This window comes from Oncorhynchus gorbuscha, linkage group LG01 (genome assembly GCF_021184085.1).
Source record: "Oncorhynchus gorbuscha isolate QuinsamMale2020 ecotype Even-year linkage group LG01, OgorEven_v1.0, whole genome shotgun sequence".
In the NCBI taxonomy this organism is placed as follows: domain Eukaryota; kingdom Metazoa; phylum Chordata; class Actinopteri; order Salmoniformes; family Salmonidae; genus Oncorhynchus; species Oncorhynchus gorbuscha.
Window position 1 is genome coordinate 14,076,233 of NC_060173.1, and position 144,179 is coordinate 14,220,411.

Below are 144,179 nucleotides of genomic sequence, written 5' to 3' on the forward strand. Positions count from 1 at the left end.
TGAGGAGAGGAGTTGGGTTCCGTCTCGGGACGTGCTGGACCGTTCACTCATTGATGATTTCCTCCGTTGCCGCCAGGATTCCTCCTCGAGTGCGCCAGGAGGCGCTCGGTGAGTGGGGGGTACTGTCATGTTTGTCATTTATTATCATGTCTTGTCCCTGTGCTCCCCATTCTATTCGTTTCCCTCTGCTGGTCTTATTAGGTTCTTTCCCTCTTTCTATCCCTCTCTCTCCCCCTCCCTCTCTCACTCTCTCGCTCTCTCTTCTCTCTATCGTTCCGTTCCTGCTCCCAGCTGTTCCTATTCCCCTAATCAATCATTTAGTCTTCCCACACCTGTTCCCGATCCTTTCCCCTGATTAGAGTCCCTATTTCTTCCTTTGTGTTCCGTTCCTGTCCTGTCGGTTCCTTGTCTAGAATTCACCGTGCTGTGTTTGTGTATCGCCCTGTCGTGTCGTGTTTTCCTCAGATGCTGCGTGGTGAGCAGGTGTCTGAGTCTGTCTGGTTCAAGTGCCTTCCCGAGGCAACCTGCTGTTCACCTGCTGTTCAAGATCGAGTCTCCAGTTTGTCCTCGTCATTTCGAGTGAAAGTTGTGTTTTTTGTTTGTATTTACTTTACTGGATTAAAGACTCTGTTTTCGCCAAGTCGCTTTTGGGTCCTCTTTCACCTGCATGACAAGGAGAGTGCGTAGATGCGAGAAGGAATGAACAAAGTGATCATACTGTTTGTATGTGGCTGCTATGAAAGTGAACTGTGTTTGCGTGTGATCATGTATTCATTCTGCTGATTCTGTTGAAAAATGTTTCTTAAATGGAAGCACACGGAACGAAACTGGGATAAACATAACTGAATTTGTTCAATAGAAACTCTCGTTTGCAACTGTTTCACTAGTGATTACACTATAGATCAGCCAGATGCAGGAGTGTGCAAGGCGGTATTGAATGTGTCACTGTCTGTCACCTTGATTACTAAAAATGATCTCGACCTGTGCACCTACATTGTAAACTTTAATTTATTGACTAGGTTGTAGCAACCTCATGATTGGTTTAGGTCAAATTGGAGTATCATGTAATGGCCTAAACCTATCAATGTTACATTGAGCTGGGTGAATGGAATATAAATGACACTCATCCAATATGCTGTAATAGAAATAAGGCCATGCTCACAAAAGCCCCCCCTGAAATCTACTGTATGGCACCAATGCATTGCCATGCAAACATCTGGTAACACTTTCTTTGAACTGTAAGATAGGCCCTACATCATAACAGTGTACATACAGTAGTTCTGACCACCAACACATTGTATTTCCTCAATGAAACCATTCCAAGAGGCCCATTCCAACCTCACTCTCATTAGTAGGGAATTTCCGATTACATATAATCCCATAGTAATCAGAAGCAGCTTTGAAATAGTAAGGTCATACTGGCACCATAATCATCACTTTGAAAGACCATCCAAATCTCCCCTTGCAGGAATGTCTCACTTACAACCCACAGTTGTTACTCTAACTTTATCGATGGATAATAACAAAAATCTCATATCTGATCTTCAGCCTTGAAGATTTACAGTAGGTGAATCCTAGCAATTTGGGTGGGTCTCATTTTGAGGCTTAGAGGGAGGTGAACCAGAAGTGTATTCTGTTGGGTGTGAATCAAATGTGACTGCCGGTTAGCCAAAGAATGCAACTTAAAGTGATTATGCTTCAAATTTATGTCAGTGCCTTTCGTCAGGGATTATCTTGGTTAATAATTTCCCCCTCACGTGAGTATACACGCTTAGGAAAAAATGTGCTATTTAGAAACCAAAAGGTTCTTCGGCTGTCCCCATAGGACAACCTATGGAAGAACCCTTTTTGGTTCCAGGTAGAACTCTTTTGGGTTCCATGTAGAACCCTTTCCATAGAAGATTCTACACAGAACCCAAAAGGGTTCTACCTGGAACCAAAAATGGTTATTCAAAGGGTTCTGCTATGGGGACAACCGAAGAACGCTTTACAATCACTTTTTTCTAAGAGTGTAATATCTATGAACAACCATTACCTGCAAGTAACTTTCAGAATCCTCTCATTGTGTCCTATTTTTGTAGTGCCTTGACTGGAGTTCTAACTGGCAACACTCTATACAGAGTGGCTGTATAGGTCTACCTCTCTAACCTCTAAGCCACCTATCTATTATACACCATAGTGGTGTGGGGGCTGTGCTTTGGCAAAGTGGGTGGGGTTATATCCTTCCTGTTTGGCCCTGTCCGGGGGTATCATCGGAGGGGGCCACAGTGTCTCCTGACCCCTCCTGTCTCAGCCTCCAGTATTCATGCTGCAGTAGTTTATGTGTCAGGGGGCTAGGGTCAGTTTGTTATATCTGGAGTACTTCTGTCTTATCCGGTGTCCTGTGTGAATTTAAGTATGCTCTCTCTAGTTCTCTCTCTCTCTCTCTCTCTCTCTCTCTCTCTCTCTCTCTCTCTCTCTCTCTCTCTCTCTCTCTCTCTCTCTCTCTCTCTCTCTCTCTCTCTCTCTCTCTCTCTCTCTCTCTCTCTCTCTCTCTCTCTCTGAGGACCTGAGCCGTAGGACCATGCCTCAGGACTACCTGGCATGATGACTCCTTGCTGTCCCCAGTCCACCTGGCCGTGCTGCTGCTCCAGTTTCAACTGTTCTGCCTGCGGCTATGGAATCCTGACCTGTTCACCGGACGTGCTACCTGTTCCAGACCTATTATTTGACCATGCTGGTCATTTATGAACATTTGAACACCGTGGCCATGTTCTGTTATAATCTCCACCCGGCACAGCCAGAAGAGGATTGGCCACCCCTCATAGCCTTGTTCCTCTCTAGGTTTCTTCCTAGGTTTTGGCCTTTTTAGGGAGTTTTTCCTAGCCAACATGCTTCAAAACCTGCATTGCTTGCTGTTTGGGGTTTTAGGCTGGGTTTCTGTACAGCACTTTGAGATATCAGCTGATGTACGAAGGGCTATATAAATAAATTTGATTTGATTTTGAATTGATTTATTATACAACAAATACAATAGATCCCTAGATATTACGAGACAACATTGAACACAATAAATGTTTTATTTGTTTCACACAATGTCTAATCTAATTTACAGTATGAGGAGTACCAGAGATACATGGGAACTTCGTTGTCACATTTTAATTTCTTTCAGCAGCCCCCTCTCCTCCCAGCCCTAGACAGAAGCGATAGGCTTGAAGCACCCGGCCAGGACCCAGAGGCCCAGATAATAGCTACAGTCCAGTAACAGAAAACCCTTGACAGAGTAAACACACGGTGGCTATCCAAACTATCCACACCAGCACTCCATTTGGGCCGGAGCCGCCATTGACTGCTGTAATCTGTTATGTAAATCTGCAGCTTGGGCCTGTCTGGTTGCTGTCTGGGTTCTGTGCTCCCAGACAAAAGCGTCAGGACACCTTGCCTACTGACAAAGGGCCACACGCCGCTGGGGCCTAATCAGAGTGGACAAGGCTTGCTGATGGGGCCTTTTTGAGCAATTGAACTTTGTCAATGCTTCTTAGGGGGACCTGATGGAACAGAGGGGCAGGCAGTTTGACTTCAACAACAAGGGCTCCGCTGAAAACTCTCCCTGTGAAATGCTGGGACTGAAGTGATACCGTGAACCGTAATGACCTTTGTAATGCTCGTATACACACACACATACAAATACGTTTGGCAGTGTCACTGTTTGTTGACCTTTCAGACTGCATATACATACACTGAGTATATAAAACAATAAGAACAACTGCTCTTTCCATGACCTAGACTGACCAAGTGAATCCAGGTGAAAGCTATGATCCCTTATTGATGTCACTTGTTAAATCCACTTCGATCAGTGTAGATGAAGGTGAAGAGACAGGTTAAAGAAGGATTTCTAAGCCTTGAGGCAATTGAGAATACCTTGTAGAGTCCATGCCCTGGTGAATTGAGACTATTCTGAGGGCAAAAATGGGGGGTGCAACTCAATATTAGGAAGGTGTTCTTAAAGTTTTGTAGACTCAGAGTATAGACCACATTGTGTTTTTGGAGAGAATCTATGGAATTTGATGTTGGTTTTTCGAGGTAACATGATAAGGTGCATCTGGCGCCATTTAGCCATTGATGTTGCCCTTGAATTCTGGCAAGTCATGAGAGAAGACTCAATGACTTCTGAGTCCAAACACAAAAATGTGAGGACACAATGTTCTCCAGTGAAACACTGAACAAGGTGGCGGAAGTTGTAAAGTTCTGAAGTTCTGAGAGCCCCTGGGAATGGGTGTGGGAAAACCTGCGAGGGCTGCTCTGGAATCTCCTCAGAGAGACGGACTACAAGCGCTGCACTTTCCATGTGGGAAAGGTTCCGTTCCTTTGTCATCAGAAATGTCATTGTTGTACAGTAGGTTGCAGTCTGTGTTGTTGGCCACAACAGTACCTTCAACTTTGGAGAGCGAGAGAGAGAGAGAGAGAGAGAGAGTGGGAAAAGACAGCACTTGAGGCTTATGCAAGGCTATTAAATTCCAAAGAATGACATTTACTGTGATCTTGCATGATTGCAATGTACTTTCCCCACACGATTTACTGTAGTAGTAGGCTAAAGTTCTTTGAAACATAAAGGGAATGTTTGGACATTATGCCGTGCACATAGAAGAGAGAGTCACAGAAAATAGTTGTTTGTCATGTAAATTACTGAGGCCCCCCTCCAGCATAAAGCAATTATGTGTGCACTCTTTTCATTTGAGTCCAGTTACAAGTCTATGATTTGACGTAGCCTAACAATAAAACAAAGATACTGGTAACTAATGTTTCCCATTTTATCTGTACATGAAATGTAGAGAAATGGTATGTTGCCAAATGGCAAGTCAACACCCTACAGGGTTACGTTTGTCCTGAGTGGTGTTCCGTAGTGTTCTCCTCAGTTTCCATAGCGACCACAGTTCCATTTAGACGCGGATGGAATTATTTTACGTTCATGGATAGAAAACCGGTTAGCAAGTATACAAAACAGACAAACACAGGTAAATGACCTCTTATTTAAAACAGAAACATTTCGTGGGAATAAAATGTAAAAGTTTCAAGTTTAAGTTTCATGCAGTGTTTCCTGCTCTTTTTCTGTTTCCTGAAGCTGCTAGCTAGACCATGGATGTCAGTCAAGAAGACCTGAGCAAACTGAGCATCAACAACTCCTCTGAGGATATTGAATTAGATCATTCTTTTCAGGAAGATTTTTACTCATCTGCTGATGAAGATCATGCCGATGAAGATGATGTGAGTTGATTTATTATTAGTCAACTGGAGAGTTTGTGTAGGCCTAATAATCTCCATTGTCTAACGTTAGCCTACTGTTTGCACAATGTTTTATACGACTTGTCAATGAATGTCTACTGGTTGAAAATGCATGTAAACCTAACTTTTCACCTTTCAACACCCCCAGGTTTCAGATAAAATCCCAGAATCAATGCTCAAATATTTTGAAGCCTCCGAGAACAGAGCAAGTCAGTTTGAAAAGCTCATCCTTGAGGACAATGAAGATGATGGTAGGAATGAGGACCTCTGGATAATGCATAGGCAACAGAAATATAGAAAATGCATGGATCATTTATTCATCAGTCAAGCTAGCTGCTGGCTTCATGATGTCATACTATTGTTGTGTATATGTGACACAATGTCTTTGTACATTGTCTGTTTTCAGATTCCAGAGCGGCTGAGGTGTATTCCATAATTTCAAGTCGTTCTGAAGACCTTTTAATGGAACTGGCATCTGACTTAGGCCTACACGAGGACCCAGTGAAGTTAAAAGAACAAGTGAGTCTAGTTTAATAAGGCTTGTGTGCCCTAAAGTACTAGTGTTATGTAATTTGTGCTGGGACGTAGGCTAAATATGTTTGATTGATTTAGGTCATGTTAGAGATGGAGGATGAGAAGTTGAACGCTATCCCCAACAAGGCCTGCCCTCACACTGTATCTGACAGTGACATTACAGACAGAGTGCCACACAACAGTGAGGGTATGTGTAGATTTCTGTGTGCGTGTGTGATATATATGCCCACTAGATGTCACCCTTGCCTCATTTAGTCCAGCCCTATAAAGGAAATAAAAAAGGTGATATTCTTCAAACTAATGGAGCTATGACCTGTGTCTTTCTGTTTGACACAGATGATATTGAATGTGATGCATATTTAAGGTCTGAAAAGCAACTCAGTTTGGAACTGAAAACTTTGGAGTGTAAGTTGAAAGAGGAGGATGAGAGGAGAATTGTGGAATACGAGGTGGAGCGAAAGAAGGAGCAGAATGAGCAGAGAGAAAAGGAGGAGGGGAGGAAACGCAGACAGAGAGACTTTGAGGAGGAGCTGAGGCAGATAGAAGAGGACAATAGGGTGAGATAGTTCATATCATCCCTTTCTCCCATTTCCCGTTTCTATGTTTTCCATAACTAAGAGTGACCAACTGAAGAAGTCATTGTCTGTCTGTAGCATCGCCCTACAGGCATGGAGGAGATGAAAGAAAGAGAGGCAGAAGAGAAGCTTCAACAAGAGCTTTTCAAACAGCAGGTGGGCCAGATTCAATCACATTTTTTTAGATGTGCAAACACTGAAACACTGGCAATGGAGAGGGGCTTGGTTGGAAGTGTTTTCAGAAGGGGCTCATCTTTCTTTTCAGTTTTTATTGGTTTAACTTCTCTCCTCCACTCTCCCACACTAACCAGGAGCTGATCAGCAGCCTCCAGAGACAGATGGAGGAAGAGAGGAGGGCCTTTGAGAAGGTGCAGGAGGAAAAGAGGAGGAAGACCCACCAGTCTCGATGCAGGGCAGCCATCACTATCCAGGCTGCCCTCAGAGGCGTCCTGGCACGCCGGTGGACCAGGGCTGAGCTCCACCGCAGAAGAGAGGAACAAAGAAGGTCTGAGGAGGAGAGGAACAGGAGGGAGGAGAGGTGGAGGAGGGAACAGGAGGAGCAGCGGCTGAAGCAGGAAAAGGAAAACAGAAGGAGAGAGTTGGAGGAGCAAGCGCTGAAGAGGAGGAGCTTAGAGTATGAGAGAGCCAAAGAAGAGGATCGAGTCCGTATGGAGAGAGAGAGACAGGATGAGGAGGACAGAAGAAAGAGGGAGGATCAGGAGAACAGAAAGGAGGGAGAGAGAAGAAAAGGGGAGGAGAAGAGAAAGAAGCATGAAGAAGAGAAGAGAAAGAAAGAAGAGGAGAAGAGAAAGAAAGAAGAGGAGAAGAGAAGGAAAGAAGAGGAGAAGAGAAAGAAGGAGGAGAGGAGAGAGAAGGAGGAGCAGATTAGGGAGGAGAAAGACAAGCAAGAAAGGGAGGAGGAGCAGAGAAAAAGACAGGAGAATGAGGAGGAAAAGGAGAATGAAAGGAAAAGCAAGGAGGAGGAAGAGATTAGGATGGAATCAGATGAGAGGAAACCAAAGAGCCTGCAAAAGCTGGAGACAGGAATAGTGAAGGAGGAAAGTCAAAACCCGAGTGAGGAAAAAGCCAGAGAGGAGAAATCAGCCGCCACTGAATGTTCCCCCACTGCCAGCTCTCCCCCCATTGACCCCAGCACCTCAGCCCCTCAGTCTGCCTTTGAGCGTATGAGTGTATTTCTACCAGAGCAGACGGAGCAGAGGAGACTGGCCTGGATGAGGGACTGCACTTCCTGGTCCAAACTCTCCCTGCAGAACAAGAGGAAGCAGCAGCAGGGGGTCAGGACCCAGAGGAGGAGGGGGGCGAGGAGGGCCGCTGAGGGGAGTGGTTTACCCCTCCTCTGCCCAGAAACACTCCTTCAGTCTGGGGCCTGGAACTCCCCTCAGGAGGTAACCTGCATGATACGATCTACAATGTGATACTCTTTATTTCAGGGGTCAGTAACAGGCAGCCTGCAGGGCAAAACAGTCCCGCAAGTGATTTTTTGTTGTTGTTGACTAAAATCACCAGAAATTAAGAAAAACATTTGTATAAATTAGGAAATCTGTTCCAAACTATGCCCGGGAATAGAAAATATATATACGTGGCCCGTTTCAGGAAACTAGGCGTATGGCGTGGGTCACTACTTCACAGGAGAGCCATTTGAACATAAACTTTTTTTTAAATCAAAATGTTTTTTTGGGGGGGCAGATATGCCTTCTCGACCATGTGAACTTTCATGTGCCTTAATAACAAACTTGCATGACTTTTGTAAATATGAATGAAATTGTTAAATTACGAGCCTAGTTAGCCATGATTGGCTGAGATAATGAGTGGGCTGGACATGCCGAGAGATGAGTTTGGATTGGTCTGCCATATAGCACGCTTCTGTCTATTTGAGCTGGTCAGTATGTGTAGGGTAATCCTGTCTAACACGGCTTTTCATTTTTTTTTTGCGTGTATTAAAACTTAACAAAAGACTCCATTATGCAAGTATCCATTTCAATAGAACGTCACTGAAACAACTGTTTCATCGTACTCTGGCACACTCGTCTGAGGGTGCCAGAGCAGAATAACTGACAAATTTACGAACGCTCAACGCCCGTTGAATATGGCCGGTCTCAGTAAACGTTGGTAAAAAAAAAGCATAATTAATTTGTTGCCAGCAGTACAGTTGCAGTCACCAACGCTCTGGATAGCATAAAAAAGCCTAACCAGCTCTGCTAGGGCTAGTAAAATGGTCAGAATGAGCTATTCCCTCATTTGTGTCTGGAAGTAGCTAGCAAGCTAGCCAACGTTAGCTTGGGTGCTTGACTGCTGTTGTTAGGTCAGAACGCTCGGATCAACCCTAATCCTGGACCAGAGCGTCCAAGGTGCACTCTGAACGGTCCGAGAGCGAAAAACACTTTGAATTTACAAATGGACAGTCTGACAATGCTCTGAGTTTACGAACGCCCAGAGCACACTATATTAAATTTATGAACACACCTGTAGTATAAACTAGCCTTTAGTCATGAATTCTTTGGTTGTTTAATACATGGCCTCACATGTTTTTATTTTTTTATTTTACCTTTATTTAACTAGGCAAGTCAGTTAAGAACAAATTCTTATTTTTCAATGACGGCCTAGGAACAGTGGGTTAAACTGCCTGTTCAGGGGCAGAACGACAGATTTGTACCTTGTCAGCTCAGGGATATGAACTTGCAACCTTTCAGTTACTAGTCCAACGCTCTAACCACTAGGCTACCCTGCTAAAGATTAACAGGGTTTGGAATGATGCTGAATGTAGACAAAGAAGAGCTCTCGCTTAAGTGTACCAAAACATTCAAGGGACATTTTCTCAAAAGTGAGGTTACAAGTTTATCAACTTTAAAAGCAGAATGACTTTCCCTTTGTTGCTCAACTGTAGTGTACGATATACCATTTTCTAGCTCTGAGTCTCCACCTTTATCCAATGTAAAAAACACAATCAAAAATGTTGCTACATATGACAGAATCAAGCCGGTCGGTCACATATGCGATCATGTCTTAATGTAATCAAGGTATGAATTTCGTTGAATGTAGTTGCCTACCCCTGCTTTATTTCATAAAGAAAAATAAGTGATGTATAAGTTGCGCTTGATTTAGCTTTTAACACTAAAGGTATTACAAGTAGGATATTTGAAAGTATTGGACCTAGATGCATTTGACCCATGTCTGCAAAACAGTCAATCAGACACATTCAAATAACCAACAAACCAACCATAACAAAACCAAAAGCAATATTTCACTGACTGTGCTCTACCTTCCAATGCAGGTGACCACAGTTGTTCTGGAGGATCTCCCTGGCTGTAGCCTCTCTACTTTGTCCCAATGCCCCAGACTGCAGATGCTCACCATGAGACGCTGTGGCCTTAAATCCCTGGAGGGCCTCAGTCAATGCACAGAGCTTCGCTACATCGATGTACAGGTAAATACACCACCATTTACATGTGGGGTAAGCTGTACAGAAATGGTTTATCTAGCCAAATCTGGTGCAATGGAATGTTGTACATGGTCCCTGACAAATAAACAAATGAACAAATAGTACTATTGTAATGACACTGAAAGCCAGACATTTGGAAAGCATGGAAAATTCCCGAAAAGGATGTCACGGCTTTAGAAGCTTCTGATAGGCTAATTGACATCATTTGAGTCAATTGGAGGTGTACCTGTGGATGTATTTCAAGACCTACCTACAAACTCAGTGCCTCTTTGCTTGACATCATGGGAAAATCAAAATAAATCAGCCAAGACCTCAGAAAATAAATTGTAGACCTCCACAAGTCTGGTTCATCGTTGGGAGCAATTTCCAAACGCCTGAAGGTGCAACGTTCATCTGTTCAAACAATAGTACGCAAGTATAAACACCATGAGACCACTCAGCCGTCATACCACTCATGAAGGAGACACGTTCTGTCTCCTAGAGATGAACGTACCTCGGTACGAAAAGTGCAAATCAATCCCAGAACAACAGCAAAGGACCTTCTGAAGATGCTGGAGGAAATGGGTACAAAAGTATTTATATCCACAGTAAAACGAGTCTTATATCGACATAACCTGAAAGGCCTCTCAGCAAGGAAGAAGCCACTGCTCCAAACCCCCATAAAAAAAGCCAGACTACGGTTTGCAACTGCACATTATTATTATAATATATTTATTTCAACAAGGAACACAGACTGAGACCACGGTCTCTTTTACAGCTGGGCCCTGTGTATACATGTTTACACATACAGTTTAGGTACAATGATTAAGGGGGACAAAGATCGTACTTTTTGGAGAAATGTCCTCTGGTCTGATGAAACAAAAATAGAACTGCTTGGCCATAATGTTTGGAGGAAAAAGGGGGAGGCTTGCAAGCCAAAAAACACCATCCCAACTGTGAAACACGGGGGGTGGCAGCATCATGTTGTGGGGGTGCTTTGCTGCAGGATGGACTGGTGCACTTCACAAAATAGATGGCATGATGAGGAAGAACAATTATGTGGATATATTGAAGCAACATCTCAAGACATCAGTCAGGAAACTTGGTCGCAAATGGGTCTTCCAAATGGACAATGACCCCAAGCATACTTCCAAAGTTGTGGCAAATTGGCTTAAGGACAACAAAGTGAAGATATTGGAGTGGCCATCACAAAGCCCTGACCTCAATCCTATAGAAAATTTGTTGGCAGAACTGAAAAAGAGTGTGCGAGCATGGAGGCCTACGAACCTGATTCAGGTACACCAGCTCTGTCAGGAGGAATGGGCCAAGATTCACCCAACTTATTGTGGGAAGCTTGTGGAACCTGAAACGTTTGACCCAAGTTAAACAATTTAAAGGCAATGCTAACAAATACTAATTGAGTATATGTAAAGTTCTGACCCACTGGGAATGTGATGAAAGCAATATAAAAGCTGAAATAAATTATTCTGACATTTCACATTCTTAAAATAAAGTGGTGATCGTAATGACCTAAAACAGAGAATTTTTACTTGGATTAAATATCAGGAATTGTGAAAACTGAGTTTAAATGTATTTGGCTAAGGTGTATGTAAACTTCCGACTTTAACTGTATATCTATCTACAGTATATGTCTGACAAGTTGGCTGGATGTCCTTTGGGTGGCAGACCATTCTTGATACACATGGGAAACTGTTGAGCGTGAAAGTCCCAGCAGCATTGCAGTTCTTTACACAAACCGGTGCACCTGGCACCGGTTCAAAGTCACTTAAATATTTTGTCTTGTCCATTCACCCTCTGAATGGCACACATACACAATTTATGTCTCATTTGACTCAAGGCTTCAAAATAATTATTTAACCTGTCTCCTCCCCTGCATATACACTGATGTGTAGTGGATTTAACAAGTGACATCAATAAGGGATCATTGCTTTTACCTGGATTCACCTGGTCATTGAAAGAGCAGGTATTCATAATGTTTTCTACACTCAGCGTATGTGTTACATAGTATATTTTAGCTACATAGTATTATATTATATACACACAACACTGCATACTGTCTCTCACAGTGATCAAATCAGCATGTAAAAGTATAAAATCCTTGGTATTTGAAAACTCAGACATATTTGATTGTTATGTCTGTATAGGACAACTCAATCACGTTTGTGGACTGTGAGAATCTGGCTAACCTCCAAGTTCTTCGACTTGGCCGGAACCGTCTGACATCCATCCATGGTCTGGCTGGTGCTGTGGATCTGGACGTTCTGGAGCTCTCGCACAACTCCATCACCCGTATCGGTAAGCTGAGGTCAGATCCCCATCGCATCAGTAAGTAGAGCTCAGGTCCCCATCGCATCAGTAAGCTGAGCTCAGGTCCCCATCGCATCAGTAAGCAGAGCTCAGGTCCCCATCGCATCAGTAAGCAGAGCTCAGGTCCCCATCGCATCCGTAAGCTGAGCTCAGGTCCCCATCGCATCCGTAAGCTGAGCTCAGGTCCCCATCGCATCCGTAAGCTGAGCTCAGGTCCCCATCGCATCCGTAAGCTGAGCTCAGGTCCCCATCGCATCAGTAAGTAGAGCTCAGGTCCCCATCGCATCAGTAAGCAGAGCTCAGGTCCCCATCGCATCAGTAAGCAGAGCTCAGGTCCCCATCGCATCAGTAAGCTGAGCTCAGGTCCCCATCGCATCAGTAAGCAGAGCTCAGGTCCCCATCAGTAAGCTGAGCTCAGGTCCCCATCGGTTAGCTGAGCTCAGGTCCCCATCGGTTAGCTGAGCTCAGGTCCCCATCGGTTAGCTGAGCTCAGGTCCCCATCGGTTAGCTGAGCTCAGGTCCCCATCGGTTAGCTGAGCTCAGGTCCCCATCGGTTAGCTGAGCTCAGGTCCCCATCGCATCGGTAAGCAGAGCTCAGGTCCCCATCGCATCGGTAAGCAGAGCTCAGGTCCCCATCGCATCGGTAAGCAGAGCTCAGGTCCCCATCGGTAAGCAGAGCTCAGGTCCCCATCGGTTAGCTGAGCTCAGGTCCCCATCGCATCAGTAAGCAGAGCTCAGGTCCCCATCGCATCGCTAAGCAGAGCTCAGGTCCCCATCGCATCAGTAAGCTGAGCTCAGGTCCCCATCGCATCGGTAAGCAGAGCTCAGGTCCCCATCGCATCAGTAAGCTGAGCTCAGGTCCCCATCGCATCAGTAAGCAGAGCTCAGGTCCCCATCAGTAAGCAGAGCTCAGGTCCCCATCGCATCAGTAAGCAGAGCTCAGGTCCCCATCGGTAAGCTGAGCTCAGGTCCCCATCAGTAAGCAGAGCTCAGGTCCCCATCGCATCAGTAAGCAGAGCTCAGGTCCCCATCGCATCAGTAAGCAGAGCTCAGGTCCCCATCGCATCAGTAAGCTGAGCTCAGGTCCCCATCGCATCGGTAAGCAGAGCTCAGGTCCCCATCGCATCGGTAAGCAGAGCTCAGGTCCCCATCGCATCGGTAAGCAGAGCTCAGGTCCCCATCGGTAAGCTGAGCTCAGGTCCCCATCGCATCGGTAAGCAGAGCTCAGGTCCCCATCGCATCGGTAAGCAGAGCTCAGGTCCCCATCGCATCAGTAAGCAGAGCTCAGGTCCCCATCGCATCAGTAAGTAGAGCTCAGGTCCCCATCGCATCAGTAAGTAGAGCTCAGGTCCCCATCGCATCAGTAAGCAGAGCTCAGGTCCCCATCGCATCAGTAAGTAGAGCTCAGGTCCCCATCGCATCAGTAAGCAGAGCTCAGGTCCCCATCGCATCAGTAAGCAGAGCTCAGGTCCCCATCGGTCCCCATCGCATCAGTAAGCAGAGCTCAGGTCCCCATCGCATCAGTAAGCAGAGCTCAGGTCCCCATCGGTTAGCTGAGCTCAGGTCCCCATCGGTTAGCTGAGCTCAGGTCCCCATCGGTTAGCTGAGCTCAGGTCCCCATCGGTTAGCTGAGCTCAGGTCCCCATCGGTTAGCTGAGCTCAGGTCCCCATCGGTTAGCTGAGCTCAGGTCCCCATCGGTTAGCTGAGCTCAGGTCCCCATCGGTTAGCTGAGCTCAGGTCCCCATCGGTTAGCTGAGCTCAGGTCCCCATCGGTTAGCTGAGCTCAGGTCCCCAGCTCAGGTCCCCATCGCATCGGTCAAGCAGAGCTCAGGTCCCCAGAGCTCTCAGGTCCCCATCGGTAAGCTGAGCTCAGGTCCCCATCATCGTAAGCATCGCCCCATCGGTAAGCAGAGCTCAGGTCCCCATCGCATCGGTAAGCAGAGCTCAGGTCCCCATCGCATCGGTAAGCAGAGCTCAGGTCCCCATCGGTAAGCAGAGCTCAGGTCCCCATCGGTTAGCTGAGCTCAGGTCCCCATCGCATCGGTAAGCAGAGCTCAGGTCCCCATCGTATCGGTAAGCAGAGCTCAGGTCCCCATCGGTTAGCTGAGCTCAGGTCCCCATCGCATCGGTAAGCAGAGCTCAGCCCCATGAGCTCAGGTCCCCATCGCATCGGTAAGCAGAGCTCAGGTCCCCATCGCATCGGTAAGCAGAGCTCAGGTCCCCATCGCATCGCTAAGCAGAGCTCAGGTCCCCATCGCATCAGTAAGCTGAGCTCAGGTCCCCATCGCATCAGTAAGCTGAGCTCAGGTCCCCATCGCATCAGTAAGCAGAGCTCAGGTCCCCATCAGTAAGCAGAGCTCAGGTCCCCATCGCATCAGTAAGCAGAGCTCAGGTCCCCATCGGTAAGCTGAGCTCAGGTCCCCATCAGTAAGCAGAGCTCAGGTCCCCATCGCATCAGTAAGCAGAGCTCAGGTCCCCATCGCATCAGTAAGCAGAGCTCAGGTCCCCATCGCATCAGTAAGCTCAGGTCCCCATCGCTCTCAGGTCCCCATCGCATCAGTATCGCATCGGTAGCAGAGCTCAGGTCCCCATCGCATCGGTAAGCAGAGCTCAGGTCCCCATCGCATCGGTAAGCAGAGCTCAGGTCCCCATCGCATCGGTAAGCAGAGCTCAGGTCCCCATCGGGTAAGCAGAGCTCAGGTCCCCATCGCCCCATCGGTAAGCAGAGCTCAGGTCCCCATCGCATCGGTAAGCAGAGCTCAGGTCCCCATCATCGCATCGGTCCCCAAGCAGAGCTCAGGTCCCCATCGCATCAGGTCCCCATCGCATCAGTAAGCAGAGCTCAGGTCCCCATCGCATCAGTAAGTAGAGCTCAGGTCCCCATCGCATCAGTAAGTAGAGCTCAGGTCCCCATCGCATCAGTAAGCAGAGCTCAGGTCCCCATCGCATCAGTAAGCAGAGCTCAGGTCCCCATCGGTTAGCTGAGCTCAGGTCCCCATCGGTTAGCTGAGCTCAGGTCCCCATCGGTTAGCTGAGCTCAGGTCCCCATCAGTAAGCAGAGCTCAGGTCCCCATCGGTTAGCTGAGCTCAGGTCCCCATCGCATCAGGTAGCTGAGCTCAGGTCCCCATCGCATCGGTAAGCAGAGCTCAGGTCCCCATCGCATCGGTAAGCAGAGCTCAGGTCCCCATCGCATCGGTAAGCAGAGCTCAGGTCCCCATCGCATCGGTAAGAGCTCAGGTCCCCATCGCATCGGTAAGCAGAGCTCAGGTCCCCATCGGTAAGCAGAGCTCAGGTCCCCATCGCATCGGTAAGCAGAGCTCAGGTCCCCATCGGTAAGCTGAGCTCAGGTCCCCATCGCATCGGTAAGCAGAGCTCAGGTCCCCATCGGTAAGTAGAGCTCAGGTCCCCATCGCATCGGTAAGCAGAGCTCAGGTCCCCATCGCATCGGTAAGCAGAGCTCAGGTCCCCATCGCATCGGTAAGCAGAGCTCAGGTCCCCATCGCATCGGTAAGCAGAGCTCAGGTCCCCATCGCATCGGTAAGCAGAGCTCAGGTCCCCATCGGTAAGCTGAGCTCAGGTCCCCATCGCATCGGTAAGCAGAGCTCAGGTCCCCATCAGTAAGCAGAGCTCAGGTCCCCATCGGTAAGCTGAGCTCAGGTCCCCATCGCATCGGTAAGCAGAGCTCAGGTCCCCATCGCATCGGTAAGCTGAGCTCAGGTCCCCATCGCATCAGTAAGCAGAGCTCAGGTCCCCATCGCATCAGTAAGCTGAGCTCAGATCCCCATCGCATCAGTAAACTGAGCTCATAGATGGCCTATACAGAGTGTGGAATTATCAGCACCCCATACAGGTCTAAATTAGACAATGATTAAAAGGCAAAGATGGAAATCAACAGACTGTGCAGCCTTCCAGATGTGTGGTTTGACTCACACCCCTGCCTGCTCTACAGTTATAGTGTACTTCATGGCTAGTTGTAACCACTGCTATCCACTAGGGAGCAGTGTACCTCTTCTTTTGATCCCCTGCTCAGTATATATTGAAATGTGACTTAGTTACTGTGAATAACAGACCAGGAGCCAGGCCTCAAGTCATGAATAGATATTAACTGCCTGAGAAGACCGTGAATGCTTTTTTATTGGGAGTTTAGCTTTGAACGTTACTAAAACGGTAACCTTGGCCACACACTGAAATTAGATCTTCTTTGGTTCATTTGAATCCTACTTCAACCCCTCACAGTTCCACAATCTGATTTTGTTCTACCCCATAACTCTTTAGGTATGCAAATGAAGCATGCCATTATCTACTACTTTACATACTAAAACATACTAATGTAAGGAAAATTATTTGTCTTTATTTTTCTTCTTCTCCTATAAAGGTGGTCTGGAGCCATTGAAGAGGCTGCAGAAGTTATTGTTGGACCACAACCAGCTGATCAGTACTAGAGGACTGAGAGAGGTGTACACGCTGCTACACCTGGACTTGTCTCACAACCATCTGTCCAGTGTAGAGGGCCTGGACAACTGTGCTCTGCTCAACACCCTGGACCTGACAGGAAACAATCTGACTGAGGTAAAATACATAGTCAGTATACCATGTAGGCCTAACTACCAGGAAAGTAATATATTAAACTAATTAAAGTGCTACTGACATTAATCCTGCATGATGGATTATAAGGAAAAATATCAGCAGTACCTGTTAGCAGCACCAAATCAAATCAAATCAAATCAAATCAAATTTATTTATATAGCCCTTCGTACATCAGCTGATATCTCAAAGTGCTGTACAGAAACCCAGCCTAAAACCCCAAACAGCAAACAATGCAGGTGTAAAAGCACGGTGGCTAGGAAAAACTCCCTAGAAAGGCCAAAACCTAGGAAGAAACCTAGAGAGGAACCGGGCTATGTGGGGTGGCCAGTCCTCTTCTGGCTGTGCCGGGTAGAGATTATAACAGAACATGACCAAGATGTTCAAATGTTCATAAATGACCAGCATGGTCAAATAATAATAAGGCAGAACAGTTGAAACTGGAGCAGCAGCACAGTCAGGTGGACTGGGGACAGCAAGGAGCCATCATGTCAGGTAGTCCTGGGGCACGGTCCTAGGGCTCAGGTCCTCCGAGAGAGAGAAAGAAAGAAAGAGAGAATTAGAGAGAGCAAATGTGGGGTGGCCAGTCCTCTTCTGGCTGTGCCGGGTGGAGATTATAACAGAACGTGGCCAAGATGTTCAAATGTTCATAAATGACCAGCATGGTTGAATAATAGTAAGGCAGAACAGTTGAAACTGGAGCAGGAGCATGGCCAGGTGGACTGGGGACAGCAAGGAGTCCTCATGTCAGGTAGTCCTGAGACATGGTCCTAGGGCCCAGGCCAGTTGAAACTGGAGCAGCAGCATGGCCAGGTGGACTGGGGACAGCAAGGAGTCATCATGTCAGGTAGTCCTGGGGCATGGTCCTAGGGCTCAGGTCCTCCGAGAGAGAGAAAGAAAGAGAGAAGGAGAGAATTAGAGAACGCACACTTAGATTCACACAGGACACCTGAATAGGACAGGAGAAGTACTCCAGATAAACAAACTGACCCCAGCCCCCCGACACATAAACTACTGCAGCATAAATACTGGAGGCTGAGACAGGAGGGGTCAGGAGACACTGTGGCCCCATCCGAGGACACCCCCGGACAGGGCCAAACAGGAAGGATATAACCCCACCCACTTTGCCAAAGCACAGCCCCCACACCACTAGAGGGAAATCTTACCAATAGTATCTGTTAGCAGCACCAGTAGTATCCAACACCAGCACCAATAGTATCTATCAGCAGCACCAGTAGTACCTGAGGCAGCACCAGTAGTATCCAAAAGCAGCACCAATAGTATCTATCAGCAGCACCAATAGTATCTATCAGCAGCAACAGTAGTATCCAACAGCAGCACCAATAGTATCTATCAGCAGCACCTATAGTATCCAACACCAGCACCAGTAGTATCTATCAGCAGCACCAGTAGTATCCAACAGCAGCACCAGTAGTATCCAACAGCAGCACCAGTAGTATCTATCAGCAGCACCAATAGTATATATCAGCAGCACCAGTAGTATCCAACAGCAGCACCAGTAGTATCTATCAGCAGCACCAATAGTATCTATCAGCAGCACCAGTAGTATCCAACAGCAGCACCAGTAGTATCCAACAGCAGCACCAGTAGTATCTATCAGCAGCACCAATAGTATCTATCAGCAGCACCAGTAGTATCCAACAGCAGCACCAGTAGTATCCAACAGCAGCACCAGTAGTATCTATCAGCAGCACCAGTAGTATCCAACAGCAGCACCAGTAGTATCTATCAGCAGCACCAATAGTATATATCAGCAGCACAAGTAGTGCCTGTCAGCAGCACCAGTAGTATCCAACAGCAGCACCAGTAGTATCTATCACCAGCACCAGTAGTATCTATCAGCAGCACCAGTAGTATCCAACAGCAGCACCAGTAGTATCTATCAGCAGCACCAATAGTATATATCAGCAGCACAAGTAGTGCCTGTCAGCAGCACCAATGGTATATGTTAGCAGCACCAATAGTACCTGTCAGCAGCACCAGTATTACCTGTCAGCAGCAACAATAGTATCTGTCAGCAGCACCAGTATTACCTGTCAGCAGCAACAATAGTATCTATCAGTAGCACCAGTAGTGCCTGTCAGCAGCACCAGTAGTATCTATCAGTAGCACCAGTAGTTCCTGTCAGCAGCACCAATAGTATCTATCAGCAGCACCAGTAGTACCTGTCAGCAGCACCAATAGTATCTAATAGCAGCACCAGTAGTTCCTGTCAGCAGCACCAATAGTATCTATCAGCAGCACCAGTAGTATCTATCAGCAGCACCAATAGTATCTAATAGCAGCACCAGTAGTTCCTGTCAGCAGCACCAATAGTATCTATCAGCAGCACCAGTAGTTCCTGTCAGCAGCACCAATAGTATCTAATAGCAGCACCAGTAGTTCCTGTCAGCAGCACCAATAGTATCTATCAGCAGCACCAGTAGTACCTGTCAGCAGCACCAATAGTATCTAATAGCAGCGCCAGTAGTGCCTGACAGAAGCACCAATAGTATCTAATAGCAGCACCAGTAGAGCCTGACAGCAGCACCAGTAGTGCATGTCAGCAGCACCAGTAGTACCTGTCAGCAGCACCAATGTTATCTATCAGCAGCACCAATAGTACCTGTCAGCAGCACCAATAGTGTCTGTCATCAGCACCAGTAGTGCGTGTCAGCTGCACCAATAGTATCTATCAGCAGCAACATTAGAGCCTGACAGCAGCACCAATAGTACCTGTCAACAGCACCAGCAGTAGCAGCACCTGTCAGTAGCACCAGCAGTGCCTGTCAGCAGCGCCAGTTGTGCCTGTCAGCAGCACCAGTTGTGCCTGTCAGCAGCACCAGTTGTGCCTGTCAGCAGCACCAGTTGTGCCTGTCAGCAGCACCAGTAGTGCCTGTCAGCAGCACCGGTAGTGCCTGTCAGCATCACCGGTAGTGCCTGTCAGCAGCACCAGTAGTACCTCTTGGCAGCACCAGTATTACCTCTTAGCAGTACCAATAGTACCTATCAGTAGCACCAGTAGTGCCTGTCAGCAACACCAGTAGTGCCTGTCAGCAGCACCAGTAGTGCCTGTCAGCAGCACCAATAGGACCTATCTGCAGCATCAGTAGTACCTGTCAGCAGCATAAAATCTGATTTGATCTTCATCTAAGTCACAACAATAGACAAACACGGTCTGCTTAAACTAATAACACACAAACAAGTATACGTTTTCATGTCTTTATTGAACACACCATGTAAACATTCACAGTTTTGGTGGAAAAAGTATGTGAACCCTTGGATTTAATAACTGGTTGACCCTCCTTTGGCAGCAATAACCTCAACCAAATGTTTTCTGTAGTTGCGGATCATACCTGCACAACGGTTAGGAGGAATTTTGGACCATTCATATGTACAAAACTGTTTCAGTTCAGCAATATTCTTACGATGTCTGGTGTGAACCCGCTCTCGAGGTCATGCCACAGCATTTTAAATGGGGTTGAGGTCAGGACTCTGACTGGGCCACTCCAGAAGGTCAGGACTCTGACTGGGCCACTCCAGAAGGTCAGGACTCTGACTGGGCCACTCCAGAAGGTCAGGATTCTGACTGGGCCACTCCAGAAGGTCAGGACTCTGACTGGGCCACTCCAGAAGGTCAGGACTCTGACTGGGCCACTCCAGAAGGTCAGGACTCTGACTGGGCCACTCCAGAAGGTCAGGACTCTGACTGGGCCACTCCAGAAGGTCAGGACTCTGACTGGGCCACTCCAGAAGGTGTATTTTCTTCTGTTGAGGCCATTCTGTTGTTGATTTATCTCTGTGTTTTGGGTCGTTGTCCTGTTGCATCACCCAACTTCTGTTGAGCTTCAATTGGCGGACAGATGGCCTTACATTCTCCTGCAAATTGTCTTGATAAACTTGGGAATTATTTTTCCGTTGATGATAGCAAGCTGTCCAGGCCCTTAGGCAGCAAAGCAACCCCAAACCACGATGCTCCCTCCACCATACTTTACAGTTGTGATGATGTTTTGATGTTGGTGTGCTGTGCCATTTTTTTCTCTACAAATAGTGTTGTGTGTTGCTTCCAAACAACTCAACTTTAGTTTAATCTGTCCACAGAATATTTTGCCAGATGAGCTGTAGAACATCCAGGTGCTCTTTTGTGAACCTCAGACGTGCGCCAATGTTTTTTTTGGACAGCAGTGGCTTCTTCCGTGGTGTCCTCCCATGAACACCATTCTTGTTTAGTGTTTTACGTACTGTAGACTCGTCAACAGAGATGTTACCATGTTCCAGAGATTTCTGTGAATCTTCAGCTGACACGCTAGTATTCTTCTTAACCTCATTGAGCATTATGCACTGTGCTCTTTCAGTCATCTTTGCAGGACAGCAATTCCTAGGGAAAGTAGCAACAGTGCTGAACTTTCTCCATTTATAGACAATTTGTCTTATCGTGGACAGATGAACATCAAGGCTTTTAGAGATACTTTTGTAACCCTTTCCAGCTTTATGCAAATCAAAAATTCTTAATCTTAGGTCTTCTGAGATCTCTTTTGTTTGAGGCATGGTTCACATCAGGCAATGCTTCTTGTGAATAGCAAACTCAAATTTTGTGAGTGTTTATTATAGGACAGGGCAGCTCTAACCAACATCTCCAATCTCGTCTCATTGATTGGACTCCAGGTTAGCTGACTCCTGACTCCAATGATCTTTTGGAAAAGTCATTAGCCTCGGGGTTCACATACGTTTTCCAACATACACTGTGAACGTTTAAATGATGTATTCAATATGGACATGAAAAATACAATAATTTGTGTGTTATTAGTTCAAGCAGACTGTGTTTGTCTATTGTTGTGACTAAGATGAAGATCAGATCAAATTGTATGACTAATTTATGCAGAAATCCAAGTAGTTCCAAAGGGTTCACATACTTTTTCTTGCCACTGTAGGTAAACTCACTCTATCACTCTCTCTTTCTCTTTTTCTGTCTCTCTTTCTTTCTTTATCTTTCTCTGTCTCTCTGTGTCTCTCTCTCCTTATCTCTCTCACTGTCGGTCTCTCTACCTCCCTCCTGCCCCTTTCTCTTTCCCCCAGCTACCCAGTCTGAGGAACCAGGTCCTCCTGGTGGAGCTCCATCTGGAGGACAACAGCATCTCCTCACTGGAGGGCCTGACAGCCTGCTGGCTCCCCCTGATGCAGCTCCTCTCTGGGGCCCAAAACAGGTAACATCACATGGCATTCCATCTGATGCCATTGTTATGTTTTATGTTGTGTTGTGTAACTATATGTATGCTGCTCTCTTGGCCTGGGCTCACTTTAAAAATAAAAAAAGGGTTATGTAAATCTCAATGTGACTTCTATGGTTAAATAAAGGATTTTTTTAAAAAATCCAGTGTATCCAATGCCAATGATTAGGCCAGTTTAAAATGTACTAGCTACATGTAAGTAATTCAGTGTTTGTGATAACATTTGTAAGATTTAAGAAAACCAATGTAATGTTGCTGAATGATTGGTAAATACACTGTAAAGGGGTTGCCATGAATTTAACAGTATCTTGCAGGCAGCTCGGTGGCGAGTAAATTTCGGTATTTCATATTACAGTGCACCCACTATAATATAAATACAGTATCAAAGCAAGTACTCTGTAATGATACACAGTACAATACTGTCAAATTGACTGTAATATACTGTAAAAAAAAGTAAATGCTATCGTAATCGGAATTAATAAATTGATGAATGATTGAAATTCATTGAGATGAGGGGTTTGTATTTCACAGTATTTTACTGTTATTGGGCTTGGTGAAGTGTTTACACATCTCAGTACATTAATTCATATTTTGTGTTTTATATCATTTGCACATCTAGAGGCCTTAACAAAAGCTTCCATCCAAACTGGCAGCGACTACAGAGCAACACAGACCTGAAGGACATGGCAAAATGCTCAACCATTTAAGTTTTAGGTCTTGATGCCACTCGAATCTGTCCCCTATACATTTTAAATGTCATGGGGCACTATAACCACATAGGAGTTAAATTGGTACAGCATTCTCACTCATGGGTGCAACAAATATAGGCTCTTACAAGACAAGCCTCAAAATATGTTAATGAGACAGAAACAGCAATACCATTCACCCACTAATGGTCAAAAGGTTTTTGGCGCTCCAAAGATACTGTTTTCTGTGGGATGGAATTACAGTACCATTCGAAATACAGCACTTTTCCCAAAAAGCACTATAATATACAGTGTGCTGAAGTAACAAGTTATTTTTTTTACTGTTGATAATACCTAAAAGTACTGTATAAATTACAGTATTCCATTACAGTGTATTACATGTATTTTCTAATTTGTGTTTTGCAGTATAACCCAACTGCCATCACTGTGTCATTTTGTGTCACTGGAGAAGCTGGACATCAGAGACAACTGCCTCTTAGGTAATGGTTTATTATTTTAGAAAATGTAAATTTTGATGTCCCAAAAACTTTTGATCCAAATATTTCAGTTGTCATGTTGTTATGTCATTTACATACTGTAGTTTCATGCTATTCCATTCATATTATTCTGCTATGTGCCTCTCTATGTGAGTGAGAGGGAGCATTTTAAGTGTGGATCTATGGTAATACCTATGTCTACGATATGCATAATGTCACACATCTGGGGAATGCGATTTACCTCCATCCAGTAAATGTCAGGGGATCCAGCAGTAGATAAAGATACAGTCTCCATAAAAAGATCAGGTACCAGTGATAGTGATATATAGACAGGGAAAACTATAAGCTCAAGCCTCTCCTGCTCTGCCTCTGTGCGATGTAAAACTATAAGCTCAAGCCTCTGCTGCTCTGCCTCTGTGCGATGTAAAACCATAAGCTCAGGCCTCTGCTGCTCTGCCTCTGTGCGATGTAAAACCATAAGCTCAGGCCTCTGCTGCTCTGCCTCTGTGCGATGTAAAACCATAAGCTCAGGCCTCTGCTGCTCTGCCTCTGTGCGATGTAAAACCATAAGCTCAGGCCTCTGCTGCTCTGCCTCTGTGCGATGTAAAACCATAAGCTCAGGCCTTTGCTGCTCTGCCTCTGTGCGATGTAAAACCATAAGCTCAGGCCTTTGCTGCTCTGCCTCTGTGCGACGTAAAACCATAAGCTCAGGCCTCTGCTGCTCTGCCTCTGTGCGATGTAAAACCATAAGCTCAGGCCTTTGCTGCTCTGCCTGACTGTTGTAGAGCTGCAGAACCTGTGTGAGAGTCTGCAGGGATGTCCACTCCTCCGAGAGGTCCATCTCACTGGGAATCCCCTTCAGCAAGAGTCCATGTGGAGGTAGGGCAAGCCCAATGAGAAACACAAAATATGTGAATATGTATGAGCGACAAGCCCTGGGTTGCATGCACCCGTGGGAGAAAGCAATGTTGTCATACACACATCACCTTATATGGTAACACTGTACTTGGACGCTGCATCATAACAGGTACATAACAGTGGAGGCTGTTGAGGGGAGAACTGCTCATAACAACGGCCGTAACGGAGCAAATGGAATGGCATCAAACATCTGGAAACCATGTGTTTGATGTATTTGATACCATTCCACTAATTCCGCTCCAGTCATTACCACGAGCCGTTCTCCCCAATTAACGCTCCACCAACCTCCTGTGGTACATACAATACATTCCCAGTCATCAGCATTGCAACGATTAGTTGTAAAATGTAATTAAAATGGTTTTAAAATGTCTGTGTAGAGAGACAGACAGACACAATTAACTTCTCTAGCTTTGTTCTGGAATATCCCTGCTGGGGCGGATGTGAGAAGTTAGGTTACATACCAACGGGAATACCAAGTCACTGCCATTTCATATAATCCCTCCTGTCGCAGAACGTGAGCCCAGTCTGGAGGAGGATGTTGGCTGTGGTGACTAAGGTAGAATAAACATTCCACAAGTGCTTCCTGTCCACATCCCAGGATTAGCCTAGCAATCTGGGAATGCTATAGGATTAGCCAACGTGCCAGCGATATCCGCACCGCGCACCGCGCAACCTCTGTAGCACTGAGTGTCAGTAGTTCCCAAAATATTTATTCAACAGAAAAATTATTAAGTTTTCTATTAAGTTTTCAATATCAATTTGCTCATTCACTTACAGCGCCAAAACATTTTCCTCGCGTACATTTAAGTGGGGGGTCCAAATGAGTTGATATGAAAAATGTGTGCTAGCTAGAGCACTTAACTTCAATTACCGGTAGTCTAGCTAGATTTCATCGTTTCGGCATTACACGTGGTCATTAGTGGTCTTAACAGTTTATGACCGACAAACCATGCATAACTTTTATGAAGTGTGAAATTACAAATATATATGTTTAACATTTTAAGGTCCGTCTAGTCATAGCATTAGCCTAAAAGATGATGCCTGGATCTTTCAAGAACTGTTACGACAGGATTTAATAATACCAGTAGCCTACTACCCTTTCCTCGACCAAGTCATGTAAAAAACGTGCCACTGAGCACTTAAAAGAACCATGATTAACACACTTATTTTTCACTACCTTTACTGTATATCTGAATAGTTATTCTAATCAACCAGTAGTAGCACTGTACACCACATTATGCATTCTATCTACATACATTTTTGCAGTCAGCACCCACCCAGACATATGGGTTTCTATTACCTGGGGTGCCCCACCGTTAGCCGCAATGGAGAATACATATTCCCAATGAACTTTACCTAACCTCCAATGCCAACAGTGGAATTAGCCCCCTGTATTTCCCCACTCTCCCCCTGGCCCTTTCATCCCAGTCCAGCGATAACACCGACTCAACTAAAGCACCAAATGGAGATTGCTAAGAAATACACTTCCAGCAGCCCTGAGCCAGGAGAAGATAGCACTGCCTGATTAATCAGACCTCTTTTAAAAGCCTGTGTTTTCAAGGAAGTCTTCACTAAATGAAATATATAGAGCCAGGTTGGTTTGGGTTCGAAACGGAGAGAGACAAAGACTGATAGGATGGAGGGAAGGACGCAGCTGGAGAGCCTAGCTAGGACCAGGATGGAACATTGTATTGTTAGAGAGAGAAGGAGCTGCATGTCCACGGCTCTGGGCTCCGCTTAATAAATACATTTATTCAAATGAGCCAAGAAGGTCAAATTGTTCAGCATTCTGACATATTTTAAGTTCTTTCATTTGAACCTTGTACGTTAAACACAAATAACCAATGGCACGTAATTGCAAAGCATGTTTTTTTTTCCACCCAAAAACATTTAACCATGAAAGGCATTGTGTGTGCCCACCTCACGTCAATGAGCTCATGTGAGGATCAAGGCTTTATTATGGTTTATGCTTCGTTACAAGAGGGTCCGGTCGGCCAGACGACAAGCCTGTAGGGCTGGAATCTAATCCTTGTTTGTGTGTGTGTGTGTGTGTGTGTGTGTGTGTGTGTGTGTGTGTGTGTGTGTGTGTGTGTGTGTGTGTGTGTGTGTGTGTGTGTGTGTGTGTGTGTGTGTGTGTGTGTGTGTGTGTGTGTGTGTGTGTGTGAGATGAGAGAGATGAGCGTGTGAGAGAGAGAGTGAGAGAAAGAGAAAGAGAGGCGTGAGGTGGGGCTCATCAAAACCCCATTACTCTGACAGTGGACTGCACAACCTGTGACCTAGAGTCATGTTTGTGGCACAGTACAGGGAGTTCAGCTGGTTCTTGCCCCACCATCATTCTTAAGGATATTTTAAGCCAGATTTACGCCTGATGTTGATAAACTAAACTAAAGGCTCTCATCCTTTTGTCAAATTTTGTATTGGATTTAGGCTCATATTGACAGCAACAGCGCCTGTGGTAAAATGACCAGAAGCAAATACTAACCAAACATTTATTGTGAACATAAATTGCTTTACGTTAGTAGTAGTTGTTGTTTATAAGTACACTTTCATATTTAAACATTTCATAAAGATTAATAATTACAGATTAGTTACAGACAAAGATTTGTCATATCACAGAAAACATTCATACTGTATAAATTTACTCTATTTGTAAATTGTCACGGCTCAGTAATACTGTACGCGTTTCCTAATGTGTTTCTTTCTACATTTTCACATTGGCATCGATCGGCCACATTTGGCCATGCAGTTTGCGTTGGAGACCATTTTCTCTGCTGGCAAAGTTTTTGGGATTCCTCAGCTTGCACATCCTTAGCCTCAGGCCGGTGTTACCTCTCTCTCCCATAGACACACAGCTCAGCAGCCATCCCCCTCACAGCACAGCCAGGCCACCATCAGCTGCTTCAGCTTAAGGGTTACGTCCCAAATGGCACCCTATTCCCTATGTAGTGCACTACTTTTGACCAGTGCACTACATAGGGAATAGGGTGCCATTTGGGATACATTGCATACAACTTAAGTCACTCACTCTTTTAGTGGTTGAGAAAAAAAGGAAAATAACAACAAAAACAACGAAAACCAGAGCCTGAAGCCCAGTCTTTAGTCTCAAAGTCTTTCATCTGCAGCTCAACATGTCATCACATTCTTCTGCTTTGAGAAAATCAAGACTCTAACCAAACTTCTTGTTTCGCATGGAGGAAAATGGCTTTGATTCTGCTGGGCCTGAAATGTCAAACTCGTTTTAGGATTTTATCCCTGTTCGCTCTCTCAAGGTGGTGTATCTACTCTGCCTAAGGACTTATCTGACAAACTATTGGATACAACAAGCTGAGGCTCTCCACTGGCACATCATAGTACACTGTAGACATCTGAGTTGGGGGCAAATCAATTTGAACTGAAAATGGGTTGACCCTTTACATTTTTTATAATCAGTTTGAGATCAAATCCAGGATCATTCACAATTCCTACTTTAACAATGTTGAATATGTAATTTTGTTATGTGGTCATGTATCAATTTAGTGTTTTAGAATATGGAGAGCACTTTACATGACAGGGCCTAAAACGTATGTGTTTATTACATTGGAGTTACATGCTGGTATAGTTACTGTGTTGAGATTTTTAAAATACATTTACTGACTGCAATTGTCACCCTAAATAGTTGTAGACTTTTTTGAGTATTGGCCCTGACTTTCTGAAATGCTACCAGGTAGCATGAACCCTAGTATGGTATTCTATGGCCTCCAGCGATGATCTTTATTATTTAACACACCATGTTATCTTCCACAGGTCCAGTCTGCAGAGGGCCGTGCCGGGTCTACAGGCCATAGACGGGCAGCCTGTCGGCTCCTCTCCAGCGCTCCCTAGTCCTGGTCTAGTGACGGCCCTGCTGCCTCAGAACAGCTTTCTAGCCTTCTGTCAGGCACAGCTCCAGCAGTTCCACACACTGCAGCACAGCCACACGGCACAACTCAGGTTCATGCAGCTTACTACAGACTCTCGCCAGCTTTTCTGCTGGACAGCTCAGCTTACACATATGCTGTAGGATAGCAACGTCATACAGACAAACTCTAACCTGCATATTAGTATTATTAGCATAACTGATACACAGGGTGTCCAAAGCTGAAAGGCAATGAATGTTTAGCTGTTTTTGTAAGTAGTTTGAGGACACTAGTCTTAACTAACACCCCTAAACAGACCAGACCACCAACATATAGACCAGTGGTCAACCCTCAGCTCATCTTTCTGACCTCACCATAATTATGTTTCACAAAAGATGAAACGCAGTGGTGTCTAGTAGTATGGGTGAGACCAAGGAGTCCCATGGCTCGGGGGGGGACCACAGTGCGCTCCTCTCCACCCCTGTCCATGCACCCCCTCTGGGCGTTGGACAATGGGCCTTTCTGGGGGCAGGGCAGGGACCACCGCAGCCAGTTAACCCCTGGCTCAAATCTCGACCCAGGGCCAGACAAGGTCTAGAGAGGTGAAGAGTCTGGCTGTGGCTCAGGCCTGTCTAGTAAAGCTGGTAAAATGATGTAGACATCCTGGGGTTTACCCTGCTGTGTAAAGTTTTACAACACTGCCGAGAGAAATTAAAGGTATTTCATCTGAAATGTCCTTACTTTCTCTATAAGTTTCTATGTGTATGGACAGTGTATCTGTAGAGTTACATTGCCGTCCTCATTTCACATAGTGTAAATGGGGTCGAAGTACCTTTCTGAATGAATCCCAGTTAGTTTCCATTCAAATGTATCATTCCAGTTCCATCATGTGCTTGAACTGCTGTAGCTAGTAGCCCCAGGACAGCGGGTATTTGATTTCCCCTCATATAACTGCCCTCCACAGGTCCCATTTCACTCTGCCAAAACAATATGAACTTCATTGTTTAATAGCATAAATGATTATTTATCCAACCTTAAATGGGGCTTTTAAGATACAAAACAGTGTATATTTTCTCCCTTACCGACTATTCACCGTTTTCCTTTACTGTTATACACCTTCCCCTCGACCCTGTGGTGAACTGGCAGGTACGAGGAGGAGAAATCGAGGTCACTGTCTATATGGTCACGCTTTTTACCCCCCTTCTAGCTGAATAGCAGGGGCATTGTGAAGGCAAGGCTTGTTCAGGATAGTGGGCAGGCCGTGTAGGTTCGTATACTGTGTACCCAGTAGCCATGAGTAGCCCTGAGGGTCTTAGATAGATTGGGGGAAGCGGATCCAAGCGTTGCTAATAGACTCATTAAGTTTCCATTGAGGTGGCTTTGTACCAACTTAATCCCCTCTATGAAAGAGACATTATATGGGATTACAGAACTGACACCCATAGACCCTCTGTGAAGGCAAGCCTGTTGCAGCCCAAAAGTAAGCCATTTTTTCAATGCAGATACTAGGTGATCAAATATGAAAAAGGTGTTGTTGTTTTTGTAGGTGTTCATCAGACATTTGTATCTACGTTAGCCATTGCTTATCTGGTAGGCCTCGTATGAGAGAGGACGGAATGGATGTTACACAACCTAGAACAACATCCAATGTTATGTGATCTTCATATGAACGTGTGCATGTGTTTGTGTGTGCGCAGCGGTGCTCTCCCTCCCCTGGATGCTCTGAGGCTCTCCCTCCAGCTCCATGATGAAGCTGTGCAGCTGGCTGAGGAGCACAGATACGCTCACGAATATGGAGACACCAGCATCACCAACAAACAAGATGACAGTCACAGGAGTGACACCGCCAGGGTTAGCAGGATCCCTGCCGAAAAGTCCGATGTAGAGGGTATGGACAGACATGGTGGTGTCATGAACAGTGAGCAACCTGAAAATAAGTCCTGTGGAAACACAAACACCTGGCCACATGTGGTTCCCCTCATCAGCCCAGCCAATGACAACAGTGAAAAGCAGCCTCAGCCCCCAGCATACAGATCATTCAGCAGTCTAGGGACTGTGTCCACTAGGCCTGAGTTGAAGCCAGCAACGCCAGCTAGCTACACAAGTTCCAGCTCTACCTTCTCAGAGGAAAAAACGTCCCATGCCACTGCCAAACCCAGCAGTTCACCCTTCCCCAAAGCTCACATCAAGCTGGACCTCAAAAAGTAAAGTGTTCCCTCACTCATGAATTCTTTCATAGTTTCTCTACTTTTATTAGTTTCTGCCAATGAGCATTTGTCATCATTAGAGTGTCCTCCAGTTGATCGATGTTGAACATCATATTCACTCTGACACACAGTCATCATTAAGAGGGCTGTATCTTTTGATATAAGCTTGTTTGAGACAGGCTGGATTCCTCTTCTGGAGTCTCTGCAAGCCAGATGTTTGGACAGAAATAAATGTGTGTTCTGCATCCTAAATGGCAACCTATGTACCATAGGGAATAGGGTGCTATTTCAGACGCACCCATGGTCAAAGAGATCCTCAATGATGTGATATCGTTATGTATCTCTTTTTGTGTCTTTTTTCGGAGCAGCATGGCAGCTGTGGTGATCCAGCGCCACTGGAGAGGACACAGAGGACGTCAGAGGATCCAGCTGCGTCCACCTCCAGGAGAGGAGCAAGGAGGAAGAAGAGGAAGAGAGAGGGGAAGAGTAGACACAGGACCCAGCCATACTGGGTCAGAGCAGAGCCGTCTGGAACCAGATTACGCTGCAACTGCCATCCAGGTAAGTCAGGGTCACAGGAAACTTTTAGTGACTTCCTGGAACTCTTTATCATAACTATTAGACTGGCCATGCTGACAGGTGTTTCAAACGGTTCTATGGAAATACATGACTGTCTACTCAGAAATCGTTGTCTTGCTTCGATCAATACCACAAATAGATAGTTTGAGTTGATCAGTTTTTATAGAAATGTAATTTCTCATTGGTCATAGAGGTCCAGTAACATGTTTCTGAGAATATATATTTTTTATTAATAATAAAGACATCATATGTCCAGATCTTATATGATATTGAGGCTTAATTTGGTTATCGTATGATTCAATGGATCAAACATTCTACCTGACACTTCTCTTGAAATGTCCCCTCCCTCCTCCTCTCCTCTCCCTCTCTCTCTCTCTCCTCTCTCCCCTTTTCTCCTCCTCTCCGCTCCCATCCCTCTCTCTCTCTCCCCTTTTCTCCTCCTCTCCCCTCTCTCTCTCTCTCTCTCTCTCTCCTTTTCTCCTCCTCTCCGCTCCCATCCCTCTCTCTCTCTCCCCTTTTTTTCCTCCTCTCCGCTCCCATCCCTCTCTCTCTCTCTCTCTCCCCTTTTCTCCTCCTCTCCCATCCCTCTCTCCCCCTCTCCCCTTTTCCCCCTCCCCTCTTTTTCCTCCTCTCCGCTCCCATCCCTCTATCTCTCTCTCCCCTTTTCTCCTCCCCTCTCTCTCTCTCTCCCCTTTTCTCCTCCTCTCCCATCCCTCTCTCCCCTCTCTCTCTCTCCGCTTTTCTCCTCCTCTCCCCTCTCTCTCTCCCCTTTTCTCCCTCTCTCCAATCCCTCTCTCTCTCTCTCTCCCCCCTTTTCTCCTCCTCTCCCATCCCTCTCTCCCCTTTCTCCCCTTTCTCCCCTTTTCTCCTCCTCTCCCATCCCTCTCTCCCCTCTCTCCCCTTTTCTCCTCCTCTCCCATCCCTCCTCCTCTCTCTCTCTCTCTCTCTCTCTCTCTCTCTCTCTCTCTCTCTCTCTCTCCCTCTGTACTTGATGGGCCCTTGAGGAGTCTTTGGCAGTGGGGGGATAAAATGATTAATCAGATTCCAGAGTTTTGCAGTAGTGGGAGCGGTGAGGATTCCAGATTCCAGCACCGCTCACTTTGTGAAGTCATCCCTTTGGGAATTCTGAGGATTTAGAACCCTCGCTGGCGCTCCATTTGTCTCCTAGCGCCCAAGTCACATAGAGTTCAAACAGCAGATCACTCAGCAATTAAACAGAGGTTAACATGTTTTATCTTCCTAATGGGATAACACACAATATTTAACTTTGTCTGTGATTCATGGCTCTTCCTCTGGTACCTTCGTTCCTCCAGGCGGTTTGGAGAGGCTTCACCCTGAGGAGGAGGCTGGCTGCTGCTCTGGCCCAGGCTCGGGGCTTCAACCCCGGGGATCACGAGGCCTTCGAGGAGGTGAACGTGGATGAATTTGTCTTTGATGAGGTAGGCAGTAGGTACAAACTTTACAGACTGACTCTCTGGGTTGACTGGTCTGAAACTCAACCCCCCTATCAAGTTGACCTTGCCCCCCAGAAAAATGGAGACCGGCACGTTTCCCCTTTCCCCTACTCCTCTCACTCATCTACTCCGCTATTCCCTGGGGATTAGGATTATTAAAGAACACTGCCCATTATACTGAGGCCAGGGGAAACTGGAAGATTCTACATGATAAATGGCATTTTAGCTATTCTTTCATCATCCACAAGTTCACTTGCCCTCTGTCCTCTTCAAATGCCATCCACTTGAGAATGTGTGTGTGTGTGTGTGTGTGTGTGTGTGTGTGTGTGTGTGTGTGTGTGTGTGTGTGTGTGTGTGTGTGTGTGTGTGTGTGTGTGTGTGTGTGTGTGTGTGTGTGTGTGTGTGTGTGTGTGTGTGTGTGTTTGTTTTCGTGTGTGCGTGAAGCACTCATCTCAAATATTTAAACATAACAAAACCTCTATCACATGATGATCTGCTGTTTACTTTAAAGTCACTTCACCACCAAACCCTTGGAGGGAATAGAAAAACCTTGATGTCCAGTGCGGTAGTCTGTTAATGTTGTTGTGTCACGCTAAAGGTGATTCTCATCTCCTTTGGCTTGTAAATAGATGGCACTAGAGAGAGACTGGATGATGACTTCGCTGCTGTCTGACGATTCACCTCCCAAAACCCTCCTTCATCCTCCTCCGTTCCCAGACCAGCTGCTTGGTCCAATGGTAACACACAGCACTGAACCCCCACCCCCAAAAAAGAAAAAAGTCCTCCAGGACCCACCACAGCTCTCACTGATTAATCCTCAAATGTATTACCTTGAAAAACACAATTACTTTTAGGAGGCCTGAAATACCCTATGCATCATCAGCAGATGTCATTTTTCAAACAAGCCAGGGCCCTTTTTCTTTCCTTAGATATCTCTCCCTGGCTCTTTGCTTTGGATGAGTGTTGCAGGCAGGACTCTATATCACCTTAGCTAGCCGCTCTGCTTGGCGCTCGCTGAATGGGGGCAGCTGCCTCCACGCCAGGCAGGCCTTAATGTTTTAACACTAGATAACGTGATCTCCAAAGGGGTGGATAAACTATTTCAACACTTTACCACTTCGACAGAGAGGAGGGAGAGGGTTTTAAAATGTTTTTAAGACTACTTCATTTGTGACTTTGACTTTAGGGTCTTCTGGGAATGGAAACGCTGGATCTTAATGTACACTCTGTAATTCCTATTCTCATTCATTCATTTAGAAAAGGGCAAACTTCTGGAAGGTTGTGTTTTCGGTGTTCGACCCTCACATTTCCTGTTAATTAGGGGAAGCACTGGGCTTGCTCCCATAGTGCCAGGGTCAACAATAGTCTGTTCTTCATGATTAGCTGACGATCACTCCTTTTACCATTACAAAACATTAAGAACACCTGAACACGTTTCTTCTTTGATATAATGCTACAGTACATGATAACAACCTTCTCTCTTCTGACTGTATTTCAGCGTACTCTGAATCTTCCAGATGCCAACCAGCAGATCAGCCCACCTGTTCTTCTGTGGAAGCCCAAGCAGGCCTGGATGGGTGGGGAGAGAGCAGAGCCTGCTGAGCATAGAGTTTCCCTTGACAGCATCAGCAGGTAGGAAACTGATTGAGCCATCATGGCTGACACATTTTAATCTAGGTAGTTCTCACAAAGCCAACATGGATGCCACAAGTGAAGGCTTGCTTCCTTACTAATCACCAATGAAAGTGCCTTCATAAACTATTGTTTCCAAATAGGATCAAGATTGAGTGTGTTTTTTCCTCCAATTTATTTCAGAACTAAATCTCCTGTCTCTGCGTCAGGGCTCAGTGGTCTTTCTGAGAGATCTCCTGCTTCTGTGTCAGGGCTCAGTGGTCTTTCTGAGAGATCAGAGAAGATTCTGGAGGAGTGGTAAGTAGAGTTGCAAAGAGGGGGAATATTTTGGCTACATTTCTGCCAAATTTAGAACAAAATCCCCAACTCTGTCCTGTATGCTGTACCCTAATGGGACGAAAGCTGTTTGTCACTGTCAGTGTGTGAGTGTTGTAGTGAGGATGTTTTAGATTCAGCGTGTGACATGTGTGTCATTGTCTCCCCAGGGGGTTCAGAGACAGCCACACTGCTCTGATGATGCTGAAGAGAGCTCAGAAGATGAAGTCTAAGAAGCAGAGGCAAAGAAAACTATTGGGTCTGCATAAATCAGTTGAAGTTTATTTAAATTTGGAACCTATTTACTATTTAAAGATGTTCAACTGGCTTGAGCAACCATTACTGAACCAAACCCCCCTAAAACCTACCTCGTCTAGGTTCTCCTTTCTCCTCGATTTAAAAGAAATATATTGCCACGTTAGCAGCATTGAGCCTTTCCTCCTTGTGTATGTTAATCAGCTGTAACAGATAGCAGAGGTAATAGAGGTCTGGCCCTGTCATCTCCTATTGGTCCCAGTCAGAGAGCCCTTACAGGAAATTAACCAAACCAACTGGTGGCTTTCCCTTCCCTTAGTTCCAACCAACCAGACGCTCTCCGAGCCATCGTCCCGGAGACGGTTTTCATTACTCTGCATGGGTTACCGCGGCTACACCGAAATGTGACCTCACCTCAAACACTGGTCGGTCGTCGGGTCGGTAGTAGTGCCACGTCCATGTAGAGTAGACAGACAGAGTGAGGCTGGTCGTTGATCAGGATTGTTAGAGCATGACTGTACAGTACGTACCAGAGCGCTAGATCCAGTTATCGTTCTCTCTGTCTGCCACACAGGCTTGTTTCAACTGTCATCTGCCCAAGTAGGGAATGCGTAGTGTTAGGCTCTCTGCATGTCATGAAGGGTCTCTGCTGTGAGTTTATCCAGAAACCAAAGTTTATTTTCTGGATGCTGTGGGTTTAATGTTAGACTCTCTCTTTCTCTCTCATTCTATCTCTCTCATTCTGTCTCTTTCTCTCATTCTCTCTCTTTCTCTCTCATTCTGTCTCTCTCTCTCATTCTATCTCTCTGTCTCTCTCTTTCTTTCTTCTAGACCCAACTGTACGCCTGGCCCTTTTCAGGAACCATAGCAACCAGCATGCCCCTATGGAAGCACCAAAGAAGCCCTCTCCAGAGAGGAGAGACTACATTAAAGGTAGGACTCAGACAACACTAGACACAACAGTAATATAGTCTTATCACATTACTGAGCTGAGGCAAACCTAGCCCAGCCAACTGTACTGTGTATTACCATGCATTTAGGCTACCTCACTAACCTTAAATGAGATGGCGACAATTTTTACGTTTTTTGTTGTTGATCAAAATGTACTTGATGCAGCATACTTCAATCCCACACAAATGTATACTGCAGCTCATAGAGCCATGCTTATGTATGTGCGTGTTTTAGTGCTTTCAATATAAGACGTTTACTATCTGGAGGAAGTAAGTACGACTGCTTCGTGTATTAAATAGAAACGCTTAGAGATTACGGACCGGTGACCAAATTGAAGGCACATGAACGGTGGTAAATAGTGGGACATGAAGTAGTTTGGGATGACGGATGATAAACAAGATGATTGTGTTTCAGCAGGGCTTTGTAGATGACTTGAAGTGTGAAATTGAGTTAAGTACTGGGGAGGTAGGGCACTGAGGGGTTCCAGACTGAACAAACTGAAGGCCTCTTGTCTTAGACATACATAGTTTTGTGAGGGGTAGTAGTAGTCTCTTGGTTTGGGTGAGTTGGTTGGTTGGTGGGTTTGTTGGGGTTGTGAGGCTAGGAGGGTGAGTTGGTTGGTTTGTTGGGGTAGTGAGGCTAGGAGGATGATTTGGTTTGTTGGGGTAGTGAGGCTAGGAGGATGATTTGGTTTGTTGGGGTAGTGAGGCTAGGAGGGTGAGTTGGTTTGTTGGTGTAGTGAGGCTAGGAGGATGATTTGGTTTGTTGGGGTAGTGAGGCTAGGAGGGTGAGTTGGTTTGTTGGAGTAGTGAGGCTAGGAGGGTGAGTTGTTTTTTTGTGGTAGTGAGGCTAGGAGGGTGAGTCGGTTTTTTGGGAAAGGGAGGCTAAGTGGGTGAGTTGGTTTGTTAAGGTAGCGAGGCTAGGTGGGTGAGTTGGTTTGTTTGGGAAGGGAGGCTAGATGGGTGAGTTGGTTTGTTGGGGAAGGGAGGCTAGATGGGTGAGTTGGTTTGTTTGGGAAAGGAGGCTATATGGGTGAGTTGGTTTGTTGGCGAAGGGAGGCTAGATGGGTGAGTTGGTTTGTCTGGGAAGGGAGGCTAGATGGGTGAGTTGGTTTGTCTGGGAAGCGAGGCTAGATGGGTGAGTTGGTTTGTTGGGGAAGGGAGGCTAGGTGGGTGAGTTGGTGTGTTGGGGAAGGAAGGCTAGATGGGTGAGTTGGTTTGTTTGGGAAGGGAAGCTAGGTGGGTGAGTTGGTTTGTTTGTTTAGACTCTGTATGTACTTCTCTCTCCCTCCATGCACCATCTGCCCACACAGACCACTGCCCGCACAGACCAGTGCCCACACAGACCAGTTTAACAATACAGATAGGTCCAAAAAGAGAGAGGGGAAATATTTTCTCCTCCTTTCATGAAACACTTTGCGGCAGCTCCCCGGCCTTGCTCCCCTCTCTCCGGGTATGTAAGCCGATACCCATTTCAAGTGGGTTACTCATGTCCAGCACATCCACACAAAGAGCCTGGATAAAATAAACACGCCGCGTCGGATATCTCGGAAAGAATCTGTCATGGGTTTGGGGCTAATCACCTCCAGAAGGGGCTTGACTCGAAGCCTGAAACGTAAGCCCCTGCCGGGGAGCTCCGGCTGGGCTGGCTGGCTGAGCCCGGGGCGCTAGCTTGGGATGGATCTGAGGGGGTGCTTTCCACAGGTCAGCACCAGGGGAGGCAGAGGAGAGGGGAGGCAACCCAGCACAGGCCAGCCGATGGAGAGAGACTCAGAAATCCCACTGACCTAGAGCCAGACCCCGGCCAGCACGCCTCTACTCCAGCCGCACAACAGCCCAGCCCAGGCCCCCGTAAAAAGGCAGCGGGAGCTGCTCCAGTCCAGAACCCCAGTGGGTTTGGGTTACGCTTTTTACAGAGTTCCCCTAAGTCAGATCAGAAACCCAATGAGGGGGTGGGGGGAGAGAGATGGGGTGAGGGGGGGCACGGGGAGGAGGTCGGAACGGGGTAGTCAACTCCCAAATCCAAGGCTGTGTTTGAAATGGCCCTTTCAGTGTGGGGGGAACAATTGTTATGTACTGTAGATGGCCTGAGAATTTCGTTCTGGTGAGGTTTTAAAAGGACATTCTACTCAAATGTATAAAAATAAAATGATGCTGACACCATTTAAAATATGTCTAAACCCTATCCTTCAGGATCCTGTCCTTCAAAGATAATTAGTAAAAATCAAAATAACTTCACAGATCTTCTTGTAAAGGGTTTAAACAGTTTCCCATGCTTGTTCAATGAACCATAAACAATTAATGAACATGCACCTGTGGAACGGTCATTAAGACACTAACAGCTTACAGACGGTAGGTAATTAAGGTCACAGTTACGAAAACGTAGGACACTAAAGAAGCCTTTCTACTTACTCTGAAAAACACCACAAGAAAGATTGACAGGGTCCCTGCTTATCTGTGTGAACGTGCCTTAGGCAGGCTGCAAGGAGGCATGAGGACTGCAGATGTGGCCAGGGCAATAAATTGCAATGTCCATACTGTGAAAAGCCTAAGACAGAGCTACAGGGAGACAGGACGGACAGCTGATCGTCCTCGCAGTGGCAGACCACGTGTAACAACACCTGCACAGGATCGGTACATCCGAACATCACACCTGCGGGACAGGTACAGGATGGTAACAACAACTGCCCGAGTTACACCTGGAACGCACAATCCCTCCATTAGTTCTCAGACTATGCACAATGGACTGAGGGCTTGTAGGCCTGTTTTGAGGCAGGTCCTCACCAGACATGACCGGCAACAACGTCTCCTATGGACACAAACCCACCGTCGCTGGACCAGACAGGACTGGCAAAAAGTGCTCTTCATGACGAGTCGCGGTTTTGTCTCACCAGGGGTGATAGTCAGATTTGCGTTTATTGTCGAAGGAATGAGCGTTAGACGAGGCCTGTACTCTGGAGCGGGATCGAGGTGGAGGTGGAGGGTCCATCATGGTCTGGGGCGGTGTGTCACAGCATCATCGGACTGAGCTTGTTGTCATTGCAGGCAATCTCAACGCTGTGCGTTACAGGGAAGACATCCTCCTCCCTCATGTGGTACCCTTGCTGCAGGCTCATCCTGACATGACCCTCCAGCCAGCCCGACAATGCCACCAGCCATACTGCTCATTCTGTGCGTGATTTCCTACAAGACAGGAATGTCAGTGTTCTGCCATGGCCAGCGAGGAGCCTGGATCTCTATCCCATTGAGCACGTTTGGGACCTGTTGGATCGGAGGGTGAGGGCTAGGGCCATTCCCCCCAGAAATGTCTGGGAACTTGCAAGTGCCTTGGTGGAAGAGTGGAGGTTAGCATCTCACCTCAAGATTTGGCAAATATAGTGCAGTCCATGAGGAGGAGATGCACTGCAGTACTTAATGCAGCTGGTGGCCACACCAGATACTGACTGTTACTTTTGATTTTGACCCCCCTTTGTTCAGGGACACATTATTCAATTTCTGTTATTCACATGTCTGTGGAACTTGTTCAGTTTATGTCTCAGTTGTTGAATCTTGTTATGTTCATACAAATATTTACACATGTTAAGTTTGCTGAAAATAAATGCAGATGACAGTGAGAGGACGTTTCTTTTTTTGCTGAGTTTACCTCCATAAATAAGCCCAATAGCATATTGGTAAAATTATTTGTTACATTTAGCACCACTCTCCCCTATGCAATCACAGTGAATAGCGGAGCAGCAACTCGTCTGAAATCGGTACTGTCAATGTGCCAAATTATGCCTGTAGCTTCCGAACTGTTTAGGCTACAAACTAATGTGACCCCACTGTGGAAAGGGGAGATTCTCACGAACATGATGGTGTTCACCATTTTGCCCCACAAGTGTCACTGGCCTCGTCTGAAGGCATCCGGCACCGGTTTAAAAAATGAATGGAAGTATGGTGGTAGTTTTGTGCCTACCCCAAAAAAGGGGTTAAATATGTGTAAAAAAAAATATATATATATATTTCCTGAGCATTCTTATACCTCCTAGATATAGGACAGATATTTTAAAACCTTATTCCTTATTATTTATTTTGCCATTTATGAATGTGTTATTCAATGCGTTTCTATGGGCTATAGTAGTAAAAGCCAAATTCAATATTGTATATATCTTTTTTATACCTAAAGGGGTCCTAAAATTTTAAATCAAATAGCTAAATGATTCATGGTATGACCATCTTAAAACAATTCCATATGTCAGCTTAGACAACTCAGTTTAGACTCTTAAGAATTAAAATGGTGCTGTTCACACATATTTAGGAGTTGAGAAAAAAGTAAATTAGGAATGGAAAGCTGGAATCCTCCTCTTTTTAACAAAGGCCATTAAAACTGTTGTTTTTCCCGCAATTACAAGAATTGTTGTGCATTGACTGCTTGTCAGAATGCATTTCCCTATGACACTCCTGACTTGAATGTTGTGCATTGACTGCTTGTCAGAATGCACTTCCCTATGACACTCCTGACATGAATGTTGTGCATTGACTGCTTGTCAGAATGCACTTCCCTATGACACTCCTAACATGAATGTTGTGCATTGACTGCTTGTCAGAATGCATGTCTCTATGACACTCCTGACATGAATGTTGTGCATTGACTGCTTGTCAGAATGCACTTCCCTATGGCACTCCTAACATGAATGTTGTGCATTGACTGCTTGTCAGAATGCATGTCTCTATGACACTCCTAACATGAATGTTGTGCATTGACTGCTTGTCAGAATGCATGTCTCTATGACACTCCTAACATGAATGTTGTGCATTGACTGCTTGTCAGAATGCATGTCTCTAACATGAATGTTGTGCATTGACTGCTTGTCAGAATAACATGAATGTTGTGCATTGACTGCTTGTCAGAATGCACTTCCCTATGACACTCCTAACATGAATGTTGTGCATTGACTGCTTGTCAGAATGCACTTCCCTATGACACTCCTAACATGAATGTTGTGCATTGACTGCTTGTCAGAATGCATGTCTCTATGAGGCGGCAGGTAGCCTAGTGGGTTAGAGCGTTGGACCTATAACCAGAAGTTTGCTACATCGAATCCCTGAGCTGACAAGGTAAAAGTCTGTTGTTCTGCACCTGAACAAGGCAGTTAACCCACTGCTCATAGGCTGTCATTGTAAATAAAAATGTGTTCTTAACTGACTTGCTTAGTTAAATAAAGGTTAAATAAATAAAAAATTACATGAATGTTGAGTGCCGTAGGGAATATTTCTCTCACATAGGCTAGAACACACAATAAGCCGACTAGATAAATAAAACTCTCCTTCCAGACCCATATCAAACATCTCCAATCCAAAGTTAAATCTCGAATTGGCTTCCTATTTCGCAACAAAGCATCCTTCACTCATGCTGCCAAACATACCCTTGTAAAACTGACCATCCTACCAATCCTCGACTTTGGCGATGTCATTTACAAAATAGCCTCCAATACCCTACTCAACAAATTGGATGCAGTCTATCACAGTGCAATCCGTTTTGTCACCAAAGCCCCATATACTATCCACCATTGCGACCTGTACGCTCTCGTTGGCTGGCCCTCGCTTCATACTCGTCGCCAAACCCACTGGCTCCATGTCATCTACAAGACCCTGCTAGGTAAAGTCCCCCCTTATCTCAGCTCGCTGGTCACCATAGCATCTCCCACCTGTAGCACACGCTCCAGCAGGTATATCTCTCTAGTCACCCCCAAAACCAATTCTTTCTTTGGCCGCCTCTCCTTCCAGTTCTCTGCTGCCAATGACTGGAGCGAACTACAAAAATCTCTGAAACTGGAAACACTTATCTCCCTCACTAGCTTTAAGCACCAACTGTCAGAGCAGCTCACCGATTACTGCACCTGTACATAGCCCACCTATAATTTAGCCCAAACAACTACCTCTTTCCCAACTGTATTTAATTAATTAATTGATTTTGCTCCTTTGCACCCCATTATTTTTATTTCTACTTTGCACATTCTTCCATTGCAAAACTACCATTTCCAGTGTTTTACTTGCTATATTGTATTTACTTTGCCACCATGGCCTTTTTTGCCTTTACCTCCCTTCTCACCTCATTTGCTCACATTGTATATAGACTTGTGTATACTGTATTATTGACTGTATGTTTGTTTTACTCCATGTGTAACTCTGTGTCGTTGTATCTGTCGAACTGCTTTGCTTTATCTTGGCCAGGTCGCAATTGTAAATGAGAACTAAAGAGAGACCTAAGACAACAACATAGCATGGCAGCAACACATGACAACACAGCATGGTAGCAACACAACATGACAACAACATGGTAGCAACACATGACAACACAGCATGGTAGCAACACAACATGACAACAACATGGTAGCAACAAAACATGGTACAAACATTATTGGGCACAGACAACAGCGCAAAGGCAAGACCTTCTGTAGCTCAGTTGGTAGAGCATGGTGCTTGTAACCCCAGGGTAGTGGGTTCGATCCCCGGGACCACCCATACGTAGAATGTATGCACACATGACTGTAAGTCGCTTTGGATAAAAGCGTCTGCTAAATGGCATATATTATTATTATTATTATTCTCAACTTGCCTACCTGGTTAAATAAAGGTGAAATAAATAAATAAATAAATAAAGTGCTCCTCGGGAGAGGAAACGTAAATGTGGACTGTTCTAGCGTCTTCAAAGTGCTCCTCGGCAGAGGAAACGTAAATGTGGACTGTTCTAGCGTCTTCAAAGTGCTCCTCATCAGAGGAAACGTAACGGTGGACTGTTCTAGCGTCTTCAAAGTGCTCCTCGTCAGAGGAAACGTAAATGTGGACTGTTCTAGCGTCTTCAAAGTGCTCCTCGTCAGAGGAAACGTAAATGTGGACTGTTCTATCGTCTTCAAAGTGCTCCTCGTCAGAGGAAACGTAAATGTGGACTGTTCTAGCGGCTTCAAAGTGCTCCTCGTCAGAGGAAACGTAAATGTGGACTGTTCTAGCGGCTTCAAAGTGCTCCTCGTCAGAGGAAACGTAAATGTGGACTGTTCTATCGTCTTCCAAGTGCTCCTCGGCAGAGAAAACGTAAATGTGGACTGTTCTATCGTCTTCAAAGTGCTCCTCGGCAGAGGCGCTCTTTCTTGTTCCATATTCTTTTGCCGTAGCGGCAATAATTTTGCCGTGGCACAGCGCAACATATAAATGACTGCAGTGGAAACATTGGTGTAGTGAATAGGGTGCCATTTTGGACACACGTCAAATCATTGACTTTATCAGCTGATGTGTTGCGCTCTGCAAGGTACAGCCTTTGATGAATGATTAGGACCAGGGAGGAGGAAAGATGCTGGGAACGATAGTGGAAATATGGTTGCAATGCAATAGGCAGTCAGGGTTTGGACGGCCTGGACGTGTGGGTTATAGCTACCTATTGGTTCGGTGCTTATCCAAAGTTCTGACACGCTTGACAGGGAATTTAGCATCTGAATTTAGCATCGGGGTGAAGGAATCTTGAAATAATTCACCTGCACTTGAAACTATACAGAAATTATGATATAACAATGTCATATTTAACGTTACTTCAACCATGTCTAATCGTTTAGTAACTTGTTTATTGGGTGTGTACCTGACTGTTACCTCAGTGATTGAAGTCCCCACATCAAGCTCTCGTAATGAACAATTAGATGGAAGTAACCTATTCGTTTGAACTTGTAGATTTGATACTGTTGCATATAGATAAATAACACAGACTTAAGTGATAAGGATTGTTGTTTTAGTTTCACAAATCACAATAATATCATTCTGAATATATAAACAACACAATTGAACAAACGAAACAAGCGAACGGCTCCTACATGCTTGACTTACCCAGAATCCTTCTGAATCCTTCCTTCTGAACGGCTATGAACTAACAACATCCTACATTTTCACTTTATGGGATTTGGGAATGCAAATGTGGGTTTAAATGTTAAATCCAAAATAGTATTATATTGGGAAAACATGAAAAAAATGTCACGCCTAAAATACTACATTTGCAAAGTTATACTGGATATAGTGCAAGCATGTAGCTAGTGCGTGAATTGGAGCAGGCCAGGCGCCAGCTCAGCCGTCTCACCTTCCTTAATAAAGACTGTTATTATCATAGTGCCTGTGGCCTGCGTGTGTGTGTGTGTGTGTGTGTGTGTCTGTGGCCTGCGCCGCCTGCCTGTTGACCGCTGGGTGACCGTGTGTGGTTTGCTCTCTTGAGGTGAAGGCTTGACCCCTGGGCGAAGGAAAGTAGGAGACAAGCACTATGATAAAAGCTGACCTCCTCCTCCTCTCCTCCACTCCTGCTTTAAGTCTGGCGCTGGGACTCACAACGGCATATCCCCATAGGGTCATCTCCACGACAGGGCAGGGCAGGAGGCAGCGCTAGCGAGAAGGAGGGAGAGAGAGAGGGAAGGAGAGAGAGAGGGGGAAGGGAGGGAGAGAGAAGCTCATATTGGCTTCTGGTGAAATCTATGAAGATCCCATGAGGCTAGTTTAACCAACAAGATCTCATGGTTTTACCAATTTGACTAAAGATTCTGATGTTTAGCCATGTTTCTCCAAACGTCAAATTTCGAAGGGTTTTTGACACCCTGGGTTGCTCCTTCTGCTCAGTTTCGTTCCATGTATCCAAATGTCAAATGTTGGTATGTTTTTAAGTTAAGGGTTAACTTTGGGATAGGTGAAAAAATAAAGGATTGAACTGGGCTTGAACACGTGACCTTCGGATCCAGAGCCATGGGATTACAGTCATCTACCACCCGCGTCCACAACTTGTTCTGAATTACTCTAAAGTGCCTAGGACATGCCTCTCCTTTACGACTTGGTAGCTGCAGGACGTGACCCTGACCACACCCACCTCCCCATCCAGACTGTCCCAGGCTCCCCCTTGCACCCCCTTGAATGAGCACATTCTCTCTCAGATATCATTTAAGACAGGGCTCCCCCTGCCTCCCTTTTGCCCCCCTCGCCTCGATAGAAAGAGATTGGATAATGTGCTTAAAAGCCCCACTTAACAGGCGTGACTCCTCCTGTCCTGGAGCAGGGGAACAGGACAGGGTGTGAGGGTGGGTTGAGGGGGATATTGGAAGGAGGGTTATGTCTGGATCAGGACAGGGAACTGCATGGGCCTGGGGTGAGGGGAAGGTGGAAGGAGTATTAGTATGTTTTGACATGGGCCTGGGGGTGAGGGGAAGGTGGAGAGAGTATTTGTATGTTTTGACATGGGCCTGGGGGTGAGGGGAAGGCGGAAGGAGTATTAGTATGTTTTGACATGGGCCTGGGGGTGAGGGGAAGGTGGAAGGAGTATTAGTATGTTTTGACATGGGCCTGGGGGTGAGGGGAAGGTGGAAAGAGTATTTGTATGGTTTGACATGGGCCTGGGGGTGAGGGGAAGGTGGAAAGAGTATTCATATGTTTTGACATGGGCCTGGGGGTGAGGGGAAGGTGGAAGGAGTACTAGTATGTTTTGACATGGGCCTGGGGGTGAGGGGAAGGTGGAAGGACTACCAGTATGTTTTGACATGGGTGAGGGGAAGGTGGAAGGAGTACTAGTATGTTTTGACATGGGTGAGAGGAAGGTGGAAGGAGTACTAGTATGTTTTGACATGGGCCTGGGGGTGAGGGGAAGGTGGAAGGAGTACCAGTATGTTTTGACATGGGCCTGGGGGTGAGGGGAAGGTGGAAGGAGTACCAGTATGTTTTGACATGGGCCTGGGGGTGAGGGGAAGGTGGAAGGAGTACTAGTATGTTTTGACATGGGTGAGAGGAAGGTGGAAGGAGTACTAGAATCTTTTGACATGAGCCTGGGGGTGAGGGGAAGGTGGAAGGAGTACTAGTATGTTCTGACATGGGCCTGGGGGTGAGGGGAAGGTGGAAGGAGTACTAGTTTGTTTTGACATGGGTGAGAGGAAGGTGGAAGGAGTACTAGAATCTTTTGACATGGGCCTGGGGGTGAGGGGAAGGTGGAAGGAGTACTAGTATGTTCTGACATGGGCCTGGGGGTGAGGGGAAGGTGGAAGGAGTACTAGTATGTTTTGACATGGGCCTGGGGGTGAGGGGAAGGTGGAAGGAGTACTAGTATGTTTTGACATGGGCCTGGGGGTGAGGGGAAGGTGGAAGGAGTACCAGTATGTTTTGACATGGGCCTGGGGGTGAGGGGAAGGTGGAAGGAGTACTAGTATGTTCTGACATGGGCCTGGGGGTGAGGGGAAGGTGGAAGGAGTACTAGTATGTTTTGACATGGGCCTGGGGGTGAGGGGAAGGTGGAAGGAGTACTAGTATGTTTTGACATGGGCCTGGGGGTGAGGGGAAGGTGGAAGGAGTACCAGTATGTTTTGACATGGGCCTGGGGTGAGGGAAACTATTCAGACCCCTTCACTTTTTCCACATTTTGTTACGTTACGCCTTATTCTAAAATGTATAATATTATGTTTTGCCCTCATCAATCTACACAGCAAATGTATAAAAATTCAAAACAGAAAAACCTTATTTGCATAAGTATTCAGACCCTTTGTTATGACTCGATATTGAGCTCAGGGGCATCCTATTTCCATTGATCATCAATGATATGTTTCTACAACTTGATTGGAGTCCACTTGTGGTAAATTCAATTGATTAGACATGATTTGGAAAGGCACACATGTGTCTTGCTTAGTTAAATAAAGGTTACATTAAATAAAAGTCTATATAAGGTCCCACAGTGCATGTCAGAGCAAAAACCAAACCATGAGGTCGAAGGAATTGTCCGTAGAGGTAGGATTGTGTCGAGGCACGGATCTGGGGAAGGGTACCAAATAATTTCTGCAGCATTGAAGGTCCCCAAGTACACAGTGGCCTTCATCATTCTTAAATGGAAGAAGTTTGGCTGGCCGCCCGGCCAAACTGAACAATCGTGGGAGAAGGGCCTTGGTCTTGGAGGTGACCAAGAACCCAATGGTCAAGAGCTCTAGAGTTTCTCTGTGGAGGTGGGAGAACTTTCTGGAAGGACAACCATCTCCACCAATCAGGCCTTTATGATAGAGTGGCCAGACAGAAGCCACTCCTCAGTAAAAGGCACATGACAGTCTACTTGGAGTTTGCCAAAAGGCTCCTAAAGGACTATCAGCCAGTGAGAAACAAGATGCTCTGGTCTGATGAATCCAAGATGTAACTTTTTGGCCTGAATGCCAAGTGTCACGTCTGGAGGAAACCTGGTACCATCTCTACGGTGAAGCATGGTGATGGAAGCATCATGCTGTGTGGATGTTTTTCAGCGACAGGGACTGGTAGACTAGTCAGGATCGAGGGAAAGATAAACAGCGCAAAGTACACAGAGATCCTTCATGTAAACCTTCCAACAGGACAACGACCCTAAGCACACAGCCAAGATAACTCAGGAGTGGCTTCGGGAGTCTCTGAATGTCCTTTAGTGGCCCAACCAGAGTCCGGACTTGAACCCGATCAAACATCTCTGGAGAGGACTCTGTAAATAGCTTTGCAGCAACGCTCCCCATTCAACCTGACAGAGCTTGATTGGATCTACAGAGAAGAATGGGAGAAATTCCCCAAATACAGGTGTGCCAAGCTTGTAGCATCATATCCAAGAATACTCTAGGCTGTAATCGCTGCCAAAGATGCTTCAACAATGTACTGAGTAAAGGATCTGTGTCACATCGTGTATGCAGGTGGCAGGGAAGTCAAGAGCAGGAGAATTAAACTTGGTATAATTGGAGTATTTGAATAACTTAAAACAAACTCCAAAACCAAAGTCCATAATAAAATAAATGTGGGTACAAGAACCCGCCGCACACCAATCCATAAAACATGAACATAACAATAAACAATCTTTGACAAGGACAGGAGGGGAAACAGAGGGTTAAATATACAACACTTAATGAATGGGATTGGAACCAGGTGTGTAAGAAGACCAGACAAAACCAATGGAAAATGAAACATAGATCAATGATGGGTAGAAGACCGGCGAGCACCGCCCGAACAAGGAGAGGCATCGACTTCGGGAGAAGTCGTGACAATCTGAATACTTATGTATTATATTTTTTTAAATTTGTTTTTATAAATTTGCAAAAATGACAACCTGTTTTTGCTTTGTCATTATGGGGTATTGTGTGTAGATTGATTTGGATCTATTTTAGTCCCCATTTGGACTAATCTTCCAAGAGTCCTTAAACATTAAAATACAATTTATAATACGAACATATTTTCACATATAACACACTATTACAAACATACATAATATACTAACATAATGACCCAATAAATACTCAATCTAAAAAATATTGATTCTTCATCTACTATAGTCCCACAACATTTCTATGTATTATATTTAAATCGTTTTAAAATATTGTTTAAGTGTATATATTGAAAGGTTTCTAGTTTGCTCAGTTAATTTATTCCATTTCTTTATTGCTCTAAATCGAAATGTTATTTTGCCTATTTCTCTTTTCTGTCTGGATAACGCATAGATGGTGGACAATCTATTCCTAGTATTTAAGGAATGTCTGTCTCTTACCAACTGAATACTGTTGTGAATAGAACTTGGCCGTTTTAAATTATGTATATTATGAAATAAAATAAGCATGTTTTTTTTCAATGACCTTGTCGATGACCAACCAAGAACACTGCGCATGACTGCAACAGAATAACCATATCTCCACCTTAAAACAACCCATGACTGCAACAGAAGAACCATATCTCCACCTTAAAACAACCCATGACTGCAACAGAAGAACCATATCTCCACCTTAAAACAACCCATGACTGCAACAGAAGAACCATATCTCCACCTTAAAACAACCCATGACTGCAACAGAAGAACCATATCTCCACCTTAAAACAACCCATGACTGCAACAGAAGAACTATATCTCCACCTTAAAACAACCCATGACTGCAACAGAAGAACTATATCTCCACCTTAAAACAACCCATGACTGCAACAGAAGAACCATATCTCCACCTTAAAACAACCCATGACTGCAACAGAAGAACTATATCTCCACCTTAAAACAACCCATGACTGCAACAGAAGAACCATATCTCCACCTTAAAACAACCCATGACTGCAACAGAAGAACCATATCTCCACCTTAAAACAACCCATGACTGCAACAGAAGAACCATATCTCCACCTTAAAACAATCCTTGTTGCTTTATTCTGTGCATTCTGCAGCCTCCTAACTTTACTTGATGATGCATTTCCCCAGACCACCGAACAGTAGTTCACCTGACTCTCAATTAATGCTTGTGTTATTTGCTGAATAATTTTTCCTGGTAAATATTTAGCTATCCTTCTGATTATGCATGCTGTTTTAATATATATATATATTTTTTTACATAAATTAGTTATTTGAGACGACCATGATAAGCAGTTGTCTAGCTGAACTCCCAATAGTTTGGTTTCTGCCACTTCTTCAATTTGTACTCCTCCCATACTTAATTGTATCCCATGCTGTTTTGGCCTTTTCCTAGTTGAACAGACCAACATAACTTTGATTTTCTTGGTGTTTAAAACAAGTTTGTTTTGGCAAACCCACTCCCTGATATTCTCCAAATCTCCTTGTAAAGCTTGCTGTACCTGTTGAACCGATTGTCTTGCTGCATAAATTGTAGTATCATCTGCAAATATAGTAGCTTGAGTGTCAGCTTAGGCATAGGGAAGATCGTTGGTATATATTAAATAAAGAACTGGCCAAAGGCAGCTGCCCTGTGGTATTCCACAGTTTAACACATGAGGGGAATAAAATGAACCATTGATATAGGTGGACTGTTTCCTGTCAGTTAGATATGACTGTACCCAATTCAATGCTACCTCCTTAAAACCATAATGCATTAATTTTGTCAAAATTATTTTATGATCCACTAAATCAAATGCTGCACTGAAATCTAGAAATAGTACACCCACAAACTTGCCATTATCCATAGCATTGAGCCACTGGTCAGTCATGTCAACCAATGCAGTAGTAGTGGAATGTTTTTTGCGATAAGCATGCTGATTGGCTGTAATCAGATCATTCTTTTCCATGTACTCCCATATTTGTCTACTCACAATACCATCCAATATCTTAATGAGTGTCGGGAGTAGACTAATTGGTCGACTATTGGCAGGAGTAATGGGTTCTTTGCAGTCTTTCGGAATAGGACACAGTTTCGCATGCTTCCATACATTTGCAAACATTCCCTTTTCAAGTGACCAATTAAATGTCTATCTCAGTGGAACTGCAATCTGGGGAGCAGCACAGCGAAGCAAAAAATTGTCCATAAGACCCTAACCTGTAGATTTACCATCAGGTAATGACTTCAATAGGTTTAACACCTCCTCCACTGACACCGTTTGTAGACTAAAAGAGCAGATCTTGATGCTCATAATATGATCATCAATCCATTGGACAATAGCTTTTTGGAAGAATGTATGTTTACATTGTTGCTCAGTAATTTAATTTTCTTTGTAAAATATCAACTGGTTTTGTTATTATTCTCCCGTCAACCTCCACACTAGATGGGCATGATGAGATAGATGTGCCAAGTAAGCCCTTAACTGTGTTCCATACCTTTTTAGAATCATTTTTACAATCAATAAACGATTTGTTGTAAAATATTTTTCTTTCTTTTGATTCAATTTAACTGCATAATTACGTAATGTTCTATAATTCTGTTCATCAATTTCTAATTTTGACTTGGCTGCTAAGAATTTTTCCATATTTCTTTGAGAAAAAGCCTCACCCAGTTCATCATCAATCCATGGAGATGGACGAGCACCAACTGTACTCTTTCTTACTGGGGCATGATGGTCCATTACCTCAGTGAACAAATCAATAAAACATTCTGTAGCGTGATTTAAATCATCCTCTAGATAAATCAGCTCCCAGGGTACAGCAGCCAAATCATTTAGAAAGAGCTCATGATTAAATGTTTTAAAATGTCTTTTGACCACAATCCTAGGAGGTTTCTTTGGAACCTTGGTGTTTATGGTTATGGTCACAATATTATGGTCTGTCCAGCCCACTGGCATTGATCTGGCTTTTAAGCATTGCAATGGTATATTACGGAAAATCAGATCAATGCATGTGTCTGAATCATGACCCAACTTAATTGAAGATCTAGTAGTATCATTAACCATTTGTTTCAAACCACAGTTCTTAGCATATCTCATAAATTTAGTTCTATTCGAATTATTGTGATCCTTCCAATTTATATTAAAATCACCCAAGATAAATACATCTCTGTTGCTATCTGTGGCCTGGTCAAACCCAGTACATAAGTCATCCTCATTGATGAGGATTTTTCTAAAATACATTTTAGAATATGGCTGTAACGTAACAAAATGTGGAAAAAGTCAAGGGGTCTGAATACTTTCCGAAGGCAGTGTTTACAGTAGGACAATGCAGTATTAAAAACTATGTAAAAACATACATTAGTACTGTATTTTTTCTATGTTCTACTAAAACATGCCACTTATACTTTCTGCTCCAGGAAGTGTGAAACACCATCTCCTGACCTTACTGCCCCGGGGGAGCTTCCATCACTTGACGTTTTTACTGGGTTCTTAATTAACCCTTGATGACTGCCAGCTATGAAACCTTTTCTACTTTTTTACTGCTGGGCGAAAGCATGAAAATGAGTTAAATAAATGCGTCATTAGTTCCAGCACCGGGCTGTCAAAATTCCTTATCAATTCACGGCCATCTTAGGCAGCATTACTGTCGGCAGAATGTTGCGGGCCGTGAACGGGGAGCAAATGTTTACTTTAAATTACGGCCTTTATTATGGGATTTTCAGAGTTGTTCATAAATCTTTGAATGCTTTCTCTATTTGATACGTTGCTCAAATTAATTTAATTTTACAAGAACATACAACCACACACATACACACATATACACACACACACCATGAAAGGACCCCCAACCTCTCCTGGCTGTTGCGTCATTCAGCAACTCCGAGTGTATTATAGTAATGCCCCCAGAGCCCTCCAAACAAATGGCTACCTTAAGCCCCAACATAAACGCTGTGAGCTTTAGCTAAGCACTGATCTGTCTCTTACAGCTCGGGAGGAAAACCTAGCCTAGCGCTCGACTTGTCAATCTTTGTCACAGTCCAGGCTCCCTCTGTTTATTTATCCTTGGCCCTGTTCCAAATGGCACCCTATTCCCTATGTAGTGTATTGCCCGTAGGGCTCTGGTCAAAAGTAGTGCACTGTATAGGGAATATGGTGTTGGTGTGCATGTGTTAACACAATCACTCTCTCTCTCCTATATAAATTATGCCTCACATCATTTGTTAAGATGTCTCTGCACCTGGTTGACGTTGCAGCAGCAGGACTGTGTAGGGAAGCAGCTCTGTGATTTTCTTGTAACTGTTGTCACCAGGGATGTTTTACCAAAATATATTTTCTGTCAAGTGCAGCTCACCAGGCAGAACTAGCCCTGGAGGGAACAGGCAGATTGGACCAAACACGGTTAAACCAGCAAGCACCAGGGAGGGTGGACCAAATGCTGTTGAACCAGGACGCAACAGAGAGAGTGGACCAAACACTGGTGAACCAGGAACGCACTTACCAGTGGCTCCACACCCAGCCTGTGCACTCTGACAGCAGACGCCCTGAGAGGTGAGATTCTCAAGACCTGATATGCACCAGTACATGATATTGTATGTCTGCAACTCATGTTCAACATACAGAAGAATAACAATGATGGACAGTAGGTTAGATTACATTATTGTAGATTTTCTATATATATATGCAGGTGATGGGGATGAAAGGGATATTACATGTTTATTACATAAAAAAATAACAGAAGTGGCAGAAAGTATTGGCGCATTATAAAGGCTAATGTTCTAGAATCAAATTGTTTTAGAACATTATGTCCCAAGAACATTAAAAAAATTAAATGAATTCTTCATGCAGAAATTCTAATTTAGGAAACAAGAATACAGACCGTTTTTATTTCATTTTTAATATCTATTATTTTTTTTGGGGGGGGGGCTGTTAGGAGCTGTAACAAATGCAATGGGGGGGGGGGGTATAACTTATGAAATCAGACATTGGGATTATGATAGCAGTTAAATGGAAGCCAGTAATGCCACTGATCTGATGTTTATGCTGTGATAGATCTGAGGTGTTGGAGTGAAACCACCACGCTATTGGAGAGCGACCACTAATAGCAGAGTTTTGAAACCTTTCTGTCTGTCTCCAGTGAAGGTTTCCTCCCAGAGATTGACCCAGACATACTGAAAGGAGGCAGAGTGCAGCTCGTGGTGAGCTATTTATTTTGACTCGCTGTTACATTCCAGCAACGACTGATTCACTTTCACTGAGTAATTGCCTCTCATTCTGTCTGTATCTTGGTTGCGGAGAAAGTCCATGGAAGCATGCATTGTTTACATTTCAAGTTCATATTTAAGTTTCACTCCATAGTTCGTTTCCCACTCCGCCTAGAGTTTAAGACGTTTCTTTTTCAAAAGGCTTATTTCCAGTGTAACGACACTTTCAATTTGATCAACTCGTGGCAATTTTTTTATTTGATTTGTAGAAATACCAGTGTCAGTGCAGTGTGGTTTATGTAGAACAGAGAATGATATTGATGCTCGTCAACTCTTTGAAGTTGAAAACCGCAGGTCTCCCTGTGCAGTTTGAATTAACCACCCCCTTTCCCTTTCCTCAGCTACACACTGCCTTTCTGCTTTGAGCACATGAGCGCGTAGTTAGCTGTTGAATGTTTTCAAAATGTTGGGGCCAGTTGCGTGAGAAAAATTATGTTTGACCTTATTTAAACAGTGTGTGTGTGTGTGTGTGTGTGTGTGTGTGTGTGTGTGTGTGTGTGTGTGTGTGTGTGTGTGTGTGTGTGTGTGTGTGTGTGTGTGTGTGTGTGTGTGTGTGTGTGTGTGTGTGTGTGTGTGTGTGTGTGTGTGTGTGTGTTTCTAGGCTGTAGCAGGGTACAGAGAAGGTCCAGACCAGGCCCCAAAGTCGCGGGCCAGCGGAACGTCAACCTCCCCGCCTCACAAAGAACACAATGAAGTTCGGAGAAACTTTATGGGGCATCTAAGTGAGTTTTACATTTTTTCTTCAGACTCACTATCTAGCAGAGTTGGGTCAATTCCATTTGAATTCAGGAAGTAAACTGAACTTTCAATTCACATTAATGCATATGAATGAGCAATATTTGGAATTGGAATTTCTGTTTATTTCCTGAATTTAATTAGTTTAAACGTTATTAACCCCAACCAAGCTACTATTTAGCCCAAATGCTTTGTCTTGTTTTACCTGTTGCTGGATCTACGCACCACTAAACATTTAGTTCAACATACACGTTTTGTGTGTGTTTACCACTATTTCATACATAATTAAATGTGTCAATTTGTTAATATATTCCGAAGATTTCCTAATTGGAATATTTGTCCTTTGCAAGCAAATCAAAAATGTTCCTTTCCAATGTTTATTCCATGATTTGGTTTTTAGGTGTAAGTTAGCAGGAATATTTTTTCGGCCCTCCATTTAAATGTCACTAAAGACAGAACATTCTCTGTCACTTAAAGTCACTGAAAAGTAAGAGCCGAGATATGTGTCTGTGAGAGGCGGTATGATATCAGGCACATGTGAGCATTGGACCAATCTAGAAAGACACAAGTCTTGTATAATGAAAAGCACTTTTTCAATGATCTAAATGTAATCACTGTAGCTTTAGGATGAGATGAGCTGCCTGACACGTTCCAAACAGACTACTGTCATAAATCTGATGAATAGTAGGTTATGATAATATGACGTGTGTGTGTTATTTCTGTCTGTGTGTGTGCATTGTGTGTGTGTGCGTGTGCGTGTGTATGCATCTGTTGCGTTGTGTGTGTGTATATGTGTGTGTGTGGCAGAGCAGGGATAATGGGTCCGGCTTAGTGCCCCGGGTCGATTGGGAGCTTGGGGCGGGGTCGGGAAGGGGACAGAGCGCTGCTCCTCGACAAGAAGCAGGCAAAAAAGTCATTTTCAGAGAAGAATGACTGGCCTTTCTGTCAGACAGCCTTCCGCTCAGGAGTTTGAGTGACAAAGATGCTTCTGACAGACACAGCCAGGAAACAAACAGATGACCAGATTAAACAAGCTGCAGGAATCTAAAAAAGAAGACAAATACTGTTCCTTCCTAACGAAGCTAAATTAGATTCCGATGATGATTACTAAATTATATCCACGAGGGCAGTGACTCGCTGCGTGATAAAGGCACGTTGTTGTAGGACCTAGAGCAGGGTGAAGAGAGAGACTTTCTGTGCGGCTCTGTGATCAAACAACACTTAGTAAATTGAAATATGTATGTATGTGTAAGACTGGTTTATTTTTCAAAAGCCAATTTGATATTTCATAAACTGTGAAAATGCATTTAATTAGCCAAATATCTCAGTTATTTCATAGATAAATGGTACAGCTCTTAGCTGGCAACTCACCAAAGTAAAGCAGTAGTGCCATAGACTGGAAGCTCTCTTTTGAAAATGTGTATAAGCAGGGAGAATCCATGCCAGTTTAAAGCAGCAAAAATATCTTATCAGAAAACAAAATTTTAATATTTAATTTGCCTCTGAAGGAGTATAGAGACTATATCAAAGTATCCAGCTTTAAAGTCAGGGGTTCACTTAGCTTGCCATGGCAGTAAAGACCATGTAAAAACTCTATAACCTATTGCAATGTGATACCCACCGCTCGCTGGGGCGGAGCCATGAAGTGTGTTTTCAGCCCCACTAAATATTTTCATTACTTGTGCAGAAGAAACCACTTAACTTACCTATCTACTGCCTCAATGTTGTTCCCATTCAAAGCTAATGGGAGTAAAATGACTGAAAGCGATTTGTTTGGTCACAGCGGTCGAGGGAATGTGCGACCGTTTATTTATTTACCTACTTTTTAATAGCATGACCCTTGAAAATAGCAACTAAATTACCAACATGTGTGTTAATAAAGACAAGATTTGTTTTGTCCTCTGTTTTTGATTCAGAACAAACAAATAAATAAATATTTTATTTCCAACATTTCGACACATAAGTTCTGAATAGTTTCTCCAAACAAGCACAAAATGACCCCTGTGGCTGGCTGAGTGTTTTCAATAAAACGTTGAAGGATCAAACCATTCAGATGGAAATAAGCTGTGGCCTCAGATACTCAATATTACATTTAGTATGGTTTAATGATAAAAAGGGAGTCTTAAAACATTTACATTTTAGTAATTTAGCTCTTATCCAAAGCGACTTACTAGAGAAATTATGGTTAAGTGCCTTGCTCAAGGGCATATTCAGATTTTTTTCACCTAGTCGGCTCTGGGATTTGAAGTAGCGATATATCGGTTACTGTTCCAACGCTCTTATCCGCTAGGGTACCTTCAAAACGGTATTTGACTGACAATAAATGTGTAGAGATAAAATTGTGTGTGAGGGAGTTATATTTTCCCTACAATGAATCATAAAAAAATAGACATACAGATTATGATACACTATATGGGACACCAGCCATGCAGATATTGGGAGCTGGTCAGTACCTGTAATGTGTGCTGTGCTCCAGCCCCCCACCACCTCCTCGTGATCCTCCCCACTGCTGAGCTCCCTGTGTGGGTCTCTTCTGGCTCACTGTGGCCGGTACACGTGGAACACATCATGCCCACAGACACGCTCCCTTTGTTCTTGTGTTTGGAGAGCTTAGTTTTGATCCTCAGGTGAAATGGAACAGCCTCCCCTACAGCCTCCCGTTAACAGAGTTTAGTACATACACTTTGCATGAGGAGCTGTCCATGCATTTCAGTGTGGTAGCCTAGGCTATACAAAGTAGTTGCTATAATGTACGCTATATGTACACTATATATACAAAGGTATGTGGACACTCCATCAAATCAGTGGATTCGGCTATTTCAGCCACACCTGTTGCTGACATGTGTATAAAATCCAGCACACTGCCATGCAATCTCCATAGACAAACATTGGCAATAGAATGGCCTTACTGAAGAGCTCAGTGACTTTATTGTGGCACCGTCATAGGCTGTCTGTTTGTAAAAATTTCTGCCCTGCTTTAGCTGCCCTGGTCAACTGTAATTGATGTTATTGTGAAGTGGAAACATCTAGGAGCAACAACAGTGGTAGTGGTATGGTCACACAAGCTCGGCTTGAGTGGTGTAGAGCTCGCCATCATTGGACTCCTGAGCAGTGGAAACGCATTTTCTGGAGTGAAGAATCACGCCCCACCATCTTGCATTCTGACGGATGAATCTGACAGATGCCAGGAGAATGCTACCTGCCCGAATGCATAGTGCCAACTGTAAAGTTTGGTGGATGAGTAATAATGGTCTGGGGCTGTTTCATAGTTCGGGCTAGGCCTCTTAGCTCCAATGAAGGGAAATATTATTATTATATTTTATTTTTGTACCATTTACCGCTTTTTCTCCCCAATTTCGTGATATCCAATTGGTAGTTCCAGTCTTGACCCATCGCTGCAACTCCCGTACGGACTCGGGAGAGGCGAAGGTCGAGAGCCATGCGTACCCCGAAACACAACCCTGCCAAGCCGCACTGCCTCTTGACACACTGCTCGCTTAATCCGGAAGCCAGTCGCACCAATGTGTCAGAGTAAACACCGTACAACTAGCGACCGAAGTCGGTGTGCATGCCTGCCACAAGGAGTTGCTAGAGAGTGATGTGACATGGACATCCTGGCCCAGCATTGTCCGGGTTAGGGGAGGGTTTGGCCGGGGGGCTTTACTTGGCTCATTGCGCTCTAGCAATTTCTTGTGGCCAGATGCCTGCAGGCTGACTTCGGTAGCCTCCGACACATTGGTGCGGCTAAGCGGGCGGGTGTTAAGAAGTGTGGTTTGGCTGGTCATGACTCGACCTTCGCCTCTTCTGAGCCCGTTGCAGCGATGAGACAAGATTGTAATTGGATATCATGAAATTGGGGAGAAAAAAGGGGTAAAAAAATAAAATGTTTGTTGAGATTGGTGTGGAAGAACTTGACTGGCCTTCACAGAGCCCTGACCTCAACTCCATCGAACACTTTTGGGATGAATCGGAACGCCCAATGCGAACCAGGCCTAATCGCCAAACATCAGTGCCCTACCTCAATAATGCTCTTGTGGATGAATGGAAGTCCCCACAGCAATGTTCCAACATCTAGTGGAAAGCCTTCCCAGAAGAGTGGAGGCTGTTATAGCCTGCAAAGGGGGGGGGGGGCAACTCCATATTAATCCCAATGATTTTGGAACAAGCAGGTGTCCACCTACTTTTTAGTGTAATATATTTAAGTGATAATGCCCGAGAAGCTGGTGTTTGGAGGATATATTGGCACAGGTGTTGTTTCGTCGAGGGACTGCAAACTATGTCATTATATCCTCCAAACACCTGCTTCGAGGGCATTATCACTTTTATACAACAGGTTACCAACACATTCAAATAATGATTGACATTATTTTCATTAAAAACATTATTTTTATTAATTTCTTCATACTATTTAATCTTTCCACAAGATATATTCCCGACGCAAATCTTGAGTTTCTACCCAAGCCGGCTGGTAGTTCGTTCTATCGGTTTCTGTTGCCAGAGACGTGACCCAGTCATTCAGTCTTTGTTTTGTATCCAGTCGTTCGTTCTAAATGTTCCATTGCCATACTGGCAGCCAACGTTATTATCCCTTGCTTGCTAGCTGGCCAACTATGGCTAATTTACAGTCACGTCAAACAGTGCAGCCAGAATAACAATGAGGTAGCCGCATTTGCATTTGTTTAAGCTGTTTTACATCCATAACAATAAGCTAATGATGAGCGACTTCACCTGGCATAGAAAATGTGCTCTCTCGTCAGGATACTGTTGTTCGACAGCTAACCAACAACGCAGCTACCACATACACTTCAAACTGAAGATGGAAAGACTTCAAACTAGCTGCACTTAATTTAATTTCACCTGTTTTCTATTGGTAGTTCTTTGTATATATCCATGAAAATTATGCTGATTAATGATTTCGACTACTTGAGAAAAGCTGCCTGCCTGTCTGTCTGTCTCATCCGACTCCCGACACATTCATTACTATTGGACATGTTGTAAATGTCGGAGAGACAGACAGCAAGGTTTATACAAATTCCCGCTGTTGAAAACTAAATGTTAGTCTAAAAGAAATGTGAGATAATGTCAAGATGATTTTTATAGTGGAGATGAAGTTTATAAAGTACCTGTCTGGGTTGATGAGACAGTGGATTGCGCAGTCAGACAGAACAGAGTAAATGGGCATTTTAACGTCATAGATTTAGCCGGTAGTAACTTGTGGAATAGACACCATCTGGAATGCGGTTTTAGCCAATCAGCATTCAGTATTAGACCTACCCGTTGTATAAAACTACAATAAATGGTACGTTTCAATATATTTTTCTTCAGGCAAAGAGCATCAGGGCATAAATACTTTATCCTGAGAAATGTTGATATGTGATATGCTAATATATCATGCAATTTTGTTCGATTTTTCTTTTGTGTCTTTCTCTTTTTCTGCAGACAAAGAAGCACCTTCTCCCCAAAGAGTGACCTCTGCCTCATCTAAAAAGGAGCGCATGTCTTTCCGGGATAACCCTGTCCAGATGAGTGGTGGCTGGGGAGGGGGCAAAAAAAGGGACAAACTGCACAAGTAACAAGACATTTGTTAATTACCAAGAAACTGGTTTAGCTTTATTCACTGTATGTCCAAAACAGTAAGCATGACAACCATTATTCTGTTCACAGTAACGTTTTGACAGTCCCATACAGTATATGTATTATGTTGACATTTCATTCATTCTGCAACGTTTTACTTTTCTCCCCTCAAAAGTTTTCATTGTCATTAATCTCCTATACTAAAATGTCATGCAGCTGCCTTTTCGCTCTCAGATCTGGCTTGGCCGTGGGTCTTCTGAAAATTAATTAAAAGCAATGGGAGAAGCCCAGCCCAAATATCTGCAGGCGTTTTCATGCTGGTCATTATGCATGGATATCGCTGCCTTAATGCGACCTCAGCCAACACCGGAACGCATGGAGCAAAGTCCCAAACGCTCAACAAATCACACGCTTAATATGCAGACAATGGTTAGAAATAAGAAACAGAACATTTCTATTCTAATTGTTAGGATGTTTGTATTTTGATTTCATTTAGATTTATGTTACAAGCTTTCCAGACCAGTCTCTGCTGCTGTGGCCTTTGGTAAAAGAAAATATAGAATTTAGAATTGGGTCCCGTGTGGCTGAGTTGGTAGAGCATGGCACTTGCAACACCAGGGTTGTGGGTTTGATTCCCATGGAGGACCAGTATCTAGTAGCTGGATAAGAGCAGCTACTAAAATGTATGTGTAGAAGGTGTCTTATCTTAGATGTTGCATGTCTAAGAAAAAATGTGCTTTTTTAATGCTACTTGTTTCTTGCTTAAGTTGATGAAGTGGCACTTTTACTCAGCTGTTAATAATCAAGGTAAATACATTTTAGATTCTAAAATAATGATTAAATTCAAGTTTATTTTTTGATTTTACTATCATATAGACTGAGTGTTCAAAACATTAGGAACAACTGACATAGGTGAATACAGGTGAAGGCTTTGATCCCTTATTGATGTCACTTGTTAAATCCACTTCAATCAGTGTATATGAAAGGGGGGAGAAGACAGGTTAAATAATTATTTTTAAGCCTTGAGACAATTGAGACATGGATTATGCATGTGTGACATTCAAAGGGTGAATGGGCAAGACAAAAGATTGAAGTGCCTTTGAATGGGGGGGGGTATGATAGTAGGTGACATGCGCACCGGTTTGAGTGTGTCAAGAACTACAACGATGCTGGGTTTTTCACACTCAACAGTATCCCGTGTGTATCATGAATGGTCCATCACCCAAAGGATATCCAGCCAACTTGACACAACTGTGGGAAGCATTGGAGTCAACAGAGCTTTCGACACCTTGTAGAGTCCATGCCCTGACAAATTGAGGCTGTTCTGAGGGCAAAGGGGAAGGTGTTCCTAATATTTTGTACACTCAGTGTAAATACAGTACACAGTAGAGTCTGCCGATTTGGACTAAATCTGGAGTTGCAGATATCCAGAGATGTTGCCAGACAGCGTGTCAGAGCAGCCGCAGCTTTGAGTAAAGCGCAAACATTGGTGTTACAATTGTGTTTTTTATTTTTTATCACCAATGGTTCTTGTTCTGTGTATTTGAATTTGGATTTCAGATTCCATCCAACCACAAACACTGCCTTACCAAAGCGACTAACCCTGGGGTTGAAGGTTCATCGCTTGTCTGTTGGCTGTAAATGATCTGTTAATGAATGTGAAAACAAATAGATGGAGCTGGAGAGGAGAGTGGCTCCCTGGCAGGAAATGCTTGTCCCTCTATTTATTTTATCCTCCCTTCACTTTCATATTTCTCTCTCTGGTCTCTGGTGGGGTTTTGATTGTCTTCAGCCCATCAGGAATTTAGTCTACAGACAGGACCAGTGCTGTATCATGACTAGTACCAGTTGTGCTGGTGGTGGTCCTTCCCAGCCCATTAGGACTGTTATGGTTTGAAACCCAAGAGCACTGTTCTCCTTCAGGGGGAGATTGAACTCCTGTCCCCCTCGGGAGAAGCCTGGGGCTTTTACCTGGTGATTATTTTCTCTTTTGGCACATAGCATGGTGTTATCAGCAAATATTTGGAATGGTGAGGATTCTATTGTTTACCCTGTCCACCAAACACTGTCTTCCCATAAGTTAGTTGTTGTTTTGCTTAAATGAACATTAACATCGACTAATACGTCAATACATTTTCAGGCCACTCATTTGAAGGACTTTTCATAATGCTCAGGATGTACTCACCTAAATACCCTTATGTGTGTTGCTAGGATTGGGTGTGTCTGTCCCAGTTGGTTTATCTCCCATTATTATCTTTAACAGGACGTTGTTAAATTCTGACTGTATGCTGTCTTTCATTATAAAGTAGTGGAGGAATTCACTCCTCAACGCCTGGCTGCACACAATGTCTTCAGGTCCTGTATCCGTTTATTTGCCTAATAGATTTCATTATACGTAATCACCCCAAGCTCACATTTGTGGTAAAATAAGTGTGTCATATATTAGTCATTTAGACAAGAACATTAGAGGGTTGAGAGAGAGAAGATATCATGATGTGAGTCTGTCTGTTCCAGATATGTAGGTTGATGTTTATTGTTAGGAGTTTTATCCTGGAGGCAGAGCTGAGAGATTTCCCCTTAATCAGGCCAGCTGCAAAGTCGAAATTGGCTATATTGTAAAAATGAATGAAATCAAAAATGACCTTTTTGGTCTTAATTTAAGGTTTAGGTTAGGCAATAGAGTTAGCAGAGCGGTTAAGGTTAGGATTTTAGACTTTGTGGCTGTGCTAGCTAGTGAGCACTCTGTAGGGCTACCTCCAGAACAAGATTCATGATGAAAAACGCTTGTATAACAGATAAAGGAGGAGGCCTGAAGAAGATCCCGGTGTCAAACTGTTGTTATCTTGTTCTCTAGTCTATCTATGCCAATGACTGTATAAAACCATCATTCACATGACACCATTCATTCCTATATGAAGACTCAATAACACACTGGTACAATGATTGTCTTTGGTCATGAACTCCCGTGGTGTCAATATTTTTTATTTTTTTATTTTACTAGGCAAATTCTTATTTTCAATGACAGCCTAGGAACATTGGGTTAACTGCCTGTTCAGGGGCAGAACAACAGATTTGTACCTTGTCAGCTCTGGGATTTGAACTTGAAACCTTCCAATTACTAGTCCAACGCTCTAACCACTAGGCTACCCTGCCGCCCCAATGAGAAGGGGCAGTCATTCTCCTCTGATCTAGGCAGAGTAGATAGAAGCCAAATAACTGGCCTCTGCATGGGCAGGGTTGTGTTGCAGTAGCGCAACTTGCAGGGAGGATGAAGGTTATGATGAATTTGATTGAGGGGGGAAAAATTACCCACTGTAAAGGGCCAAGCAGCTTCTGGCTTTATGTGGCTTTGCACCACAGTGACGGTTCAAAACAGACTCTGGGACAATAGATACAAAATTCATAAAACCATTGTACATCCCCCCAAAATTCTAAAGCAATGAGGCTGATGCAACAGATCAGAACGTTTAGCCTAAAATATTGATTAAACTATTATTTATTCACATTATTAGTGCAGCAATGCGCACTTATAGAACATGTGAGAGTGCTGGTTTCAATGGCATAAGGAATTGTTTCTAAAAATAATTCCCTCAACATATCTATGGTCTGATTTTGGATAGGCTACTTTGAAACAAGGTAAGACATGCCTCATAAAATGACATAAAATCCCCAGGCAACATGCTCTCTGCACTTGTGACCATTTGGTCTGAACGAACCGTGCCTCGAGTATGTCAACAGAATCAAGCCTTTCGACTTTAATGTTAATTATCCTACATTATAATTGTCAAACATAACTGGCGTTTAGCATATATTTATGTAATTAAACGTTTGGCTACATTTTCTGGCGCCTCCCTGATGCCAGCATCAGTGTGGACATGAGAGGCTGTAAACACATATCACCTAGGCTACACTTTGAGATGTAGGCTAATTATTCATTACAGGTAACTGCCACAATAAAGGAAACACCAACATAAAGTGTCTTAATAGGGTGTTGGGCACCAGAGCCAGAACAGCTTCAATGCACATAGATTCTACAAGTGTCTGGAACTCTATTGGAGGGATGTAACACCATTAGATGTTTTGTTGATGGTAGTGGAAAATGCTGTCTCAGGCTCCACTCCAGAGTATCCCATATGTGTTCAATTGAGTTGAGATCTGGTGACTAAGACACACACACACCCTATGATCCTGTGAGATCCTTCCCCTCTATCTAAATCACTTCTGGCTGTGGTAATGTAAATAAGGGGCAACTGGGAATTTGTATGCATGACCCTAAGCATGATGGGATGTTAATTGCTTAATTAACTCAGGAACCACACCTGTGTGAATGCACCACCTTTCAATATACTTAATATCACTAATTTACTCAAGTGTTTCCTTTATTCAGTTACATGTACATTTATGCTAAATAGATTACAATATTATTCCAATGTTGGTGTCACGTTCGTCGCATGAATCGGACCAAGGCGCTGCGTGGTATGCGTACATTCTTTATTATTATAAGAATGAACACTGAACAAACTAACCAAAATAACAAAACGACACTTGAAGCTATACAAATTAGTGCTGACAGGCAACTACACATAGACATACAAAAACCCTAGATGACAAAAACCCTAGACATACAACAACTAGAGTACCCACCGTAGTCACACCCTGACCTAACCAAAATATATAGAAAAACAGGGTGTGACAGTTGGCCTTTTTAGGGGCACAGGTTTGAATGTGAATTTCTGGCTCAGTTGACAGCCCCATTGTTCTGTTTCAGTTGTACTCCTATTAGCCTTTTAAATAACTGTGATTGACCTGTCCTAGAGTAGACCCATGTTGGCATATCAAAACTAAGTATTTAATTTGGGATGGTTCATCTTCAGTTTGGGACAGTTGAAATTGTACTTCGGGAACAGATTCTGGGACATGATGAAAAGCAGGGTTGAGGAGTTAGTGAGGTAAGTTTGGTCAACTCTTGAGTTCAACTCGGGATGACAGGTCATACAAAAGTGGCTCCACCTTTTAGCCAGTTAAATTTCTATGGAAACGAATCCTGCTCCTGGGCATGCTATGTCATGGTTAACTCTACATTCCCTCCCTCTTGCAAAGATTGCATTAGCATCCCCTTGATTTGAGGAAGATAACTGATTAAGTATTTTATTTTATTTCAGAATGGGTAGCAAGGAATAAGTTAGTCCTAAATATTTCCTAAACTAAAAGCCTTGTATTTGAGACAAATCATTCACTAAACCCTAAACCTCAACTACATCTTGTAATGAATAATGTGGAAATTGAGCAAGTTGAGGTGACTAAACTGCTTGGAGTTATCCTGGATTGTAAACTGTCATGGTCAAAACATATTGATACAACTAGCTAAAATGGGGAGAAGTCTGTCCATAATAAAGCATTGTTCTGCATTATTAACAACACTATCAACAAGGCAGGTCCTACAGGCCCTGGTTTTGTCCGCATCTGGACTACCGTTCAGTAGTGTGGTCAGGTGCCGCAAAGAGGGACTTGGGAAAATTGCTGTTGGCTCAGAACAGGGCAGCAAGGCTGGCCCTTAAAAGTACACGGAGAGCTGACATTAATAATATGCATGTCAATCTCTCATGGCTCAAAGTGGAAAAGAGATTGACATCATCATTACTTGTTTTCATAAGAGGTGTTGACAAGCTGAAGGTACTGAGATGTCTGTTTAAAATAATAGCACACAGCTCAGACACCCATGCATACCCCACAAGACATGCCACCAGAGGTCTCTTCACAGGCCCTAAGTCCAGAACATATTATGGGAGGCGTACAGTACTACATAGTGCCATGACTACATGGAACTCTATTCCACATCAGGTAACTGATGCAATCAGTAGAATCAGATTTAAAAAGCAGGTAAAAATACACCTTATGGAACAGCGTGGACTGTGAAGTAACACAAACATAGGAACAGACACATGCATACACACACATGATTGACCCCCATCTATCTTCAGAGCTCGTACTGTTAGGTGACCTAAACTGGGACTTGCTTAACACCCCGGCCATCCTACAATCTAAGTTAGATGCCCTCAATCTCACACAAATGATCAATTAACCTACCAGGTACAACCCCAAATCTGCAAACACGGGCACCCTCATAGATATCATCCTGACCAAACTACCCTCTAAATACACCTCTGCTGTCTTCAACCAGGACTTCAGCGATCACTGCCTCATTGTCTGCGTCCGTAATGGGTCTGCGGTCAAACGACCACCACTCATCACTGTCAAACGCTCCCTAAATTACTTCAGCGAGCAGGCCTTTCTAATCGACCTGGCCCGGGTATCCTGGAAGGATATTGACCTCATTCTGTCAGTAGAGGATGCCTGGTTATTCTTTAAAAGTGCTTTCCTCACCATCTTAAATAAGCATGCCCCATTTTTTTTAAAAGGAACTAGGAACAGATATGGCCCTTGGTTCACTCCAGACCTGACTGCCCTTGACCAGCACAAAAACATCCTGTGGCGGTCTGCATTAGCATCGAATAGCCCCCGCGATATGCAGCTTTTCAGGGAAGTTAGGAACCAAAATACACAGGCAGTTAGGAAAGCAAAGGCTGGCTTTTTCAAACAGAAATTTGCATCCTGTAGCACAAACTCCAAAACGTTCGAAGACACTGTAAAGTCCATGGAGAATAAGAGCACCTCCTCCCAGCTGCCCACTGCACCGAGGCTAAGAAACACTGTCACCACCGATAAATCCACAATAATTGAGAATTTCAATAAGTATTTTTCTACGGCTGGCCATGCTTCCCCTACCCGGGTCAACAGCCCTGCACCCCCCACAGAAACTTGCCCAAACCTCCCCATCTCTCCTTCACCCAAATACAGAAAGCTGATGTTCTGAAAGAGCTGCAAAATCTGGACCCCTACAAATCAGCTGGGATAGACAATCTGGACCCTCTCTTTCTAAAATGATCCATTTCAATTGTTGCAACCCCTATAACCAGCCTGTTCAACCTCTCTCATATTGTCTGAGACCCCCAAAGGTTGGAAAGCTTCCACAGTCATCCCCCTCTTCAAAGGTGGAGACACTCTAGACCCAAACTGTTACAGACCTATACCTATCCTACCCTGCCTTTCTAAGGTCTTCGATCGCCAAGTTAACAAACAAATTACCGACCATTTCGAATCCCACCCCACCTTCTCCGCTATGCAATCTGGTTTCCGAGCTGATCATGGGTGCACCTCAGCCATGCTCAAAGTCCTAAATGATATAATAACTGCCATCGATAAAAGACAATACTGTGCAGCCGTATTCATCGACCTGGCCAAGGTTTTCGACTCTGTCAATCACCGTATTCTTATCGGCAGACTCAACAGTCTTGGTTTCTCAAATGACTGCTTCGCCTGCTTCACCAACTACTTCTCAGACAAGAGTTCAGCGTGTCAAATCGAGGGCCTGTTGTCCGGACCTCTGGCAGTCTCTATGGGGGTGCCACAGGGTTCAATTCTCCGGCCGACTCTTTTCTCTGTTTACATCAATGATCACTCTTGCTGCTGGTGATTCTCTGATCCACCTCTATGCAAACGACAACATTCTGTATACTTCTGGCCCTTCTTTGGACACCGTGTTAACTAACCTCCAGACTAGCTTCAATTCCATACTTCTCTCCTTCCGTGGCCTCCAACTGCTCTTAAATGCAAGTAAAACTAAATGCATGCTCTTCACCGATCGCTACCCACACCTGCCCGCCCATCCAGCATCACTACTCTGGGACGGTTCTGACTTAGAATATGTGGACAATTACAAATACCTAGGTGTCTGGCTAGACTAAACTCTCCTTCCAGACTCACATTAAGCATCTCCAATCCAAAATTAAATCTAGAATCGGCTTCCTATTTCACAACAAAGCATCCTTCACTCATGCTGCCAAACATACCCTCGTAAAACTGACTATCCTACTGATCCTCGACTTCGGCGATGTCATTTACAAAATAGCCTCCAACACTCTACTCAGCAAATTGGATGCAGTCTATCACAGTGCCATCAGTTTTGTCACCAAAGCCCCATATACTACCCACCACTGCAACCTGTATGCTCTCGTTGGCTGGCCCTCGCTTCATATTCGTCACCAAACCCACTGGCTCCAGGTCATTAGTCTTTGCTAGGTAAAGCTCTGCCTTATCTCAGCTCACTGGTCACCATAGCAACACCCACCCGTAGCATGCGCTCCAGCAGGTATATTTCACTGGTCACCCCCAAAGTCAATTCCTCCTTTGGCCGCCTTCCTTCCAGTTCTCTGCTGCCAATGACTGGAACGAATTCAAAAATCACCTAAGCTGGAGACTCATATCTCCATCACTAACTTTAAGCATCAGCTGTCAAAGCATCTCACAGATCACTGCACCTGTACATAGCCCATCTGTAAATGGCCCATCCCCATATTGTATTAAAAAAAATCCTTTGCACCCCAGTGTCTCTACTTGCACATTCATCTTCTGCACATCTATCACTCCAGTGTTTAATTGCTAAATGGTTTGTATTTGCACTGCTTTGCTTTATCTTGTCCAGGTTGCAGTTGTAAATGAGAACTTGTTCTCGACTGGTCTACCTGGTTAAATAAAGGTGAAATAAAAATAAATAAATAAAGATGGTAACATACGCACTATACACACACTTACACATTGATTTTGTGTTGTAGATATGTGGTAGTGGAGTATGGGCCTGAGGGCACACACTTAGTGTGTTCACACTTAGTGTGTTCACACTTAGTGTGAATTCTATAATGAATGCATTGTAATGTATTTAAAATTGTATAACTGCCTTAATTCTGACAGACCCCAGGAAGAGTAGGCAGCAGCTAATGGGGATCCATAATAAATACAAATGTTTTTGTGTTAAAAAAGAGTCATGTTAATATACACTGCTCAAAAAAATAAAGGGAACACTTAAACAACACAATGTAACTCTAAGTCAATCACACTTCTGTGAAATCAAACTGCCCACTTATGAAGCAACACTGATTGACAATAAATTTCACATGCTGTTGTGCAAATGGAATAGACAACAAGTGGAAATTATAGGCATTTAGCAAGACACCCCCAATAAAGGAGTGGTTCTGCAGGTGGGGACCACAGACCACTTCTCAGTTCCTATGCTTCCTGGCTGATGTTTTGGTCACTTTTGAATGCTGGCGGTGCTTTCACTCTAGTGGTAGCATGAGACGGAGTCTACAACCCACACAATTGGCTCAGGTAGTGCAGCTCATCCAGGATGGGACATCAATGCGAGATGTGTCAAGAAGGTTTGCTGTGTCTATCAGCGTAGTGTCCAGAGCATGAAGGCCGTAGGAGGGCAACAACCCGGCAGCAGGACCGCTACCTCCGCCTTTGTGCAAGGAGGAGCACTGCCAGAGCCCTGCAAAACTACCTCCAGCAGGCCACAAATGTGCATGTGTCTGCTCAAACGGTCAGAAACAGACTCCATGAGGGTGGTATGAGGGTCCGACGTCCACAAGTGGGGGTTGTGCTTACAGCCCAACACCGTGCAGGACGTTTGGCATTTTCCAGAGAACACCAGGATTGGCAAATTCGCCACTGGCGCCCTGTGCACTTTACAGATGAAAGCAGGTTCACACTGAGCACATGTGACAGTCTGGAGACGCCGTGGAGAACGTTCTGCTGCCTGCAACATCCTCCAGCATGACCGGTTTGGCGGTGGGTCAGTCATGGTGTGGGGTGGCATTTCTTTGGGGGGCCGCACAGCCCTCCATGTGCTCGCCAGAGGTTGCCTGACTGCCATTAGGTACCGAGAGGAGATCCTCAGCCCCCTTGTGAGACCATATGCTGGTGCGGTTGGCCCTGGGTTCCTCCTACTGCAAGACAATGCTAGACGTCATGTGGCTGGAGTGTGTCAGCAGTTCCTGCAAGAGGAAGGCATTGATGCTATGGACTGGCCTGCCCGTTCCCCAGACCTGAATCCAATTGAGCACATCTGGGACATCATGTCTCGCTCCATCCACCAACGCCATGTTGCACCACAGACTGTCCAGGAGTTGGTGGATGCTTTAGTCCAGGTCTGGGAGGAGATCCCTCAGGAGACCATCCGCCACCTCATCAGGAGCATGCGTTGTAGGGAGGTGATACAGGCACGTGGAGGCCACACACACTACTGAGCCTCATTTTGACTTGTTTCAAGGACATTACATCAAAGTTGGATCAGCCAGTAGTGTGGTTTTCCACTTTGATTTTGAGTGTGACTCCAAATCCAGACCTCCATCGGTTGATACATTTTATTTCCATTAATAATTTGTGTGTGATTTTGTTGTCAGCACATTCAACTATGTAAAGAAAAAAGTATTTAATAAGAATATTTCATGTTATTTTAGTGTTCCCTTTATTTTTTTGAGCAGTGTATATTAAATTACACATATATAAATAACAGAATGTATTTTAAACTTCACAGACGTTACACTTTTGTATGACCATAATACAATTATTGTATTGATAGGAGTGGGGGAGAAAGTGCTTTGATAAAGTCGGCATTAACAATAATAAAATAAAGACCGTTTCTCACCAAAGCCTGCTGAATTTGCAAGATAATGTATTTTTTATTTTGACTTCGCACAAACGAAAGTGTGTCACTGACTCACCAATGGAAATGAATTCATTTTTCAGAATTGTGTCCCATGAAGAATTCGGCGTTCGATTAGCCATGTGCAACAATGCACTCGCAGTTACAAGCCTGCTAGAGTTTAGAGGCAGGCAGACAGCAATATCCATCGCCCTAGTACGGATTAAGCCTGAACTGGAATTTTAAACTAACTGAGGCTGGTTAGCTTTAGAAAACCCTGAGTAGATCTAACTGGCTCCATAGGATACCTCTGAGGGTAGCTATATTCGCAGGCTCTTATAGGTATAAATGTATAAACGAGTAAAAGTTATTGGAAATGTCATAGATGTATTCCTATGTTCTTGTGTAACTAGCAAACTATTGGTGATGAGATAATATTGTGTAAAATGAGTTTTATACCGAGTGATAGAACGCTAGGTTGGCTGTTTTAGCTAGGCTTACGTTAGCTAGCTAGCTAAGCTAGCACAGTATCTGGATATTCTCCTTTTCAACTGCAGTTTCAGGTGATCAGCACTCAATGAGTCAGTGTTCACCCTAGTGAAAAAAGTAACTAGTGGCCTTAATGGATGTGCCAATGCCAAAAGGGAGAAAAGTGCAGGACACCATATATTTTGGGGGGGAATGCAGAAGACTAAGTAAATGAATGAATAACTAGTTATCTAACTATACAAGTAGTAATAAACTGACAGGGCCGGCACCAGAACGAATCAGTTGGATGGGCATTTTACTTCTATAGGTGGGCCCGTTTTTTATGGGATCTCCTGTGTGCACACTCTTGAAATAGTGCATGCAAGAGCACCAGCCTTTGCCATATGGACACATTGATAATACCGTGATCCATTGGCTGCTAAAGATATAGCTACAGGCCAATGGAGCATTGTGCCTATAACTTCATCGTCAACTAAGTGAAATACATAGGCCTAAAACTGACAAATAAAAACAGTAGAACATATCTTGATGAAAATTCAGGTTCTTTCAATCGCATTCATCTCTACTCTGCCTGTCTGCCTCCCTTTCCATCTATATTGGCTTGAGCTATCGTTAGCTAAATTATTTAGACAGGAGTAATTGTATAATTTTGGCAAGACATCAATTTACTTTAGGGGAAGCCAGCATCCGAACAGTGGACCCGCCAACTTTGCTTTCTAATTCGCAAGTGTCTGAAACCAGATATCTGTATTTGTCTCCGCCCTAACAATGCAAGTTGTCGTCCTAGGCAGGAATGTAGGTGACAAGTTTAGGTCTGCATATTATGCCCATAGAAATGCATTGGGCTTATTCAGGACACGCAAGAGCGAGCCATCTCGCTTCGCCTCTTCCTCTCTGCTGAAACTAGCGAGCAAAACAGCTCCCCTATATTTTAGTATATGTAGCTCATGGATCTGATGCTGTCCAGCCAGAAAGGGTATGACATGCCATACTCCTTTTGTCCAGAAAGCATAAGATACATACATGGTCTACACATATGGAGACAGAGGGATGCTGTTTCGCTCTGAGATTGATGCGTCTTTCTGTCGGCATACATCTTGGTCAAATAAATGATCTATAGTTTAATATTTTGGGGGGACGGGCAAGGAGGGACGGTAGGGCGGGCCCATAACACCAGCCCTGTAGACTGGTACTATGTCGTCAGCCAACTAGCTATACCTATTGCCAGACAGTAAAACAATAATTTAGTTAATAAAATCAGAATCTAAGTAAGGGATAATCAACAAGAGGCTATGCATTCTATGGAAAATAATGAACAACGTGGAAGGTGTGTTCCACGACTCGCTAGCGGAGCTGACTTTCCATGGAGTTGCATTACTTTCCAGAGAACGCATAAACCAACGAGTTGATTATAACCCTTTCATACCATGGCTAGTGGTACCGGAGCACCAAATCTAGGTCCAAAAGGCTCCTTAACAGCTTCTACCCCCAAGCCATAAGACTGCTGAACAATTAATCAAATGGCCACCGGGACCCCCCTTTGTTTTTACACTGCTGCTACTCTATGTTTATTATCTATACATATTCACTGAACAACTGGGTTGCGTCCCTGCAACCAAACCGATAGAACGAATGACCAGTCGGCTTGGGTAGAAACACTATATTTGTGTCGGGACTATATCTTGTGGAAGGATTAAATAAATTAGTCAAAATAACCTTTTAAATTCAAATATGTCAATCATTATGTGAATATGTTGGTAACCCGTTGTATAAATGTGCTAATGTCGGTGTTTGGACGATATATTGGCACGGTTTGCCGGCCCTCGACGAACAACACCTGTGCCAATATATCATCCGAACACGGCTTCTCGGGCATTATCACTTAAATAATGCATGTTCTAGAATTTATTTCAAGTCAATCAGAAACGAGTATTCAACAATGCCATGGTTTACATCATGTTAATAAATTAACCCCGTCATGTTTGTAATATGATTATGTCAGTGTTCAAATAGTGTGAGAGAGAGAGAGCACCGCCCATGTTGAGGCAGGGAGAGGACGAACAGGTGAGAATTTGAGTTATACGGAATTCTGGTAAAGCACGTTGGACAGCAATTAACATCGCACAGAGATATCGGTTCAACTCCTCAGCTTTGCTGACTGTAGACCAAGCTATAACACATGTTGTTGCCTGTATTCTGATTTTATTTAGTGGCTGCGCACAACATTCCATTTCTCAGATTGTCTGTTCATAAATTCAGAGGGTACATTTTTGACCGTTCTGACCTGAACCGCAGTCAAGCACACGGCTTCCAGACAAGGCTCTGTTATCCATATCTCCAATCTCTGTAACTGTGCTGCTGGCAACAATTTAACTACGCTTTTGTAATGTAGCTAGGCAAGTCAGTTACGAACAAATGTTTATTTACAATGAAGGCCGAGGATCAGTTAACTGCGTTGTTCAGGGTCAGAACGATACATTTTTACCTTGTCAGCTCGGAATTCGATCTAGCAACTTTCGGTTACTGGCCCAACGCTCTAACCACTAGGCAACCTGCCGCCCCACACAAACTAGAGACTATTTTACTCGCCCTAGTAGAGCTGGTTACGCTGTTTTCATGTTATCCAGAGCATTGGTGACTGAAACTGTGCTGCTGGCAACAATGTAATAGTCGAGGTTTACTGACACCGGCCATATTCAAGGGGTGTTGAGCGTTCGTAAATGAATCAGTTATTCTGCGCTCTAGCACACAGGAGGAGAGCGCTCTGAAATTGGAATAGATATCCAGAGCGAATTTACGAACGCAACCAAAGCAGATTGAACTATTTTGCGTCTGTCGTATCCACCAAGAGAAGCTGGATACCATAGATAGGAAAACAACATGCCCAAATGTTGTTTCTGTCAGTGACAGGCTTAAACAGGTATTTAGTGCATTTTACTGACTTCAGACCTTAGATCTGACCCCTTTCTGTGCCACTATACCCACCTTTGTATAAGGTTGCAACCGGTTATTGAATGTGTATGTTTTTTTCTTGATGGTGAATGACAATATGTTGTTTATATATATGTTTTAAGTCCGTTGCTTGATCATGACGCCATACTTATTGGTCTAATTTGAAGTCTGTTGCTTGAGCATGAGGCCATACTGATTAGTTTATTTTGAAGTATGTTTCTTGATGGTTTATTTTAAAGTCTGCTTGAGCATGACACCATACAGATTAGTTGATTTTGAAGTCTGTTGCTTGAGCATGACGCCATACTGATTGGTCTAATTTGAAGTCTGTTGCTTGAGCATGAGGCCATACTGATTGGTTTATTTTGAAGTCTGTTGCTTGAGCCATATTGCATCTGAGCTCCTAGAGTGTGCGGCTCTCTTTTATTTTCAAGTTTTCTACTCCGCTCGCCAGCACCTCGCCTAAATAGGTGTGCGTTTATTTTTCTTCTAGCTTGAGCCATATTGAACAGTTCTGTTTTAACTGTCACTTACGTTTTTATGAATTAATACTGACATTAAATTGTGTAACCAAGTAAGAAGTGTCTGGACTCGAAATTAGTTATTCAAGACCATGTACTAGCCAAGTGTGGTAAAGGGTACACAAGTAGAATAATGGGTTTTGGCATTTAAAGGTAGTTAAAGAAGTGGTGTGGTGGTGACTTTCTGAACGGTTACGAGTAAGAACACGGTTTAAAGTAAATAGAAAAATATTGGCGTTTCAGTTGTGATTGGGGTATTTTGACCAAATTATCAGAATTTTTTAAAACGTATTTTCCCTTCGAAATTAATCAGAAACAACCATTTCACCAATGTTTCCTTAAAAAAAATCGGCACTGAGCAAATGTCAGGTCTGCTGAGCCAAAACTTGGAAGTTGTGAAAATTCTGTGCAATTATTGGCGGCGTTTTCTGTGAACACTGAGGCTGTACCCGCTTTAAGTTACAGTTATAACAGTGGCCAAGTACTACTGTGGCTATTTGATCATTACAGAGAAATAGACAAATGATGCTACCCTCTGCCCATTGGCTACTTTGCTTATTCAAGCCTGTCTCAAAATACAACACTGCCTCTTTAAAACAGCAAAAATGCTCTTTACCTGACTTGCTTTTCAAAGATGGCTAGAAATGCACACATTTTGTGCTCTTGTAGGAAGCAACCACTCCCTCATTGCTGACTAGAAATGAGCTATAAATGGACAAATAAAGCTTACTAGCAAAGAATGTGGACAAATGTGCACAAGTGGCAACATGCAGCTCTTGCTTTGATCTTAAACATGTACATCTACTCATGACCACTCATGCTGTAAACACAGTCCAGTTCAAAGTGAATGGCACAGATTCATATATGTCAATGTTTTATTTGCATATAGGGATACTGCAGCTCTGATTGGTTATGCTGCACCGGTCTGTAGAGTATGGGCTGAGTCATGCCTGTCAATGCAATAGAATCCTACTCTGGTATGTTCTGCCTACAAAAAAAATCTTGCATAGGTCGTTTTGTTTCGGTATGTTGCATTGAAAGTGGCTAATATTGTCAATTCCCACAGTGGAAGGTAAAGTTGATTTAAAGTTCAAGTTAAAGTTCCCCTTTAAAGTTAAAGAAACTAGAAAGTTCAGCAAAGTTCAAATATGTGCTTCTCTGCACAGGCTAATATTTCCTCTGTGCAGCAGTCCCTGGGGAGCTGTGCGCCTGTGCACGTGCTCAATTTAGAAGGAGCATTGCTTTCAGTGTTGACACCAGAACCCATTGACCCTGAACCCCCCCCCTCCCAATATTCAACACAAAGGTATGCCCTTGTTGTGTTGCATGAAATTCTAACCTTGACTTGTGTGGTCAACTTTAATTGTAGCAAAAATTGTCAACATTATAAATATTTAAAAAATGTAGTTTTATTTTCTTCTATTTTTCCAAAATTTTCCGTTTTTGAGAACTTGTTCCAAGAATGTATAGATTTGTATTTTGATTGGTAGTGGCTATCTCTCCTACATCTGGGATCAGCTCAGCAAGCTCATCTAGTGGTTTATTATCATTTTAATTAGACCAGTGACCGTAGAGACCTGTGTACATGAACCCAGATTACATTCTACACTGACTCAGTGCCTGAGTTTCTAGGCATGTCTGTCTGCGTGAGCATGCAAAACAAAAGACAAACCAACAAAATAAAAACAAACACGGAGGATTAATCAATTGCTTTAACATTTTGTAAACATTTGGAGAGAGAGGTTTCTATATAAATGGCTAATCGTATAGGCAGGCTGCAACAAAAACATAAACGTTGGTTGCTTTTTGATTTTGAGAGTCGCCTGTAATACTGTATATCTAAGACTTGAACATAAGTGACAAAAACACTGACACTAAGTTAAGAGTTCACACTGTGGCTTTGGCTACAGCTACAGTCTTATTAAATGACTTTCCAATTGTTTATTATTATTCAGACCAAGGCTCAACAAGGCTGTTTTTTGATTAATTGTTGGTCTAATCAATGACTTTTTACTCGATTCGATTCGTAATTTTGACCATAATGATATTTAGATTAATTTCTGAAGGAATTAATAAATGACGGTGCATGAAACTAGTTTTATTTTGAGCAACAGATAAACCAACATTGCAAACATAATTTATCCTGGGTCGAGTTTTTGAATTCACTTAAAAAAATATTTAATTAATAGATGCGACCCTTTGTTATGGCAAGCCTGCAGCAATGACAACATCATGTCCACTTTCAAGAACTTGCGGCTTGTGGCAGGAGTTCTCAGTCCACCGCCCACCTACGGACCAAACCGCCGCGAACTTTTCGCATTTTCTCCTCAGCATGAGGTCGCATGGCGAGGTCACCTTAGAAGCCCAATAAGACTCCCCCCTGCTACTTAAGAGCACTCATATTTATTTATATTTTTACTCGAGTGGCACCATCCAACCCCAGGTATTATTACTGACCCGATAGCGAACCGTAGCTAAATATGGTCTGCATGGCAGGTGGTAGGCCCACGAGATGGAAGGAGGGGGAGATGGTTTCTGTTCTTGGCAATATAATTATTGTCATTATATGGAGAGGAACTTGTCTTCCTGTTGTTTTTTAAGCACGGTGGTCATATGTACTATTTGGTGTCCTGCAGACTTTTCTGCAGGAAACTATTAAATGTATCTTTAATATAGCCAATATTTAATTAATTCAAAGGTTATGCATAGCCTTATTTTATGACTTTGTTCATTAGTTTGCATTGAGCCCCTATCACCCCAAATCGTTAGATATAATATATACGGAAAATGAATCACATACGCGTGTGCACACACACACACACACACACACACACATATGCACACTTTGGTGCACACTTTTACGCACTTTTGCTCAATATGGATAAAATTATAATCAGTAGTATTGGCTATACATTTGTCCACAAAATAGTTCCTCCCTGACATATAAATTCACTCATGTGGTTGTTATCAAAACCATACCACGAATGCAGTCCTATAATAAGTAAATAGGTAAATTATCTAATTATCTGTCTATACTGACATGTAGCCTAACTTTCGTTGTCTTTGTTTGGTCTGCTAAATTGGACAGGGCATTGCCTTGCTTGTTAAAGATCCGTACAGAAATATGCTGTCCACATGGTTTCGTGCGAGTTGCAGTGGGTAGGCTATTATTGCTCCAATTCGAAGTTCCATGGATTCTCACTAAATCCGATTAACATTGCTGAACATTGAGACACGACACACAGATTCCATTGACATGTAAATACCATCCCAGTAAACATATGAATTCGTTTCCCTGAAGTTAAATATATTTTTACCAAAGTGTCCTGTTGTGATATAATTGTGCACGTTATAACTGCATAACTATTAGCTCTGAAATACTGGAATCACAATTGAGGCACACGCTAACTTGAGCTATTACTAAATATGATGCATTAAATAGGTCCAAATTCATTATGAGTTTTAAGCAGGTAGACAGACCTATGAGCACCGTATCATCCTATAAGGATCACCGTTATTATCGACTTTTTTTAAAATCCCGTTTTAAAAATGTGCACATATAGAGCCGTTAACACATCACAACAACATCTTAACATGTTGTAACATCTTAAACTACACTACAATTTCTTGCGTTTCCTGTGTAATAAATAATGCATGCATGCTTCATGTGTTAGGATATAGATCTAAAAAACATCTGATTGTAATATGTACAATAGGCCTATGTTTAACCAAACAATGCATTTCAATAGATTAAAAAGCCTCGCATAAACATAATGTGTTTGCTGCGGAAATGCGATGAAACGTGACAATACAAATGCAAATCGAATACACATAATTTGTTATTATTATTATACAGTAGGCCTTAGGAAATACCACAACATTGGGCGCATGTACAACTCTCTTTCAAAACACACAAATAAGTCCGTCTTAATTTCTAAAAGACCCACCAGCAATTTGCATCGGCCTATATATAATTCACCATTTTGTAGAGAAAGTATAGCATTTAGCTCGTCTTTTCAGTTCGCTGCAGCTAGCGACTGGAACGAGCTGCAACAAACACTCAATTTGGACAGTTATCTCAATCTCTTCATTCAAAGACTCAATCATGGACACTTACTGACAGTTGTGGCTGTTTTGCGTGATGTATTGTTGTCTCTACCTTCTTGCCATTTGTGCTGTTGTCTGTGCCTAATAATGTTTGTACCATGTTTTGTGCTGTTACCATGTTGTGCTGCTGCCATGTTGTGTTGCTACCATGTTTTTGTCATGTTGTACTGATACCATGCTGCGCTGTCACGTGTTGCTGCCTTGCTATGTTGTTGTCTTAGGTCTCTCTTTGTGTAGTGTTGTGTGTCTCTCTTGTTGTGATGTGTGTTTTTGTCCTAATATATTTATATTATTTTTCTTATTTTTAACCCCAGTCGCCGTCGCCGCAGGAGGCCTTTTGCCTTTTGGTAGACCGTCATTGTAAATAAGAATTTGTTTTTAACTGACTTGCCTAGTTAAATAACAAAAACATTTCACATTTAAAAGCATAGTTTTTAAGGCTAAAAAAAGATAATAAAAGTTGTTACACAATGTAAATTAATATATTCATAAATATATTACCATGATTATAAAGTTATTCAGTTTATTAGCAATAATTTCAACCAAAACTGGAATGACCATCAAGTGAGTGTCTAAGACCAATGTCCGTTTCCATGCGCTCTAACAAATTGTATGTGCAGTCTGAACTTGCAGTAGGCTAGATAAATCATTACCCCACTTTATTTGGGGTCGCTCAACATGTTGTAAATTTAAGTCAATTCGATTGTTTCCTTTAAGCCCAATACTAGGGTCTAGAATCACTTAAAATGTGTTTGGTTTGGACTGTGCGGGTGGGAGGAGTTCTGACTGCTCCATATTCAAAAGTGGGGAGGGAGGCTTCTTCAAGGAAACCCCTCTCCCTCCCGTTATAAAGAGACCACAGTGCCTTCAAGACAAGACATATTAACGGCTTTGAACAATTATTGTGTTATCGGGGTAGCCGATATAGCTCTTCAAATTTGTTGAACGTCGACAGAACTTATTTATGGTCAGTTGACAAGGTTCTGTGAGCGACGAGATCTCGGGAAGGAGATCATGGAATACATGAACGATAAATTCGCATTGAAAAGTCAAGCGATTAAGGGCAGCGACTACTACATGGGCTCTGGCGGCGCGCTGGACCAAGTTATGGAGAGTTTGGACAGTGTGCAGTACTACAGCAAGACCTCGCCCAAGTGTGTGCAGGCCTTCGGGATACAGAGCAGCGAGCACCACTCGCGAATGGAGCGGTCCTCGCCTTGCGGAGACCAACACGGTTAGTTACTGGAACCTTTTCCACTCACGATGCATAAAATGCTACCAAATATATTTTTTAACTGCCACTGAAATTGGTAGGCTATGAAATGTGTTACGATGCATTACGCCTATAATTAAATGTACATGCATTAGTCTATACTTGCAAGTAAAGTGTTACCCACGTTTTTTGTTCTCAAAATTGTGCCTCAGAAATTAACATGATAGGCTGCTTGTGCGTAATTTCCACATTTATGTGCCATATCTCAAACATTTTTTAAATGTTATGTGGTTCTTATTGCTCTAAATCCATAAACTATTGAATTGCGGCAATTTAGTTATTTTTTTATATTGCCAGGCCAGCAACACATTGAAAGAGCAATGGGCAGATGTGATCATATTTTAAATCTACCCGTTTAAATGAGGAATGGAAGTATGTTTATAGGCTCACATTATTAAGTTGTGGTTTTGAAAATATTATTTTACATCACCAAAACTGAAATATAACCGTACTGCAAAATATTTCACATTCACCGCATATAGGTTACATAACAAATATGCCTACATGCAACATCTCATCTCATGTAAATATATTCGTCAATGGCCTATTATTTATAGCCTCACTCATCTGTCATAGATGACTTAATATGGCATATGCCTATATTTTTGCAACATCTGCGTTATTCATTGATTTATAATACAAATAATACCTTTTATTTTTCATTCATATAGCGAATTATGGTGTCCAGAAAACGGAAGATACCTTGCACGCGGACCTTGGAAGGTCGATCGACAACTGTTGCAATCTGAGGGCCTCGCCGGTAACGGCGTGTCAGGAGAAAACCGATTTGGACGAAATGGGTGACAAGTGTGACAGTAACGTATCGAGCAGTAAGAAGAGGCGACACAGGACGACATTCACGAGCGCACAGCTGGAGGAGTTGGAGAAGGTGTTTCAGAAAACGCATTACCCAGATGTTTATGTGAGAGAACAACTGGCGATGAGGACTGAACTAACCGAGGCCAGAGTGCAGGTAATGTAGACCTACTCTCACTGTCCTTCAGTTGTTCTATTGCCACGTTGTTTAGGAACAGAATCGGGAATATCACATGTAGCTTACTGAGATCACTTTGGTCTTATTTTAGGTCTATTAAAACAATGTGTTATGTATTTAGAATGTACAAAATAAGTAGGCCCAAGGTTATTTAATGTAGTGCAATGCAGGCCATTTAGGCTTTTTAACCATATTTTTTGAGCATATTTTAAGATTTACTACTGTCAATTAAGAATTGATCCTCGATTTCTTTATATATACCTCGAATACTTAATATGGCATATGCCTATATTTTTGCAACATCTGCGTTATTCATTGATTTAAAATACAAATAATAGCTTTGTGTGACGGCTTGGCGTCTTGGGTCTAAATGTAATCTAACAGAGTAATAGGTTAAGACAACGCTGAAAAAGAAGGGTACATGTTGACCAATTTCTGTATTGACAAAGTTTGCTTATTTTGTGTCTCTCGTTCCCGTTTTAGGTGTGGTTTCAAAACAGAAGAGCCAAGTGGAGAAAAAGAGAACGTTATGGACAGATTCAACAGGCAAAAAGTCACTTTGCAGCCACATACGACATATCAGTGTTGCCAAGAACAGACAGTTACTCACAGGCAAGTTTGCTCTTTCACCAGAACAACAATTTATTTGCCACTATTTAATCGTTTTTTTGTCTCCGTCTTCTGTAAAATCATATAATCTAAAATGAAACATATAGTTTTGGTAGGCTATACTAAGTTCTAATTATTGTTAATAATGACCTAATATCATTTGTGGAGCATGTCGTGCGTCAAAATGGAATAGGTTAGACTATAAATAAGATGAGAGTGCTGTTGACCGCAACAAACCCTTGATAGATTGACCAACTCTGACGGCGGGTTCGATTTATCATGCACCATATTTCAGATAAGATTTCCAAAGTTGATTAGAAGGTATCTCGGCAAACCACTGGAATGAATGATTCCGTCTCAGATTTCACTGAAAATATTTACTTTTCTCTAGACTGTGTAGGCTATTCTTTGAAAGCCAACATTAAACGTTAAAGCCATAACGGGCTGCCAGAAAGCATTACTCAAAAATCAAATGTATAAAGCCTTCATACCCGTAAATAATGATACATGTTTAACTTTGTCTGACCCATCAAAATCCTTATTTGGGGTGTGGTCACGCCGTCGGTGTAGAACGCGTTAGTCGCGTTTGAAGTAAATAGACTACTCTTACAGACTAACATCGTTGAAAGGATTAGCTTTGAAGATGTAAAGACGTACAGCCAGGCTCTCAATGTCCTGTCCTAAATACATGCCTGAATTCCCTCTCATATGTTTCTCATATTAACACTAGAATAAAGCCATCGCCTTTAATATAGTTTATCCAGATATGACTTACTATATCAAATCAAATCAAATCAAATCAAATTTATTTATATAGCCCTTCGTACATCAGCTGATATCTCAAAGTGCTGTACAGAAACCCAGCCTAAAACCCCAAACAGCAAACAATGCAGGTGTAAAAGCAGTTTGAAAAACTCCCTAGAAAGGCCAAAACCTGGAAGAAACCTAAAGGAACCGGGCTCCAGTCCTCTTCTGGCTGTGCCGGGTAAATTATAACAGAACATGACCAAGATGTTCAAATGTTCATAAATGACCAGCATGGTCAAATAATGGCAGAACAGTTGAAACTGGGCAGCAGCACAGTCAGATGGACTGGGGACAGCAAGGAGCCATCATGTCAGGTAGTCCTGGGGCACGGTCCTAGGGCTCAGGTCCTCCGAGAGAGAGAAAGAAAGAGAGAATTAGAGAGAGCATATGTGGGGTGGCCAGTCCTCTTCTGGCTGTGCCAGGTGGAGATTATAACAGAACGTGGCCAAGATGTTCAAATGTTCATAAATGACCAGCATGGTTGAATAATAGTAAGGCAGAACAGTTGAAACTGGAGCAGGAGCATGGCCAGGTGGACTGGGGACAGCAAGGAGTCCTCATGTCAGGTAGTCCTGGGACATGGTCCTAGGGCCCAGGCCAGTTGAAACTGGAGCAGCAGCATGGCCAGGTGGACTGGGGACAGCAAGGAGTCATCATGTCAGGTAGTCCTGGGGCATGGTTCTAGGGCTCAGGTCCTCCGAGAGAGATAAAGAAAGAGAGAAGGAGAGAATTAGAGAATTAGATTTACACAGGACACCAGAATAGGACAGGAGAAGTACTCCAGATAAACAAACTGACCCTAGCCCCCGACACATAAACTACTGCAGCATAAATACTGGAGGCTGAGACAGGAGGGGTCAAACACTGTGGCCCCATCCGAGGACACCCCGGACAGGGCCAAACAGGAAGGATATAACCCCACCCACTTTGCCAAAGCACAGCCCCCACACCACTAGAGGAAATCTTCAACCACCAACTTACCATCCCTGAGACAAGGCCGAGTATAGCCCACAAAGATCTCCGACACGGTACAACCCAAGGGGTGGGGGGAACTGACCACAACAGTGAATCAACCCACCCAGGTGACGCATCCCCCCAGGGACGGCACGAGAGAGCCCCAGCAAGCCAGTGACTCAGCCCCCGTAACAGGGTTAGAGGCAGAGAATCCCAGTGGAAAACGGGGAACCGGCCAGGCAGAGACAGCAAGGGCGGTTCGTTGCTCCAGAGCCTTTCCGTTCACCTTCCCACTCCTGGGCCAGACTACACTCAATCATATGACCCACTGAAGAGATGAGTCTTCAGTAAAGACTTAAAGGTTGAGACCGAGTTTGCGTCTCTGACATGGGTAGGCAGACCGTTCCATAAAAATGGAGCTCTATAGGAGAAAGCCCTGCCTCCAGCTGTTTGCTTAGAAATTCTAGGGACAATTAGGAGGCCTGCGTCTTGTGACCGTAGCGTACGTATAGGTATGTGGAAGCCTTCTCCCCCTGACGGCAGGACCAAATCAGAGAGGTAGGTAGGAGCAAGCCCATGTAATGCTTTGTAGGTTAGCAGTAAAACCTTGAAATCAGCCCTTGCTTTGACAGGAAGCCAGTGTAGAGAGGCTAGCACTGGAGTAATATGATCAAATTTTTTGGTTCTAGTCAGGATTCTAGCAGCCGTATTTAGCACTAACTGAAGTTTATTTAGTGCTTTATCCGGGTAGCCGGAAAATAGAGCATTGCAGTAGTCTAACCTAGAAGTGACAAAAGCATGGATTAATTTTTCTGCATCATTTTTGGACAGAAAGTTTCTGATTTTTGCAATGTTACGTAGATGGAAAAAAGCTGTCCTCGAAATGGTCTTGATATGTTCTTCAAAAGAGAGATCAGGGTCCAGAGTAACGCCGAGGTCCTTCACAGTTTTATTTGAGACGACTGTACAACCATTAAGATTAATTGTCAGATTCAACAGAAGATCTCTTTGTTTCTTGGGACCTAGAACAAGCATCTCTGTTTTGTCCGAGTTTAATAGTAGAAAGTTTGCAGCCATCCACTTCCTTATGTCTGAAACACATGCTTCTAGCGAGGGCAATTTTGGTGCTTCACCATGTTTCATTGAAATGTACAGCTGTGTGTCATCCGCATAGCAGTGAAAGTTTACATTATGTTTTCGAATAACATCCCCAAGAGGTAAAATATATAGTGAAAACAATAGTGGTCCTAAAACAGAACCTTGAGGAACACCGAAATGTACAGTTGATTTGTCAGAGGACAAACCATTCACAGAGACAAACTGATATCTTTCCGACAGATAAGACCTAAACCAGGCCAGAACATGTCCGTGTAGACCAATTTGGGTTTCCAATCTCTCCAAAAGAATGTGGTGATCGATGGTATCAAAAGCAGCACTAAGGTCTAGGAGCACGAGGACAGATGCAGAGCCTCGGTCCGATGCCATCAAAATGTCATTTACCACCTTCACAAGTGCCGTCTCAGTGCTATGATGGGGTCTAAAACCAGACTGAAGCATTTCGTATACATTGTTTGTCTTCAGGAAGGCAGTGAGTTGCTGCGCAACAGCCTTCTCTAAAATCTTTGAGAGGAATGGAAGATTCGATATAGGCCGATAGTTTTTATATTTTCTGGGTCAAGGTTTGGCTTTTTCAAGAGAGGCTTTATTACTGCCACTTTTAGTGAGTTTGGTACACATCCAGTGGATAGAGAGCCGTTTATTATGTTCAACATAGGAGGGCCAAGCACAGGAAGCAGCTCTTTCAGTAGTTTAGTTGGAATAGGGTCCAGTATACAGCTTGAAGGTTTAGAGGCCATGATTATTTTCATCATTGTGTCAAGAGATATAGTACTAAAACACTTGAGCGTCTCTCTTGATCCTAGGTCCTGGCAGAGTTGTGCAGACTCAGGACAACTGAGGTTTGGAGGAATACGCAGGTTTAAAGAGGAGTCCGTAATTTGCTTTCTAATAATCATAATCTTTTCCTCAAAGAAGTTCATGAATTTATCACTGCTAAAGTGCAAGTCATCCTCTCTTGGGGAATGCTGCTTTTTAGTTAGCTTTGCCACAGTATCAAAAAGGAATTTCGGATTGTTCTTATTTTCCTCAATTAAGTTAGAAAAATAGGACGATCGAGCAGCAGTAAGGGCTCTTCGGTACTGCACGGTACCATCCTTCCAAGCTAGTCGGAAGACTTCCAGTTTGGTGTGGCGCCATTTCCGTTCCAATTTTCTGGAAGCTTGCTTCAGAGCTCGGGTATTTTCTGTGTACCATGGAGCTAGTTTCTTATGAGACATTTTTTTAGTTTTTAGGGTGCAACTGCATCTAGGGTATTGCGCAAGGTTAAATTGAGATCCTCAGTTAGGTGGTTAACGGATTTTTGTCCTCTGGCGTCCTTGGGTAGGCAGATGGAGTCTGGAAGGGCATCAAGGAATCTTTGTGTTGTCTGTGAATTTATAGCACGACTTTTGATGTTCCTTGGTTGGGGTCTGAGCAGATTATTTGTTGCAATTGCAAACGTAATAAAATGGTGGTCTGATAGTCCAGGATTATGAGGAAAAACATTAAGATCCACAACATTTATTCCATGGGACAAAACTAGGTCCAGCGTATGACTGTGAGAGTGAGTGGGTCCAGAGACATGTTGGACAAAACCCACTGAGTCGATGATGGCTCCAAAAGCCTTTTGGAGTGGGTCTGTGGACTTTTCCATGTGAATATTAAAGTCACCAAAGATTAGAATATTATCTGCAATGACTACAAGGTCTGATAGGAATTCAGGGAACTCAGTGAGAAACGCTGTATATGGCCCAGGAGGCCTGTAAACAGTAGCTATAAAAAGTGATTGAGTAGGCTGCATAGATTTCATGACTAGAAGCTCAAAAGACGAAAACGTCATTTTTTTTTTTTGTAAATTGAAATTTGCTATCGTAAATGTTAGCAACACCTCCGCCTTTGCGGGATGCACGGGGATATGGTCACTAGTGTAGCCAGGAGGTGAGGCCTCATTTAACACAGTAAATTCATCAGGCTTAAGCCATGTTTCAGTCAGGCCAATCACATCAAGATTATGATCAGTGATTAGTTCATTGACTATAATTGCCTTTGAAGTAAGGGATCTAACATTAAGTAGCCCTATTTTGAGATGTGAGGTATCATGATCTCTTTCAGTAATGACAGGAATGGAGGTGGTCTTTATCCTAGTGAGATTGCTAAGGCGAACACCGCCATGTTTAGTTTTGCCCAACCCAGGTCGAGGCACAGACACGGTCTCAATGGTGATAGCTGAGCTGACTACACTAACTATGCTAGTGGCAGACTCCACTATGCTGGCAGGCTGGCTAATAGCCTGCTGCCTGGCCTGCACCCTATTTCATTGTGGAGCTAGAGGAGTTAGAGCCCTGTCTATGTTGGCAGATAAGATGAGAGCACCCCTCCAGCTAGGATGGAGTCCGTCACTCCTCAGCAGGTCAGGCTTGGTCCTGTTTGTGGGCGAGTCCCAGAAAGAGGGCCAATTATCTACAAATTCTATCTTTTGGGAGGGGCAGAAAACAGTTTTCAACCAGCGATTGAGTTGTGAGACTCTGCTGTAGAGCTCATCACTCCCCTAACTGGGAGGGGGCCAGAGACAATTACTCGATGCCGACACATCTTTCTAGCTGATATGCACGCAGAAGCTATGTTGCGCTTGGTGATCTCTGACTGTTTCATCCTAACATCGTTGGTGCCGACGTGGATAACAATATCTCTATACTCTCTACACTCGCCAGTTTTAGCTTTAGCCAGCACCATCTTCAGATTAGCCTTAACGTCGGTAGCCCTGCCCCCGGGTAAACAGTGTATGATCGCTGGATGATTCGCTTTAAGTCTAATACTGCGGGTAATGGAGTCGCCAATGACTAGAGTTTTCAATTTGTCAGAGCTAATGGTGGGAAGCTTCGGCGTCTCAGATCCCGTAACGGGAGGAGTAGAGACCAGAGAAGACTCGGCCTCTGACACCGACCCGCTGCTTAATGGGGAGAACCGGTTGAAAGTTTCTGTCTGCTGAATGAGCGACACCGGTTGAGCGTTCCTACAGCATTTCCTTCCAGAAACCGTGAGAAAGTTGTCCGGCTGCGGGGACTGTGCCAGGGGATTTATACTACTATCTGTACTTACTGGTGGCACAGACGCTGTTTCATCCTTTCCTACACTGAAATTACCCTTGCCTAACGATTGCGTCTGAAGCTGGGCTTGCAGTACAGCTATCCTCGCCGTAAGGCGAGCACAGCGGCTGCAATTAGAAGGCATCATGTTAATGTTACTACTTAGCTTCGGCTGTTGGAGGTCCTGACGAATCGTGTCCAGATAAAGCGTCCGGAGTGAAAAAGTCGAGGAAAAAATAAATATATGAACGGTAATTAAAAAGTGAAACCCGTAAAGTTGTCAGGTAGCAAAATAGGTTGGCAACAAAACGCACAGCAATTTGAAAACAAGCCTGCAAGTTGTGACCGGAAATTGTGACCGGAAACTATAGAGGGCACTGACGCCAAGTGGTAGATTGAAACATGCCCAATATCTTACAGTTTGATTCAGACCATGACTAAATCCATTTGAAAATCGATGATTTCTTCCTTGTACATACTGTTGGGGGAACATGAGTTACATTTTTTTTGGGGGGGGGGGGGGGGGGGGTTGGACATGGACATTTCTATGAAAGAGCATGATCTGGATTGGTTTTAAAATGTGAAGTGTGTGTAAAATTGTTACTATATTTATAGATGGTTGAGGTCATATTTGATATGCTCTCTGATGTCATATGTTTAGGGAAATAATTTTGTTTGCAACCAGTTGAAAATATATTAAGGAAATAATTTTGTTTGCAACCAGTTGAAAATATATTAAGGAAATAATTTTGTTTGCAACCAGTTCAAAATATAAACGCTAACAAACCGTCATTACTTATAACCACCAAACCAGACCACAATCTTCACCAGCACCACAATTAATTGTCTCTCTAATATTTGCTAAATTTGTCTGTAAAGCAACATTTGGCAGTAGCCTACTGTAGTTCCAGCCCAGTGGTACACTCTTAGAAAAAAGGGTTTCAAAAGGGTTCTTTGGCTGTCCCCATAGGATAACCCTTTATGGTTCCAGGGAGAACCCTTTATGGTTCCAGGGAGAACCCTTTTGGGTTCTAGATAGCACCTTTTTTGTCTAAGCGTGTAGGGAAAATGCTGAATAGTAAGTATAGTGACCAGATGGGTTCAGATCTTAAGATATGATTTTTCCTGGTTAATCAGGAATACAATTTGTGACATCTGGACTGGAAGCCTTCTCCCCCCTGATATTCTATCACATCCCTGAAATCTGAAATGTAAGCTCCGGCTCTAGGCTATCTGAAGTAGCCTGATACCACTTTATAAAAATAAACTACCCTCAATATACTGTAGAATAGAATAACTTCAACGCAATGTGGACATTTCCCTATGGCCTCACAGTGGCAAAATACTAAACATCAGTAACACTTCATAATCAAAGCCAAGACCAATCAACTTCTCTGGTAGAATAATAAATAACCAGATAATTAATGATCTGTTTTATTTTACTCCACAGATCTCCAACAACCTGTGGCCCAGCCCTGCTCCCAGTGGCTCTGTGGTCTCCTCCTGCATGCTCCCCCGTGGATCTCCCCCATGTGTCACCTCGTATTCCCACTCCCCCCGCTCCGCAGCCGACCACGGGTACGTGGGCTTCCCCAACCAGCAGAACCAGTTTGGACACGTCTCCCTCAACAACTTCTTCACGGCCGACTCCCTCCTCACGCCCTCGCCCAACGGACACCCATTCGAGACCAAGCCCGAGTTTGAGAGACGCTCGTCCAGCATTGCTGTGCTGCGGATGAAGGCTAAGGAACATGCGGCCAACATATCCTGGGCCATGTGATTGTGAATGTCTCTTCTGCATGTCCAGCCAGCTGACTGACTCACAGCCTCTCTAACTTTAGCATTACTACTGCGCACATTTATAACCCCCAATGTTGACTGACAGAAATCTGACTGTGACACTGATTGATTGAAGAGGACATACAGAAGTCAAAATAATGTAGGCCTAGATGCTGATAACTGACTGGTTGTCTCCAAGACTGGAGAGACCTGAAGCCTCTCCATGGAGTCAACAAACTGTGAACCTGTTGGTCAAAAGAGTCAAATGTCAGAGGAGATTAACTGCTTCAAGATTTAAAGGTCTGCTCATCGAGGTTGAGCAGTGCGTTTCAGTTCACAACACACAGATGAAACTTACTTTCAGGTTAACACCCGATGTTAAACAATGCATTGCTGAAAATGTACCCCTCTGTGACTTGAAAACTCTGAGCCGGTTCGAGCACTCCATTAAGAGTGGTGCAGTGGTCTAAGGCACTGCATCTCAGTGTTAGAGGCGTCACTACAGACCCTGGTTTGATTCCAGGCTGTATCACAACCGGCCGTGATTGGGAGTCCCATAGGGCGGCGCACAATTGGCCCAGCGTCGTCTGGGTTAGGGTTTGGTCAGGGTAGGCCGTCGTTGTAAATAAGGATTTGTTCTTAACTGACTTGCCTAGTTAAATAAAGGTTAAATAAAATAAATAAATAAATAAAAAGCATGCTTTGTATGTCCAGGAAATAATCCATCTATAGATTTACATTTACATTACATTTAAGTCATTTAGCAGACGCTCTTATCCAGAGCGACTTACAAATTGGTGCATTCACCTTATGACATACAGTGGAACATTCACTTTACAATAGTGCATCTAAATCTTAAAGGGGGGGGGTGAGAGGGATTACTTATCCTTTCCTAGGTATTCCTTAAAGAGGTGGGGTTTCAGGTGTCTCCGGAAGGTGGTGATTGACTCCGCTGTCCTGGCGTCGTGAGGGAGTTTGTTCCACCAACAAACTCCATACTATAGATCAACTATAGTATGTCCTATAAGTTGAGGACAGTGTGAATATTGTAATTCCCTGTGCTTTATAATTCCATTGCCCTACAGTCACTAAAACGATGCACACACATCTTAGAGGTAGAAGGCCGTGTTGTTATGATTCTGGATGGTCAGATAGCTAGCAACAATGACAAAAAAGCTGCTATGTGGGGAATCGTAGGTGGCTCGTTTCAGCTCGTTGTCTTGTTATTGATATCATGTCTTGTTCCGAGTTGTTTTGACTCAAGCCACATCTATGCTAATATGGCAAAAAATTCACTAGCTAGCTAACCAACAACTGTAACAATGTATCTGAGAGACAACTGCTCATTGTGAAAATGTATTTATGTTTTTAATAAACATTTGGAGACTAAATATATACGTTGTCAACAATCTTGTCTGTTTTGCCCCAAGGGTTGTGCACATATTGGTTTTGTCACAAACAACCCAACCTTCAACTGTATGCCACTCAGGACTTTCAGAGCAGAACAGAAATGAAATGGACTGACGTACTAACATGTCTGCAGTGTGCCTTGCGGTAAAGCTATGTAACCTCATTAGCTGTGTCTGTGTTGTGCTACAAGGCCCCAGCACAGGAAGCAGTTAGACATTTTGTCATTATAATTTCTATTAAAATGATCAAATAAAACGATAATAAAAACCTAAATTGTGATAGATTATGTTTTATTGTATTCACACAGTTTAGGAGTCACTCATTGTAGACAAGGAATAATCTGCCTTATAGGGATGTAACCATAGCGTTACACTACAGTAATATACTGTAACTATTGACGTACCTAGTATAATATGTATAAACTACATGGAAATTAGAATTATCATTAAAAACACTTCAGGCACTGCATCTCTTCAGATACAATATAAATCGTTGATATTATTATCCAACTTAATCCCCCTCTCCCCCCTATAGTCACATGTATTCCTATTATCCCACCACATGGAAACAGGAGCATGTTCTCTGCCTTTCTCCTCTGCTGAGGGCTGACGTCAGCCCTTTGTGTTTCTCTCTCTCTCTGAGATCACTGTCTGTTCTGTAGCGGATAGCGTCTCATCGTGCAAAACCTGGCCATATGAACAGTATGCTTGATTTAAGTGTAATTTATGTCAGATGCTTTGACATTGCACTACCTTTGTTTTCCTAGGGACAACCACTTCCTGGTTATTGCCAATAAAAAGTATGCATCAGAGTATTTTATCTAGGAAATACAGTACATGTGTCAAAACAAGGGTCCTTTGATGAGAAGCTTAATTCTTGGGTCAATTTTAACGCATATCATAATGGGAATGATGGAATTTCCTTGGCTTCGAATTATCTCTACTTTTAATTAAACTCTGATTCTTATCTTACAAAAATCCATCTATCTTTATTTAACTAGGCAAGTCAGTTAAGAACAAATTCTTATTTTCAATGACGGTCTAGGAACAGTGGGCTAACTGCCTTGTTCAGGGGCAGAACGACAGATTTGTACCTTGTCAGCTCGGGGATTCGATCTTGCAACCTTTCAGTTACATGTCCAACACTCTAACCATTAGGCTACGCTGCCGGCCCTATGCATCGAGCATGTTCAGTAGACATCCAATAGAACATATATCACATTAGACAAGCTCACGGCAAGAAGCTTTCTCAGTAATGGACCACCCTCCACTACCCCTTACAGGCAGTCTCTGTGTGTGCGCACATGTGCATGTGTGATAGAATGTGTTTTACTGTATCTGAATGGCCATCAGTTACTCCCCTGGGAACTTCTTCTGTGTATCCCCCCTGTAGTATGTCCCCCCCTGTAGTATGTCCCCCTGTATGTCCCCCCTGTAGTATGTCCCCCTGTAGTATGTCCCCCTGTAGTATGTCCCCCTGTAGTATGTCCCCCCCCCCAGTATGTCCCCCACTGTAGTATGCCCCCTGTAGTATGTCCCCCTGTAGTATGTCCCCCACTGTAGTATGTCCCCCCTGTAGTATGTCCCCCTGTAGTATGTCCCCCTGTACCCCCTGTAGTATGTCCCCCCTGTAGTATGTCCCCCTGTAGTATGTCCCCCTGTAGTATGTCCCCCACTGTAGTATGTCCCCCTGTAGTATGTCCCCCTGTAGTATGTCCCCCTGTAGTATGTCCCCCTGTAGTATGTCCCCCTGTAGTATGTCCCCCCCCCTGTACTGTAGTATGTCCCCCTGTAGTATGTCCCCCTGTAGTATGTCCCCCCTGTAGTATGTCCCCCACTGTAGTGTAGTATGTCCCCCTGTAGTATGTCCCCCACTGTAGTATGTCCCCCCCCCCTGTAGTATGTCCCCCACTGTATGTCCCCCTGTAGTATGTCCCCCTGTAGTATGTCCCCCTGTAGTATGTCCCCCCACTGTAGTATGTCCCCCTGTAGTATGTCCCCCTGTAGTATGTCCCCCCCCCCACTGTAGTATGTCCCCCTGTAGTATGTCCCCCCTGTAGTATGTCCCCCTGTAGTATGTCCCCCCCCACTGTAGTATGCCCCCCCCTGTAGTATGTCCCCCACTGTAGTATGTCCCCCCTGTAGTATGTCCCCCTGTAGTATGTCCCCCTGTAGTATGTCCCCCTGTAGTATGTCCCCCACTGTAGTATGTCCCCCTGTAGTATGTCCCCCCTGTAGTATGTCCCCCTGTAGTATGTCCCCCTGTAGTATGTCCCCCCTGTAGTATGTCCCCCCTGTAGTATGTCCCCCCTGTAGTATGTCCCCCTGTAGTATGTCCCCCTGTACCCCCTGTATGTATGTCCCCCTGTAGTATGTCCCCCACTGTAGTATGACCCCCTGTAGTATGTCCCCCTGTAGTATGTCCCCCACTGTAGTATGACCCCCTGTAGTATGTCCCCCCTGTAGTATGTCCCCCCTGTAGTATGTCCCCCTGTAGTATGTCCCCCTGTAGTATGTCCCCCACTGTAGTATGACCCCCTGTAGTATGTCCCCCTGTAGTATGTCCCCCTGTAGTATGTCCCCCTGTAGTATGCCACCCTGTAGTATGTCCCCCACTGTAGTATGTCCCCCACTGTAGTCTGTCCCCCTGTAGTATGACCCCCTGTAGTATGTCCCCCACTGTAGTATGACCCCCTGTAGTATGTCCCCCACTGTAGTATGTCCCCCTGTAGTATGTCCCCCACTGTAGTATGTCCCCCTGTAGTATGTCCCCCTGTAGTATGCCACCCTGTAGTATGTCCCCCACTGTAGTAAGTCCCCCTGTAGTATGTCCCCCTGTAGTATGCCACCCTGTAGTATGTCCCCACTGTAGTATGACCCCCTGTAGTATGTCCCCCCCTGTAGTATGTCCCCCACTGTAGTATGACCCCCTGTAGTATGTCCCCCTGTAGTATGTCCCCCTGTAGTATGTCCCCCTGTAGTATGTCCCCCACTGTAGTATGACCCCCTGTAGTATGTCCCCCTGTAGTATGTCCCCCTGTAGTATGCCACCCTGTAGTATGTCCCCCACTGTAGTATGTCCCCCACTGTAGTATGTCCCCCTGTAGTATGTCCCCCTGTAGTATGACCCCCTGTAGTATGTCCCCCACTGTAGTATGACCCCCTGTAGTATGTCCCCCACTGTAGTATGCCACCCTGTAGTATGTCCCCCCACTGTAGTATGTCCCCCACTGTAGTATGTCCCCCTGTAGTATGTCTCCCCCTGTAGTATGACCCCCACTGTAGTATGTCCCCCACTGTAGTATGACCCCCTGTAGTATGTCCCCCTGTAGTATGACCCCCTGTAGTATGTCCCCCTGTAGTATGACCCCCACTGTAGTATGTCTCCCCTGTAGTATGCCCCCCGCCTGTAGTATGACCCCCCTGTAGTATGTCCCCCTGTAGTATGTCCCCCACTGTAGTATGTCCCCCTGTAGTATGACCCCCTGTAGTATGTCCCCCTGTAGTATGACCCCCTGTAGTATGACCCCCTGTAGTATGTCCCCCACTGTAGTATGTCCCCCTCTGTAGTATGTCCCCCCCCTGTAGTATGACCCCCTGTAGTATGTCCCCCACTGTAGTATGTCCCCCACTGTAGTATGTCCCCCTGTAGTATGACCCCCTGTAGTATGTCCCCCTGTAGTATGTCCCCAATGTAGTATGTCCCCCTGTAGTATGACCCCCTGTAGTATGTCCCCCTGTAGTATGTCCCCCACTGTAGTATGTCCCCCTGTAGTATGACCCCCTGTAGTATGTCCCCCACTGTAGTATGTCCCCCTCTGTAGTATGTCCCCCCTGTAGTATGACCCCCCTGTAGTATGTCCCCCTGTAGTATGTCCCCCACTGTAGTATGTCCCCCCTGTAGTATGTCCCCCCTGTAGTATGTCCCCCTGTAGTATGTCCCCCACTGTAGTATGTCCCCCACTGTAGTATGTCCCCCTGTAGTATGTCCCCCACTGTAGTATGTCCCCCCTGTAGTATGTCCCCCTGTAGTATGTTCCCCACTGTAGTATGTCCCCCTCTGTAGTATGTCCCCCACTGTAGTATGTCCCCCTGTAGTATGTCCCCCCCCTGTAGTATGTCCCCCTGTAGTATGTCCCCCTGTAGTATGTCCCCCACTGTAGTATGTCCCCCTCTGTAGTATGTCCCCCACTGTAGTATGTCCCCCTGTAGTATGTGTCCCCCCTGTAGTAATGACCCCCTTGTAGTATGTCCCCCACTGTAGTAAGTCCCCCTGCAGTTTGTCCCCCTGTAGTATGACCCCCCTGTAGTATCCCCCCTATAGTAATGACCCCCTGTATTATGTCCCCCACTGTAGTATGTCCCCCCGTAGTATATCCCCCTGTAGTATGACCCCCCTGTTGTATGACCCCCTGTAGTATGACCCCCCACTGTAGTATGACCCCCTGTAGTATGACCCCCTGTAGTATGACCCCCCTTTTGTATGACCCCCTGTAGTATGTCCCCCACTGTAGTATGTCCCCCTGTCGTATGACCCAATTCCTCTGATTCCTGCGCTTTATCCCCCCCCTACAGTATTTGTGATCACAGAAACAGGCCGGCCAGGTTGAAGACAGATGTGTGGGAAGAGGGTGGAGGAGTCATCCCTGCCTCATCCCAGGGCAGGCTCCCTGCTTCTACAGACTAGATCCATCACCAGCTCCAATGGGTTTGACCTCGCTAGGTTAACCTAAACCATTAATAAGACTGCCCCTCTCTCCCTCCCTATCATGGTCGTGCTTGGGAGGATTGGACCTAGTGGGGAGGTAAAGGAGGTGATGACTAATGGGGGAAGTGGACTGAGGGGGAGGTGGGGGAGCACTGAGAGGGGAGGTGGGGGAGGAGAGGACTGAGAAAGGAGGTGGGGGAAGAGAGGACTGAGGGGGAAAGTGGGGGAGCACTGAGAGGGGAGGTGGGGGAGGAGAGGACTGAGAAGGGAGGTGGGGGAGGAGTGGACTGAGGGGGAAAGTAGGGGCGACTGATGGAGCTTGGCTGAGCTGTCGAAAGGAAGACATACAGCTACATCAAACAGAGTTTGAACAGAAGGTATCTGAAGTGTGTAGCTTCCTATAGCTGCACCATTTATGCTTTAGTGGATGAAGGGTTTTCAAGAGGGCATTTTCACCTGATTGATAAAATAGTCAGGTCAGTTAGGGAGCCTGTACCTCTCTCTCACTCCAAGCTACAGATCACCTCCCTCTAGTGGTTGATATGTATTGAACAAAAATATAAACACAACAATTTCAAAGATTTTACTGAGTTACATATAAGGATATCAGTCAATTGAAATAAATAAATTAGGCCATAATCTATGGATTTCACACGACTGAGAATACAGATATGCATCTGATGGTCACAGATACCGTAAGAAAAAGGTAGATATATGGATCAGAACACCAGTCAGTATCTGGTGTGACCACCATTTTCTTCATGCAGCGCAATACATCTCCTTTTGCATAGAGTTTATCAGGCTGTTGATTGTGGCCTGTGGAATGTTGTCCCACTCCTCTTCAATGGCTGTGCGAAGTTGCTGGATATTGGCGGGAACTGGAACACGCTGTTGTACACATTGATCCAGAGCATCCCAAACATGCTCACATGTCTGGTGAGTATGCAGGCCATGGAATAACTGGCACATTTTCAGCTTCCAGTTATTGTGTACAGAAGATCCTTGCGACATGGGGCCGTGCATTATCATGCTGAAACATGAGGTGATGGCGGAAGATAAATGGCACGACAATGGGCCTCAGGATCTTGTCATTGTTTCTCTGTGCATTAAAATTGCCATCGAGGAGCATCCAGATGCTGCACTTGATGAATTTAGAAAATGGCTTCTTCCAATTATTGATAAACATGCACCTGTTAAGAAACTGACTGTTAGAACTGTTAAGGCTCCATGGATTGATAAGGAATTTAAAAGCTGTATGGTTGAAAGAGATGGGGCAAAAGGACTGGCTAATAAGTCTGGCTGCACAGCTGACTGGCTGACTTACTGCAAATTGAGAAATTATGTGACTAAGCTCAATAAAAAGTAAGAATAATAAGAAACTGTATTATGAAGCCAAGATTAAGCCAATGATATAAACTTTGGAGTAGAAAGACAAATATATCAAATTAGACAAATCAGATGGCTTATTCATTACAAAACCATTTGAGGTTGCTGAATATTTAATGATTACTTCATTGGCAAAGTGGGCAAACTTGGGCAGAAAATGCAACAACAAACAGTGAGCCATCTTACTCATGCATTAAAAAAAACAATGAAAGAAATTCTCTGTAAACAAATGAACAACAGACTTCCAGCATGATTATAGAGAAGGACACTCAACACAAATGACTGATGATTGGTTGAAAGAAATTGATAATAAGAAGATTGTGGTTGCTGTACTGTTAGATTTCAGTGCAGCCTTTGATATTATTGACCGTAACCTGTTGTTGAGAAAACGTATGTGTTATGGCCTTTCAACCTCTGCTATATTGTGGATTCGCAGCTCTCTATCTAACAGAACTCAAAGGGTTTTCTTTAATGGAAGCTTCTCTAATGCCAAACATGTAAAGTGTGGTGTACCGCAGGAGGGCAGCTCTCTAGGCCCTCTACTCTTTTCTATGTTTACCAATAACCTGCCCCGGCATTAAACAAAGCATGTGTGTCCATGTATGCTTATGATTAAACCATATACGCATCAGCAACTACAGCTAATGAAGTCACTGAACCCCTTAACAAACATTTGCAGTCTGTTTTGGAATGGGTGGCCAGTATTAAACTGGTCCTGAACAAATCATTCCCTAAGTTCTAGACCTCAGCCGAATCTGGTAATGAATGGTGTGGCTGTTGAACAGGTTGAGGAGACTAAATTACTTGGTGTTACCTTAGATTGTAAACTGTCATGGTCAAAACATATAGATTCAATGGGGAGAGGTCTGTCCATAATAAAGAGATGCTCAGATGTTTTGACACCACACTCCACAAAGCTAGTTTTATCTTAACTTGATTATTGTCCAGTTATATTTACAGTTCTGCAAAGAAATACCTAGTTAAGCTGCAGCTGGCCCAGAACAGAGCGGCACATCTTGCTCTTCATTGTAATCAGAGGGCTAATATTAATACTATGCATGCCAGGCTCTCTTGGCTAAGAGTGGTGGAAAATTCCAAATGGTTTGCATAGTCAACTTACACACAGCACTGACACACACACGTACCCCACCAGATATGCCACCAGGTGTCTTTTCACAGTCCCCAGGTCCAGAACCAATTCAAGGAAATGTACAGTATTATTCACAGCCATGAGTGCACGGAACTCCCTTCCATCTTATATATACGCAAGTTAACATCAAACCTGGTTTCAAAAAACAAATCAAGCAACACCTCACGGCACAACGAGTCTCCCCCATGTGACCTACTTGTGTGTGTATGTGCTGACATGTATGTGGAACTGATGCACACACACACACTACATGTTCATGTTTTCAAATGTATGTAAATTATAAAGTCCTTTGTATGTAATGTCTTTTTTGCTATGTGTTGGACTCCAGTAAGACTAGTTGGTGCCATTGGTGTCTGCTAATGGGGACTAGACAGACTAGACTAGCCGTCGGCTAATGGGGACTAGAAAGATTAGACTAGCTGTCGGCTAATGGGGACTAGAAAGATTAGACTAGCTGTCGGCTAATGGGGACTAGAAAGATTAGACTAGCTGTCGGCTAATGGGGACTAGACAGACTAGACTAGCTGTCGGCTAATGGGGACTAGACAGACTAGATTAGCCGTTGGCTAATGGGGACTAGAAAGATTAGACTAGCTGTCGGCTAATGGGGACTAGACAGACTAGACTAGCTGTCGGCTAATGGGGACTAGACAGACTAGACTAGCTGTCGGCTAATGGGGACTAGACAGACTAGACTAGCCGTCGGCTAATGGGGACTAGATAGACTAGACTAGCTGTCTGCTAATGAGGACTAGACAGACTAGACTAGTCGTCGGCTAATGGGGACTAGACAGACTAGACTAGCCGTCGGCTAATGGGGATCCTAATAAATCTACTCTGGTGCTACATCCTGGGCCAGGTACAATTGTCTGAAATTCCAGACTAATTTTCCTAGTGACCCAGATTTATAGCTCACTTTCCTATGCTTTCCTATGTCTGTTGGAATAAAAACAATAACATGCCAATGCTGATCGAAATTCCTGTTCATGTGTCATAACAGAACAGTCAACGTCCCATGACTTCAGCGAGAGGATGCTTTTCTTTCTAATGGCTCAGCAGTCAGCCAGTTAGCTGGTGTCAGTGGCCAAAAGCCTTTCAGCAGGTCCCCTATCGTCAGTGCAGGGAGAGAGTGTTGACCAGCGAAAGTGGGCCGAAGCCTGCTGAAATTAGGCCATCAGCACACTGCAGAGGGATGCCTGTTAAATCTAATTATGGAAGGATAGGACTCTTACTGTGGCCTGTCTGTCTGTAAGAGGAGAGGCGCAGCCATTTTCCTCTCGTAGGAAAGAAAAGGCGTCCGATTACTGTCTGCAAGGCATCATATTGGATGATCGTTTTTGTGAGTGTGTGGGGGGCGGGATGTGTGTGTGTGTGTGTGTGTGTGTGTGTGTGTGTATGTGTGTTTGAGTCTGTGTGTCTGTGTATGTGTGTGTGTGTATATGTGTGTGTCTGTGTGTGTGTGTGTGTGTGTGTGTGTGTGTGTGTTTTGTGTGTGTGAGTATGTGTGTCTCTATGTGTTTCTGTGTGTGTGTGTATCTCTGTGTGTGTGTGTGTGTGTGTGTATGTGTGTTTGAGTCTGTGTGTCTCTCTGTGTGTGTGTGTATATGTGTGTGTGAGTCTGTCTCTCTCTCTCTCTCTCTCTCTCTCTCTCTCTCTCTCTCTCTCTCTCTCTCTCTCTCTCTCTCTCTCTCTCTCTCTCTCTCTCTCTCTGCGTGTGTGCATGTGTGTGTGTGTATGTGTGTGTGTATGTGTGTGTGTGTGTGTGTGTGTGTGTGTGTGTGTGTGTGTGTGTGTGTGTGTGTGTGTGTGTGTGTAACCTCGGCTACATGTAGTCCAATACCCTGCGACCAATGGAAGATCTGGACCCGCATCCCCTTCCATTGACATCACCTCTCTGGTGTGCATAGGGAGGGTGTGACATCACACACACCCGAGGTCCTGAGGGCCGTCTGTTGTTTTGTGGATTCTGTACTTTAGCGTCATGCATTGAGAGAAATGCTGACTGGAAAAGTAGATTCTACATGAGATTATTACACTAGTCGTTGTTTCTTTGCAGACACCCTCTGTTTCATTCAGATGACTGATAATTAACGCTTAACACTCCTACCACTGTAACTCCAAACATTTGCCTTTGGCCTACAATAACATTACTAACACCCATTTCCACTGACTTCTCGCTAAACATCACACACACACACACACAAAAACGTGCAGGCACACACACACCTCCCTTCCACACACTCCTTAAGTGTGTGTTTTCTCTTCATCAGGCCGACACTCCACTGACAGACGTTTCAGCCGGGTCCCATCGTTCATGCTAACTCCCAGCCTGCACTGGGGTCCCTGGTGTTTTGAAACTCCTGTGGTGTCAGAGGCCAGCTATCCCCCGTCTACTGCTGACAGTTATGGATGTTCGGTAGGAGAGCCATTGAGCCTTGTGTGTGTGTGTGTGTGTGTGTGTGTGTGTGTGTGTGTGTGTGTGTGTGTGTGTGTGTGTGTGTGTGTGTGTGTGTGTGTGTGTGTGTGTGTGTGTGTGTGTGTGTGTGTGTGTGTGTGTGTGTGTGTGTGTGTGTGTGTGTGTGTGTGTGTGTGTGTAATATCCCAGCTTTATGATTTATGGGCCAGTTCCTTGAACTGTCTCTCCAGTGAAGAGTGACTTATGAAGTGAGCCGTTACTTTTTTATTTTCTTCAAAGCATCAGGCAATTGAACAAATACTGCGTATGTCATATTTCTAAAGCCTAATCGTTGAAAAGTTCCCACTGAATAGGGTATTGATATGAGTTACTGTAAAACACAAAGTTATTTTTTAAGCAAAAACCTGATTGTAGGAAATCAGTATCAAAGGCTTTATTTGAAAGGTTGTGCCAGTTTATGAAACTTCAGTTGCAAACAATCCACATAGTTCTGAAGAAATTGTTAATATGTTACGTTTTGGTCAAACTCATCTGTGTTTAAAATTCAGTGCTGCTAGAGTTGCTGTCAGTTGAGAGTTGCAAATGTTCTCACAGTATCAGAGGTAAACGACTGAAAGAAGATGATGGTCTCAGGTTTTCCATTATGGTTAAGTGTGTTTGCATGCGTAGACACACACTCATAGTACAGCTACGTAGCCATACATGTAAATACACAGTCCATCCAATTTCCATGAAGTTCATCACGTACTGAATTAGACCCCTAGAGATCCCTAGACCCCTAGAGACCTATGCCTGACATGTAAAGCTATAATTAGAAAAACATGTTGAGTCATTTGTCAATGGATGTGCATTGGTAAAAAGCAATTCACTCATGAATAGTCAGATGAGACATATCCCTGGTGAGATTAGCCATGTTGCAGATGCTGAAATAAACTCCCAATGAGAACACTCGCCACACGCAACTGTGACGTCTTTGCATGAGAAATTGACTTCGGAAGATGGACAGTGGTTACCAACGTGTAATTAACTGTACTTAATGGGTAAGTAAGTCCCTGCTGTTCAAACCCGGTTACTTTCAAGACACTGCATCTCTCTCTCTCTCTCTCTCTCTCTCTCTCTCTCTCTCTCTCTCTCTCTCTCTCTCTCTCTCTCTCTCTCTCTCTCTCTCTCTCTCTCTCTCTCTCTCTCTCTCTCTCTCTCTCTCTCTCTCTCTCTCTCTCTCTCTCTCTCTCTCTCTCTCTCTCTCTCTCTCTCTCTCTCTCTCTCTCTCTCTCTCTCTCTCTCTCTCTCTCTCTCATTATTTTGTTTTAATCCTTCCCCAAGACAAAAATGTTGGATTTGTTTATTTCTCGCAACTGTGACGTCTTTGCAATTGACTCCGGAAGCTAGACTTCTCAAGATGGACAGTGGTTACTGTGTAATTGTTTCTCAATTCTCCAATAGAAAGCGATCAGGGACTATCACTGTTCAAAGTGTCATTATTCCCTGGAGGAAAGGGAGCAAGAGGAGGAGATAATCAGCTGTTGATTGACAGGGATCCACGTCTCGCCTCTCCTCTCGGGTTGATGCACGTTAGTTTAAGGGATTTTAGAGAAGAAGTGGAGGCTATTAGCCATCTCAACCTGGAGCGTAGTGACTGAAAATTTGGAGCTCTGTTGTGCTCTGTTCCTCCTCCACTGTAGCTCACTAATTATGTTCGGGGGGAGGGAGGAGGTGAGCAAGATTTAATCCCCCCTTCTGATTGGGTCTAGTGAGTCAACCAAGGGGACAGTCTTTTAGTGTGTCTCCCCAGCCCTTTTCATCACCCCTGGAGGGAAACCCTGTGGAGTGTGCCGAGTGGTGGGCAGATTAGGTTCTGTGTCTCTTCTTATCCTTCGCTAATGAGTCTCTGGGAAATAATTACTACTGTTACCACAGTTAGCTACTGTGATGGCCACTAACCCTAACTTTAGCTTCATGTCCACACCCCAGTTCAACCCTAACCCTAGCTTCAACCACAACCTACCCCAAACCCTAGCTTCATGTTTTCCTGGTTCTACCCTAACCCTAGCTTCAACCACAACCTAGCCCTAACCCTAGCTTCATATCCACATCCCATCCCAGTTCAACCCTAACCCTAGCTTCATATCCACCTTCCATTCCAGTTCAACCCTAACCCTAGCTTCATATCCACCTCCCATCCCAGTTCATCCCTAACCCTAGCTTCATATCCACCTCCCATCCCAGTTCATCCCTAACCCTAGCTTCATATCCACCTTCCATTCCAGTTCAACCCTAACCCTAGCTTCAACCACAACCTACCCCTAACCTTAGCTTCATGTCCACATCCTGGTTCTACACTAACCCTAGCTTCAACAACAATCTACCCTTAACCCTAGCTTTATATCTACCTCCCATCCCAGTTCAACCCTAACCCTAGCTTCATATCCACATCCCATCCCAGTTCAACCCTAACCCTAGCTTCATATCCACCTCCCATCCCAGTTCAACCCTAACCCTAGCTTCATATCCACCTCCCATCCCAGTTCAACCCTAACCCTAGCTTCATATCCACCTCCCATCCCAGTTCAACCCTAACCCTAGCTTCATATCCACCTCGCATCCCAGTTCAACCCTAACCCTAGCTTCATATCCACCTCCCATCCCAGTTCAAACCTAACCCTAGCTTCATATCCACCTCCCATCCCAGTTCAATTCTAACCCTAGCTTCATATCCACCTCCCATCCCAGTTCATCCCCAACCCTAGCTTCATATCCACCTCCCATCCCAGTTCAACCCTAACCCTAGCTTCATATCCAACTCCCATCCCAGTTCAACCCTAACCCTAGCTTCATATCCACCTCCCATCCCAGTTCAACCCTAACCCTAGCTTCATATCCACATCAGTCACTGGCTTTTTCAATAAGTGCATCGAGGACGTCGTCCCCACAGTGACTGTACGTACATGCAACTGGGTCCTGGACTTCCTGACTTCCTGACGGGCCGCCCCCAGGTGGTGAGGGTAGGTAACAACATCTCCATCCCGCTGATCCTCAACACTGGGGCCTCACAAGGGTGCGTTATCAGCCCTCTCCTGTACTCATGCACGCGGTCATGCACGCCTGTGGTCATGCACGCCTCGAACTCAATCATTAAGTTTGCAGACGACACTACAGTGGTAGGCTTGATTACCAACAATGACGAAACGGCCTACAGGGAGGGGGTGAGGGCCCTTGGAGTGTGGTATCAGGAAAATAACCTCACACTCAATGTCAACAAAACAAAGGAGATGATTGTGGACTTGAGGAAGCAGCCCCGTATCCACATCGTGACAATAGTGGAGAAGGTGGAAAGTTTTAAGTTCCTCGGCATACACATCACAGACAAACTGAAATGGTCCACCCACACAGACAGCATGATGAAGAAGGCGCAGTAGCGCCTCTTCAACCTCAGGAGGCTGAAGAAATTTGGCTTGTCACCAAAAACACTCACAAACTTTTACAGATACACAATTGAGAGCATCCTGTCGGGCTGTATCACCGCCTGGTACAGCAACTGCTCCGCCCACAGCCGTAAGGCTCTCCAGAGGGAAGTGAGGTCTACACAACGCACCACCGGGGGCAAACTACCTGCCCTCCAGGACACCTACACCCCCCGATGTCACAGGAAGGCCAAAAGATCATCAAGGGCAACAACCACCCGAGCCACTGCCTGTTCACCCCGCTATCATCCAGAAGGCGAGGTCAGTACAGGTGCATCAAAGCAGGGACCGAGAGACTGAAGAACAGCTTCTATCTCAAGGTCATCAGACTGTTAAACAGCCACCACTAACATTGAGTGGCTGCTGCCAACATACTGACTAATCTCTAGCCACTTTAATAATGAAATATTTATATAATAAATGTATCACTTGCCACTTTTAACAATGGCACTTTATATAGCGGCAGGGTAGCCTAGTGGTTAGAGCTTTGGACTAGTAACCGAAAGGTTGCAAGTTAGAATCCCCGAGCTGACAAGGTACAAATCTGTCGGTCTGCCCCTGAACAGGCAGTTAACCCACTGTTCCTAGGCCGTCATGGAAAATAAGAATTTGTTCTTAACTGACTTGCCTAGTAATTTTTTTATTTTTTTTATTTTAAATAATGTTTACATACCCTACATTACTAATCTCAAATGTATATACTGTACTCTATACCATCTATTGCATCTTGCCTATGCCGTTCGGCCATCGCTCATCCATTTTATTTTTATGTAAATATTCTTATTCATTCCTTTACACTTGTGTCTATAAGGTAGTTGTTGTGAAATTGTTAGATTACTTGTTAGATATTACTGCATGGAACTAGAAGCACACGCATTTCGCTACACTCGCATTAACATCTGCTAACTATGTGTGTGACAAATGCAATTTTATTTGATTTTATTTGATTACATACCCCAACCAGAAGCCATGGATTACAGGAAACATTCGCACTGAGCTAAAGGGTAGAGCTGCCGCTTTCAAGGTGCGGGACTGCCCAGTGACAAGAGCCTACCAGATGAGCTAAATCACTTCTATGTTCGCTTCGAGACAAGCAACACTGAGGCATTCATGACAGCATCAGCTGTTAACAACGACTGTGTGATCACACTCTCCGTAGCCAACGTGAGTAAGACCTTTAAACAGGTCAACATACACAAGGCTGCGGGGCCAGACAGATTATCAGGACGTGTGCTCCTGGCATGTGCTGACCAACTGGCAGGTGTCTTCACTGACATTTTCAACATGTCCCTGATTGAGTCTGTAATACCAAAATGTTTCAAGCAGACCCCCATAGTCCCTGTGCCCAAGAACATACAGGCAACCTGCCTAAATGACCACAGACCTGTAGCACTCACGTCTGTAGCCATGAAGTGCTTTGTAAGGCTGGTCAACACCATTATCCCAGAAACCCTAGACCCACTCCAATTTGCATACCGCCCAAACAGATCCACAGATGATGCAATCTCTATTGCACTCCACACTGCCCTTTCCCACCTGGACAAAAGGAACACTTATGTGAGAATGCTATTCATTTTCTACAGCTCAGTGTTCAACACCATAGTACCCTCAAAGCTCATCACTAAGCTAAGGATTCTGGGACTAAACACCTCCCTTTGCAACTGGATCCTGGACTTCCTGACGGGCCCCCTCCGGGTGGTGAGGGTAGGTAACAACACATCTGCCACGCTGATCATCAACTCTGGTGCCCCCCAGGGGAGCGTGCTCAGTCCCCTCCTGTAGTCCTCGTTCACCCATGACTGCATGGCCAGGCACGACTCCAACATCATAATTAAGTTTGCAGGTGACTCAACAGTGGTAGGCCTGATCACCGACAACGATGAGACAGCCTATAGAGAGGAGGTCAGAGACCTGGCCGGGTGGTGCCAGAATAACAGCCTATCCCTCAACGTAACCAAGACTAAGGAGATGATCGTGGATTACAGGAAAAGGAGCATTGAGCACGCTCCCATTCTCATCGACGGGGCTGTAGTGGAGCAGGTTGAGAGCTTCAAATTCCTTGGTGTTCACATCAACAACAAACTAGATTGGTCCAAACACACCAAGACAGTCGCATGGGTCGCATGGGTCCTGAGATCCTCAAAAGGTTCTACAGCTGCAACATCGAGAGCATCCTGACAGGTTGCATCACTGCCTGGTACGGCAATTGCTCGGCATCCGACCACAAGGCACTTCAGAGGGTAGTGCGAACGGCCCATTGTATTCGGCGCACATGACAAATAAACTTTGATTTGATGTACATATTCAACCCTAACCCTAGCTTCATGTCCATATCCCAGTTCAACCCTAACCCTAGCTTCATGTCCATATCCCAGTTCAACCCTAACCCTAGCTTCATGTCCATATCCCAGTTCAACCCTAACCCTAGCTTCATGTCCATATCCCAGTTCAACACTAACCCTAGCTTCATGTACATATCCCAGTTCAACCCTAACCCTAGCTTCATGTACATATCCCAGTTCAACCCTAACCCTAGCTTCATGTCCATATCCCAGTTCAACACTAACCCTAGCTTCATGTCCATATCCCAGTTCAACACTAACCCTAGCTTCATGTCCATATCCCAGTTCAACCCTAACCCTAGCTTCATGTCCATATCCCAGTTCAACACTAACCCTAGCTTCATGTCCATATCCCAGTTCAACACTAACCCTAGCTTCATGTCCATATCCCAGTTCAACCCTAACCCTAGCTTCATGTCCATATCCCAGTTCAACACTAACCCTAGCTTCATGTCCATATCCCAGTTCAACACTAACCCTAGCTTCATGTCCATATCCCAGTTCAACCCTAACCCTAGCTAACCCTAGCTTCCATATTCCAGTTCACATATAGGACCTCTTCTTTTAAAAGTTCAAGTCGGTTTTTGACTATCTGTGTGTGCATGTATATGTGTGTGTGTGTGCGCATGTGTGCGCATGTGTCTTCAAGTGTGTGTCTGTCGTCGGCAGGTAGCCTAGTGGTTAAGATCTTTGGACCAGTAACTGGAATGTTGCTGGTTCAAATCCCTGAGCCGACTAAGTGAAAAATCTGTCAATTTGCAAGGCACTTAACCCAATTGCTCTTGGTAAGAGCGTCTGCTAAATTACTAAAATGTAAAAGTGACTGTGGTGTGTAGCTGGGATATCTCCAAGATGGATGACTCCACCACATGAAAGCAGACAGGGGGGAATGGTTTATGCTCCATGGCTCTGTCAGTATGCCGGCCAAGCCAAACTGGAGCTGGGCTCTTCAGCAGCTTCTCTGTAGACCTTCTATCTGACTCTGTTTACTCTGCACCTCCAGGTATTTCAGATATCAGTACATATTCATGGAAGCATATGTAGCATAGTGGGCTTGCCATCAGGGATAGAGATAGGGACTGAAAAGTACTTTATTTGGATAGTCCGGATAGTCCATCTGTAGATGCTGTACAAATAGTCATACTATAAACAAATTAGCTGTTGATAAACAACTGCTAGGGCTAGGGTTAGGGTAAGGTTAGTTAATTTAAATGTTACTTATAGTCTGTACCATAGTCTGTAGAGCATCTACAGATGGACTATCCAAATAAAGTGTTACATGATAAAGTTTACCTCTCATTGTAGTAGCAAGAGAAATGGAAATGTATCTTCATTTTATATTTATAATATTTATATTTAAACTTCATTTAATTCAGTTAAGAACAAATTCTTATTTACAATGAAGGCCTACCAAAAGGCAAAAGGCTTCCTGCGGGGGCTGGGATTTATTTTATTTGTATTTTTATTTTTAAATATATAGGACAAAACACACATCACAACAAGAGAGACTTAAGACAACAACATAGCATGGTAGCAGTACAACATGGCAGCAGCACAACATGGCAGTGACACAATATGGCAGCAGCACAACATGGTAGCAGCACAAAACATGACACTTACATTATCGGGCACAGACAACAGCACAAAGGGCAAGAAGGTTGAGACAACAATACATCACACGAAGCAGCCACAACTGTCAGTAAGATTGGGCCATGATTGAGTCTTTTGAATGAAGTGTTACAGTACAAAGAGTTTCCTGTTTTAAATAATATAATAATAATAATAATAATAAAGAATATATGCCATTTAGCAGACACTTTTATCCAAAGCGACTTACAGTCATGTGTGCATACATTCTACGTATGGGTGGTCCCGGGGATCAAACCCACTACCCTGGCGTTACAAGCGCCATGCTCTACCAAAGACCAAATACCATTTATAACCATTTAGCAAATGGCTTACAGTCATGTGTGCATACATTCTACATATGGGTGGTCCCGGGGATCGAACCCACTACCCTGGCGTTACAAGCGCCATGCTCTACCAACTGAGCTATGGCTTGGCTTGGCTTTGCTCAGTAAGTGTGAAAACAGTATCATTGGTCCTCCAAGACCAGGAGTGAGGAACATGGGGCTGGTTAAACTAATCTGAGATGAGACATTTTCCTCTGTATCCACCAGATGGCACCCTATGACTTCTGCTGTCAGAGTTCACACCTTCAGTCAGTCAGTCAGGGTTGGAGGAGGCTACAGGATGTTTATATTACTACAAATGTGGGCAGGCACGCAAATGTACTATACGCCACACTATAAACACATATTAACACCCTGTAATGAGCTAAAACTCAGCATCAGACAGAAGCTATAAAATAATAGAGAGACTGGGAAGTCCTCAGTGGAATGTGAATGCTGTAGAACTCGCTAGCGTCCACTTTGTTCAGCCATTCCTATGGGAAAAATGAATGGAGAACGAATGGGGTTTTTGGAAAATAAGGTCGGAGGTTAACACAGGCTTAGGAGATCTTATAAGTTTTCTTCTATGAGATAATATCAGTCGTTAACATGACCTTTATGAATGATGAAGCCTGTATGTGCCTTATGTGCTTGTTTTGAATGCATAAATGCTTCCAAAAGTAACTTTAGCTGATAAAGATTATATCATAAAACAAAACGTATAAGATCTCCCAAACCTGTGTTTACCACAAACCTTATTGTCTGCATTTATGCAAAACGCCTATTAATTTACTCATAGGCTTCGGCGGACAAGCCACGGCGGAGGGAGCCTCTGTTAGTGCCTACAAAGAGACGCCATTACTATTGCTCTCTATCGTGTAAACTCATCGTTTAAATATCAAACATTGTAGATCATGCCATCTGCTGGTGAAAACATTTACAGATTACGGTGGGAAAGCCACTGCTAGGAAACACCACTGGGAATAAGGTCTATTTCATTAGTAGTCCTGCACGCTACTCCACAAGAATACACCAGCCCTATCAAATTACATAGCTTCTCCCTCTCGTAGCTGATGACAGTTCAATTTGAGATGGTGACGATAGTGACTTCTCTATCTGACTATGCAGTCCAATATGCTGTACAGATAGATATAGGATCTTAATTTGAGCCAGTTTGATACAGCAGGAAAATAATCCTGCAGCAAACAGGAAATGTGAATCATTATGTGGATTATAATTAATCGACATTTTTGTAGAGTTTGATTCTTTACTAGGGCAAATCAAGTCTGAAATGTCAAAGTTGAAATTGCAAACTTTAGAAGGATTTTTAAAACTCAAATACACCACACATTTTAAATGTGCATTGCAGGAAAGTTATCCTGCACCAGGGTGCTCAAATTAAGATCCTTCACCTGTATCTCTGTTGCCTGCACTAATGGCAAATTCTCCATTTTCTTTGGAGGTTGCATGTGACCAGTGGTGATTTTAGCATGTAAATCTTGATGGGGCAAAATCAAAGCCACAACACTAAACAATACATTAATTGCACAATAATGGCAACCAGAGGTGCCCATAAACTGTTAGGGCCTACACAAAGCTGTCCCAACAGCAGAGCTTTTCTTCCAGCACAATGGAGTGAATCCTTACCACCACTACACCTGGCTATCAGGTGTAGCTGATATGGCTGACCATATCTCCCTGGCATATTACATCACTTATGCAGAAGCATATAAGACATTTTTGGACTCACATTGTTGTGTGCGGCGGTCCTTCTTTGGCAAATTTTGCCATCAAAGAAAAATATTTATAATTCAGAGTTGGATGACCGTTCAAAACGTATTTTCCCAGTCTGACTTCCCAGTTGCAATGCTTTCCCAGTCTGACTTCCCAGTTGCAATGCTTTCCCAGTCTGACTTCCCAGTTGCTTTCCCAGTATGACTTCCCAGTTGCAATGCTTTCCCAGTGACTTCCCAGTTGCAATGCTTTCCCAGTCTGACTTCCCAGTTGCAATGCTTTCCCAGTATGACTTCCCAGTTGCAATGCTTTCCCAGTATGACTTCCCAGTTGCAATGCTTTCCCAGTATGACTTCCCAGTTGCAATGCTTTCCCAGTCTGACTTCCCAGTTGCAATGCTTTCCCAGTATGACTTCCCAGTTGCAATGCTTTCCCAGTCTGACTTCCCAGTTGCAATGCTTTCCCAGTATGACTTCCCAGTTGCAATGCTTTCCCAGTATGACTTCCCAGTTGCAATGCTTTCCCAGTATGACTTCCCAGTTGCAATGCTTTCCCAGTCTGACTTCCCATTTGCAATGCTTTCCCAGTATGACTTCCCAGTTGCAATGCTTTCCCAGTCTGACTTCCCAGTTGCAATGCTTTCCCAGTCTGACTTCCCAGTTGCAATGCTTTCCCAGTCTGACTTCCCAGTTGCAATGCTTTCCCAGTCTGACTTCCCAGTTGCAATGCTTTCCCAGTCTGACTTCCCAGTTGCAATGCTTTCCCAGTCTGACTTCCCAGTTGCAATGCTTTCCCAGTCTGACTACCCAGTTGCAATGCTTTCCCAGTCTGACTTCCCAGTTGCAATGCTTTCCCAGTCTGACTTCCCAGTTGCAATGCTTTCCCAGTCTGACTTCCCAGTTGCAATGCTTTCCCAGTCTGACTTCCCAGTTGCAATGCTTTCCCAGTCTGACTTCCCAGTTGCAATGCTTTCCCAGTCTGACTTCCCAGTTGCAATGCTTTCCCAGTATGACTTCCCAGTTGCAATGCTTTCCCAGTCTGACTTCCCAGTTGCAATGCTTTCCCAGTCTGACTTCCCAGTTGCAATGCTTTCCCAGTCTGACTTCCCAGTTGCAATGCTTTCCCAGTATGACTTCCCAGTTGCAATGCTTTCCCAGTCTGACTTCCCAGTTGCAATGCTTTCCCAGTCTGACTTCCCAGTTGCAATGCTTTCCCAGTCTGACTTCCCAGTTGCAATGCTTTCCCAGTCTGACTTCCCAGTTGCAATGCTTTCCCAGTATGACTTCCCAGTTGCAATGCTTTCCCAGTCTGACTTCCCAGTTGCAATGCTTTCCCAGTCTGACTTCCCAGTTGCAATGCATGTGGTTAGCCACTGTCACCGATTCCTTCCAAACAACTCATTGTTGAATTTGCGATTTCCAACTTGTTGTGTAATGTTTATGTCCAGTGGCTGATGAGCACTGATACGTTTTATCTATAAATTCTCTTAATTATTTCTCTTCATATAACAAGGATTAAAAAGGATTTGCCAGTAGATTGTCTACTTGATTTATGATGATGACTGCTAGCTAAGATTTTTAAAGTAAGATGTTGACATGCTCAGTCCAATCAAGCTACTGTAGATATAACGTTATTTGATGTAATTTCATCGTAATTTCAATGGCCTTGAGCCTTCTTGGTAGGACACTTCTAATGTAACCCTATGGCAGCACCCAAAGGGCTCACATTCTTGGTGTCTATCCTTACTAAAGGCGGGTGATGTAGTGTCCCCATGAGTGACAGAACACTGAGCCGATCACGGTGCAATGCTGAGCCAATCACAATGCAATGCTCCTATTTTCTGCTGGCCTGCCCCATCACCACAGAAAGCACTGAGCTCGGCTGAAACACCTGCATTTTGGAGCTGCCTGTTTGTATGCAACTTTATTAACTCAATTACATAATTATTTTTGAATTTTTTGCAAACTGATATGTGAAACGTATTAATGCCAAACAGGCAAGCCCCCCCCCAAATCAAAAAATATATAAATATATATATATATACATGTTTTATTTTTAAATTCTTTTGATTTTTTTTTGCAAAAAATGTGGGGCTCAAAACAGGTAGGGCATTGCAACCTGCCCTGAATGACGGGTCGCCACTGCGTTGGACTATGCATTTGTCTCTGTGTTCTCTCTTTCACATAGCCAGGGGGTGCGAGAGCACCAGCTGGACTGATGCACAGGTCACACTGGCTGCGACAGCTCTGACGAAGGCCGTTGGCGTGATGACTACTCACTCTACTCGATCCAGAAGCTAAAAGGCAGAAGATTAAATGATACGAGCGGTTAGCAGGTACTCAACACTGTCCACTGTCATTAGTCAGATCACAAGGCTCCTAATCACAGTATTACAATTGAGAATATGCAAGTCACCTCTTTGAAAAGCGGGTTTAATTCTCAAGAGTATGGCTCTCCAGTGATATACAATGTTTTCAAAAAGCCTGGAGACAGAAAATACACAGAGATACATCGTTCTGTATTTTGGTTTAAGTGCGATCTCATGGTAACACTACTATTCCTTTGATGATAGTGAAAGACTTCTGATATGGGTATTCAATCTAAGATGATAGTAAATAGAGTCGTAGTGGCAGTAAATCATAGGTAATAGAGTCCAGGCCCAGGTGAATAGGAGATTCATTATAGAATGTGTGTACAGGACAGCTCCCTGGAGAGATGGGAATTGATGGAGATGTGTGAATTGAAGCGGAGACAGCAGGGCTTTTCTCTTTCTTTGACCCTTAAAAGACATTTTAAAAAATCACTCAGCAGAACAGTGCATCCCTGTGGTGTGTGTGTGCATGTGCGTTTGCATGTGAGTGTGAGTGGAAGTGGGTGTGTATATACAGTATGTGGTGTTCGTGCACGTTTGCCTGCGTCTGGGGGTGTTCTGTGTGTGTGTGTGTAACAGTATAACTTTAGACCATCCCCTCGCCCATACCCAGGCGCGAACCAGGGACCCTCTGCACACATCAACAACTGACACCAACGAAGCATCGTTACCCATCGCTCCACAAAAGCCACGGCCCTTGCAGAGCAAGGGGAACCACTACGTCAAGGTCTCAGAGCAAGTGACGTCCCCGATTGAAACGCTATTTAGCGCGCACCACCACTAACTAGCTAGCTATTTCACATCCGTTACACTCACCCCCCTTTTGACCTCCTCCTTTTCCGCAGCAACCAGTGATCCAGGTCACGGCACCAATGTAACAGTATAACTTTAGACCGTCCCCTCACCCATACCCGGGCGCGAACCAGGGACCCTCTGCACACATCAACAACTGACACCCACGAAGCATCATTACCCATCGCTCCACAAAAACCGCGGCCCTTGCAGAGCAAGGGGAACCACTACTTCAAGGTTTCAGAGCAAGTGACGTCACCGATTGAAACACCATTTATGGCGCACCACTGCTAACTAGCTAGCTATTTCACATCCGTTACATGTGCGTGCATGCTTTTGAGCGTACTTGGCCGTGCACATGCGTACGTGTGACCACATTTTCATTGTGAGCGGTAGAGCTTTTCAATATCTTACATGTCATTCCCTCTTGGCTTGTTACAGGTGTGAAACTCTCACCTGTTATGGCTTTGGTGAGATTGTGATTGAGTCTCTCCTTCCATCCCAGTCCTGCTCAGCAGTAGTTGAATCCATCCTTCAACATTCACTTCAACACAATGGTACTGCTGTTATTATTGGTGTGATCACTGAGTCATTGGATGAGATTTTACCACCCTCCAGTCCCTTACCCCTCCACTTACAAAATACAGCTCATAGAAAAATTGTCATATGTTTGGAATGGTAGATTTCAAATGATGGAATTGGAATGATGGAATTAGAATGATGGAATTAGAATGATGGAATTAGAATGAAGGAATTAGAATGATAGAATTAGAATGATGGAATTAGAATGATGCAATTGGAATGATGGAATTGGAATGACGGAATTGGAATGATGGAAACGGAATGATGGAATTGGAATGATGGAATTAGAATGATAGAATTTAAATGGTGGAAATCGAATGGAATGAAATATCTACGTAAAATATTTACCCTACATCAAGATGATGAATTTTCTTGCGTTGGTGTGTGTTCACATATTAAGTCGAAATTTGAAATGAAACATTGTCTGAGTTTTTGTTGTTTTGGGCATGGGTGGGTTTTCCTTTTAGTTTGAGACTTCTGGCTGTAATTGCACACTGTAAATGCACTAAATCTACTGGCAATGAGTCACCATTCAAATCTTCTTTCTTGGATGAGCAGTGATCATCCAAGGAACATAGGCCTATATTCAGCGTAAATGAACACAGTATCATAAGATTTGAGTGCTGTTGATTGCACCATGAAGTAAAAGCTTTTAACAGCGTGTAATACAACATGATCTGATGGGAGCAATCTAAAAATGTACACTGCCATGTAAGATAAATATTGAGAAGTAAATAATCTACATGTTTTATTATAATATAAATCATCTACATGTTTATTATAATATAAATAATCATATTAATATGAATCTTCTCTTACAATTTCCCCCCACAGTACTCATTTAACCACCTTTATTTATCAATGTTTCATTTTCGATAGCAATACATATATACACTAAACTCAGCAAAAAATAAACGTCCTCTCACTGTCAACTGCGTTTATTTTCAGCCAACTCAACATGTGTAAATATTTGTATGAACACAACAAGATTCAACAACTGAGACATAAGACATGTGACCAACAGAAATGGAATAATGTGTCCCTGAACAAAGGTGTGGTCAAAATCAAAAGTAACAGTCAGTATCTGGTTTGGCCACCAGCTGCATTAAGTACTGCAGTGCATCTCCTACTAATGGACTGCACCAGATCTGCCAAATCTTGCTGTGAGATGTTACCCCACTCTTCCACCAAGGTACCTGCAAGTTCATTTTTTGGGGGAATGGCCCTAACCCTCACCCTCCGATCCAACAGGTCCCAGACGTGCTCAATGGGATTGAGATCCGGGCTCTTCGCTGGCCATGGCAAAACACTGACATTCCTGTCTTGCAGGAAATCACGCACAGAACGAGCAGTATAGCTGGTGGCATTGTCATGCAAGAGGGTCATGTCAGGATGAGCCTGCAGGAAGGGTACCACATGAGGGAGGAGGATGTCATCCCTGTAACGCACAGCGTTGAGATTGCCTGCAATGACAACAAGCTCTGTCCGATGATGCTGTGACAAACCGCCCCAGACCATGATGGACCCTCCACCTCCAAATCGATCCCGCTCCAGAGTACGAAGATAGGCGAAGTTGTTGCCAATCATGTCTGGTGAGGACCTGCCTTACAACAGGCCAACAAGCCCTTAGTCCAGCCTCCCTCAGCCTACTGCGGACAGCTGAGCACTGATGGAGGGATTGTGCATTCCTGGTGTAACTTGGGCAGTTGTTGTTGCCATCCTGTACCTGTCCTGCAGGTGTGATGTTCAAATGTACCGATCTTGTGCAGGTGCTGTTACACTTGGTCTGCCACTGCGAGGATGATCATCTGTCCGTCCTGTCTCCCTGTAGCGCTGTCTTAAGCGTCTCACAGTACGGACATTGCAATTTATTGCCCTGGCCACATCTGCCGTCCTCATGCCTCCTTGCAGCATGCCTAAGGCACGTTCATGCAGATGAGCAGGGACCCTGGTCATCTTTCTTTTGGTGTTTTTCAGAGTCAGTAGAAAGGCCTCTTTTATCGTCCTAAGTTTTCATAACTGTGACCTTAATTGCCTGCCGTTTGTAAGCTGTTAGTGTCTTAACGACCATTCCACATTTGCATGTTCATGAATTGTTTATGGTTCATTGAACAAGCATGGGAAACTGTGTTTAAACCATTTACAATGAAGATCTGTGAAGTTATTTGGATTTTTACAAATTATCTTTGAAAGACAGGGTCCTGAAAAAGGGATGTTTTTGTTGTTGTTGCCAAGTTCATATATGCAAAAGTATGTGGACACCCCTTCAAATTAGTGGATTTGGCTATTACAGCCAAACCTGTTGCAGACAGGTGTATAAAATCGAGCACACAGCCATGCAATCTCAATAACCAAACATTGGCAGTTTGCCAAACATTGGCAGGTGTCCACATACCCGTGTCCATGTAGTGTACATTTAGAGTTAACATACATGGTTAAGAAGATAACCTAGATGAAGTTCTGTGTTTCACCAGCAGATGACAGTAGAATAGAAAACTCTGAAGAGAAAACAACATTTACAGGCAAAAATCTCACAGACAAGGTTGTGGTACTATTCTTTAAATTCTTAAAAAGTAGCATACTAGTCATATAGTACTAAAACTACTTCTAAAATAAGCTCAGAACAAACAGGAAAATATGCACAAGTCAATTCAACTATACATAACACTTGCAACATTTGGGTGGTGGACGACACTAAAAGCAAGAGTATTTTTCTAACACTCCATCTTTGTGAAATCCTCCTACAGTACATCAGTATTGTAACTTATAACATAAAGGTGTAACTTACTCATTGTGTGGTTACAGGTTACAGTTGGGACATACTAAACTTACTGCAACACCATTAGGCACAATGTCAGTGCAACAGAACATAAAGGATTTAGCCCATTCTAAACAATGGACCAAATCAACAGTCATTTCAACCACAGTTGGAAACATTTTCAGGGAGGCTTATATAGTATTTGCTATTTTAAGCCTATGTTATGTTGTGTGCTAAGCAAGTGTGGTATGTTACCGGATAAAGTTGCAGAGTCTTTGGCCTTTTATGGTCAGAGACACTTTGAGAATAGCCTCAGTGGTTTTCTAGACACATCTTGACTTCCTATTTAATGTCATTCCAGCTGTGACGCAGTCTAAACACTCCAACCTGAACGGTCCCACTCTCCAGCACTTGTGTGTTCTTGGACTGTCATACTGTGTGGCAAAGGGGGAGGAAGACTGTCATGACAGTTGAGTAGAAGCGCCATATACAGTTGAAGTCAGAAGTTTACATACACCTTAGCAAAATATATTTAAATTCAGTTTTTCACAATTCCTTACATTTATATCATAGTAAATATTCCCTGTCCCTGTCACCAGTTAATTAAAAAAATGTGAAATGTCAGAATAATAGTAGAGAGAAAGATTTGTTTCAGCTTTTATTTCTTTCATCACATTCCCAGTGGATCAGAAGTTTACATACACTCAATTAGTATTTGGTAGCATTGCCTTTAAATTGTTTAACTTGGGTAAAATGTTTTGGGTAGCCTTCCACAAGCATCCCACAATAAGTTGGGTGAATTTTGGCCCATTCCTCCTGACAGAGCTGGTGTAACTGAGTCGGGTTTGTAGGCCTCCTTGATCGCACACAATTTTTCAGTTCTGCCCACAAATGTTCTATAGGATTGAGGTCAGGGCTTTGTGATGGCCAAAGCCATTTTGCCACAACTTTGTAAGTATGCTTGGGTTCATTGTCCATTTGGAAGACCCATTTGCGACCAAGCTTTAACTTCCTGACTGATGTCTTGAGATGTTGCTTCAATATATCCGCGTAATTTTCCTTCCTCATCATGCAATCTATTTGGTGAAGTGCACCAGTCCCTCTTGCAGCAAAGCACCCCCACAACATGATGCTGCCATCCCCATGCTTCATGGTTGGGATAGTGTTCTTCGGCTTGCAAGCCTCCCTGTTTTTCCTCCAAACCTAACAATGGTCATTATGGCCAAACAGTTCTATTTTTGTTTCACCAGACCAGAGGACATTTCTCCAAAAAGTATTATCTTTGTGAAGAGATGGTGGCACTGTTTATACTTGCGTGTAATTGTTTGTACAGATGAACGTGGTATCTTCAGCCGTTTGGAAATTGCTCCCAAGGATAAAACCAGACTTGTGGAGGTCTACAATTGTTTTTCTGAGGTCATGGTTGATTTCTTTTGATTTTCCCATGATGTCAAGCAAAGAGGCACTGTGTTTGTATGTAGGCCTTGAAATACATCCACAAGTACACCTCCAATTGACTCAAATGATGCCAATTAGCATATCAGAAGCTTCTAAACCCATGACATAATTTTCTGGAATTTTCCAAACTGTTTAAAGGCACAGTCAATGTAGTGTATGTAAACTTCTGACCCACTGGAATTGTGATACAGTGAATTATAAGTTAAATAATCTGTCTGCAAACAATTGTTGGAAAAGTGACTTGTGTCATGCACAAAGTAGATGTCCTAATCGACTTGTCAAAACTATAGTTTGTTAACATGAAATTTGTGGAGTGGTTGAAAAACAAGTTTCACTGACTCCAACCTACGTGTGTGTAAACTTCCGACTTCAACTGTAGTTCTTTATTGCTATATCAAACACTATGCTTTTCTTTTCAATTGACAATGATGGAGTATCCATAAGCCTGAATTCCCCGCTATAGTGTAGATAACACAATACACTGCAGACCTTTTGTACCCCGCATGCATGCATTCACACACACACACACACACACACACACACACACACACACACACACACACACACACACACACACACACACACACACACACACACACACACACACACACACACACACACACACACACACACACACACACACACACACACACACACACACACACTCTTTCTCTCTCTCTCCAATGCCATCAGGATCTTCGGAAAGGGATCATTATTGACATGTTCTATGTTCCACTCTATGCTCCTTCTTAAAGTCTCTGCCATTGTAGGGGAATACAGGAAGACCAGTCTATGTCCAAAATGGTCCCCTATTCCCTATGTAGTGCACAACTTTTTTATTTTTTAAATTTTTTACCAGGGCCCATATGGCTATGGTCAAAAGTATTGCACTACATAGGGAATACGGTGGCATTTGGGATGCTGCCCATATTGCAGAGAGGCAGGTGGAGAGCCCAGTCTCCTGGGAACTCCTTTTACGTAGGTCTGTTGCTTCTGAAATCAACTAATCAGGATTCGCCAACAGCACTATAATCTCTGGACCTGGCAGATCATCCAATAACGTCAACACATAAATGGTCATTAGCAATGCAGAGTTGCTTGTTGTTTGCAGCTGTCAAATACATGAATGAATGGTGATATAGTCATTCATCTTTTCATTTCATTGTCCCCCATGAGGCAATCTGAAAGGAGACTGGATCTGTCTCCTTCCGTTCGTTTGTTCATACGCTAGTCACACGCGATATCTCAGACATCACTGGGTCGATTTTGACTGAACATTGGTGAATGATGCGTCTTGCCATAGAGATCCGGCATTTACATAATTACACCGATTGGCCTAAGGTGGGAGCTACAGGTATTCATAGAAATGTGTTAGTCACCTACACAACATGTCAAGTGGCCCAAGGGGGAGCTGAGTCATTCGTGGGGGACGACATGTTTACTGTTAATTTGTTAATGTATAGTGCCTTCGGAAAGTATTCAGACCCCTTGACTTTTTCCATATTTTGTTAGGTTACAGCCCTTTCTAAAATGTATTAAATCGTTTTCCCCCCTCATGAATCTAAACACAATACCCCATAATAAAAAAATAAACAATGTTTTTAGACATTTTTGAGGAGTGGCTTCTGTCTGGCCCCTCTGCCATAAAGGTCTGATTGGTGAAATGCTGCAGAGACGGTTGTCCTTCTGGAAGGTTCTCCCATTTCCACAGAGGAACTCTAGAGCTCTGTCAGAGTGACCATCGGGTTCTTGGTCACCTCCCTGACCAAGGTCCTTCTTCCCTGATTGCTCAGTTTGGCCGGGCGTCCAGCTCTAGGAAGAGTCTTGGTGGTTCTAAACTTATTCCATTTAAGAATGATGGAGGCCACTGTGTTCTTGGGGACCTTCAATGCTGCAGACATTTTTTGTTACCCTTCCCCAGATCTGTGCCTCGACACAATCCTGTCTCGGAGCTCTACGGACAATTCATTTACATTTAAGTCATTTAGCAGACACTCTTATCCAGAGCGACCTTCAACATCATGTCTTGGTTTTTGCTCGGACATGCACTGTCAACTGTGGGACCTTATATAGACAGGTGTGTGCCTTTCCAAATCATGTCCAATCAATTGAATTTACCACAGGACTCCAATGAAGTTGTAGAAACATCTCAAGGATGATCAATTGAAACAGGATGCACCTGACCTTAATTTCGAGTCTCATAGCAATGGGTCTCAATACTTATGTAAATAAGGTACTTCTGTTTTTTATTTTGTATAAATTATGGGGTATTGGGTATAGATTGCTGAGGATTTATTTTATTGAACACATTTTAGAATAAGGCTATAACTTAACAAAATGTGGGAAAGTCCAGGGGTCTGAATAATTTCCGAATGCACTACACATTTTTTTCAGCAGCAGGCTATGATCGATAATGCAAAAAGCTGCACTGAAGTCTAACAAACAGCCCCCACAATCTCATTATCAATATCTTTCAGACATTCATCAGTCATTTGTATAAGTGTTGAATGCCCTTCCCAATAAGGGCGCTTAAAGTCAGTTGTTAATTTGTTTACCGTGAAATAGCAATGTATCTGGTCAAACACATTTTTCCCCAAATGTTTACTAAAGGTTGGTAGCAGGCTGATTGGTCAGGTGATTGCCATTCCTGGGTAGCAGAATGACGTTTGCTTCCTACCAGGCCTAAGGGCAAACACTTTCCTGTAGGCTTAGATTGTCTAAGTCATTTTCTATCCAAATTGTCAGTCCCAGGTGATCAGTCCCAGGTGTCATTGTTGATAATTTTTTCACATCTTCGACACTCACTTTATGGAATTCAAATTGATAGTGCTCGTTGTTCATAATTTGGTCAGTTATGCATGATGCATGGATGTTAAAAATTTTTTTTTGGGGGGGGGGGGGGGGGTAGATCAGCTTTAATATTGCAGATAGATTGTAGCTTCCATCAATGTAATTGTCTGCATCACTTCCAATCCCCCACTTGGTTTTAAAAGTGAGAAATGGTGTTGCGTCCATCGTTGGAATGAGACCAAAGCGCAGCGTGGAAAGTGTACATTTGAATTTATTTTAGAATGAACACCAAAAAACAACAAAAGATCAACGACCGTAAAGTTCTGCAGGGCTATACAGCTACTGTGCAAAAACAAGATCTCACAAACTCAGGTGGAAAACAGGCTGCCTAAGTATGATTCCCAATCGGAGACAACAATAGACAGCTGCCTCTGATTGGGAACCAAACCCAGCCAACAAAGAAATAGAAAACTAGAATGCCCACCCAAATCACACCCTGACCTAACCAAAGAGAAATAAACAGGCTCTCTAAGGTCAGGCTATTGGCTATTGGGTAAACTATATCTAAGTTAATATAATGTTCAATTCCCCCTTTTTCAAAAATAAATTTATTAAGATGATTATGACTGTTATTTTTTTTAAGCTCACGGTTATTGTACATAATACACGTAACACGATTATACGATAATTGTGCTAGCCCTAGTTATAGCTGTTTGTTTAACCAGGTAACTTGTAACTGGTTTGAGTACTAAACTATATAGAATGGCTATTTTGACTTCAAGTACTTTAAAAAAAGTATTGTTTGACAATATATATATATTTTTAAATTTCTGGTACATACCACCAAAGGGAGTGTACAATAATAATGCCAACTGAACTAACAGGATTTTTTTGGGGTCCAAACGAGATGCTAATCACAGCTCTTAAAAAAAACCTGCTTTGTTTTGATGTACAGCCAAAGTACAAAGGGTGTTGCTTTAGCAACATTGTCACCAGTAACGCGATACAGGTTTTTTCAGTTCCAACTGAGCACAGACATCAGTTCAATATCTAGTTTGAATTTACATTTGGTTGAGTTCTCAACAAATGTGAATTCAACGTAAAATCAAAAAAACATTTCACCATGGGTAAAAAAAGACTGAATGTCTTGCATTGATGAAGTTGTGCAACTCCAATCAGTTTTCCACGTTGATTCAACTTCATCACATAGATTTTTTTGGTTGAAACTAAGTGGAAACAACATCGATTCATCCAGTTTTTGCCCAGTGAATTGTTACCTTTCATCCAACCATTTATTTGTTAGTTAACATTGCCACATCCATAGCATTGGAATTGGCAGCTTCGTCAAGTCTGAATTAAAAAGAATATCTCTCTGACAGGTTACTCAATTCTTTGGAAACCTGACAGTAAACCAATGGGATGAGAGAAAGAGAATAAAATAAAATAAAATAATACTAACAGTGAAATGCTTACTTACGGGCCCTTCCTATCAATGCAGAGAGAAATGAAGAGAAATAAATAATAAATAATAACACAATAAATAAATACTTAATGAGTATGGTTACACAGGTACCAGTACTGAGTTGATGTGCAGGTGTAGGAGGTCATTGAGGTAGATATGTACTGTACATATAGGTAGGGATAAAGTGAGTAGGCAACGGGATAGATAATAAACAGTAGCAGCAGCGTATGTGATGAGTCTAAAGTATGGAGTCTGACTCCAGAGAATGGAAGACATGGGCCTGCAAAGAATAGTGCTTCAGCAGACTCCCCTGACCCAGTCCCATGCAGCCCCAGCCATATCTCCAACCCCAATCCCAGTCCCATGCAGCCCCAGCCATATCTCCAACCCCAATCCCAGTCCCATGCAGCCCCAGCCATATCTCCAACCCCAATCCCAGCCCCATGCAGCCCCAGCCATATCTCCAACCCCAATCCCAGTCCCATGCAGCCCCAGCCATATCTCCAACCCCAATCCCAGCCCCATGCAGCCCCAGCCATATCTCCAACCCCAATCCCAGTCCCATGCAGCCCCAGCCATATCTCCAACCCCAATCCCAGTCCCCTGCAGCCCCAGCCATATCTCCAGCCTCAGTCCCAGCCCTACAGGACGACTAAAGGCAGCCAGTCAATAGCCTATTATTCATCTCTAAGATAAGGTTAATGCCCCGGAGAGAGCAGGAGGCAGGCCTCCCTCTGCCACTGTACGCCTCGCTAAAGGTCAAACGTATCCAACGTCTCCTCTGATGTTTTATTCAGATAGCAGGCCTAGCCCTGGCTGGCTGATTGGGCCGGGCCTATGCAGAACTCTGCCTGCGTCTTCGTTTGATCAATCTTTTCAAATAGAGATGTATTCTTGAAACTGGAGACCCCTCGTCGCGGAGTATGTGTGGGTAGAAACACTTGAAGGACTCCGATTGCAGCTGGAGCCCCTTCTCTTTTCTCATGTTCTGAGCGGAAAAATGAACGAAAGGGAGGGGAGGTTTATTTTTTTTCTCCAAAAACGAATCAATTAGCTTGTACCCTCCAGTTAACAAAAGATACAGCAGGAGTGCAGCTCTGGTCCAATTTCAGGATTTCTATGCAACAAACAAAATAATAAAATGTTCTTGAAATGTTCTTGTTGTGGTGATAGATAAGTAAGAATCTAAGTTTCTAAAAGCATTGGGTACAGAATTACATATAGGGAACAACCTTAAAACACTTGTTACTCCTGGTAGACATAGTAATAATAATAATAATGCATTTGATTTGCGCCTTTTCAGATACCCAAGGACACATACAGAGTAAAAATAGCAAATATAAAACATACCATACTAAAAACAAAGTGCATTACAACAAAGGTGCAAGGCACCCAGTGTAACCAGTACATATCCAAGCCCCTACTGCTGATCTACACAACAAACATTCCAGATAACCGAAACAGGGTCATATTTAACACCTTAATTAGGCATAAGCAAACACTGCATGCTGACGAACCTTTGGGATTGTCTGGAATGCAGGAGTTCCAGGCTGGAGTGTGGAGATGTTGTGACGGAAATCTAGAATGAAACTGGGCAGTCAAAGATTAGATGTCCTTAAATTGAAATTCACCCGCTCTCGTTTAGCAGATTGTTAAAATAAATCTACACAGGCCCAATAGGCATAATCTACACAGGCCCAATAGGCAGAATCCACACAGGCCCAATAGGCAGAATCCACACAGGCCCAATAGGCAGAATCCACATAGGCACAATATGCAGAATCCACACAGTCCCAATAGGCAGAATCCACACAGGCCCATTAGGCAGAAAAGGGCCCTTGTGGAAGAAAACCTTTCGTTAAACCACTCAAAGTATCCAGCAATTACCTGGCTGTACCTCCTTTGTAAATCCTCATTCTGCATGGCTTTGTAGTTACCATTCAGCCTTCCCAAATCACGCCTGAAGAAGCCTCTTCACAGAACAAGTTGCTGCTTGTGACCAGCCAACGGAATGAATTGTATTAGCATAAACTGTACACATGTCAGTAAGGGTGGGTGAGCCACTGAATTGACAAGGTACTTCCAAAAAATGTTTTACTCTACCTAGCCGTGGTTGCTTGCCTCTACCTGGAAATGGTTGTGGTTTCAAGGTAATTATTGAATTGTTAAGGGAAGACCAGTGTAGGGACATACAGTATTAGCATTTGAGGCTGTGACAAGATTGACAGGTGCAATAATGACATGTGCCATCACTGTTTTGTTTTCCATGCCACCATAATGGCAGGGAGGTTTGAGATTTGCTGGAGGGCAAATGTCATTGCAGGTACTCCTAGTTGCGCTACCTACCTACGTCTCAACCTGATGAACGATTTATGGAGATAATTTACGAGCCACTTGTTAATCATTTGGGTAATTTTCCAAATGCGTCAAAGTCAAAGGAAAGAAAATATAAAAAGTAGAAGCCTATTTTCACTAACACTTTGGCTGACCTTCATATTATCACCGCATTTTTTATGCATCTCAGAGGATCATAAATGAAACCAAGTTGGTAGAGCACGGCACTTGCAACGCCAGGGCTGTGGGTTTGATTCCCACAGGGGGACCAGTACAAATGAAACGCATGCACTCACTACTGTAAGTCGCTCTGGATAAGAGTGTCTGATAATTGACTAAAGTGTATTTATCCAGACCTGAGTTTCTATATTAGATTAACTAATGCCAATGAATATGCCCTGTCTGCATGAGACACTGAGACAGCCAATACCTGAGAAAGCATGATTTGTTTTGCAAAAACCATTGGTACATTAGTGGGCACTAAAAAGTCATTTGTTTTTAAAAACCCTGAAACTCAGTACAGTTTTTTATGTCAGACTATTGCTAGATGCTAGAGTGCCGTGTTGCGCATGCATTAAAGACAATTGTTATATCTTTTTAGTGCCCGCAACTCTTTATTTGGTCAAGACAGCCAAACATACATCATGTACATTAGAACATAGGAACAAAGATCTTATGGTATAGGACATGGAGGGCAGGTTCAATGGATGCACACAAAGACAGGTATGGAAAGGCAGAACTGAGGTAGTGACAGATGTGTGTATTAATGTCTGTTTAGTCTTCACACACTCTGAAAATTAAGGCTTAATCATGCAAAGTGTTTCCTTCCCTGCATTTAGTTCTCTGCAAATAATCATAGGAATTAGCGAAAACGTTCTGCCTAACACACAGCTGTGTCGTTTGATTAACCCAATATCTCTAGCTGCACAGGGCCCTAATTATTATTGCAACCTAGCTGCAGCTCTCCCCTAGAAATGGACAGTGTCTCGCTAGCAAAAGAGATCATTTTAAAGTCCTAGTGCTGTAAACACCTTGGAAAAGGTTGAATTGCACCAACACAACTACGTAGGAAATGAGTCTTTGATTATTGCGGCAGGCCTCCCTCTTCCACTAGTTCAACCTCAAGCCTAGAGACATGGCTGTTGTGGTTTCTACACTAGGGAGCCTTTGCTAAACCTCCATTGTTTCCAGGCAGCTTGTCTCCCCTTGTGCAGATTTTGTCGAAGTAAAGGTGTAGGTTCTTAATTTGAGCCAGTTTGCTACAGCAGGAAAATAATCCTGCAGCAACAGGAGATTTGTGAATTCAGAAGCCTTTCTAAACTTCAAATCAACTACAAGCCACTCCTAAGTTGTCTTTGTTGTGTGCTTAGGGTCATTGTCCTGTTGGAAGGTGAACCTTCACACCAGTCCGAGGGTCCTGAGCACTCTGGAACAGGTTTTCATCAAGGATCTCTCTGTATTTTGCACTGTTCATATGTGCCTCAATCCTGACTAGTCTCCCAGTCCCTGCCGCTGAAAGATATCTCCACAGCATGATGCTGCCACCACCATGCTTCACTGTAGGGATGGTGCCAGGTTTCCTCCAAATATGATGCTTGGCATTCAGTCCAGTAGTTCAATCTTTGTTTCATCAGACCAGAGAATCTTGTTTTTAACACAGTCCTTTAGGTGCCTTTTGGCAAACGCCAAGACGGCTGTCATGTGTCTTTTACTGAGGAGTGGCTTCTGTCTGGCAACTCTACCATAAAGGCCTGATTGGTGGATGCTGCAGAGATGGTTGTCCTTCTGGAAGGTTTTCCCATCTCCACAGAGGAACTCTGGAGAACTGTCAGAGTGACCATCGGGTTCTTGGTCACTTTCCTGACCAAGGCCCTTCTTCCAAGATCGATCAGTTTGGCAGGGCGGCCAGCTCTAGGAAGAGTCTTGGTGCTTCCAAACTTATTTAATTTAAGATTGATGGAGGCCACTGTTCTTGGGGACCTTCAATGCTGCAGACATTTTTTGTTACCCTTCCCCAGATCTGTGCCTTGACACAATCCTGTCTCGGCCCTCTAAGGACAATTACTTTGACCTCATGGCTTGGTTTTTGCTCTGCCATGCACTGTCAACTGTGGGACCTTGTATAGACAGGTGTGTGCCTTTCCAAATCATGTCCAATCAATTGAATTTACCACATGTGGACTCCAGTCAAGTTGTAGAAACATCTCAAGGATGATTAAGGGAAACAGGATGCACCGGTGCTCAATTTCGAGTCTCATAACAAAGGGTCTAAATACTTATGTAAATAAGGTATTTCTGTTTTCACTTTGTCATTATGGGTTATTTTGTGTAGATTGATGAGGAGAAAATATAATTTAATCAATGTTATAATAAGGCTGTAAAGTAACAAAATGTGGATAATGTCAAGGGGTCGGAAAACTTTCCGAATGCACTGTACAACCTGACGTGATAAATGACATCACAATAACATAATTGCCACCAGTTTTGAGCACTGGGACACTCTTCATCACAAACAATGCAGCTACTGTAATACATGTGGGTATTGGTATTATTCTGTCTTAGCGTTGCTCAATAAATCTGAAATTTACATCCATATGTGCGGAAGGAACCCTCTTTATTGCAAGACCTGTGGGTTCTTGAAACCATTGCGCTTAGAACTGGTGCATTGACCTGGGTTAACCAGGTTTGTGTAGATAATAATGAATAACAGTGACAGTAGGATACAGTGTCTCACTGAGATACATTTCCAAGAACCTCCACTCATGAGCAGCTGTTGACTGAAAATTCAATATAGTCAACTTGATGATCAAAATAAGACATAGATTGTCATTATAACCTAATGTATTACCTACTGTCTGTATCTGTTGGCTTTTCCTGTCCGTTGGTCTAGAATTTAATCCCAGGTTTAATTAGTCCCACGACTTCAACCACATGTCATAATGAGGGCCTGTTCAAAATAAAATGTCCTGCATAGAGTAGATTAATTGATAGAAGAAGGTAGATGATCTCTCTTACTCCATTTAATTTTCAACATCATATGTCCATGGGGGTCGTTAGTATGTCCAGGGGGTTGTTAGTATGTCCTTGGAGAGGTTGTTAGTATGTCCATGGGGGTTGTTAGTATGTCCATGGGGGGTTGTTAGTATGTCCACGGGGGTTGTTAGTATGTCCACGGGGGGTTGTTAGTATGTCCATGGGGGTTGTTAGTATGTCCATGGGGGGTTGTTAGTATGTCCATGGGGGGTCGTTAGTATGTCCATGGGGGTTGTTAGTATGTCCATGGGGGTTGTTAGTATGTCCATGGGGGTTGTTAGTATGTCCACAGGGGGGTTGTTAGTATGTCCATGGGGGGTTGTTAGTATGTCCAGGGGGATTGTTTTATGTCCATGGGGGGTTGTTAGTATGTCCATGGGGGGGGTTGTTGTATGTCCATGGGGGGTTGTTAGTATGTCCATGGGGGGTTGTTAGTATGTCCATGGGGGGTTGTTAGTATGTCCATGGGGGGGTTGTTAGTATGTCCATGGGGGGGTTGTTAGTATGTCCATGGGGGTTGTTAGTATGTCCATGGGGGGTTGTTAGTATGTCCACAGGGGGTTGTTAGTATGTCCATGGGGGGTTGTTAGTATGTCCAGGGGGATTGTTTTATGTCCATGGGGGTTGTTAGTATGTCCATGGGGGGGGGTTGTTGTATGTCCATGGGGGTTGTTAGTATGTCCATGGGGGTTGTTAGTATGTCCATGGGGGTTGTTAGTATGTCCATGGGGGGGTTGTTAGTATGTCCATGGGGGGGGGGGTTGTTAGTATGTCCATGGGGGGTTGTTAGTATGTCCATGGGGGGTTGTTGTATGTCCACGGGGGGTTGTTAGTATGTCCACGGGGGGTTGTTAGTATGTCCATGAGGGGTTGTTAGTATGTCCATGGGGGTTGTTGTATGTCCACGGGGGGTTGTTAGTATGTCCATGAGGGGGGTTGTTAGTATGTCCATGGGGGGTTGTTAGTATGTCCATGGGGGGTTGTTGTATGTCCATGGGGGTTGTTAGTATGTCCACGGGGGTTGTTAGTATGTCCATGAGGGGGTTGTTAGTATGTCCATGGGGGGTTGTTGTATGTCCATGGGGGTTGTTAGTATGTCCATGGGGGGGTTGTTGTATGTCCATGGGGGGGTTGTTAGTATGTCCATGGGGGTTGTTGTATGTCCATGGGGGGTTGTTAGTATGTCCATGGGGGGGTTGTTGTATGTCCATGGGGGTTGTTAGTATGTCCATGGGGGGGTTGTTGTATGTCCATGAGGGGTTGTTAGTATGTCCATGGGGGTTGTTAGTATGTCCATGGGGGTTGTTAGTATGTCCACGGGGGTTGTTGTATGTCCATGGGGGTTGTTAGTATGTCCATGGGGCGGTTGTTAGTATGTCTACGGGGTGTTGTTAGTATGTCCACGGGGGTTGTTGTATGTCCGGGAGGGGGTCGTTAGTATGTCCATGGAGGGGTTGTTAGTATGTCCACAGGGGTGTTGTTAGTATGTCCGGGAGGGGGTCGTTAGTATGTCTATGAGGAGGTTGTTAATATGTCCACGGGGGGTTGTTGTATGTCCGGGAGGGGATTGTTAGTATGTCCATGAGGGGGTTGTTAGTATGTCTATGAGGGGGTTGATAGTATGTTCCCGAGGAGTTTGTTAGTATGTCCGGGACGCTGTGGTTGTTAGTATGTCTACGAGGAGGTTGTTAGTATGTCCGGGACGCTGTGGTTGTTAGTATGTCTACGAGGAGGTTGCTGATATGTCTACAAGGGGGTTGTTAGTATGTCCGGGACGCTGTGGTTGTTAGTATGTCTACGAGGAGATTGTTGATATGTCTACAAGGGGGTTGTTAGTATGTCCGGGACGCTGTGGTTGTTAGTATGTCTACGAGGAGGTTGTTGATATGTCTACAAGGGGGTTGTTAGTATGTCCGGGACGCTGTGGTTGTTAGTATGTCTACGAGGAGGTTGTTGATATGTCTACAAGGAGGTTGATAGTATGTCCACGAGGAGGTTGTTAGTATGTTCACGAGGAGGTTGATAGTATGTCCACGAGGAGGTTGATAGTATGTCCACGAGGAGGTTGTTAGTATGTCCACGAGGAGCTTGTTAGTATGTCCACGAGGAGGTTGTTAGTATGTCCACGAGGAGGTTGATAGTATGTCCACGAGGAGGTTGTTAGTATGTTCACGAGGAGGTTGATAGTATGTCCACGAGGAGGTTGATAGTATGTCCACGAGGAGGTTGTTAGTATGTCCACGAGGGGGTTGTTAGTATGTTCACGAGGAGGTTGATAGTATGTCCACGAGGAGGTTGATAGTATGTTCACGAGGAGGTTGTTAGTATGTTCACGAGGAGGTTGATAGTATGTCCACGAGTAGGTTGATAGTATGTTCACGAGGAGGTTGTTAGTATGTTCACGAGGAGGTTGTTATTATGTTCACGAGGAGGTTGATAGTATGTTCACGAGGAGGTTGTTAGTATGTCCATGTGGAGGTTGTTAGTATGTCCACGAGGAGGTTGATAGTATGTCCACGAGGAGGTTGTTAGTATGTCCACGAGGAGGTTGTTAGTATGTCCACGAGGGGGTTGTTAGTATGTCCACGAGGAGGTTGTTAGTATGTCCACGAGGAGGTTGATAGTATGTCCACGAGGAGGTTGTTATTATGTTCATGAGGAGGTTGTTAGTATGTCCACGAGAAGGTTGTTAGTATGTTCATGAGGAGGTTGATAGTATGTCCACGAGGAGGTTGATAGTATGTCCATGAGGAGGTTGTTAGTATGTCCACGAGGGGGTTGTTAGTATGTTCACGAGGAGGTTGATAGTATGTCCACGAGGAGGTTGATAGTATGTTCACGAGGAGGTTGTTAGTATGTCCACGAGGAGGTTGTTAGTATGTCCACGAGGAGGTTGTTATTATGTTCACGAGGAGGTTGATAGTATGTTCACGAGGAGGTTGTTAGTATGTCCACGAGGAGGTTGTTAGTATGTTCACGAGGAGGTTGATAGTATGTCCACGAGGAGGTTGTTAGTATGTTCACGAGGAGGTTGTTAGTATGTTCACGAGGAGGTTGTTAGTATGTCCACGAGGAGGTTGTTAGTATGTCCACGAGGAGGTTGTTAGTATGTCCACGAGGAGGTTGTTAGTATGTCCACGAGGATGTTGTTAGTATGTCCACGAGGAGGTTGTTAGTATGTCCACGAGGAGGTTGATAGTATGTCCACGAGGAGGTTGATAGTATGTTCACGAGGAGGTTGTTAGTATGTTCACGAGGAGGTTGATAGTATGTTCACGAGTAGGTTGATAGTATGTCCACGAGGGGGTTGTTATTATGTTCACGAGGAGGTTGATAGTATGTTCACGAGTAGGTTGATAGTATGTCCACGAGGGGGTTGTTATTATGTTCACGAGGAGGTTGTTAGTATGTTCACGAGGAGGTTGATAGTATGACCACGAGGGGGTTGTTATTATGTTCACGAGGAGGTTGTTAGTATGTTCACGAGGAGGTTGATAGTATGTTCACGAGGGAGTTGATAGTATGTCCACGAGGAGGTTGATAGTATGTCCACGAGGAGGTTGTTAGTATGTTCACAAGGAGGTTGATAGTATGTTCACAAGGAGTTTGATAGTATGTCCACGAGGAGGTTGATAGTATGTCCGGCACGCTGTGGTTGTTTATTCCAAGGTCTTATATCAGATTTATTCAATATGTCTTTATGCTGAGTTACCAATACACTAAACTAAATTGAAGCTTCTGTCTTTAATGTTTCTATCTATCTCTAACTTTAACGGTTCTTTGTCTGGTTGTTGATACCTTCAGATGGTTCAGCACAGCAACCGTTCTTTCTTTGCGTGATTCTATATAACCACCCACTGTATAGTGAAAAGTAATCCATGAGTCCATCACTCTCGTCACAGTGAAAGCCAGCTCTGTCATGCCCTGACCATAGAGAGCCCTTGGTTCTCTATGGTGTTTAGGTCAGAGCGTGACATGGGGGGTGTTCTAGTCATTGTATGTCTATGTTGGTGAGATGTATGGTTCCAAATTAGAGGCAGTTGGTAATCGTTGCCTCTAATTGGGGATCATATTTAGGTAGCCTTTCTCCCACATGTGTTTTGTGGGATAGTGTTTGTGTTAGTGTGTTTGGGCACTACATCTTCACGTTCTTTGTAAGTTTTGTTGTTTTGTTTCTAGTTTCACTTTGTATTAAAAAGATGTGGAACTCAATGCACGCTGCGCCTTGGTATGCTCATTTTGAAGATCATGACAGAATATCCCACCAAACCAGGACCAAGCAGCATGCCCAAAAGGGAAAGGAGTTTTGGACATGTGGAGAAGTGATGGGTGGAGGCGAAACCCTTCCTTGGCGGCAGACGGAAGGTAATAATGGAGGACAGCGACGACGCCAGGGTTCGCGGCAACAGAAAGCCCAAGGACAACCCCTTTTTTGGGGTGGCAAGAGGGGTGGCCGGTTGAGCCGAGGCAAGAGCCAGAGACCATCAGGGAGGCGATAGAGAAGTGGTCGGTCGACCCAAGAAGAGAGCCAGAGCCCGCCTGGGAGTCGATGGAGCAGTGTGAAGAGGGATATCGGAGAATGATGTTGGTGAAGAGTCGGGCTGAAGATCGGGTTATCAGTCCGGTGCCATCTGTGCCGACTCCACGCACCAGATCTCCAGTGCGCCTCCCCAGCCTGGTATGTCCTGTGCTGGTTCCCTGCATTCGCCCTAAAGAGCCAGAGACCGTCAGGGAGACAATGGAGAAGTTGGGTGAGAGAGAGATGAGAGAGATGTTGTGCAAGTCCGGTGAAACCTGTGCCGGATCCACGCATCAGGACTCCAGTGCGCATCCCCAGTGTGCATCCCCAGTCCGGTACGTCCTGTGCCAGCTCCTCGCACTCGCCCTGAAGTGTGTCATCAGTCTGGTGCCAACTGGCCTGATCCACGCATCAGGACTCCAGTCCGCCTCCCCAGCCCAGTACGTCCGGTGCCAGCTTCCCGCACCCGCCCTGAAGTGTGTGTCACCAGTCCGGTGCCACCTGTGCCGGCTCCACGCATCAGGCCTCCAGTACGCATCCCCAGTCCGGTACGTCCTGTGCCAGCTCCCCGCACTCGCCCTGAAGTGCGTGTCACCAGTCCGGTGCCACCTGTGCCGGATCCACGCATATCAGGACTCCAGTCCACCTCCCTAGCCCAGTACGTCCGGTGCCAGCTCCCCGCACCCGCCCTGAAGTGTGTGTCACCAGTCCGGTGCCACCTGTACAGACTCCACGCACTAGGCCTCCAGTGCGCATTCACAGTCCAGAGCCTATGATGGTCCACAGTCCGGAACCTCCTACGATGGTCAACGGTCCGGAACTTCCTATGATGGTCAAGAGTCCGGGACCTCCAACGACGGTCAACGATCCGGAACCTCCAGCGACGGTCAATGGTCTGGAGCTTCCAGGCAAGGTGTCCAGTCTTGCCCCAGGGCAGGATCCTTCCTCTGCGCCGATGCCCAGTCCATGCACGGTGTCCAGTCCCGCTCCATGGCTGGAGCTTTCATCTGCGCCGATGTCCAGTCCAGGCACGGCGTCCAGTCCCGCTCCGAGGCCGGAGCCTTCCTCTGCGCAGGTGCCCAGTCCAGGCACGGTGTCCAGTCCCGCTCCATGGCAGGAGCCTTCTTCTGCGCCGGTGCCCAGGCACGGCGTCCAGTCCCGCTTCATGGCAGGAGCCGTCCTCTGCGCCGGTGCCCAGTCCAGGCCCCGCGTCCAACCCAGCTTTATGGCCGGAGCCCTCCTCTGCGCCGGTGCCCTTGGTTCTCTATGGTTTTTAGGTCAGAGCGTGACTAGGGTGGTGTTCTAGTCTTTTTATGTCTATGTTGGTGAGTTGTATGGCTCCCAATTAGAGTTAGCTGGCCTCTAGCTGCCTCTAATTGGGGATCATATTTAGGTAGCCTTTTTCCCACCTGTGTTTTGTGGGATAGTGTTTGTGTTAGTGTGTTTGGGCACTACGTCTTCAAATTCTTTGTAATTTTTCTTGTTTTGTTTCTAGTTTCATGTTGTATTAAAAAGATGTGGAACTCAATGCACGCTGCGCCTTGATACGCTCAATTTGAAGATCGTGACAAGGTCATCCATCTGCCTCCAGTGATTGTGCTCTGTTGCTCTCATGATCTCTGCAAGTGGATGATTATACACCTGAATCCCAGTGAGAGGTTGTCACGGACACCATTGTTGCCATGGAGGGGTTACAAGGGGGGTTAGAGGCGGGCCAACTACTGGTGGTGATGACATGACGCACTATCCTCATATTTAATGGTGGCCATTGTACCGGTGATGATCTTTTACTGTGTCATCATGTTACATGTCACAGACAGAGTCATTTATACAAGTAGCTCTCTATATGTCTTATCCCAATAACAGCATTACCTAAAGATTCAAACCCTACAGTATGACCTCTTGTGATATAAAAGGCCCACAATTACAAAGCAAGGCACGTGTGAGAAAAACTGTGAATGTTCAGTGAAATTAAGAACTTGTCATAAGCTATATTGGGTAAAGAAAAATGGCATACAAAATGGCTAATGTCTACATACATAAACTAAAATATTGTAATCATACACTTTTATAAAAAAGGGTTATGTGTCAAACTCATTCCATGGAGGGCAGAGTGACTGCAGGTTTTCGCTCCTCGCTTGTACTTAATTGATAATTTAAGATCACTAATTAGTTAAGAACTCCCCTCATCTGGTTGTCTAGGTCTTATTTGAAAGGAGACAGACACTTGGCCCTCCATGGAATGAGTTTGACCCCCCTGCCACAGGAGAACCCTTTTTGGTTCCAGGTAAAACCCTTTGGGTTTCACGTAGAACACTCTGTGAAAAGGGTTCTTCAACGAGTTCTCCTATGGGGACAGCCAAAGAACCCTTTTAGGTTCTAGATAGCATATTTTGTGTATACAACAATTTCTGTCTGCTACAGACATAGGATCATAATTTGTCCAGTTTCTTACAGCAGGAAAATAATCCTGCAGCAACAGGAAATTTGAATTATTGTGTGGATTATACTGTAGAATTAGTTAATAGGCATTTTTGTAGGGGTTGATACATTTTTAGTTAGGGCAAATCAAGTCTGACATTTTTTTATGTAAATTACAAACTTCAGAAGCTTTTTTAAACAATGAAAACACTACAACAGGTGCAAAACTCATTCCATGGAGGGCCTATGGTCTGCAGTTTTTTTGACTAATTAGTGACCTTAATTAATCAATCAAGTACAAGGGAGGAGCGAAAACCCACAGCCACTCGGCCTTCTGTGGAATGAGTTTGACACCTGTGCACTATGAGTTTGCATTTCCTGATGTGCATGATCAAATTAAGATCATACATCCTACATCTAATTAGGTTCTTTGTTTTTCATCTAACCTATTTGTTTTATACCCACAACAGTCTTGCTCTCCACATCTTGCTCTCCACATCTCCACGTTTTATCAGCTCACTTCCTACATCCACTTACAGCATCCCACAACAAAAGTGATTCATCCCCTAAAATGTCCTCCATTCTAATTCATAGAGATGTGCAATCATGCATAGCCATTATCTGTCACTGAACTAGAAAACAAAAGGTTTAAGTTTACCAGTCAGAATGTTGATCAGTGTTATTTCTCACAGGTGACAGTGCTTATTGATTGGCTGGTAGTAGGGTACTATTGCTGGTAGTCACTCACATTTAGTGCTCATTAAATCAAAGAGGAACTGGGAGCATGGAGAGGATCGCATCCAAAGCCGACTGATTAAATCATAGAGACACCATCTGCTCTAACTCTGTCCCCCAAACAAATGAACTCATATAAGGACAGGTCTAGAGAGATACCGTTCAATAAGAATGCACTGATTGCTGCTCATTGCTGTGACTTTTACTGTAAAACGAATCTGCTAACTACCGTGAGATAAAACATTTCACTTATTGTTATACTATAATTTTGTTTATCAGACCAAAATATGACAAATATTCTGCCTGATAGCTAGGTTAATATATATCTGTAGACTGATATATAATATATATCTATGTATTTTCCCCTTTGAATATTTTTCTTGTTTGTTTAAACCTATAAGAGCAGCAAGGAAACTGGGAATTGGAGATGTTTTGGCTTGTGTATGGATAATAGGCTTTTACATTTAGCTGAATGAATGCAACTTTGATGTCGATGTATGATTTGAGTGTAATGGTCTGGAAACCTAATGGGGTGATCAAACAGAGTGCTTCCAAACTGGGAAAATGTATTTGTAAAACAACGCAGTCAACTCAATGGTTTTCAATTAGAAAAATAGGATTGCAGGAACATAGGGAGGGTCTAAGGTTGCATGCTGTTGTCTTTCAGAAAATGTGTTTAAACTTTTGATGCATCAAGAAGCACAAATGGTGCCCCATGTGAGAATGTTTTACACAACCTTCAAACCAACATTTAATAGGATACCTACTGGGAGTGTAGGAGGATCAAAACCATAACTTCTTGTTGTGCAGGTATGTGCACTCCTTCCAGAACTTCAGCCATACAGATAGTAAAGCTGCACTATTGATTCAGATAGCAGCACTCTTGGTAGAACAGACAACGAGACAACAGCAGTAACTCAATCAATGCTTTGTGTAGTTAAAGGTCTCAGTCATTAGTTCTAAATGAGAGACATTAAATTCAACTCCCCACAGGCTGATTAATACACCTTAAAATACGTCCAGACATGTATGCCAGCTGTGTCTGTTTGGTTTGGAGTTAACTACTCCCCCACTGATATCATCAACATACTTGTACTGTACAGTGCATTCTGTGAAGCCATTCAGCTCATGTTCCACAGCACAATTTCTATTTCTATTTTACGCTTCTTGGCTTAGACTTCCTCAATTCTAAAAGAGAGGAAGAAGGAGGTAAATATAGTAAGTGAACAAAACAGTTTTGTCACCACCTTAACACTGAGCTAACTAATCCCACTGCTTGAGATGAATTTACCCGGTCTAAAGGAACTACATGCGCTTTCTGGGTTCACTAATAAGATGGAAGTAATAAGCTCCTGGATACCACTTTAGCATGCCAGTCGTGCGTTATAAAGACACATTGCATCAGGCTTTCACATTACAGTGGTAGCTGTTGTAGCTGTTAACAAACAAACTTTGCTTGGGGCGCATAAGCAATTTAAAAAGGGATCTCGCAGTCATCTAATGTGGGTGGGAAATCACGTTCTATGTTAAGTAAGTGCAAAGCAATGTTTGGTTCATGCATGAAAGGACATTTTAGTGGGAAGATGGTTTTCTAAGTGGTGTTCAGTACAGATGTTTTATCCTGAACCTGATGATCCCTCTGGTTGATTGACTTTGATTGAAGAATTCAGAGAGGGGTTAAGCCCACACAGAGTAGTGGCCTACTGTTTGTATTACTTCTAACAGACAGTGGACGGCACAAAAACCCTGAGAAAAGGAGCTCGTTGCAACGTGTAGGTGTTTTAATGCTCGATATGTCTGGTAAATACATGTTTTTTTGTTTGTTTTAAAAACCATTAGAAACAACTGTGAAAATCAATAGGATATTCACACTAGTTACATTCAGTGTGTGAGAGGTTTGGGTTTGTGTTGGATCCACATGCCCGCTGTGTGTAGCCTTAAGCTGATACTCCCCTCTTTTCATGTGCTCTACGGTTTCTGACCTCTTACCGTCATTCAAAAGGATTACAATGAAAACCGGTCTGGAGTACTTGTTAGACCATTCCCCACTAAGTCAATTTTCATTCTCCCAAGACATGTTGCTGGCCACTCCAAAGCCTGGGGCTGAAATGTAATCTTCGGCTTCGCACAGCAAATCACATGGATGGCCTTGGATTCAGATACAGTATAGGAGGGATCAGGAAAACAGTGTTTCTTATCGTGCCACAGTGTATTTATTTGTTTGTTTTTTGGGGTATTATGTTTGGATCCCCAGTAGTTGTTGTGAAAGCAGCAGCTACTCTTCCTGTATTGAAAGTCTTCTGGAGAAAAAAGAAGAAGACAAACCAACGAGACAGACAATCCAAGCCATGGCTAAATAGCAGCAGGCTAAATAGCCTACTGCACATCATAGCTTTACAAATTCTCACGAGAGCACACTTTAAACGGACTCTGTCATCCATGACTCCTAGTATGCTAACATTCAATTTTAGTGACTGCTTCTAAAATGCTAATGGATACAAATCTTTGAAAATATTTATTTTGGAAAAGACAGTGAGTGACTTTATGTAAATGTCTTTCACAGCTTCACACAGACACTGTGTGTAGTCAGCAGTAGCAGCATCAGCAGAAGTAGAAGCAGTAGCAGTTGTAGTATCCTTACAAAAAATGATAGCCATTTTGAAACGGCAGTAAAAGTGCAGTAACTGCAGTTATTGTGGACGCAGTGATTGCAGAATAACTGCAGTTACTTGGATTTAACTGCAGTTATACTATACTGTAACTGTAGTTAAATTGCAAAATTAATACAGTAAAAAAATGTGTTATTTAGGACGCAGTATTTGCAGCCTCCTGCAGTTATACTGCATTCTAATTACAGTTATACTACAGTGTACTGCAGTTATACTGCACTCTGACAGCAATCTTTTTTTCAAAAGGGTATCAGTAGTATTAGCAGCAGCAGCAGAAGTAGCAGCAGCAGTAGTAATAGCAGCAGCAGCAGTAGCAGTAGTAGTAGCAGCAGCAGTAGCAGCAAGAAGCTAGCTAGGTTCACAATGTAAACAAAAGCAACTTGTGAAATTAGAGGATAATTTAGTACAACTACTAGCAACAATTTAATGAGCAGTAGTAGCAGCAGCAGTAATTGTAGTAGCAGCAGTAACACTAATAGTAGCAGCAGTAGTAGTAGCAGCAGAAGTAGTAGTAGCAGCAGTAGTAGCAGTACAGTAGTAATAGCAGCAGCAGCAGGAAAAGCAGCAGTAGAAGCAATACGCTACTACTACTAGCTAGCTAGCTACAGGGGCATTTTTCCTATTGTGTTGCATTACAACCTGTAATTTAAATGGATTTTGATTTCATGTAATGGACATACACAACATTTTCCAAATTGGTGAATTGAAATGAAAAAATAACATGTTCAAAAAAATAAAAATAAAAAATAAAATGGAAAAGTGATGCGTGCATATGCATTCATCCCCTTTGCTATGAAGCCCCTAAATAAGATCTGGTGCAACCAATTACCTTCAGAAGTCACATAATGTCCACCTGTGTGCAATCTAAGTGCCACATGATCTGTCACATGATCTCAGTATTTTTGTTCTGAAAGGCCCCAGAGTCTCCAACACCACTAAGCAAGGAGAACCACCAAGCAAGTGGCACCATGAAGACCAAGGAGCTCTCCAAACAGGTCAGGGACAGTTGTGGAGAAGTACAGATCAGGGTTGGGTTATATAAAAAAATATCAGAAACTTTGAACATCCCACGGAGCGCCATTAAATCCATTATTTAAAATGGAAAGAATATGGCACCACAACAAACCTGCCAAGAGAGGGCTGCCCACCAAAACTCATGGACCAGGCAAGGACGGCATTAATCAGAGAGGCAACAAAGAGACTAAAGATAACCCTGGAGGAGCTGCAAAGCTCCACAGCGGAGATTGGAGTATTTTTCCATAGGACCACTTTAAGCCGTACTCTGGCTGTTAAGGAAAATGCTATTTCTGGCGCAAATCCAACACCTCGCATCACCCCGAGAACACCATCCCCACAGTGAAGCACGGTGGTGGCAGCATCATGCTTTGGAGGATGTTTTTAATCGGCAGGGACTGGGAAACTGGTCAGAATTGAAGGAATGATGGATGTTGCTAAACACAGGAAATTCTTGAGGGAAACCTGTTTCAGTCTTCCAGAGATTTGAGACGGGGACGGAGATTCACCTTCCAGCAGGACAATGACCTTAAGCATACTGATAAAGCAGCATTCGAGTGGTTTAAGGGGAAACATTTAAATTTCTTGGAATGGCCTAGTTAAAGCCCAGACCTCAATCCAATTGAGAATCTGTGGTATGACTTAAAGATTGCTGTACACCAGTGGAACCCATCCAACTTGAAGGAGCTTGATTCGTTTTGCCTTGAAGAATGGTCAAAAATCCCAGTGGCTAGATGTGCCAAGTTTATAGAGACATACCCCAAGAGACTTGCAGCTGTAATTGCTGCAAAAGATGGCTCTACAAAGTATTGACTTTGGGGGGTTGAATTATTATGCACGCTCAAGTTTTCTGTTTTTTTCTATTATTTCTTGTTTGTTTCACAATAAAACATATTTTGCATCATCATGTTGGCATGTTGTGTAAATCAAATGATACAAGCCCCCCCCCCAAAATCTATTTTAATTACAGGTTATAAGGCAACAAAATAGGAAAAATGCCAAGGGAGGTGAATACTTTCGCAAGCCACTGTATATTGACTAGCTAGGTTCACAATGGAAACAACATCAGATTGTGAAGGATTAACTTAGAGTATACTTTAGTACAACCACTAGCAACAACTTAATTAGCAGCTTTAATAGTACTAGTAGTAGCAGTAGTATTAGCAGCAGCAGTAGTAGTAGCAGCAGTAGTAGTAGCAGCAGCAATAGTAGTAGTAGCAGCAGTAGTAGTAGAATCAGTAGTAGTAGTAGCAGTAGTAGCAGCAGAAGCAGTAATAGCTGTAGCAGTATGGGGGTTGACTTCTAATGAAAAGGGAGATAAGTAAGAACAAAGTCAGCCTTCCCACAGTGTCAAAACAAGACCTCCCATTTCACCCCTAGGCTCCATGGTCTTGAACCAGACACCAGAGACTCTTCAGAGTAGAGGAGATTAGGAACAGAGCGTGCTCTAGACACAACTATCATCAAAGTGGGTTTACAGAGTGCACAGTATGGGGGGCTCGGGTGGATTGGGTTTGGTTTGGTTTAGTTTATTTTTGCCTTTTTAAATTGATGTGTTTCCTTCGCTTGTATTGGAACCTGAACAGTATCCGGTGAAGATAATGTCTTGCATTCTGCAATTGATGAGTCATATTTTTGCCAAAGTGTATCCCACCTTTGGATGAAGCATAGGGTTAGGATTGGGCCGGGTGTAGATTTAGTTAGAGTGGAAGGAAGAGTTTGGTAATGTAATTGAAGGAAGTCAGCTGAGGGAAAGAGTAAGGTAAAGTGGTGTAAACAAACCAGAAGTCTGTGTTGGCACACAAATCAATTTAGCATAGCTCTGTATCTATTGGACACCTATTGGATGTGTTGTGCTTGCTAATGAATCTTCCCTGCCATGCTATGTGAAGAGAATCAAATCAGGCTTTATTTATATAGCACATTTCAGACAGGAATGCAAAGCAATGTGCTTCACAGGAAAAAACAAATAAAAAAACAATGAAAATAAAAACAGGAATATTTACTACAAACATAAGAGGATAAAAAACAAAAGAATAACAATAAAAACTGAAAGACTAAAAAAGCACCCTAAGGAAAAGCAAAGCTTTCACGTTCGCTGGAATAATAACTCAAAACAATATCCCATAAAACACAGGTGGAAAAAATGGGTCACTATCTCCTGTAAGGTGAAGGTTACCCGCGACATGCGCATAGTTTCCTGAAACAAGTCACAAATAGATTTTTCCCTCATCAATCTACACACAATACCCCTTAATGACAAAGCAAAAATAGGTTTTTAGAAATTGTTGCTTATTTTTCACAAATAAAAAAATGAAATAGTACATTTACATAACTATTCTGACCCTTTACTCAGTACTTTGTTGAAGCATCTTTGGCAGCAATTATAGCATAGAGTATTTTTGGGTATGATACTACAACTTGGCACGCCTGTATTTGGGGAGTTTCTCCCAATCTTCTCTGCCTCTCAAGCTCTGTTAGGTTGCATGGGGAGGGTTGCTGCACAACTATTTTCAGGTCTCTCCAGAGATGTTCAATCGGGTTCAAGTACGGGCTCTGGGTGAGCCACCCAGAGACTTGTTTCTGAGGATTAGGGTTAGGGTTGTTGTCCTGTTGGATGGTGGACCTTCACCCCAGTCTGAGGTTCTGAGCACTCTGGAGCAGTTTCTCAACAAAGATCTCTCTGTACTTTGCTCCGTTCATCTTTCCCTCGACCCTGGCTAGTCTCCGAGTCCCTGCAGCTGAAAAACATCCCCACAGCATGATGCTGCCACCACCATGCTTCACCATAGGGAAGACGTGACGCCTGGCATTCAGGCCAAAAATTAAATCTTGGTTTCATCAGACCAGAGAATCTTGTTTCTCATGGTCTGAGAGCCTTTAGGTGCCTTTTGACAAACTCCAAGTGGGCTGTCATGTGCCTTTTACTGAGTGGCTTCTGTCTGGCCACTCTACCATAAAGGCCTGATTGGTGGAATGCTGCAGAGATGGTTGTCCTTCTGGAAGTTTCTCCCATCTCCACAGAGGAACTCTGGAGCTCTGTCAGAGTGACCATTTTTTAAAATTTAATCAATTTTATAACAAGGCTGTAAAGTGACAAAATGTTGAAAAATACTTTCCGAGGGTACTGTATGTGTTGGTTCTCAGATAATTTATCACTTTAACTAAGGCTCTGTCTCTGTGCTGTGGTGGGCACGAAATTCAGATTGTAATTTTTTTTTAAATACAGTTGACACTTAAAAAATAATTTTGCTGTTTGAAAACCAATTTCTCCAGAATTTTGCTTAAGAATGGAAGGTTGCAGATTGGCCGAGAATTGCTAAGAGTTGAAGAATCTAGATTACTTTCCTTCAAAGTAGGTTGCACCATAGCAGTTTTTAGTGAAGTGGGGAAAATGAATGATTAACAATAGCTTTCACTTATTCAGATATGCAATTAAAAACTGTTTGAAGAAGGTAGTGGGGCTAGGTTCGAGAAGGCAGGTAGAAGGCTTAAGTTGTGATATGACTTTCTTGAGCAAGTCTGTGTCAACCAGGGAAAATAACTCTTAGCGCGTTTGCGTGGTAGGCTACGGCACATATCATCAGGTCTTTCTTGACTGATACCCAGCCTAATGTTTGTTATCTTATCTCTGAAATATGCCGCAAGCTCATCACATTAAGATGTGGAGGAAAGTACACAAAGGGTTGTGGGGGGTAGGATTTATCAGGCCATCAGTGGTCTGGAAGAGCACTCTTGAATTATTCTGATTATTAGTGATTAGTGATAATTGTTATTTTCTCAGAATATCATAATGGACCTGCAACTTTGAGTTTCTCCACTTCCGAATCTGCCTTTCTGCAATGTCTCTTTAATTGATTTGTTTCCTCACTCATCCAAGGGGCTCTCTGTTTGGATGTGACCTTTTTCAACCGTACTGGAGTTATGGCATCAATGGTTACCCTTAATTTGCTATTCAAGTTATCAACTAAATCATCACAACAGGTAGGCAGAATAGGTGATGGTGTATTGTTCATACACTCAATAAAATCTGTACCAACTTCAGAGAGGGGTGGCAGGTAGCCGAGTGGTTAGTGTTGGACTAGTAACCGAAAGGTTGCAAGATCGAATCCCTGAGCTGCCAACGTAAAAAATCTGTCACTCTGCCCCCGAACAAGGCAGTTAACCCACTATTCCTACACTGTCATTGAAAATAAGAATTTGTTCTTAACTGATTTGCCTAGTTAAATAAAGATTTAAAAAATAAGACAGCTTTTCTTAATAGTGAGTTCACTATTACCCTGTGCTATGGGCAGCAAGGTAGTAAAACATACATAGTGTTGATCAGATAATGGAACATGTCATGAGAAAGCCCCTGGTAAAACCAGGTCCAGAGTATGATTATGGGTGGGCCCGTATTATTCTGTACTTTACATCCGAGACACTTCATTTAGTATGATATGTTACTTTTCGTATGATATGTATGGTATGGTAAGCCCCCTGTCTATCTTCAAAGCTTGTTCTGCTAGGTGACCTAAACTGGGACATGCTTAACACCCCAGGAATCCTAGAATCTAAGCTTGATGACATCGATCTCAGACAAATTATCAATGAACCCACCAGGTACAACCCCATATCCGTAAACACGGGCACCCTCATAGATATCATCCTAAACAACTTGCCCTCCAAAAACACATCTGCTGTTTTCAACCAAGATCTCAGCGATCACTGCCTCATTGCCTGCATCCTTAATGGGTCTGAGGTCAAACGACCACCACTCATCACTGTGAAACGCTCCCTAAAACACTTCAGCGAGCAGGCCTTTCTAATCGACCTGGCCCGGGTATCCTGGAAGGATATTGACCTCATCCCGTCAGTAGAGGATGCCTGGTTATTCTTTAAAGTGCCTTCCTCACCATCTTAAATAAGCATGCCCCATTAACAAAATGTAGAACCAGGAACAGATATAGCCCTTGGATCTCTCCAGACCTGACTGCCCTGGACCAGCACAAAAACATCCTGTGGCGTTCTGCATTAGCAATCGAATAGCCCCCGTGATATGCAACTTTTCAGGGAAGTTAGGAACCAAAATACACAGGTTGTTAGGAAAGCTAAGGCTAGCTTTTTCAAGCAAAAATTTACATTCTGTAGCACAAACTCCAAAATGTTCTGCGATACTGTAAAGTCCATGGAAAACAAGATCACCTCCTCCCAGTTGCCCACTGCACTGAGGCTAGGAAACATTGTCACCACCGATAAATCCACAATAATTGAGAATTTCAATAAGCATTTTTCTACGGATGGCCATGCTTTCCACCTGGCTATCCCTACCCCGGTCAACAGCCCTGCACCCCCCACAGCAACTTGCCCAAACCTCCCCCATTTCTCCTTCACCAAAATCCAGATAGCTGATGTTCTGAAAGAGCTGCAAAATCTGGACCCCTACAAATCAGCCGGGCTAGACAATCTGGACCCCTACAAATCAGCCGGGCTAGACAATCTGGACCCCTGCAAATCAGCCGGGCTAGACAATCTGGACCCCTACAAATCAGCCGGGCTTGACTGGTACTTGCAAAGTAGCTAAAAAGTAGTAAGTTGTTTAAAAGTGGCTAGTTAGCTAAAATGCTAATGTTGTCGAATGCTCATCCTTTGGTTCTCAACCTACTTTCGTTTTTGCATTAAGTAACCATCTGTCTTAAGTAACTATACCAAATGTAACATACAGTATCATACTAAATGGAATGTTTCGGAGTGGTCGCATGACTTTCAACCTTCGTCTCTCCCGAGCATGTATGGGAGTTGTAGTGATGAGACAAGATAGTAGCTACTAACAATTGGATACCACGAAATTGTGGAGAAAAAGGGGGTAAAAAAAAGAAAAGAAAAAATCTATGTGAGTGACGATGGTGTCAATATTGGAGTAGTTGGCCAGAACCGTGGGCTGGAGGGGGTTGATGTCATGGACACGGGCTGCTGGCTGACAGTGGACCTTGGTCGGTCGTAGGCAGGCCAAAATCTCTCACCATCGAGCTGCCCGCAATGATGGTGGTTGTGGTGGAATCCAATGGGGAACGAAGATGTGGAGCAGGATGGGACTGCCTCAGGCAGGGGGATGGAGGCTTTGATCCAGGCTAGCCTGACTCTTTGCACCAGCAACAGTGGATGGCGTTGGAAACCCGAGGAAGGTGGAAGATGGCCTGAGACCCTTCAGTCTTGAGTCACCGACCTGCTGAACTGTGGTGGCTGTGGAGGAGTGTGCCTGCTCCCAGGATCTGTGCTGACTCCAGGGGTTGGTAGGTCCATCTCAAGCAGGCCAAAGCTGTTTGATAGCTGTATCCCATCTTCTCGGATAGATGAAGGGTGGCCAGTCTGCCTTCCTGATCTCCTACGCCTTGTAAGTGTCCAGTCTCCCATCGGCCACGGAGTTGAGCTTAACATCTGTCTGGATTGGGACAGATCAATGCCGCCCAACTCATCAACAGGTTTGCTATAGGAGGCATTTATTGCTGAGATTTGGTATGCCTGGGCTACAGCAATGT

General features: G+C 43.9%; 2 protein-coding genes across 2 annotated transcripts; both read left to right on the forward strand.

Moving 5' to 3' along the window:
* Positions 1-4,900: 4,900 nt before the first annotated feature.
* On the forward strand, positions 4,901-59,937 carry lrriq1 (leucine-rich repeats and IQ motif containing 1). The gene is made up of 28 exons (XM_046356115.1): positions 4,901-4,994; positions 5,102-5,244; positions 5,411-5,513; positions 5,669-5,781; positions 5,875-5,983; positions 6,133-6,353; positions 6,450-6,527; positions 6,683-7,075; positions 7,241-7,777; positions 9,664-9,816; positions 11,976-12,126; positions 16,516-16,709; positions 21,801-21,928; positions 23,065-23,138; positions 23,921-24,014; positions 27,837-28,022; positions 29,626-30,132; positions 30,504-30,696; positions 32,028-32,153; positions 32,798-32,905; positions 33,667-33,800; positions 33,984-34,097; positions 34,286-34,374; positions 35,202-35,303; positions 51,730-51,931; positions 52,518-52,578; positions 53,246-53,366; positions 58,819-59,937. Exons 2-28 carry the CDS (start codon positions 5,116-5,118, stop codon positions 58,950-58,952), a joined length of 4,554 nt encoding a protein of 1,517 aa, XP_046212071.1. The 5' UTR covers positions 4,901-4,994; positions 5,102-5,115; the 3' UTR covers positions 58,953-59,937.
* An 18,375-nt stretch (positions 59,938-78,312) lies between these two features.
* alx1 (ALX homeobox 1) lies at positions 78,313-88,739 on the forward strand. Its single transcript, XM_046302750.1, has 4 exons — positions 78,313-78,799; positions 79,510-79,811; positions 80,316-80,444; positions 87,837-88,739. Exons 1-4 carry the CDS (start codon positions 78,580-78,582, stop codon positions 88,164-88,166), a joined length of 981 nt encoding a protein of 326 aa, XP_046158706.1. The 5' UTR covers positions 78,313-78,579; the 3' UTR covers positions 88,167-88,739.
* The last annotated feature ends 55,440 nt before the right edge of the window (positions 88,740-144,179 follow it).

Bases quoted from the DNA above. Each gene is read 5' to 3' on its own strand.
- lrriq1 (XM_046356115.1), top strand. From the start codon at position 5,116: ATGGATGTCAGTCAAGAAGACCTGAGCAAACTGAGCATCAACAACTCC. The intron at 9,817-11,975 runs GTAAATACACCA...ATGTCTGTATAG, and splicing joins TTCGCTACATCGATGTACAG to GACAACTCAATCACGTTTGT. The intron at 23,139-23,920 runs GTAATGGTTTAT...TGACTGTTGTAG, and splicing joins CAGAGACAACTGCCTCTTAG to AGCTGCAGAACCTGTGTGAG.
- alx1 (XM_046302750.1), top strand. From the start codon at position 78,580: ATGGAATACATGAACGATAAATTCGCATTGAAAAGTCAAGCGATTAAG. The intron at 79,812-80,315 runs GTAATGTAGACC...TTCCCGTTTTAG, and splicing joins TAACCGAGGCCAGAGTGCAG to GTGTGGTTTCAAAACAGAAG. The intron at 80,445-87,836 runs GCAAGTTTGCTC...TTTACTCCACAG, and splicing joins GAACAGACAGTTACTCACAG to ATCTCCAACAACCTGTGGCC.